Below are 144,179 nucleotides of genomic sequence, written 5' to 3' on the forward strand. Positions count from 1 at the left end.
AGGTAGCTGTGGGAGTTGGTGGGCTTGTAGTATATGTCTGTGTTTAGCCGGTCGCCAGAGATGGAGGTGGAGAGATGCAGGAAGGGGAGGGAGGTGTCTGAGATGGTCCAGGTGAATTTAAGGTTGGGGTGAAAAGTGTTAGTGAAGTTGATGAACTGCTCAACCTCCTCTTGGGAGCACGAGGTGGCGCCGATACAGTCATCAATGTAGCAGAGGAACAGGTGAGGAATGGTGGCAGTGTCGCTGTGGAAGATGGACTGTTCTACCTACCTGACAAAGAGACAGGAACAGCTGGGTCCATGTGGGTGCCCATGGCTACCCTTTGATTTGGAGCAAGTGGGAGGATTGGAAGGAGAAGTTGTTAAAGATGAGGACCAGTTCAGCCTGGTGGATGAGGGTGTCGGTGGCAGGGTGCGGGTTTCTCCTACAACATTTAAAAGGCATCTGGATGGATATATGAATAGGAGGGGTTTAGGAATATGAAGAGATATGGGCTAAGTGCGGGAAAATAGGGCTGCATTAGTTTAGGATATGTGGTTGGCATGGACAAGTTGGACCGAAGGGAGTGTTTCCGTGCTGTACATCTCTATGACTCTACAACAACAAATCTACCAAGGGAAAGCCATGCAGAAGCTGTGGTGATCCCATGCATTTATAGGCCAGGTGACAAAATGTTGGTAATGTCACTGGATAGGAATCCAGAACCCCTGGCTAATGTTCTGAATCCCATTAAAGCAGATGGTGAAATCTGACTTGCTTAAAAAATTTCATTGAAAGGAAAATTAGCCAGACGGTGACAATGAAAATGTTGTCAAAGGGTGCAAAAACCAATCCGGTTCATGAATGTCCTTTTGGAAAGGGAATCTGCCCTCTTTACCTACTCAGGTCCACGTGTGGCTCCAGACCCACAACAATATGGTCGATTCTTCATGCCATCTAGTCAATTAGGAATGAACTGCAGCAAAGATCATGAGGGTGATTTCACCGAAGAAGGACTCTCAGACAGGCTCATCAAATTAACAATCACCTCTGTACCAATAAAACCTTCAGGCTGAAACATAGAAGCAATCAGGAAAGTGTCACAGCAGGATAACGATGACATACTTTTGGTGCAGCCAATACTATTATTATAGTCAGAAAAGTGCACTGAAACAACAAGATCTATAGAATTAGTGATAGACCAGGTGAAGGTGAAAGCAGGCTGGAAATTGAAGCAAAATCAATAAATTGTTCCAATTTCAGTTGAGAGAGGGAAGCAGCACCGATGATGTCATCAATGCACAGGAGAAAAACTTACGAGTGGGGGCCGGAATAGAACTGGAACAAGGAATTTTCCACATATCCCACAAAGAAACAGGCATAACTGGGGTCATGGCCAGCCCTCTGACCTGAAGAAAATGGAAGGAGTCAAAAGAGCAGTTGTTCAAAGTGAGGATGAGCTCAGCCAGATGGATGAGCGTCGTGGCGGATGTGGACAGTTCAGGCATTTTTTCCAGGAAAACATAAAGAGCCCTGAGACCGTCAGGATGGGGGATGGACGTGTAAAGGGATTGCACGTCCATGGTAAAGAGGAGGCAGCTTGGAGCTCACAAATTGGTAATTCTGAAACTGACATGGAGCATTAGAAGAATCGCAGATGTAGATAAGAAAAGGAAAGGACTGAACTGCAGTAGGAAGAGATGAGTTTGGTGGGGCAGGAACATTGGGTCTGCCCAGGCAGCCCTGCTTGTGGATTTTGGAAGGAGGTAAAACACATTGTACAGGGTTGGGAGACTATCAGCTTGGAGGCAATAGGCAGAAGATCACCAGATGAAATGAGGTTAGTGATCATAGTAGACACAACGGCCTGATGTACAATGGTGAGAACATGATTCAGGGGAGATAGAAGGAATGTGAGAGCTGGAACACAGTCTCCGAAATGTCAAACTATCATTTTCAGTTTATTTGATATCTAGTCCGCAGGTCTCAGGTGAACAATTTGACTAAGTGTGTGAAATGAGAAGTGACCGTATCACATCATCATCCTACTATCCTCAATCAACTGGTCACATAGATTGTATGGTACGTGCTATCAGGTGAATAATCAGGTATCGAGCACTGAAACAAGGCTTTGGAATTTCATTGTTGTATTCAGGTGCTATACCAATAGAAAAGTGACTGCCATTGCCAGCAGAAACAATGCTCAGAAGCAACCACATGAAGTTGTCTAGCTATTCCAAGACACAGGACAGTCTTCTTCAAATACAGAGAAGAATTAAAGAGGTAAATGACCAAACAGGTAGAGAACTACCCTAGCTATCACTAAATAGAGAGTACAAGTTAGAAATACAAATATGGATACTTGGATCCCACAATTTTTTGTAAAATATGTAACCAGCCTATGTCATATGAAATCATTCCTGATCATGGTGCATTGTGAAGGGCCAGAAGCCAACTCAGACCAAAATGAATGGAATGTCACTCAGGCATAATGAGAGTGAGAATGAAAAGGCTAACAATGGTGCTGGTATGACAGCAAGCAGCAGCAAGACAACCAAGTTGTCGGCCAAGAGCAACAAAAATAACCTGTACCTCTCCAGATGGGAATATGATTACAAGATCAGGATGAGTTGTCACCCTTTCAGAGCAATACATTGAAGCTTGAATTATCAATCTTGTAAACTCTGGTTTTACTTGTTTGTACATTTATCAAATTGAAAATATGTGTCTATGTACAACTATGTATATCTATTTGAGATCATGTATTTGGAAAGAGGAAGATGATGTGTTCTGTCTCATAGTTAGTCTGGGACACACCATTAATGATATCGACACTGCATTATGACAGGGTGAAATAAAGGTTATAGACATCATCATAATTGATGCTGATAGAAATGTAGCATTATTTGTAACCAAATTGTCTATGGGGAGTTTGCACGTTCACCCAGTGTCTGCATGGCTCTCCATCAGGTGCTCCGGTTTCTTCCTACAGTCCAAAGATGTGCAGGTTAGAAGGATTGGTCATGCAGGGATAGAGAGGATGTGCAGATCTGGGTTGAATGCCCTTCAGAGGGTCAATACAGACTCAATGGGCTGAATGGCCTCTTTCTGCACTGTAGGGATTCTATGAAGAGCTTAATATTAGCACAGACACTGATGTGCCTGTCATATATTCATATATCAGGAACCATATCAAATGGCTGTTGAATCTTTCAGTGCCACATGACCAATGTCTCATTCTTATTACAGAGGCCAAAAAAAACACCCTTCTGGAGGATAAGCTGAAAATGTGTTGCTGGTTAAAGTGCAGCAGGTCAGGCAGCATCCAAGGAACAGGAAATTCGACGTTTCGGACTAAAGCCCTTCATCAGCTTTAGCCCGAAACGTCGAATTTCCTGTTCCTAGGATGCTGCCTGACCTGCTGCACTTTAACCAGCAACACATTTTCAGCTCTGATCTCCAGCATCTGCAGACCTCACTTTTTACTTCTGGAGGATAAGCCCATACAATAGAGGGGACCAATAACAGTTCCCCAGAAAGGAAATTCTCACAACCATTCAAATCATCAAGAGATTAAGAAATGAATTTATTACAATAAAACTAGTGGTAAAGAAGTTGCTGGAAAAACTCAAAGTCCTGGCAGCATCTGTGAAGAGAAGTCAGAGTTAACATTTTGGGTCTGGTGACCCTTCCTCAGAACACTTCTGAGCTTTTCTAGCTACTTCTGAGTTTGTTTCTGATTTACAGTATCTGCAGTTCTTTTGGTTTTTATTTGGTAAAGATTAACATTTGGAGCACTGAGTAACATCATTCTGCATAGAATATACCAGATCTTTGCTGCAAATTTGGAAGAAAATGGTTATCCAAGTTAAAGTTTTCTGGAACCAAACAAATGTCATGCAAACAGCATTTGGGGAAATAAGATTTGACAGCTAGGAAAAAGCCATACCATAAGGAAATGGTATTAACTGTGTGTTCTACAGCACTGAAATAGGTAGGAGAAAGTGAGGACCGCAGATACTGGAGATCAGAGTTGAGAGTGTGGTGCTGCAAAAGCACAGCAGATCAGGCAACATCCAAGAAGTAGGAGAATCGATGTTTCAGATATAAGCACTTCATCAGGAATGAGGCTTGTGGGTCGGGGCTGAGAGATAAATGGGAGGGGGCTGGGACTGTGGGGAAGGTAGCTGAGAAAGCAATGGGTAGGTGAAGTTTGGGGAGAAGATGATAGGTTGGAGAGGAGGGTGGAGCGGATAAATGGGAAAGGTTATGGATAGGTCAAGAGAAAACTGCCGAGTTGGAGGCTTGGAACTGGAATAATGTGGGCAAGGAGAGGGGAAATGAGGAACCTAGTGAAATCCACATAAACCCCGTGTAGTTGCAGGGTCCCAAGGCGGAATATGAAACTTTTTTCCTCCAGGCATCGGGTTGGCGATGGAGGAGGCCCAGGATCTGCATGTACGTGGGGGAGTGGGAGGGACAGTTGAAGTGTTCAGCCACATGGCAGTGGGGTTGACTGCAGGTGTCCCAGAGATGTTCTCTGAAATGATCCGCAAGAAGGCGTCCTGTCTCCCCAATGTAGAGGAGACCACATCAGGAGCAATGGATACAGTAGGTAACATTGGTGGAGGTACAGGTAAATTTCTGTTGGATGTGGAAGACTCCTTTGGGGCCTTGGGTAGAGGTGAGGGGGGAGGTGTGGGCGCAGGTTTTGCACTTCCTGCGATCGCAGGGAACGTGCCGGGAGTGGGGTGTGGGCTGATAGGGGGTGTGGAACTCTTGAGGGAGTCATGAAGAGAGTAGTCTCTCCAGAGCGCATATAGGGGTGGGGATTGAAAATATATCTAGTGGTGGGGTCCATTTGTAGGTGGCAGAAGAGGCAGAGGATGATACAGTGTATCCAGAGGTTGGTGTGGTGGGAAGGTGAGGGCCAAGGGGATTCTTTCCTTGTTGAGTTGGGAGGGATGGGGTTCAAGGGCTGTGATGTGTGAAGTAGAAGAGACACGCTGGAAGGGAAATTGCGATCTTCGTAAAATGAGGCCATCTGGGATTTTCTAAGGAGGAATTGGTCATCCTGGGAACAGATGCAGTGGAGGTTGAGGAATTGTGAATAAAGGATGATGTTTTTACAGGAGGCAGGGTGGAAGGAGGTGTAGTCCAGGTAACAGTGGGAGTCAGTGGGTTTAAAGTAAATGTCCATGGTTAGTCGGTCACCAGAGATGGAGAGATCCAGGAAGGGGAGGGAGGTGTCTGAGATGGTCCAGGTGAATTTAAGATCAGGGTGAAATTTGTTAGTGAAGTTGATGAGCTGTGGGGGAGTACGAAGTGGCACCAATACAGTCATCGATGTAGCGGTGAAACAGGTGAGGGATGCTGGCAGTGTTCCTGTGGAAGATGGACTGTTCCACCTACCCGGCAAAGAGGCAGGCACAGCTGGGTCCATGTGGGTGCCCATGGTTACCCTTTGGTTTGGAGCAAGTGGGAGGATTGGAAGGAGAAGTTGTTCAGGACGAGGACCAGTTTAGCCAGGCGGATGAAGGTGTCAGTGGCAGCGTACGAGTTTCTGATGGTGCTGATCCACTCACCTGTGCTCTCACCGTATCCCTTAGTTCCTTTAATGTTCAAAACAAAATCTACCTTAGTTTTAAAAACGTTTACTGAAGTAGCATCAAGTATTTCATTGGGCAGGGGATTCCGTAGATTTACAACCCTCTGAGTGAACAAGTTCTTCCTCAATTCAGTTCTTCCTCAATACCTGTTCAATGCCTCTGCCATTTCATCATATCCCATAACTAACTGCCCCTTCTCATCCTCTAAAGGACCAGCATTTGCCTTCCACCCTATCAATCTTCGCATCAACCACATCATCCAACAACATTTCCGCCACCTCCAAACGGACCCCACCACCCGGGGATATATTTCCCTCCCCACCCCTTTCCGCCTCCACAAAGACCGTTCCCTCCATGACTACCTGGTCAGATCCACGTGCCCCCCCCCCCAACAGCCCACCTTCCCATCCTGGCACCCTCCCCTGCCACCGCAGGAATTGCAAAACCTGCGCCCACACCTCCTCCCTCACCTCCATCCAAAGCCCGAAAGGAGCCTTCCACATCCATCAAAGTTTCACCTGCACATCCATCAATATCATTTATTGTATCCGTTGCTCCCGATGCGGTCTCCTCTACATTGGGGAGACTGGACACCTCCTAGCAGAGCGCTTTAGGGAATATCTCTGGGACACCCGCACCAATCAACACCACCGCCCTGTGGCCCAACATTTCAACTCCCCCTCCCACTCTGCCGAGGACATGCAGGTCCTGGGCCTCCTCCACTGCCGTTCCCTCACCACCCGATGCCTGGAGGAAGAACACCTCGGAGCACTTCAACCCTCAGGCATCAATGTGGATTTCACCATTTTCCTCATTTCCCCTTCCCCCACCTTACCCCAGTTCCAACCTTCCAGCTCAGCACCATCCCCATGACCTGTCCCACCTGTCTATCTTCCTTTCCACCTATCTGCTCCACCCTCCTCTCTGACCTATCATCTCCATCCCCTCCTCCACTTACCTATCGTACTCTATGCTACTTTCTCCCCAGCCCCACCCTCCTCTCATTTATCTCTCCACTCTGCAGGCACCCTGCATCTATTCCTGATGAAGGGCTTTTGCCCGAAATGTCGATTTTCCTGCTCCTCGGATGCTGCCTAACCTGCTGTGCTTTTCCAACACCACTCTAATCTAGACTCTGGTTTCCAGCATCTGCAGCCCTTGTTTTTACCTAACATTTACCTTAGCCCTCTTCTTCATTTTAAATATTTATAGAAGCTTTTGCTATCTGTCTTTACATTCGTGCTAGTGTTTTCTCACCAATCTTACTTTTCTTTATGGCTCTTTTTGTGGCTTTCTGTTGACCTTTAAAGTTTTCCCAATCTTCTAGTTTCATCCTGTTTTTGGCCACTTTGTATGCCTTCTCTTTCAATTTGATAGCCTCCCTTATTTCTTTAGACACCCAGGGCAGATTATCTCTTTTCCTACAGTCCTTCCTTTTCACTGGAATATATTTCTGCTGAGCACTTTGAAAAATTGCTTTGAACGTCCTCCTCTGCTTGTCAACTTTCCCACCATAAAATCTTTGTTTCCAGTCTACTTTAGCCAAGTCCTCCCTCATTCTATTGTAGTCTCCCTTGTTTCAGTACAGCACACCGATATTGGATTTTATCCTCATATAATCCAGCTGTATTTTAGATTTAACCATACTGTGATCACTCCTTCCAAGAGGATCCCTGACTATGAGGTCATTAATTATTCCTGTCTCATTACACAGGTCCAGATCTAGGATAGCTTGCTCCCTCATCAGTTCTATTACATACTGTTCAAGAAAACTTTCGCAGGTACACTTAACAAACTCCTCAAGGCTACCTTGACTGAGATGGTTCGACCATGCAACATGTATATTAAAAACCACCATGATAATTGCCAATGTGATGTTATAATTTGGTAGCCTATAGAATATGCCTATCAGTGGTGTTTATTTCTTAGAATTTCTTATTTCTATCCAAATGGATTCAACCTTATTCTCCATTGAACCTATATCATCTCTGTGCACCACCCTGATGTTGACTTTGAATATCAAAGCTACACCACCTCACTTACATTCCGGTATGTCCTTTTGAATACTCTGATATCCCTGGATATTTAATTCCCAGTCGTGACCATCCTGTATCCATGTCTCTGTAATGGTTGCTAAACCATATTCATTTGTGATGATTTGTGTTGTTAACTCAACGATCTTGATACGGATGCTACAAGCATTCAGGTAACGTGCCTAGCTTTCTTACCCTCATGATTTCCAACATCTCTAATAAAATCCCCTGATTTATCCTTGCTTCTTACTTCTTTCATAGTCTGCCATGAACATAAACCCTCCTGCACACACGCTACTTGCTGCTTGCCATTTTATTTACCATTATTCGTCCTTTCCCATTTCCCTTCCCCCAACTCACTCGTTTAAAGCCCTAGCGACCACCCATTTATTCTTTTCGCTAGAACATTGGTTCAAGATCGGTTCAGGTGGGGACTGTCCCATTGGTACAGATCCCCCGGTTCCAAAACTGACACCAATGCCCCATGAAATGGAGCCCCTATTTCTCACACCACACCCTTAGCCGTGTGTTTACTTCCCTAATTTTTTTATCCCTAAGCCTATTTGCACGTGACTCTGGCAATAATCCGGAGATTATGACCCTCAAGAACTTGTTCCTTAATTTTGTTCCTAGTGCTTGATAATCCCCAAATAAATCCTCTTTCCTAACCTTCCCAATGTGCACCACAACAACTGGATCCTCTCTCTCCCACTCCAACATCCTTTCAAGCCGGTCAGACCTGTCCAGCACTCTGGCACTGGGCAGGCAACACACCATGTGGGACTCCCAATCCAGCATGCAAAGGATGCTATCTGTCCCCTTAATTATAGAATCCCCTATAGCAACTTCTTGTCTTTTTGCTCCCCCCTCTTGAATGTCCTTCTGCACCATGGTGCTGTGGTCAACTGGTTCATCCTCCCTGCAGCCCTTTTCTTCATCTACACAGGGAGCAAGCACCTCGTACCTGTTGGATAAGGTCAAAAGCTGAGGCTCCTCCACTCCTGAACTCAGGATCCTTCTACCCTCGCTTGCAATCACACCATGTTGTCCCTGATCACTGACTGAATTTGAATGACTTCATCTGCCAGGTGTGACTGCCTCCTGAAACAATGCATCCACGCAATCAACTTTAGTTTTTGTCTGAGAACAGTGCACTTTTTTATTCATTCATGGGATGTGGACATTGATAGCTGGGCCAACATTTATTGCTCATCTCTAATTGCCCTTGAAAAGATGGTAGTGAGCTGCCTTCTTGATCCAATGCAGTCCTTGGGATATGGGTACACCCATACTTTGTTATGAAGGAGACCCAGCAACAATGAAGGAATGATGATACAGTTCTAAGTCAGTGTGCTGTATGACTTGGTGGAGAACCTGCAGGCAGTGTTGTTCAAATGCATCTGCTAGCCTTGTCCTTCAAGGTGGTAGAGGTTGTGCATTTGAAAGGTGTTGTCAAAGGAGCCTTACGGTGAATCTTAGGGATTAAGCTATATTGGTGCATCTCTACTAATAATCATTAGACAGATCAAGCAAAGACAAAAGAGGATTGGTAGCAGAAAACTAACTCGAACAACTCATGTCCAGTCTAATGCACTGAAGTGGGGGCAAATACCACAAGGTACCAGAAAGGGTCATCTGTACATCTCTTGCAATAATGGCCAAAAGTACAATGAGTGTGTGGCTAAGCTTGCTTGATTGCAGATTCTTGTACAATATTTGATTGCTTTATGCTGTGGATTGTGACAGTGAATCAAGGGACGGACTCCTGATGCTCAGTGAGAAAAGCTCTAGAGACAAACTAGGAGTGATAAATATAATATTCTATTAGCTATGCATTTATATTAAAAGTTATTTTAAACTTCTAAGATGATTTGAACTATGTCAATAAACTGTTTGAGCTCAGAACTATCACCGCATTACTCTAAAATCAATAATGCACACAGTAACTAAATCCCAAACATAAGGAGCAGTAAGTGAATGGCTGGAAGTCTTATGATCATAGTATGTGGCTGAGTTTCCCAATTTTAACCAAAGTGTTTCTTTGAGTGAGATCCATGGTACCCTGTAAGGCAACTTTTTCCATGTAACTCTCTATTCTGCACCTCTCGTTAATTATGACACCAACCACTCCAGCTCCCAACTGTGAAAGTGAGGCAAGTCTGGAGTGATGCAAGTATTGCCAAAGCTGAGCCTTTGCAATGTTCATTCCACTGGTGCCATATTTAAACACAAACTCCACATCCTGCAAGACATGAACTGCCCTTCACACCATTCCCAAGGAACTGGCTGAGACAAGCAAGCTAACTCCTTGGTTCATCCACAGGGACTTGGACGTGCTGGCGGACAGGATGTTAGAGAGGGGGACAGTATTGTATCCTGCTGCCAAGCAAAGGAGTTTATGCTACTAGTCCCTGCCAGCCTGGATTGAGTTAGGAACCAAGGTCAGTGCAGGTAAAATGTACTAATGCAGGAGGAGGATTAATGATCTTCTGTGTTCCACCAGGCTAGGTGCCACCATCCCCTCTTACATCCACTCTACCCTACACTTTCTTCAAGGATCATGGATATACTTCTCACTGTTATATGTATAGTTTCCACTGAGTAGCTGTCACCCAGCTCATCCCCTCTAACTACTAACCCTCTCTGTTCTCTGCTCTTCCTCCTCACTCACTGAATAAACCACCCTATGCATGCGCCACTACTATCTGCTCTTACATCCAATTCAGTCCTTCCCTTGAAGGTCTCATTCAAGGAGAATTGGCCCATCTCTCAGACTGTTGTCTCCACAGCATCCTGTAACCCCTGCACTTGACATGTAGGACCATGGTCAACCTCCAGACTAGAATAAGACAAGCCAGGTGGGAAAGCATGACGTGAAGAAAACATAATTCACAGACGGATATAGATCGGTTAAATGAGTGAGCATAAATCTGTCAGATGGTGCAAAATGTGGGAAAATGAGAAGATGTTCATTTTGGTGGGAAGAATAAGAATTCAATTAGTTAAATGGACAAACTACAGATTTCCTAGGTGAAGTAGGATTTCGGTGTTCTGATGCAATAACCACAGAATACAATGCAGTGTGTAATCAGGAATGCAAATGGAATGCTATCCTTTATTACTGGAGGAACTGAACATAAAAGTAAGGATGTTAATCTTTTGAAGTATAGGGTATTAGTGAGATTCAGATACAGTGTGAGATTCGGATAGGGTCTGTAGTTTTTCCCTCCTTCTGTAAGAAAGGAAATGCATTGGAGGTGGTTTAAAAGAGATCTGCTAGATCAATACGTGGAATGAATGTGTTGTTTTACAAGCTCAAAAGGCTAGGCTTATTTCCACTGGAAGTTAGAAGAGTGTGAAGTGACTTGATTGAAGTAAGGTGGTGAATGGTTTTGACAACATGGATATGGACAGGATATGGGTGTGTCCAGAACTTGGAGAGACTGTTTTAAATTTAGGATAAGTTTTTTTCAGGGCAGAGCGGAGATTTGTTTTTTTTCTCTCAGAGGATTATGCATCTTTGGAATTCTGCCTCAGAAATTGGTATCATAGGAAGGTGGAATTTGACACACAAACAAACCAGGCATAATCTTAATGAATGGGGAAAAAGGCACAAGGGGCAAAATGATCTAATTCTGCTCATGTCTTAAATGTTTACATGTTCATAATTAATGTAAAATTTTACTGTAAAGGAAGTATTGAGTTCAATATCAAGTTTTATTTTGAAGGAAGTATTGAGTTCGATAATAGGTGCAAAAGGAAACACAAATTGCAAAGATGAAGCTCTTTAAATGTTGCTTCCTTCCAATATTTGCCATACCTCAATAGACTTGCCTGGATGCCAGTAAAATGCCAGGTCTTGCCGATCTTGAGCAGGGGATCTAAATAATTAAAAGCAAGCTGAGCTGCCTAAATGCTTAAATTGGTTCAATTATTTAGGGATTAGAAACTTATGGCCAGTTTTTTTACTGAACACTTTTGTGGTAACTTAATAAGCTGTGTTCTATCGGAAGTTAACAAAATTATATTTACTAATGTAATATTATAACAACTTAATGGAAATTGCATTGAGCATCACATGATGACATTATTGCTATTTTCTACAGTGTAAATTGAACAGCTAACTTCACTTTCTTTGGCTTCCTTGAATTACTAGGAGATAGTCTTAACTTTCATAAGACACAAGGTTTACAGCAACGGGCATGAATTGTCCACATTTAAAATTAATCCATGTAGTTGATCTTCTACATAGTCATAGATACCCATCCAAATGCCTTTTAAATGTTGCAATTGTACCAGCCTCCACCGCTTCCTCTGGCAGCTCATTCCATACACGTACCACCCTCTGTGAGAAAAAGTTGCCCCATAGGTCTCTTTTATATCTTTCCCCTCTCATGACAAGCTTTCTGAGTTACTTATTCCACAATTCATTTAACAAAATCACTCTGTTCTAAAATAGAGATTATAACACATTGGGATAAATCTTCATGTTTCCTCCCTTATGCATTGTCTCAGTGGAGGTCATAAAGGAACGTCTGCTCGGCGATTGTACATCAGAAAGAGAACTTGCTGGGGTTTTTTTTCAATGTGAAATGAATGGCAGGAAAATTGAAGGAATTTGTAATAAGTGTGGGATCCTTCCTGTCGCATTTTTCCAGTCTATAATATTGCTTAGGCAACGCTTTATCATATAAAATGATTGCTCAGGACTTTATAATGAAACCTATCTGATTTTGTTTAACAGAAGCAATTTATTCTGGCAATGTGAAGGCTCATGAGGTGATTTTAACCTACATAATGCTTGGGAAACCCACAAGATTATGTGTAAAACTAACACAATTTAAATCATCCAGCAAGTTGGTTTAAAATTATACCTTTTGCTAATGAATTGTTCTTTTTGTAAGAAGTCTTGTTTGAGCAATAACATATGAACATTTTCTTTAACTTATTTTATTTACTTCCCTCAACAGTACTTTAAAATATTAGCAAAATTATGTCAAGTTGTAAAAAGCACTGGAACATTTGAGACAGCCACCACTGCTGACCTGGAAGCATTTAAATATCTTGGTAATAATGAAAGTGGCTTGTATTAAATAATTAAACATTGCATTCAGCTAATCATTAGGCTTAAAGCAGAAGTCAATAGAATTAATTGGCTTCATAAAAAACAACAGCTTTCTTCATACAATATGATTAATTATAATTGTGTACACAATTCAAAGTTAGATCTAAAAAGGGCAGAGCATAAAATTACTTTGTGTAAAATTGGCAAACAAATGATTCACACATCATATGCCAGAAGCATTAGTCCATTCAGCAGTGTGGGCATAGATTACAATCTCCATAAAAGTAGTGGCGAGAGAAATTTCTTTCAATACATTTTAGTACTGTTATTATATAAGCAATGCAGTGTAATGTCAAGGCATGAGTTCATACGTCAAAATGAAAATGTTATTGATCCAAGTTGTCCTTTATGCTCTCAAACAATGCATTAGATTCTTCTAACACCAACTGAATATTTATTTTCCTGACTGTAAGGTATACCCAAGTAGAAAGGAGTAAAAAATGAGGTCTGCAGATGCTGGAGATCACAGCTGAAAATGTGTTGCTGGTCAAAGCACAGCAGGCTTGGCAGCATCTCAGGAATAAAGAATTCGACGTTTCGAGCATAAGCCCTTCATCAGGAATGAGAGAGAGTAGCCAAGCAGGCTAAGATAAAAGGTAGGGAGGAGGGACTTGGAGGAGGGGCGATGGAGGTGGTCAAGATGAGGGTGATAGGCCGGAGTGGGGTGGGGGCGGAGAGGTCAGGAAGAAGATTGCAGGTTAGGAGGGCGGTGCTGAGTTGAGGGAACCGACTGAGACAAGGTGGGGGGAGGGGAAATGAGGAAACTGGAGAAATCTGAATTCATACCTTGTGGTTGGAGGGTTCCCAGGCGGAAGATGAGGTGCTCCTCCTCCAGCCGTCGTGTTGTTATGTTCTGCCGGTGGAGGAGTCCAAGGACCTGCATGTCCTCGGTGGAGTGGGAGGGAGAGTTAAAGTGTTGAGCCACGGGGTGGTTGGGTTGGTTGGTCCGGGCATCCCTGAGGTGTTCTCTGAAGCGTTCCGCAAGTAAGCGACCTGTCTCACCAATATAGAGGAGGCCACATCGGGTGCAGCGGATGCAATAGATGATGTGTGTGGAGGTACAGGTGAACTTGTGGCGGATATGGAAGGATCCCTTGGGGCCTTGGAGGGAAGTGAGTGTGGAGGTGTGGGCGCAAGTTTTACATTTCCTGCGGTTGCAGGGGAAGGTGCCGGGGGTGGAGGTTGGGTTGGTGGGGGGTGTGGATCTGACGAGGGAGTCACGAAGGGAGTGGTCCTTGCGGAACGCTGATAGGGGAGGGGAGGGAAATATATCCTTGGTGGTGGGGTCCATTTGGAGGTGGCGGAAATGACGGCGGATGATACGTTGTATACGGAGGTTGGTGGGGTGGTAGGTGAGAACCAGTGGGGTTCTGTCTTGGTGGCGGTTGGAGGAGCGGGGCTCAAGGGCGGAGGAGCGGGAAGTGGAGGAGATGCGGTGGAGGGCATCGTCGGTCACGTCTGGGGGGAATCTGCGGTCCTTGAAGAAGGAGGCCATCTGGGCTGTGCGGTGTTGGAACTGGTCCTCCTGGGAGCAGATGCGGCGGAGACGAAGGAATTGGGAATATGGGATGGCGTTTTTGCAGGGGGGCAGGGTGGGAGGAGGTGTAGTCCAGGTAGCTGTGGGAGTCAGTCGGTTTATAATAGATGTCTGTGTTGAGCCGGTCGCCCGAGATAGAGATGGAAAGGTCTAGGAAGGGGAGGGAGGAGTCTGAGACAGTCCAGGTGAATTTGAGGTCGGGATGGAAGGTGTTAGTAAAGTTGATGAACTGTTCAACCTCCTCGTGGGAGCACGAGGCAGCGCCGATAAAGTCATCGATGTAGCGGAGGAAAAGGTGGGGGGTGGTGCCAGTGTAGTTGCGGAAGATGGACTATTCCACATATCCTACGAAGAGGCAGGCATAGCTGGGGCCCATGCGGGTGCCCATGGCAACTCCTTTAGTTTGGAGGAAGTGGGAGGATTGAAAAGAGAAGTTATTCAGGGTGAGGACCAGTTCAGTCAGTCGAAGGAGGGTGTCAGTGGAAGGGTACTGGTTGGTGCGGCGGGAAAGGAAGAAGCGGAGGGCTTTGAGTCCTTCGTGATGGGGGATGGAGGTGTACAGGGACTGGATGTCCATAGTGAAAATAAGGCGTTGGGGACCGGGGAAGCGAAAATCCTGGAGGAGGTGGAGGGCGTGGGTGGTGTCCCAAACGTAGGTGGGGAGTTCTTGGACTAAAGGGGACAGGACCGTGTCGAGGTATTGGGAGATGAGTTTGGTGGGGCAGGAGCAGGCTGAGACAATGGGTCGGCCGGGGCAGGCAGGTTTGTGGATTTTGGGCAGGAGGTAGAAACGGGCGGTGCGGGGTTGTGGGACTATGAGGTTGGAGGCGGTGGATGGGAGATCCCCTGAGGTGATGAGGTCATGGATGGTCTGGGAGATGATGGTTTGGTGGTGGGAGGTGGGGTCGTGGTCAAGGGGGCGATAAAAGGAGGCGTCCGCGAGCTGGCGTTTGGCTTCAGCCGTATAAAGGTCAGTGCGCCAAACTACTACCACGCCTCCCTTGTCTGCGGGTTTGATGGTGAGGTTTTTTCTGGGAGATGATGGTTTGGTGGTGGGAGGTGGGGTCGTGGTCAAGGGGGCGATAAGAGGAGGCATCCGCGAGCTTTTTCTGGGAGATGATGGTTATATACCGACTGACTCCCACAGCTACCTGGACTACACTTCCTCCCACCCTGCCCCCTGCAAAAACGCCATCCCATATTCCCAATTCCTTCGTCTCCGCCGCATCTGCTCCCAGGAGGACCAGTTCCAACACCGCACAGCCCAGATGGCCTCCTTCTTCAAGGACCGCAGATTCCCCCCAGACGTGACCGACGATGCCCGCAGGAAATGTAAAACTTGCGCCCACACCTCCACACTCACTTCCCTCCAAGGCCCCAAGGGATCCTTCCATATCCGCCACAAGTTCACCTGTACCTCCACACACATCATCTATTGCATCCGCTGCACCCGATGTGGCCTCCTCTATATTGGTGAGACAGGCCGCTTACTTGCGGAACGCTTCAGAGAACACCTCAGGGATGCCCGGACCAACCAACCCAACCACCCCGTGGCTCAACACTTTAACTCTCCCTCCCACTCCACCGAGGACATGCAGGTCCTTGGACTCCTCCACTGGCAGAACATAACAACACGACGGCTGGAGGAGGAGCGCCTCATCTTCCGCCTGGGAACCCTCCAACCACAAGATATGAATTCAGATTTCTCCAGTTTCCTCATTTCCCCTCCCCCCACCTTGTCTCAGTCGGTTCCCTCAACTCAGCACCGCCCTCCTAACCTGCAATCTTCTTCCTGACCTCTCCGCCCCCACCCCACTCCGGCCTATCACCCTCACCTTGACCTCCTTCCACCTATCCCAACTCCATCGCCCCTCCCCCAAGTCCCTCCTCCCTACCTTTTATCTTAGCCTGCTTGGCTACTCTCTCTCATTCCTGATGAAGGGCTTATGCTCGAAACGTCGAATTCTCTATTCCTGAGATGCTGCCTGGCCTGCTGTGCTTTGACCAGCAACACATTTTCAGCCAAGTAGAAAGGAGTTAATATATCTGTCAAATTTAGGTGATGTGTGCAAACCAATACGTGGCTAGGTTTAGATATTTTTTTTAAAAAACTTAAGAGAAGTTAAGCTGTTCTTGTCAGATTGAAAGAATTTCCTTCACAAATTTTCAAAAAGTACAAGTCAACTGAAAGAAATAGAAACTTGTATTTTGCAAACAGTATATTTTTAGCTTATATTTTACTTCATTCTACTTGTCACAGCTAACTGAAATATTTTTACTCACATTTTTGAATTGTGTCATACATTACATGTTATTTATAGTTTCTTTGCTCTATCTGTGTATATACTTCTATAATTCTGCTGGCTTCACTCAATAGAACTTGTGGTCACCAATGGTACCTTTTAACATTTTGTGGAATGAGAAAACAACAGGAGAAGCTGGAGTTGGCCCACTTTATTCTAGGATCACGACAAATTTAATTTCAGGAATGGAACATTCATGTTGCACTTCAGCTAAGCGGAGAATGGCATTTGGGACTTTTAACAACCAACATGTTGGTGCACTAGAAATAAGATCGAGAAGCACACTTTTTATAAGTCCATTTACTGTTGAGCCATGACAAATATTACTCTGGTGTTATTCTCGTTGATGGTATGGGATTCGTCTTGCAGAATGTGCAATGCTGCAATCCATTTTCATTGCAAGAAGTACACTTGAGGGACTTAAAGGAATCGGTGAAGCAGTTTCGAAACACTGACATCTTGCTCCCGTGGCACACTGAGCATGGAACAAATGCAAATCCACCACAGGCAGAACACGCATGTGGGTGTTGGACTTTCTAAAAATGGAAGAGAAAAATACATTATTCAGTATTTCCCTTTCTTTTATAACATTTCTAAGTTTTATAAAAAACAGATATTGCTGAAAATGTGTTGCTGGAAGAGCGCAGCAGGTCAGGCAGCATCCAAGGAGAATCGACGTTTCGGGCATGAGCCCTTTCTTCAGGAATTAAAAAAAGATATTGCTTAATTGTGAAGAAACAAACATCAGTGACAGAACACATATTCAGCTCTATATAATCTCAACATAAGTATTCAAAACTATTTTATAAAGGATTGTTTAAAAGTATGTGGTATGCAAATTTGTCCCCACTCGTATGATGTTCAGTAGCTCTTGCATTAGGAAGGCACAGAAAGGTTGTGTGTTTTGGCTCAGTGCGTATTTTTTTTGGAATTGCATTCACAGCACGGAGATATACTAAAGTAAGGAAAATGTACATATTACACCCTTACACATGTTAATCCAACTTTGTGGTAATTGTATGGTAAATCATACAATACAGTCAGGTTACAGTAGGGATTTTAACTTGCTTAGTTTGAAGGGATTTTTTTGAAATTGAAAGATTGTTGAAAATTGGACTCCAACTTATCAGCATCTAACTTCAAATGTGGTGCCTTCAAATGTGTGCGCGGACCCATTGGTAAAGGCAGGTTATTCATTCCAAATATGTTAGCACTTATTAAGAGATAGTTAAACAAGAGTAAGTGGATAAGTTCCCCAGGGTTTCTGGAATTCATCTCTACAAGCAAGGGAGGAACACATTGGAATTGAAGGGGCTGAAGGAATGACATTCTGAATGAATTAGATTTATTGTCACAGAGACTCAAATGAGTACAGTGAAAAATTTACAATTTGCCACTTATGGCGCCATTTTAGGTACAGATTCTTCAGTACATGTTTTTAGGAAAGAATTAGAAAATAAAGAAACAAAATATCCAGCATGACAGATCGTCAGAATAAATGATAAAATACAGAAATAAAAATAAATTCGAAAATAAAGAACAAAAGTTCTTCCAATCCAGTCCATGATGGCACCAAGCAAACTTGCTAAGAACAGTGCTTCTTCTACAGAGAATCTACTGGGTGAATCCTCTAATCTTTAGGTCAACCCAAGATAAAACAAAGAACAACCGATCCCCATTACCAGTAGAGGTGGCAAATATCACATGGTACTAACAGTGGACATCTAGGCAAATGCTGCATGGCTATGGGTTGCAGATCTGAGCCCCACCATGAAAAGAAATCCAGAAGACCCTCAGACCAGCCACATTGCCTTGCCATGCTGTGCTATGCCTGTTAGCACATTGGTATTTCAGCCAGAGCTAACTACTCCAGTTTTAAGGAGCTACTTACTGCAGATACACAGGCAGGCTGCTTGCTATACATCTCAGCATTGAACTGTCCTTGGAAGGTGGGGTGGGGGAAGGAGGACCACTAGATGTACAGCACACAAAGACACACTCTAGCACAGAGCATGCAATACCAAACTATGCAGCAAACACACTGTGCAAAACAGCCATGTCAGAAGCTGGTGGGCCATGATCTTCAGTGTAGTCAAGATAGGGCCACTGCCAATCAGCAGTTCCAGATGCAATCAGTCAGGGGCACACAGTTCATGGTTCAGTTTGACGTGGTCAGTGATCTGTCCCAGTACAGTCTGTGGGATGTCCGTATAGGATCAGCACAAGCAGTCAGAACAATCATATGTCATTAGTCATGGAGTGGCAAGCACAATGGTCAAGAGCCTGGTCAGTCAGTCTAGGGGCTGATTGTTGAAGTCAATATATGGCAAAAACCATCCTGGGTGTCTATCCGTCAATATTTCTGGACGGTTCAGGGGAGAGGGACTGTCGGGGAAGAAGGGATAGAGGAATCAAGAGTGTGCCTGGTTGAAAGCAGAGGCATTTATAGTGGTGGGAATAAAAATGGTGATGGGTGAAACTCAAGTTGAATGGGGGTAGTTCAGAACTGCATCAAAGGGCTTGGTAGGCCATGGAGGGTATGCTTATTGACTGTGACCTTCCCTGTGACCATTACAAAGGAATAGTAAAGAAGTCGTGTTGGCATTCTCAAAGTATAATGTCAGGGTTCAGGGTTCAGGGTCAGGACATTTGTAGATGAAGCTCAATGTGATGGGGCTCCATAATGGAAAGAGGAGTCAACATGGGCTGTTTAGGAAGGTGAGACAATAGGGCATATGCAGGGGCTAGGGAATAAGTAAGCTGCAATGATCTAGGCAAGGTCTGGTGCTGAAGATGTCCAGTGGAAACCAAATTGTCAGCTATACTTCTCTCAATGTGGAGTGCGAATAGAAAATAGCAGGACCAACACTTAGGGTGAGCATAGATCACGTCAGTTTGAAGGCAAAAATTGTGGCATCCATGTTTGCTGGACATCACAATATTATAGCAATTAAAACATGAAGCCGTCGTTCACAGGAACATTGGACATTGTATCACCCATTTCATATGCATATAGAGTGAAGGCATTAGAGGTCAGATGCTGGTCAAAGCCAATTTGCTACATAGCTTTGGTACCTGCAAATTGAGCTGGGCATCTCAATAATGCTGAAGTTAGCAGCAGTGATGGTGCAAAAGGCCATCTGCTGATGGGCAACCTTTATTCAACCATCATCCAGGAGTTCTGTGTGGCGATACCAGTTTGAGTCTTCATCTATAATGTCAATGGAATGATTGTCTGCACAGAACACAATGTCAAGTTCAGCAACTGAAGTGGGTGCAGGGTTGGGAGGCTGGCATTGTGCTGCAGTCAGTCCCCCTCCACTGGTCATTCAGATGGCGCAATAGTTTCAGCAAGTAACTGCTGAAGAAGAACATGATTGACCAACACAGACATGGCCCCCGTGCTCTGCATCCAGAATATCTCATTGTGTAGTGAAGAGTGAACAAAGAAGAAATGGATTTTAAAAACTTATAAGAAGTGCGTTAGTACAGAACAGCTAGTAATTCAATTTAAAGCTTTACTGAAGAATTCAATCTAGTGTAACAGAAATACAGATTTTAAAAAAGACTGGCAAGTGAGGGAAAAACTGCAACATTGCTGTTGCACAGGGTCTGAAAGCTTCACAGTAATTCAATTTAAAACCACATTGGTGAATACAAATATAGTGATTATAAAGAGGTCAGCCAGATGGACCTCATAGAATATGAGTTTTGTGATTGAGGCTGTTAACTTGATCCAGTCAGGGAGCCCTGGATGACAGATATAAACAGGAGTGTCAAACATTCTGTTCACTCTGAGAGCTGGCTCTGAGAGACCTGGATCAAAGTCAATAACCTTCCACGTGTAAACAAAGGGTGACTTGGTGACAGGATACAAGCCTCTGTGAAGTTACTTCACAAAAGTTTAAGCCGAGAGAACAGAATAATGTTCGACAATATTGAAATGATATAGATTTAATTGCGGTTACAAAAGAGATTGAGAAGAAATTTGAAATGTTATAATTCTTCCCAACAGATTCAGTATCAGAGAAAGACCACACAGTACACAAGGTTGCACTGGGCACCAAAGACTGCAGCAGTTGAAGAAGATAGCTCACTGCCAGCTTCTCCAGGACAATTAGACAGAGCAATAAATGCTGGCCAAACCAGAAACACCCACACCTCATGACTGAAGCTCTTGTGATGCAGCATTGAATAAAGCTGAGCAAGATATTCACTGGGTCTAATTTTGAATGACACAATTAACAGTCAAAATATTCAGGAGAATCTGCAGATAATTTCATCAATGACTTCTGCAGATTAACAAAACTAAAGATCGATTCTGAAGAAGGGTCACTGAACCCAGAAACATTGACGCTACTTTCTCTCCACAAATACTGCCAAACCTGCAGATTTTGTTCTAGCAATTTCTGGGTTGTTTTTAAATAAAACATGGAATGTTTTCAAGATGAAGTTATGTATTATGTTCTTAGGGCTAAAGGGATCAAAGGATATGGGGTCAAAAGAGGAAACTGATCATCTTGAATGGTGAAACAGGCTGAAAGGCCCAACTCGCCTCATCTTCCTGTTATCTTCCTGTCAGGACAAAACTGTGGACATTGAGTTTTTATCTTAGAAGCTGTGAGAAAAAAAAAATTGTTGTTGAAGTCTTCACGAAACCTTGGCATATTTCTTACTGTCTAAATGAGAATTATGTTGGAGAGAGCTTTTCCATTTTGCTAGAAGCAAAAGCCAGGAATACTCAGACAAATTATGAAAGGAGAAGACAAACATTACCTCAAGAGGGCAACATCTTCTCTTAGCTTAACATCATAAGGTATAGACACTCTAAAGAGGTGTAAAACAAACTTTACATAAATCAGGCCAAACATCTTATCCTCAGAATTAATGTCAGTGTTATGGAACATAAGGCCTCAAGGGCACAGAAAATGTATAGCCATCACTAATGAATGTAACATTTGGAAAACTACAGTCCACTTCAAGAAAATGTGCAGAAGTAGGACATAGTTTCATAATAGCAAAAATACATGTGGTCACACATAAAGAGGTCGATATAGTACAACATCCATAAACATTAGAAAAGATATTTTCATATCATGAGATCCTACTACAGGAGAAGACACCTAAGACAGTCCTAAGGGAACTAACTAATCGAAATAATCCAGAAGAGACAGAACTTGTCTACGTAAGTGAAGATTCGCTTGATTTTGTGCTTGATTCAGGAGAAATGTAACTATCCTACCAGAGCAGATTACACAGTAGAAGAACCAGAAGCCACTGCCTACAAAAATAAACGTCCACATAGCAAAGGGGGAATAGCTGTCAGAGGTATAAGAATAGTACAAGTTACACTAGAATGCAGCACATGTAACTGGGTGAAAACCATGTGTGTTGTTCATAATCAACCATCTTCACTTTTGAGTCTACATTTATATCTTGACATTAGGAAGCTGGAAAAGATCAACAATTGCTCTAAAAGCAAAAAGCTATGTGAGGTTTGGACCAGAGCTGAGAGTCACATTATAACAGGGATGAGATAGCACGGGAGAGGGTGAAGGCGAGATTTAACAGGATTTCCCTGGGCTTGAGAATTTCAGATTGAGAGCAGTCAAAATTGAGGTGAATGAAATTTTGACGGACATCAATAGGGTAAACAGGAAGAAACATTTCCCCTTGATGGAGAGATCAATGATCAAGGGGCATAGATTTAAGGTAAAGGACAGAACATGTGAAGAAAAACCTATTCCCCCAGTGAGTTGTAGGAATCTAGAACTCATTGCCTGTAAGGGTGGCAGAGTCACCTCATAACATTTAAGAAGTATTTAGTTATACACTGGCAATACCAAGGCATACAAGGTTATGGGCCAAGTGCTGGAAAATGGGATTTAAAAAGTTAGGTGCTTGTTTTTGACTGGCGCAGATATGATGAGCTGAATGGCCTTTTTCTGTTCTGTTGATCTCTGTGATCCTATGAGATCAGTACCCAACTTCACAGGTGGGGATATCGGGTCCTGTTGGATGGGGTGATGTAGATGAGAAGCTTCTTCCTCCTCAGGAAAAGGTGTTGAGGCCATGACACCAGAATATGGTATCAACCTCGTCCAAGATTGCCGTTCATTTTTACATAAGTCTGAGCCATCCAGAGGAATGACCAACACAGGAAGAAAACGTTCATGACTGTCTTCACTCTTTGACTATGTCGCCATCTTTCAATGATGCCTCACATTCACTTTGTCTGTGCTATGATACCCACATAACACCAAGGCTCATGTTCTTCTACACTGACTACTGTGTGTAAAGTCTTTCCTCGCTCACTGTCTCCCCACCCCCAACTCCTGACACCATTAACCCTGCATGCCCTATCTGCTGTCTATTTACTTTCTTGGAATACCATCTGTACATACACCAAAAGTATCAGCTGTGCCATCCACTTTATGTGAAGGTGTTGATGTTGGACTGGGTTGAACAAGGTCAAAAATTACATAACACTGTGTTATAGTTATAGTTTATTTGAAACACAAACTTTCAGAGCCTCGCTTATTCTTCAGGTGTTAGTGAGAGAGGGGGGTCTTCGGTGCAGAATTTACAAGTAAAACATCCAAGGGTTCTACAACTGATGCAAATTAATTGAACACATCTAAGATAGCTATTAAATCTTTCATCAGTTAGAATCGAGGTGCAAGCTTCAATTCATTAATATGCAAATGCCAGAATTTCTTTCAAGGCACTGCTCCAACATAATGTAAGGTTTTACCAGCATAAAAGGGGTGAATGCTCAGTCAGACAATGTACCTTAGGCATGAGGTTTTGTTTAGAGTCTGTCTGTGTCTTAACCTGGAGTCAGACTGGTTTCTTCCAAAGTCGGAATTTATAAATGTCGCATTGACTGAGTGTCTACAAACTGTATGCTTTTTGAACAGAACAGAATGTATTTGCAAATGCAAATCCACACCATTGACATGTGTGTGTGTGTGTGCGGTGGGGGGAGGGGTGAAGATAGAGAGAGAGGGTGTGTGTGTGTGCATATGTCTGTATGGGGAAGGTAGAGAGAATGTGTGTGTGTTGGGGGGCAGATAGAGAGAGAGAGTATATGTGTCTGTGTGTGTGTGTGGATGAGAGAGGGAGGGAGAGAATGTGTGCGTGAGAGAGAGTATGTGTGGGAAAAAGTGTGTGTGCATGTAAGTGTGTGTGACAGTGTGTTTGTGTGAGATATTAACTGTGTGGGCATGTGTATGTGCTTGAGTGAGTGTGTGCATGTGCGTGTGTGTGTGTACACTTGAAGGAGAATATGTGCAAGTGTGAGGGGGTATGTACATATGACAGTGTGCGTGTACGTGAATGGCTGTGAGTGAAAGAGAGTGTATGTATGAGAGGGTCTATTGAGTGTTTGTGTGTGAGTGTGTGTATATATGAGAGAGGGTCTGTGTGAAAGTGTGAGTGAATTTGTATAACTGTGTATGTGTGTGAGTGTGTATGGGAGAGAGAGAGAGTGTGTGTGTGTGGGGAGGATGCGGGGGAGAGAGAAAATGTGTGTATGTATGGGAGAGAGAGCGTATGTGTGTTGAAGAGAGAGTGGGGTCACCTGCAGTGTGTTCCTCTAATACCTGCTTTACCATTCAGGTGGGCAACATCGTGTTTCTGACTCCTCCAAGTGAATGACCAACTGTGCCCAGGTTCGAGGACTGGTATCAAATGCTATTCTTGACTTACAGTGCTAGAAAACCCTGACCAAAGACTATCCTCCTTTATTTGATTCAGGCCAACTGATAATCATGACAGATGTCCTTCTTTCCTTTGAATCATGGCCCAGTTTCACATGTTTCTATTAGTCTATTAGTCTATAGAGATCTTTAATGAAATTAATTATGGATTATCCTAGAAACTGGACTCTTCTGTGAAATCTTGCTAATCTGAGAACTTCAGTTGCTCTCAGATTAAAGTACTTTGCCAGAAGTTTCTAAAGCAGTGTCAAACATAATACATACCTCATTTGACACATTGGAGATTTCTAATTACATTGGCTTTAAGATCAACTTAGTATGACAAAATTTCTGATGATGGAAATCTACATTTTTAAGGAAGGAGTACGAGAGAAACTCATTGGTCTGGTAGCTCCAGACAGAGAGAAAGGAAGAGAGATTAATGTTCTGAATCCAAAATACTTCTCTTTGAACCCCAAAGCATTAACTTGTTCAGCTTAATTTTAGTATTTAAATTGTCAGCAATTTTGTATTTTAAAAAGTGATCTCTTCAATAGATATCTAATCCTGCACTGAATCTGGCCATTCTCTGACATTCTGTTTATTTTTGGTGTATTATTTCTCCTTTTTTTTCTTAATATGTTTATTTATTCTTATTGCTTTGCAGTTGGTTAAAATCTATCATGTTCCATTGCTGCTCATAATGTGCTGTCTTCAAGCACATGTCCTTGTATTGAATAAATGCTGTTTCATTTCTCTTATTTTAAATTTTCTCCAAATGTTCGAAATCTGTCATAATAATTTTGCAGTATTTTCTTCACAAGTTTCTAAATACTATACTTTGGCAGTATCATATAAAATCCTTTGAATCACATTTTAATTAACTAGCAAAACTGTATTGCATTACTTGTTTCCTACTTTAGGAGGTATTAAATATTAATACTGCACATCATACTGTTTACTGGGCTTTCCCCCCTTCTTTTAGAGCTGAAATGGAGGTTTCCTACCACTTCATGTGCAAAATGAACATTTTCTGCCTTTCACAGCCCAAAAGACAATGCATGTCTCTTTGCACAACTTTTATAAATAAACGTCTGCGGTTGGACCTTAATAAATCTTCTGACTGAAATCATGGTTCAAATTATTCATATTATGATCTTTCAAGAGTCTTACCCAAATGTTCTTCATCTGCTAGACTAGTTCATATCTTTGAAATTTGTCCCCTTAAATAAACTCCTGAAGTTTTCCAACCTGAATATACATTATTTTTCTGGCACTTAGAGTCATAGAGTCACAGAGATGTACAGCATGGAAACAGACCCTTCGGTCCAACACGTCCATACCGACCAGATATCCCAACCCAATCTAGTCCAACCTGCCAGCACCCGGCCCATATCCCTCCAAACCCTTCCTATTCATATACCCATCCAAATGCCTCTTAAATGTTGCAATTGTACCAGCCTCCACCACATCCTCTGGCAGCTTATTCCATACACTTAGCACCCTCTGCTTGAAAAAGTTGCCCCTTAGGTCTCTTTTATATTTTGCCCCTCTCACCCTAAACCTATGCCCTCTAGTTCTGGACTCCCCGACCCCAGGGAAAAGACTTTATCTATTTATCCTATCCATGTCTCTCACAATTTTATAAATCTCTATAAGGTCACCTCTCAGCCTCTGACACTCCAGGGAAAGCAGCCCCAGCCTGTTCAGCCTCTCCCTGTAGCTAAGATCCTCCAACCTTGGCAACATCCTTGTAAATCTTTTCTGAACCCTTTCAAGTTTCACAACACCTTTCCGATAGGTAGGAGACCAGAATTGCACGCAATATTCCAACAGTGGTCTAACCGATGTCCTGTACAGCCACAACATGACATCCCAACTCCTGTACTCAATGCTCTGACCAATAAAGGAAAGCATACCAAACGCCTACTTCACTATCCTATCTCCTGCGACTCCACTTTCAAGGAGCTATGAACCTGCACTTCAAGGTCTCTGTTCAGCAACACTCCCTAGGACCTTACCATTAAGTGTATAAGTCCTGCTAAGATTTGCTTTCCCAAAATGCAGCACCTCGCATTTATCTGAATTAAACTCCATCTGCCACTTCTCAGCCCATTGGCCCATCTGTTCAAGATCCTGTTGTAATCTGAGGTAATCCTTTTCGCTGTCCACTACGCCTCCAATTTTGATGTCATCTGCAAACTTACTAACTGTACCCCTTATACTTGCATCCAAATCATTTATGTAAATGACAAAAAGTAGAGGGCCCAGCACCGATCTTTGTGGCACTCCACTGGTCACAGGCCTCCTGTCTAAAAAGCAACCCTCTACCAGCCCCCCTTTGTCTTCTACCTTTGAGCCAGTTCTGTCTCCAAATGGCTAGTTCTCTCTGTAATCGATGAGATCTAACCTTGCTAATCAGTCTCCCATGGGGAACCTTGTCAAACACCTTACTGAAGTCCATATAAATCACATATACTGCTCTGCCCTCATCAATCTTCTTTGTTACTTCATCAAAGAACTCAATCAAGTTTGTGAGACATGATTTCCCACGCACAAAACCATGTTGACTATCCCAAATCAGTCCTTGCCTTTCCAAATACATGTACATCCTATCCCTCAGGATTCCCTCCAACAACTTGCCCACCACCGACGTCAGGCTCACTGGTCTATAGTTCCCTGGCTTGTCCTTACCACCCTTCTTAAACAGTGGCATCATGTTTGCCAATCTCCAGTCTTCCGGCAACTCACCTGTGACTATCGATGATACAAATATCTCAGCAAGAGGCCTAGCAATCACTTCCCTAGCTTCCCTCAGAGCTCTCGAGTACACCTGATCAGGTCCTGGGGATTTATCCACCTTTGTGCGTTTCAAGACATCCAGCACTTGCTCCTCTGTAATCAGGACAGTTTGCAGGATGTCACCATCTATTTCCCTACAGTCTATATCCTTTTCCACAGTAAATACTGATGCAAAATATTCATTTAGTATCTCCCCCATTATCTGTGGCTCCATACAAAGGCCACCTTGCTGATCTTTGAGGGGCCCTATTCTCTCCCTAGTTACCCTTTTTTCCTTAATATATTTGTAAAAACCCTTTGGATTCTCCTTAATTCTATTTGCCAAAGCTATCTCATGTCCCCATTTTGCCCTCCTGATTTCTCTCTTAAGTATACTCCTACTTTCTTTATACTCTTCTAAGGATTCACTCGATCTATCCTGATGGTACCTGACATATGCTTCTTCTTTTTCTTAATCAAACCCTCAATTTCTTTAAGTAAGGGCTTATGCTCGAAACGTCGAATTCCCTATTCCTGAGATGCTGCCTGGCCTGCTGTGCTTTGACCAGCAACACATTTTCAGCCTCAATTTCTTTAGTCATCCAGCATTCCCTATACCTACCAGTCTTCCCTTTCACCCTGACAGGAATATACTTTCTCTGGATTCTTGTTATCTCATTTCTGAAGGCTTCCCATTTTCCTGCCATCCCTTTACCTGCGAACATCTGCCTCCAATCAGCTTTTGAAAGTTCTTGCCTAATACTGTCAAAATTGGCCTTTCTCCAATTTAGAACTTGTTTTATCTACTAAAGCCATGTCTGGTAAAACTCATTTTCCATGTATGTGATCCTGATATCCCTTTCACTTCTTTTCTTCAAAGCTAAACTTTTCCACCTTTAATGTGAAAATTTTCTGCCTTGTCTTCAGGGTTCCCTAACAGAACTCCACCAGTTCCCAATTTCTCCCACAGGGACTCCTCTCAGGTATCTGTCTGTTCCCAGAACTGTTTTCCTAGCCCATAATGCTCTCTACGTATCTCTTACCACCTCTGAGGTGGAGGTTTTCTTCTGGTGTGCTGCTTTCATCTTGTTGCTGTTCCTAAGATTGCTATTGACTGTTTGTCAATTTATATATTCCATAATGCTGACTGACTGCCTTGTCTTCTTAGAATAGTAATGTTCTTATTAAAGTTGTAAATCCCCTTTCACCAGAACCTTTTTCCCTCATGTCATTTTTTTTCTCTCCATCCATTGTTACCTTTAGGCATTTCAGTAGATCACTGATCACCACATCATGTTTGTCTCTGGTCACCAACCACTCGATGGTTTGTGCTTATGGCAGGTCACTGATGACTCTAATTATAGAGGATAGAGCTAAAAGGATAAACCATTAGAGATTATGTGCAAGAGGCACTTGCTTTCCATAACAAGATGTAGTTGGCCATGAAATCTGGAATTCAGATGTAAAAGCAGTGGCTGGGTTAATAAACCACTAAACACCAGTTACCCTTATTGCCAATTTTTTTGCAAACTCCAGTCTCCAACTCGCCTTGCATCATGAAGTTAAAAATCCTCCCTCCAAGTATCCAACCGAAGATACTTTACATAACAGCATGAGAGAATACAGACAAGAAGGGTATTCACTCCATCAATCCCATTTAGACTCATAGAGTCATAGAGATGTACAGCGTGGAAACAGACCCTTTGGTCCAACTCCTCCATGCCAACCAGATATCCCAACCCATCTAGACCCCTCTGCCAGCACCTGGCCCATATCCCTCTAAACCCTTCCTATTCATATACCCATCCAGATGCCTTTGAAATGTTTCTATTGTACCAGCCTCCACCACTTCCTCTGGCGGCTCATTCCATACTTACCCAACAGTGGTGTTCAATTTTCATTGTTAGCAATTCATCAGCAATAGCTTGCATTTATAGTGAATCTTTATTGTAGTAACCTGTGTAAAGATACTTTACAGGAGCCTAATTTGGCAATTTTAATATGGAGACAACATAAAGACAGAAAGCATGAGAAATGACCCAAAGCTTGGTGAGGTTTAAGGAGCATCATAAAAGAAAGGAGAGACATAAAGAAGCTGAGGGAGAGCCTTCTGGAGATTAAGGCTTAAACAGCTGCTAATGAAAGGGCAAATTTAGTTAAGAATGCACATAAGACTAAGAGTCAAAACGCTCAGAGGTCTCAAAGGATGAGAGGAGTTTATAGATACAGGAAATGTGAGGCTGCCCTTATATCATTTATCAACGGTCTTGGGGAAGAGATTAGAAAGAAAGTCAAAGCTGGAATTGAGTAGTCTTATCCTTTAGATAAAAATGTACAAAATATTGTATCTCATGTACATTACTCAAATCTGATGATCGCTTATATGCGTAACTTCTAATCTGCAAGTAGCACTGAAATCATCAGGTTCTATATGGTCAAGGTATTTCAAATATAATCTGTGACCTTCACGCAGACCTGACAGCACATGTCAGGAATATATGTGTGTGCTCTCCACATTTTTCTGTGTAATAAAACTAAAGGTAGAAAATTGACCAAGAAAATAAAATCAATACATGCTGTTCCTTAGCTTTTAAAGGAAAGAATATTTTATTGAATTGGCTGCTGCTCCAAAATGTATTAAAGGTAAATAGTTGTACAAGTCTGGATATTTCTGAGCCTATAACTGGTCTTTTGACTTATTTCTTGGAACTGTTGGTTAGTAGCTGCCTGGCAACAGGTATTTTGTGCAGAATTTCTTATCTTATCACATTACAGCATTGTGCCTAATGACTTTATAGATGAAGCAATTTATCCAAAATTCACTGTCAGCTTCACTTAAAGTGGTTATTGCAGCATTGTATTGCTCCCACAGGATATCATCAGACTGTTGTGCAGACTACTCTTTCAGACAAACTGGCTTGAATTTTTATAGATTTATAGTTAAGTGTCATTGTGTCCAACTGTTTTTTTTGAAAGTTTTTCATCCTGAGGCCTAGTGAGTTTTCTCACTACATCTTACCAAATGCATCTTATTAATTGCTTAGCCCAACTGTATGGAATCCATCGCACCAATTCTGGCCTCATTTTATTACAAGCTCCATGAATGTTCACTATGTAGACCATGCCATCTAGAAAAGGCAACTGTGCACCCAGACAAGGGCAGTCCAGCATTGGCCTGCACTGACAAAGTAACGGCACTGGCAGCCACAAAGCCATGTTGCTCGTGACGTATAATTAGCATGGCTGACACACCCTCACAGATCCAAACCAACTCTATCTTCCTAGCCGCTGTTTATCTACCAGGCCACACAGTGCACCCATCCTTATCTATATTCTGCTTGAACACACTCTCCTGTCACCACTCCTGTGCCCCCAATACCCTATGTAGACCTGCATCTTCTCATTGTCCAGTCAGGGAATATCACATACAGGGAAGTAATTGGACATTTCTAAATGAGAGTTCTTGCTTACAGTCAGCAAAAGGAAACACAAAGAAAATGTGTTGTGACTATTGTTTCCCCCAACAATTCAAAATATTGCTGGCACTACGACCAATGACTATTTTACAGCCAATGATGGTATGCTGCACCCAGCTTCTATTGACTGAAGCTGGGTCAATCAGGTCTTGGCTGGGTTGTAGCATCGATACAGTGGCACTCAGCCGCACACCAGGAGAGGGTTTCCTTCTCCCCACTGTTCTCTGGGTGATCCTCAAAAGGTTGTTCCTGTCCTTCCTGTCACATAACCTGCTTTTGCAGATTTCATTAAGTTTCTTTATTTTAACTTATTGGCATGCTTTGTTGTTACTCATTGCCAAAAAAGAATTAACAAAGGAAAACAATTTTAATCGAGGAAATCTGTGGAAGCATGTCAATATTTGCAATGGTTCCTGGGAAGTTGGTCAATACTTTCAAAGATCTTTGTGGATACGCAAATGTTTTCCTACAAACAGCTATGATGACTGCTCTTGAGGAAGTCTTCCATTCCTGACTGAATATTGCTGAATCATAACATTAATTGCACAACTAGGAAAGAAAAAGTTGCAATTTTCAAGCTTTTCATGACCACCAGACATCTCAAAACATTTACAGGTAATGAAGTTCTTCTGAAGTGTAATCACTGTTATAATTTAAGAAGTGCAGTAACCAATTCTTCTATAGCAAGCTCCCATAAGCAATAATGTGGTAATGCCCAGCTAATCTACTGTAATTTACATGATCACATTAAACGTGTCTTTGCAATGGTTCATGAACTAACAGATTTGTATCAGCTCATCTTTACCATCTTCTCCCCCACCCCACCCCCACCTTTTAGCTTTGAAATGCTTCTAAATTAAAATTTAACCATAAACAAGTTAAAGAATTAATCTGTTACACAATTATTGTGAAAGGTTATTTAAGCAAAACATGATAAAGTTATTAGCTAAAACGCAGATATAAAGATGAAGATGAAAATGAAATCAGCACCTACTATCATTTCAGAATTAGTTTGCTTGAAAATTCAACCTTGTAAAGTTTGCTCCATGAAATAAATGTTCTTTCTTATATTTGTACATATATCTCCATCTCCCCTTTAATCAATAGGTCTGTAACTAGCTCTATATAAACCTTTAATGATCACTGATATACAACCATCTCTGGTCACATTTTTTTAACTCTATGTGATAGCAATGTTTTCTGACTATCCTATCTTATATTTTACTCAGTCTTACTGACTCCCTCATACCAGTTACGTGTTTCATGTATTCATTCACTCAGCAACTGCCTGGATAAATAAAGAGTCTAGATTACAGTGCAGCTGGAAAAGCAAAGCAGGTCAGGCAGCATCAGAGGAGCAGGAAAATCAATGTTTCGGCAAAAGCCCTTCATCAGGAGTGATGAAGGACTTTTGCCCAAAACGATGATTTTCCTGCTCTGCGGATGCCGCCTAACCTACTGTGCTTTTCCAGTATCACTCTAATCTAAACTCTGATCTCCAGCATCTGCAGTCCTCACATTTGCCTGGATAAATAAAGACCAATGCCAAGGAACTGTTGGTTTACCTAATTTCAGACCTGATTGCACCCCTGCATCCAATTCTACTATGAAGTGTTCAACAAAGTAACAAAAAAATCTAGCTTTATACTTAAGTATACATTTCATGCATAATAAAACTATTTTAGCATAGAAGCTGTATGGCATTTGATCTGTATTTCACAGAATATAAATAGCTTTGCTTATAGATAGTGAGCCACAGATATCAGTTAGGATCTGGTACTTAACATTGTCTCATAGTTTACATTTCTGTTATATGCCTTTATAGTTCAAAGCTATGAGAATAATTCAACAAACTGTTCCTTCCACAACTGCAGTCTGTTTATTACAATCTACAAATACGGATGAATAAGAGGCAAAGAAATAATACTTGGTTAGAAATAAATCAAATGTATGTCATTTGAAAAGAATGTAGTTACCTAATTGTCACTGAAGAATTTGAGCCAGCGATCACATTAATGGAGAAATGACTGTTGTGACCTTATTCTACAGACATTTAATGTGTTCAGATACGAGTGAGTTGGGTCAAGATGTAGTAAGTGTATCACAGTTGGAAGGAAATTGATGGGTTTTTTTTATATTGTGAACTACTTGATAAAGATTGATTGTTATGATTCATTCCCTCAGTACCACTTATCATGTATCATGACTGCCAGGATGGTAGAGGTTAAAATAGGTAATCTTGCTACTTTTCTCTTGAGCAGTTTCTAGGTTTCTACATCACACCACTGATAATCATTTTAAAGGAGAGTTTAATCCATTTATATCAGATGTGTAAAGATCTCAACAAAATCATTTAACTACAGAATATAATGTGAATTATAATACACAATTATTGCAAAACAGTAATATCTGGGCTTTAATATCTTATGAGTTTAAGTGGAAATATACTGAACGACAATGCATCAAAATGGAGGGTATTCTGCAGACCAAAGCAAATGAAACAAAGTTTAATGTTCTCAGCATCCATTGCACAAGTTGGCACTCTTTTTGTAGAGAGTGAATCTTGTGAAAGCTTTCGGCAGTTTCTTGGTGTTTGGTAAAGTTCAAGATTAATGTAATTTATGGGATCTGCATTAACAGCTCACTAAAGCAATTAAAAGAAGCCAACTGCCAAAGGGCGCAAGCAGCAGGGTGGCACAATGATTAGCTGTATTGCTGCACCAGGAACCTAGGTTCGACTCCAGCCTTGAGTAACTGTCTGTGTAGAGTTTGCACATACTCCTTGTGTCTGTGTGGTTTTCTGCTGGATGCTCTGGTTTCCTCCCACAGTCCAAAAATGTGCAGGTTAGGCAGATTGGCTGTGCTAAGTTGCCCCATAGTTTCCAGGGATGTGCAGGCTGGGTGGGTCAGCATGGTAAATGTGGGTATATGGGGATAAGGTAGGTCTAAGTGGGATGCTCTTCAGAGGGTGGATGTAGACTCAAAGGGATGAATGGCCTCCACCTGCACTGTAAGGATCTGTGAGACAGAATATTATAAACTGTCAATTTTCACAGACAGCAGGGGCCTTATTAGATTTAGTCCTTGTGATAATGTAACTGAGTGATCTAAAGGAGCTTGATTCAGGATTTAGCTTTTGAAGGGGTATTGATTCAAATCACGCCACTCGTTTGGAGGTTTGTCCCCAGTGGTAGATTGACACTTTGACATGATGGAGATGAATGTATATTCCTTGAGTTAATGGATAATTACTTCAGCAATCTCCATGCTCCTGCTTGGACCACCTCACAGTGTTCAGACTAAGTGGCCTCTGAAAAGTCCTCAATGGCAACTTAAGCAAAGAAAAACTGTGATTCGTCAGCTGTGAAAGTGGAAGAAAGCTACAGTCTCTGTCATCATTGCTCAACACATCACCAAAATTTGGTCTTTGATTAAACAACTTAATGTTAAGCAAATTCATGAGCAGGTACATTCCAATGTTAATGTGCAGTGTCCTCTGGTAATGGAAGATAGTCAATGGGGGCAGAGCTGTGTAGCTGGTGTCTCTTTTTAAAAGAATTTACACTCAGAAAAAGATACTTGAAGGTTGTTGGACATCTGCATTGGGATAGAACAGTCTTGGATAGTAATGTCAATAATTAAGCAGTTCCCCCTTAGGATTCTGCCTGTGCACTCCAGGTGGGAAAGGGTCTAGAAAATGCCCGTAAAAAATAGGCTGCTCTCTTTCTCCTGTCTGAGGAACCACACCCAATTGGATCATAATCTTTGTGGTCAAAGAAACAACAATTCAACCTTGTAACTTGAAATGTTAGAACATTTATGGATGATCTCAGGACTAATCAGATAAGATGACCCTGCAATCATATAATGTGAGTTATCAACTCTCCAATTAGTATTAATGCCCTCAGTTAGATCCACCCTCCTGCGGAGAAGTGGCTGAAGGAAGAAACATGCAACATACTACCTACTGGAAATGAAAGGCATATTGTGACCGGCTTACCCATGGGGAGTTTTCCATTCAGAGTAGGATCTTGAATGTATTGCCAGAACTCCTCAATTGTACAGTCATTGGGACTAATGCACCAACCATTGATCCAATGAAGATTTCAGGGAAAATTCTATTTGAACTCTCAACGAAGACCCCAATGCCATCCCAAAAAAGAAAAGATCATCCTCTGGGGAATTTCAATGCTTGGGTCAGCCATGATTACACTATTTGGAGAGGAACCATTGGGAAAATTGCATGGAAAATGTCCATGTAAATAGTGCTTTTCTGCTGACAAAGTGTGTTCGCAATGGCCTTATAATAACAAACCCCATACTCCACCAAAAGGACAATTCCAAAACCAAATGAAGGTGTCCTCGATCAAAATGTCCAGTTTACAGAGGAGGAAGTGCTGGATGTCTTGAAACGGTTAAAGGTGGATAAATCCCCAGGACCTGATCAGGTTACCTGAGAACTCTGTGGGAAGCTAGAGAAGTGATTACTGGGCCTCTTACTGAGATATTTGTATCATCGATAGTCACAGGTGAAGTGCCGGAAGACTGGAGGTTGGCAAACATGGTGCCACTGTTTAAGGGCGGTAAGAAAAGCCAGGGAACTATAGACCGGTGAGCCTGACCTCGGTGGTGGGCAAGTTGTTGGAGGGAATCCTGAGGTACAGGACGTACATGTATTTGGAAAGGCAAGGACTGATTCGGGATAGTCAACATGGCTTTGTGCATGGGAAATCAAGTCTCACAAACTTGATTGAGTTTTTTGATGATGTAACAAAGAAGATTGATGAGGGCAGAGCAGTAAATGTGATCTATATGGACTTCAGTAAGGCGTTCAGCAAGCTTCCCCATGGGAGACTGATTAGCAAGGTTAGATCTCGTGGAATACAGGGAGAACTAGCAATTTGGTTACAGAACTGGCTCAAAGGTAGAAGACAGAGGGTGGTGGTGGAGGGTTGTTTTTCAGACAGGAGGCCTGTGACCACAAGGATCGGTGCTGGGCCCTCTACATTTTGTCATTTGCATAAATGATTTAGATGCGAGCATAAGAGGTACAGTTAGTAAGTTTGCAGATGACACCAAAATTGGAGGTGTAGTGGACAGCGAAGAGGGATACCTCAGATTACAACAGGATCTTGACCAGATGGGCCAATGGACTGAGAAGTGGCAGATGGAGTTTAATTCAGATAAATGCGAGGTGCTAGTGAAGAAGTCGTTTTGTATGCTTTCTTTTATTGGTCAGAGTATTGAGTACAGGAGTTGGGACATCATGTTGCGGCTGTACAAGACATTGGTTAGGCCACTGTTGAAATATTGTGTGCAATTCTGGTCTCCTTCCTATCGGAAAGATGTTGTGAAACTTGAAAGGGTTCAGAAAAGATTTGCAAGGATGTTGCCAGGGTTAGAGGATCTGAGCTACAGGAAGAGGCTGAACAGGCTGGGGCTGTTTTCCCTGGAGCGTCGGAGGCTGAGGGGTGACCTTATAGAGGTTTACAAAATTATGAGGAGCATGGATAGGACAAATAGGCAAAGTCTTTTCTCTGGGGTTGGGGAATCCATAACCAGAGGGCATAAGTTTAGGGTGAGAGGAGAAAGATATAAAAGAGAGAGTGGTACGTGCATGGAATGAGCTGCCAGAGAATGTGGTGGAGGCTGGTACAATTGCAACATTTAAGAGGCATTTGGATGGGTATATGAATAGGAAGAGTTTGCAGGGATATGGGCCGGGTGCTGGCAGATGGGACTAGATTGGGTTGGAATATCTGGTCAGCACGGACGGGTTGGACCGAAGGGTCTGTTTCCATGTTGCACATCTCTATGACTCTGTGACTCTAAACAATTGGTACCTCCTGGATTATGTCACTTTTCAAGATGAAGATCTAAGTGATATCCTGCTTGTTAGATCATCAACTGGTTTGATCAGTGATGAACATCCACCTAGCACCAACACAGCCCAAGAATAAAAATTCCCAAGAGGAAGAAAAGTAATGTTTCAAAGCCAAAGCAGTCTAACTAAGGAGGTGAATTTCAACTAAAATCACAACCAATCTGCACACTTTGAACACATTCTCAGAGTAGTGGGATCAAATAGCTCTATAAGATTCCCATTACTAGACCATCAGATTCAAGTATGGACAACACCAGGACCACAGAGCACTAGTGATAGTCCTGGAGAAATTCAGAGAAATGGAGCTGTACTTTTGGGATGGTCTTTGTCTGAATTGTGCTCGGACCAGTGTTCTGATACTTCGTGTAACTTGAGTTAAGGGGAGCTCAAACTAAATAGTGATGGTTGGTGATTGGAGTGAGTGATAAAGTGAGTGACAAATTAAAGGGAGAGGACAGGATACAAAGGAAGGTAACAATCAGGTAAATAGTAATCAATGTATGCCAAGGAAAGGCCAAGAGTACAAAATTGAGAATGAAACAAAGCTAAGCCTAAAGTTTGCAAAAATAGTAAAACAACAGAACTAAATGAATTTATACTTGGATGTCTACAGCATTCATTACAAAACATACAAACAAAAGCACAAAGCACAGAAGCTTCTCAAAATCTCAGAGCTGCATGGAATTTTGAATATAGGTCATGCTTGACGTTATGCAGGCTCCAAAAGTTGCCATAATGACTTCCATAATTCCAGTGTTTATGTTTTCCACAGTAGTCCAGTTTTCAAACGGACTGTTAACATCATTAATGTGCTTTCTTCACAATAAACACATCGGGTGGCAGATGTTTTAAGAAGTGAAAATCAACTGTCCCTGTCAGGGTAACAGCATTTATACTCCAATACTACCAATCAACTAATACTCACCAGAACCTTCTCAAAGGCACCTAGAGATGGGCATTAAACACCGGCCCAACTAGCCACACCTACATTCCCTGAGCGAATGAAGAAAACAGCATGGCAATTCAACAGTGCTGTGAGCATTGTAACTCAGGCTGAGGGAACAAAGTGCAAAGACTCAAGGCTCGGAACTGAAAGAATGTTGTGAGCATCCAGGCAGACTCAAAGTGAATAAGTGATAAAAACGCAAGCAAACAAGTCAGAGGAGTAGCCTGGCCCAGTCCGTGAGCTGGATATATGTCCATAAGCACAAAGTGCCTTTGCAGCAACATTACAATGACAGCGGGCAGTCCAGCCTGAGGTGCAGCATTGAAGTACAGAAGCATAGGGCAGAAGCATCAGAAATGGTCTACACAAGTTCTTTAGAAGCTGGCACATGCCAAATGCCAATGTTCATGAAGTTGGTGTGCATGTGATGCTAACTAGAACATGCACTTAGATGTCAGTGCATGGTGTTCAAAATCAAATTCAAGTTCTTTTAGATCAAGTAGCAAACTGAAGTTGCCAGAGAAGTCTTAACATTTAGCTTATGTGGTGAGATAGGCAGTTAAATGTAATTCAGGTGATTTAATGAAGCATTTAACAAACTATAATCCCCCTTAGTTTTCAACTCGCCATGCCTTGCAAGGTGTTCACCTCTGAAAATGTGTTGCTGGTTAAAGCACAGCAGGTTAGGCAGCATCTCAGGAATAGGGAATACGACGTTTCAAGCATAAGCCCTTCATCAGGAACGTCGAATTCCCTATTCCTGAGATGCTGCCTAACCTGCTGTGCTTTAACCAGCAACACATTTTCAGCTGTGATCTCCAGCATCTGTAGACCTCATTTTTTACTCGAAGGTGTTCACCTCACCATTCAGCAGATGCATTAAAATGGAACGAGTTGTACCTGATATCAAGATAGACTTCACTGGCAATTCTGCGACTGATCCCACCATGGCCCACACCATTCAAGCCCCTACAAGATTCCAACCCCCATTTATTTCAGTCTTAATACGAGGACATCTTCTGCTATCCTGTCAGATCAAATATCATACCTAAAGAGTTGGAGATTACAATCCACACAGACATAATTACATGGCCAAGTGGAACAATCCTAAGATTAAATGTATGTTACAAGCACACAAGGGTTGAAAATGTGTATGTGGCTCACACTCAACATTGCCAAATTTGAGCCTATGCCCATCTTTAAAATTGGCTCAGATAAAAACTGCTGTTGACCAACTGGTCAAAAGGCAGCCAGTATAAGATTTCTTTGGGCTTCCCAGACTCATGGCAGAACCGAAACGGAAGAAAGAGTCTCGTAAGATACATAAACTGATGGGGATTAGAGAACTGTTTCTCACTGTCAACATGGTCAGTTTCTGTCTTCTAAAGCATGAGTTAATGTGTGTGATAAAAATAGTGCTGAATGACCAGCAATCTTCGTAACCCTATTCGTTGCACAAATGCTAATGCATCTGTATTGTCACAGAGTGCTTAAAGTGTAGAGGACTGATCAATTCAACTCATATTTAATAAACTATTCAAAGGGAGCCTAGCTTCCCATTGACCTGCCCTGGAGTTTTCTTGCCTCAGCAATTATCCTCCCTCCAATAACCCCACTACTACCTTCAAACCAATGCAGGATCTCCCAACAAAGTGCAATCTGGCCAGGGAGCCCACTGGAAATGTTCAGATCAGTCTAAATCTGGAAAAGTGGATGGGTTTAAGAGTCAGCAACATTCATTGCGAATGAAGAAAACAGCATGGCAATTCAATAGTGCTGTGAGCATTGTAAATCAGGCTGAGGGAACAAAGTGCAAAGACTCAAGGCTAGGAACTGAAAGAATGCTGTGAGCATCCAGACAGGCTCAAAGTGAATAAGTGATAAAAGCGCAAGCAAACAAGTCAGAGGAGTAGCCTGGCCCAGTCCATGAGCTGGATATATGTCTATAAGCACATAGTGTCTTTGCAGCAACATTACAATGATAGTGGGCAGTCCAACCTGAATTGAGTACAAAATTAAAGTACAGAGAAAGGAGAAGTCAAGATACTACGTACAGCACTAGGTAGGATCGTGGTTATGTAATTAGACTGGCAACACTGAATACTGAAGGCATGAGCTTAAGTTCCATTGGGGGATTTTAAGAGAATTTGAAATTTGCTAATTAAATAATCTGGGAAAAATGTGAATAATAATAATGAGACACTGACAGATTGCTGAAAAACCCATCTAGTTCATCTGGCTCTTTAGGGATGGAAGGCTGGAGTATTTACCCAACACAACAGCAGAGTAACTCCAGATCCACAGCAATGTTCTTTACTCTTAACTGCTCACTGAAAGGGCTGAGAAAGCCATTCAGTAGCTAAGAAGGCCATTCAACATCACTTCTTAAAGGCAATAATGCTAGACTTGCCAGAGATGTCCGCATCCCTTGAATGAATATATAAATGAGTCAATGCACAAATCATGGAGATCCTGATCCCCACCAAGTCTCTTCCTCATTCCCAGCAGGTCTCCCTCCAATTTCCAGCAAGTATCTCCCCAATCTTCAGCAAATCTTTCCCAGATGCCCAGTGAGTGTCTCCCCAATTTCGGGTTCCCCAGCAAATCTCTCCCCAGTCTTTGATACCTGAACGTGGAATCAATGAGGCAACAAAAGCAAGACAGCAAGCACAGCACCAAGTGGACTGGCGATGAGTAATGCAATGAGACAGCCAGTCAACAGGCAGCAATTGGAATATAAGCAGGACTATGAGGCAATGAGGGCATAGGAACTGGGCATCTATTGGGGCAGAGAGTTGAGTGGTAAAATGGCAACTGAGCTGCAATGGAATAGTGAACATTGTGACTTGAAAAGGACAGAACTTCCCTATTGCAAGGTAACACTACAAGAAAAATGCTTAACAGCTCAATGTTCGTTATGATATTAGAAGACCATTTCCTGAATAAACCTGCTCAAACATTATTACATAGCTCTGGAGCAGGTGGGACTTGAACCTAAGCCACTTGGTCCAGGAGTAGGGATATTACCACTGCACCACAAGAGGGCCCTCATGCAGTTAGAATTATGTAAGAAGAAATCAGAGACAGATGAATTTCATTGACTAGCAGTTGTAGCTAATTATACCTCACCTACTGCTCAATGTGCTTTAGTCAAATAGATTGAAAGGTTTTTTTTCTCTGTTGTCTATGTGTTAGACTGTGTTTTCACATTTTCACTTAATGGCACAGTCCTTCAGTGTGAGCACAGCCAAACATACATTGAGCAAATGAAGCAGATAATAGCCCAAAGAAGGTCTTGCAAGAGAGCACTGATACGTCATATGAATTTTAAACACTTGTATCATTTGAATGTCTTTTATTAGCTTTATTTGAATATTTTGATATTTGTTCATCTGCATTTTATACCAGGGATCTTGGGTTGTGAGGCTTTATCTAAAAAGCTCTTCCAAACATAATTTGCAAAGAGATTTCCTGACTCTGATATGATTGTTCAACATGCCTTCAGCTTCTTTGCAAAATCTGAAATTAACTGTGGAGTGTTCAATAACACACTACTTTAATTTCATGTGGAATATGTGGCTTCTTTCCGAATATACTGGCAGCATTAGAGCTGTCACCACAGTTTACAGGCTCCTTAAATCAAGTTGCATCATTAAAAACATTCCATACGCTTGATTAAATATTGATCAGTGCTGGTCAAATGCAGTATCTGTAGTATCTAAATTTCTTCTATGTGAACCAGCTCTCAGCACAATCCTTTTGAGTTTAACATGTTTAAAAATTACATGTTTAACTTCATAGCATGATAGAAGCAGATCAATAATAGATTGCAACAAAATTCTCAATTATCCCTTAATCTGAATACCATCTTTGTAAACAGGACTGGGCTGTTTTGTGAGCAACAAGAAGAACAAAATTCCAGAGATTACCGCAGATCAGCCAAGCATTAGTCTCAGAGGCACACCCAGAACACTCAACGCTGTGATATCCTCCTCAATAATATTAATGGCATTGTGCTCAGATTGAGACAAGCTGTTCTGCAGATTGTCAAACAACAGTCTAATATAGTCATACTCATCGAATTGTATCTTACCATGCGCCAGACTCCTTCATCATTATTCCTGGGTATTTCCTGGCAGCACACATACACAAGAGATGGCAGCTCTGTGATAGACGGTCAGGTGGGCATGCTCCAGCATTCTCAACATCGAATTATGCCTGTGAAGGCTGATGAGATCAGATAGAATCTGGGCAAGAAACCCTTCTGCTGATTATCACCCACAGCACCTCTCCCACCCAACTCGGCTGATGATTCAGCACTGCTCCATGTGATCCTCACCTTGGAGGATGCACTGAAAATGGTAATGAGATGGCTGTTTCCATTATCTTCTTACCAAGAGTTATTCAGTAGCATTCAGAACTGATGGAATTGTCCAAGTCCTAAAGGACATATCTGCCAAACAAGGCATGCAGAAGGCGAAGAGGGAATCAACACAAAGAAATTACATACTTTGGCCTCATCCTAACCCACCTAGTCCTTGCAGGTGAATTTGTCTGTGACAGTAGTGACAGTGACCACCACACTATCTTTGTGGAAATAAAGTTCCTTTTTCATCTTATTACACTAGTAAGGATATCTGTGCAGGGTCGTCTGGGCTGGATCTGCATTTTTTACATCTAAGTCTGATGTTGCATAGTCTACTTCATTTGTTTGTATGATTGCTCGGAGCACATAATGTTCATAATTGATGAGTTTCATTTGATCAAGTAGATGTTTTGGCATTCAGATGGTGTATTTTGTTGCACTCTATTATTTATCATTATTACACACTACTGCTATCATAGTATGGAATTAAAATAATGTACCAACATTCTAAATGAATTCAAAACATGTGACATTGCTCACAACTGGACATCCAGGAGATACTGAGGTGTATGGACAACAGGAGAATATTCTACCAGTCTGTACCCAGCATATCCCTCAGTTTACTGTTACCGTCAAGCCAAAACTGACCCTGGTGCAATGAGAAATATAGGCGAAAAAATGTACATGTATCAAAAAATAAGGTGCCACCCTGATGAAACCACAAAACAAAATGTATGTGCTAAATAATGCGAGGAGTGTTCCATTGTGTTGTGTCTCACTGTAAGGGTGTCAAAAAGTCCTTAAGGCGCATTATCATGACATCATCACTACCTCATTACAATGTGTTGCATCATCGTCAATGTGTCATAATTTCCATTGAGGGTACAAAGGTCTCATACTCATTTAAAATACGACACAAACTTCTCCGTTGTAACATGATAGCTTAATGTAGCTCAGACACTATATGTGTCTCAGCATTGCAATGTTTGAACATAATAGATAGTTTTATGAAACATGTGTGGATTCTTCAATACTACAACATTCATGCCTAGTTTCTTCAGTTACATGAAATAACAGAAGCAATACCATATCAGATAAAACTACCTGTTGGAGGCAAACTCACATCATGGTAACAATGGTGATCTCCAAAAGACTCCAATATCTTGGCGGTAGACATTTGGAACGCTAATTGATGATCCTCCAGAACAACAGAGACTTTGGACAAAAGAAGAGCTTCCCTTAAACAGTATCAGTTACTATGAGTACAGAACTGTTGACAGAGCATTGACGACCAAGAAAACAAAGTTAGTTTATTATTGGGGTGATAACATAATCATTGCCGCATCAGGTAAATACTCCGTCCGGAGGCAAGTTCACACTAAGTTATTCCATTGATTAGACAAAACAACCCTACAATAAAACATGAAGCCAAAGCTTTCATGGCCGAAAATTAAACAACTACTGCAATTGGAAGAGGACACTTCATGAACACCCAGATCAATAATGGTGGATCCCAGCATATTGATTGTGATTGTAAATGAAACGTGTGAAGTTTTTACTACCATCTTGAACCAGAGGTGACAATTTATTAATCCATCTCAGCCTGCTCCTGAGATATCCCACAAGCAAAGAAGCAAGAAGAATGGCAGCAATGCCAGATAGACTCTGAAAAACGTCCTGGCTATAAGTCCAAAGATTGGTGTTTCAGAACCATCCACTCTTCCAGCAAAGCTCTACCATTACAGCCACAACACTGGCAACCATTTATCATTGGACAAAATTGTCCATCACAAGGTAAAAATAAAGTTGCCAAAGTCTCAAAGCTTCTTCTTCAATGACCATCACCCTACCATCATAAAGTCAGAAGTGAAGAAGTTCACTAATGTTAACAAAATGCTTCGATCCAGTTGAAGCTGCTCAAGTACTGAGGCAGTCGATGTATGCATGCTGCAGTTTGTGGCAATATTTGGAAAGTGGAACCATAACGTTAACATAACACAAAGTAACTGTCCAACAATGACAAACAACAGATAATGTATCCACTCCTCCACAGCTTTATTGGGATTCTTCTTTCTTGAATTCCCCAACATCTTGAAAATTAATTAGACAAATCTTGTAAATATTATGGCTACAGATCAGAGACTGAGAATACTGCAGTGAGTGACCCACCTCCTGGTTCCCAAAGACCTTCCCACCATCAACAATGCATGACTTAGGAGTACCTTCAAATACCATACCATAGAATATCATAGAATCCATACAGTGTGGAAACAGGCCAATTGGCTCAAAAGGACCACACTGACCTTCCGAAGACTATCCCACTCAGGCCCATTCTCCTACCCTATCCCTGTAACCCTCCATTTCCCATGGCTAATGTACCTAACCTCCATATTCCTAAACACTATGGGTAATTTAACATGGCCAATTTACATAACTTGCACATCTTTGGACTGTGGGAGGAAACCGGAGCACCCAGCAGAAACCCACACAAACACAGGGAGAATGTGCAAACTCCACACAGACAGTCACCCATGGCTGGAACCAAACCCAGGTCCCTAGTACAGCGAGGCAGCAGTACTAATCACTGAGTCAATGTGCTCATTCAAGTTACCTGATTGGCTATGGTTCCACATCACTCGAGATGCTTGAAACCATCAGGACAAAGTCCACCTCTTTGATATCCCTCCCACCATCAGTTCTTCTGCTACTGGTGGACAGTGACATTGGTGTGTCCAGCTGCAAGATGCATTGAAGCAACTTGTCAACATCTCCAACACAACCATCTAAACCTCTTGTAATCTCTGCCACCTAAAAGAACCAGCAATGTGGACACAGGGAACTCCTGAACGTTCACCTTTAAGCTGTGCATGATCCTGAATTGGAATTTAATCTTTGTTAATTCACTATTCCTAACCTTCCAGGACACTGACAGGGCCATCAACACATTGACTGCATTGGTTCAACAAAGTAGCTCACATCTACATTGTCAAACAGGGATTGGTAATAAATGCTGATCTTTGTAAGGAATTTTTATATTTTTATATTCTTTGCATCTTTCTAGTGTATACTATGAATTTTGTTTTCGACGCATTGTGTAATCTGTACAAGGGCCTGGCAGCAGAAGGGTTAATTTTAGGTGCATGAAAGAAATATTGCCTGTATAGCTTGCTTTAAATCAGAATTACATTGTAAATGGGATTGATAGTATGAGCTAATAGGCAAAGGGAAGTAAAGGGCAGATGTCCAAATTGTGCTATCAGTTGTGATCAAATGATGTGCCTTGAAATATAAAAAAATCAATGGACTTTGGGGCCATAATTAAATGGAATAAGGGTCATCCATCTGGAAAATATTCCAACATGAAAATATTAATGATGGACTGTTTCTGTGTTAAGGACATCCTGTTCTGGTTGTGACCATGGGACATTATGATGATTGATAAAGTAATGCAGGTATTGGCAAATGAAATAAAAAGATCAAAGCACAGGACAACAGAGGATATGGTCCTGGCTATAGAACATAAAACAGTGAACTGGGAGAGGTTGGTGTTTCAGCTATTTCAAAAAGAACTAGGGAAAATAAAGAAGTCATAAGCCATCCACAGCTTTTGGAGTGGGTGAAAAGAACAAATTGTTTGAAATAGATTTTGACATCCTTCTTTTTTTTTAGTAACTTGTGTTGCTTAATAAATTTTCTGGATACCACTGCATCAAGTGTCATTTTGTCCAAAGCCCATCTGTTCTCTGAATCCCTTATACCTTCAAACTTTGGGAGAAGATTTGTAGCTCGGGTGCTCGTTATTGTGGTTCTGTTCGCAGAACTGGGAATATGTGTTGCAGACGTTTTGTCCACTGTCTAGGTGACATCCTCAGTGCTTGGGGGCCTCCTGTTAAGCGCTTCTGTGATGTTTCCTCCAGCATTTATAGCGATTTGTCTCTGCCGCATCCGGTTGTCAGTTCCAGCTGTCCGTTGCAGTGGTCAGTATATTGGGTCCAGGTCGATGTGCTTATTGATTGAATCTGTGGATGAGTGCCATGCCTCTAGGAATTCCCAGGCTGTTCTCTGTTTGGCTTGTCCTATAATAGTGGTGTTGTCCCAGTCAAATTCTTGTTGCTTGTCATCTGCGTGTGTGACTGCTAAGGATAGCTAGTCATGTCATTTCGTGGCTAGTTGGTGTTCATGGATACGGATAATTAGCTGTCTTCCTGTTTGTCCTATGTAGTGTTTTGTACAGTCCTCGCATTGGATTTTGTACACTACATTGGTTTTGCTTATGCTGGGTATCAGGTCCTTCATTCTTGTGAGTTGTCTGAGAGTGGCTGTTGGTTTGTGTGCTGTTATGAGTCCTAGTGGTCGCAGTAGTCTGGCTGTCAGTTCGGAAATGTTCTTGATGTATGGTAGTGTAGCTAGTCCTTTGGGTTGTGGCATGTCCTCATGCCGTTGTCTTTCCCTTAGGCATCTGTTGATGAAATTGCGGGGGTATCCGTATTTGGCGAATACATTGTAGAGGTGTTCTTCTTCCACGTTTTGCAGTTCTGGTGTGCTGCAGTGTGTTGTGACCCTTTTGAATAGTGTCTTGATGCAACTTCTTTTGTGTGTGTTGGGGTGGTTGCTTTCGTAGTTCAGGACTTGGTCTGTGTGTGTGGCTTTCCTGTATAACTTTGTGGTGAATTCTCCGTTAGGTGTTCTTTGTACCATCACGTCTAGGAATGGGAGTTGGTTGTCCTTTTCTTCCTCTCTCGTGAATTGGATTCCTGTGAGTGTGGCGTTGATGATCCGGTGTGTGTTCTCTACTTCTGTGTTTTTAATGATTACAAAGGTGTCATCCACATACCTGACCCAAAGTTTGGGTTGAATTTGCGGTAAGACTGTTTGTTCTAATCTTTGCATTCCTGCTTCTGCTATGAGTCCAGCGATGGGTGAGCCCATGGGTATACCATTGATGTGTTCATATATATGGTTGTTGAATGTGAAGTGTGTTGTGAGGCACAGATCCAGTAGTTTGAGTATGCCGTCTTTGTTAATAGGTTCAATGTCCTGTTATCTGTTCTGTATGTCCAGCAGGTTGGCTATTGTTTCTCTGGCTAGGGTTTTGTCGATAGAGGTGAACAGTGCCGTTACATCGAATGAGACCATAGTTTCTTCCTTGTCTATGTGTATATTTCTGATGATGTCCAAGAATTCCTGTGTTGATTGTATAGAGTGTCTGGATCCGCTGATCAGGTGTTTCAGTTTCTGCTGTAGTTCTTTAGCCAGTTTGTGTGATGGTGTCCCTGGTAGTGATACTATGGGTCTGAGTGGGATGTCTGGTTTGTGCACTTTAGGTAATCCATAGAATCTGGGGGTGTTGTTGCTTTCAGGTTTCATTCTCTGTAGGTCAACCTGGTTATCTGTCCGTTTTTTAGTAGATTCCTCAGTGCGTTGTTTATCCTATTGGTGAGCTCTGGGGTGGATAAAACTCCCTCTTTTGGTAGGTGTTGGTATCTGCAAGTAGTTGTTGCGCGTTTTGGATGTAGTCTGCTTTGTCCAGGATGACCGTCATTCTGCCTTTATCTGCTGGTAGTATGATTATGTTCTTATTGTTTCTTAGTGATTTTGGTGCTTCCCTCTCCTTGGTGTTGAGGTTGTGTGTTTGTCTTTTCCTTGTCTTTCCCTTATACCTTGTTAGTGATGCCCACATCCTATAAGTCAACAAAAAAAATGTAGTTTAGATCAGAGTGGTGCTGGAAAAGCACAGCAGGTCAAGCAACATCTAAGGAGCAGGAAGATCGATGTTTCGGGCAAAAGCCCTTCATCAGGAATACAGGCGGGAAGCCTCCAAGGTAGAGAGATTATCTCTCCACCCTGGTGGCTTCCTGCCTCTATTCCTGATTAAAGGTTTTGCCCGAAACATCAATTTTCCTGCTCCTCGGATGTTGCCTGACCTGCTGTGCTTTTCCAGCACCACTCTGATCTAAACTCTGGTTTCCAGTATCTGCAGTCCTCACCTTTGCCTAAAAAAAAATTGTAGTCAGTGAGCATCATCAAACTATTCAACTGCTTGGTCATCACAACTAATCTCCCAAAGATTGACACAAGCACATCGTCCAATGGATCTAATTGAACAGTGATCAAATATAGGAAAAATGGGCCAGACTTTTCAATGATTGCACATCCTTTTTTTTTAATGAAAGTAGGGGGCTCTGCATTTGTGAAAGGAGATTCCACTCAGGGCTTTCCCAGGAATGAGGAGCCTCACTTTCACTGTGACAGCTCTTTGGGTAGTACAGAACTATCAGAGAACGGAAAGTCATGCTCTTTCCAGAGTGAACATTCGGGTATTCTGAAATGTAACGGCCCCGACCATCATTTTGACAACTGCTGTTAAAGTGTGAGTCCTTGAGGTAAGTGTGATATTAGTATTCTGGGAGGGTTGACTGTCATGAGGGGGTTGGGTGTCAGGATTAGGATCTGAAAATGTGTTGCTGGAAAAGTGCAGCAGGTCAGGCAGCATTCAAGGAGCAGGAGAATTGACGTTTCGGGCATGACCCCTTCTTCAGGAAACTTCTTCAACAAATAACCATTCCTGAAGAAGGGCTCATGCCTGAAACGTCAATTTTCCTGCTCCTTTGATGCTCCCTGACCTGCTGCGCTTTTCCAGCAACACATTTTCAGCTCTGATCTCCAGATCTGCAATCCTCATTTTCTCCTGCCAGGAGTAGAATGCCAAGCAAGTAGGCTGCCAGAGTGCTCTGTGAGCAGAGGAGTTAGGGTGTCAGGTAGCCTTGGTGTCAGCTGGGAAGAAATGGAATGAAAGATGGCTCCCAGGCGTTTGTCGCCTCTTGGAGTAGATATCCTGAGAGGGGTTCTCTGGTCCCTGAAGAGTATAGGGTCCGGGTGTGTGGTTAGCCGAGTTTAAGAGGGAGAGGGGAAGAGGAGTCATGGTCCTAAGTAACAGAGGATTGGGTGTCAGAGTAGTGGGTGTCAGATCCTGAGGGCAATTATTGAGTCCCAGAGCGTGGGTTGTCAGGGTTTGAATCCATCAACATGGATTTGAGGTTAAACAAATTTGTTTTGGATTATTTTCCATCTGCAAAACATGACGCATTGTGCTTTTGTCAACAAATAATCACATTTCTTTAACAAGGTGTGGTTAGAGAGCGGCTTTCTGACAACACTTTGTTTTCCTCTTCCATTGTAAATATCATCCCATAACCTGCGGGTTTGAAGAAGAATTCATTAATTTGAATATCACTGGAGTGACAATGTTTATGGGGATTTCTGATTGTACTCTCTCCCTCTCTCTCTCTCTCTCTGTCTGAAACATATCCCACAATTATCCAGATTGTGATCACACAGTAGAGTCTCTCTGTGCTCTGTTATGCATTATTATCTCCTTTCATTTGGAAAATAATTCATTGCTTTTCAGTGTTAACTAATTGAAAATGGTTAGACAAATGTGTTTCCTTTCCAAAATAATTCTGACATTAGGATATCGCAAGGTTTGTTATGATATGTTATGATATTAGAATATGTTATATGATTTGCTGTGCACTAGTGAAAGGATTAACTTTGCTAATTTTTGTAATTTGGAGATGCTGGTGTTGGACTGGGGTGTACAAAGTTAAAAATCACACAACACCAGGTTATAGTCCAACAGGTTTAATTGGAAGCACACTTGCTTTCGGAGCGACACTCCTTCATCAGGTGATAGTGGAGGGCTCAATCGTAACACAGAATTTATAGCAAAAATTTACAGTGTGATGTAACTGAAATTATACATTGAAAAATTGATTGACTGTTAAGACTTTCATCTGTTAGAATACAGTGATAGTTTCACTTCTTTCACGTGTAAACCACAAAACTTTTTTTAAAGTTGCATTCTCAGGTTAGCTGTTAACAATGGTCATGATTTGGTCATGTGTTGGACTGGGGTGTACAAAGTTAAATATCAGACAACACCAGGTTATAGTCCAATAGGTTTAATTGGAAGCACACTAGCTTTCGGAGCGACGCTTCCAATTAAACTTTTGGACTATAACCTGGTGTTGTGTAATTTTTAACTCTGTTAACAGTGGTGATAGCTAGACAATATCTAGAAGGTGTTGGCCCCCTGTGTCCTCTGTCTATGCCATGATGTTTAGATTGATTCTATTCTAAAAAGTGAGATAACAGAGGTTTACATAAATTCATGCAGTTTTTGAGCAAAATACAATGTAACTCTCCAAGTACAAATTCACCCCACAAAATATATGTATGCATGTGGGTCTTTGTCTGTGTGTCTGTCTGTCTGGGGTGGGGGTTGTGAGTGTGAGAATGTGTGTGTGTGTGTGTGTGTGTGTGTAGTGAATGCAGAGTTTCTTAAGCCTATGAGGGGGTGCATGTGTGAGTGTGGGAGTATGTGTGTCTATAAGGGTGTGTGTGGGTGTCTGTGTGCGCATCTGTGTGTACCTGTGTCCGTGTGTATGTGGGAGTGTATATGTGTAGGAATATCTATGTGTGTGTGTAGTGCAATGGTGATCACCTGTAATGTGACATGAACCCAAGGTCCCGGTTGAGGCCCTCCCTTTAGGTACGGAACTTAGCTATCAGCCTCTGCTCGGCCACTTTTCTCTGCTGCCTGTCCTGAAGTCCACCTTGGAGGATGGTCACCCGAAGGTCCAAGGCTGAATGCCCTGGACCACTGAAGTGTTCCTCAACTGGGAGGGAACACTCCTGTCTGTTGATTGTTGTGCGGTGTCCATTCATCCATTGTCGTAGCCTTTCCTCGGTTTCCCCAATGTACCATGCCTCCGGGCATCCTTGCCTGCAACGTATAAGATAGACAACGTTGGCTGAGTCACATGAGTACCTGCCATGTACAAGGTGGGAGGTGTTCCCACGCGTAATAGTGGTATCTATATCCACAATCTGACACGTCTTGCAGCGTCCACTGTGACAGGGTTGTATGGCGTTGTCCTGAGAGCCGGGCAGTTTGCTACAAACAATGATCTGTTTGAGGTTTTGTGGTTGTTTAAAGGCGAGCAGTGGAGGTGTGGGGAAGGTCTTGGTGAGGTGCTCATCCTCATTGATAATGTGTTGCAGGTCACAAAGAACATGGCATAATTTTTCAGCTCCTGGGAAGTACTGACAACAAAGGGTACCCTGTCAGTTGCAGCACGTGTCTGTCTCCTGAGGAGGTCATTACGGTTCCTTGCTGTGGCACGTCGGAACTGGCGGTCGATGAGTTGAGCATCGTACCCCGTTCTTGTGAGGGCATCCCTTAGTACTTCCAGGTGTCCGTCACGTTCCTCCTCATCTGAGCAGATCCGGTGTATGCATAGGGCTTGTCCATAGGGAATGACTGTTTTAATATGTTTTATGTGGAAGCTGGAGAAGTGTAGCATTGTGAGGTTGTCTGTGGGTTTGCGGTAGAGTGAGGTGCTGAGGTGTCCAGCCTTGATGGAGACGCATGTGTCCAAGAATGAGACAGATAGTCGAGAGTATTCCATAATGAGTTTGATGGTGGGATGAAACTTGTTGATGTCACTGTGTAGTTTTATCAGTGACTCCTCGCCATGCGTCTCGAGGAAGAAAATGTGGTCAATATGTGTACAATGTTGGTTGGAGATCCTAATTGAGAAGAAGTCTTGTTCGAACCTGTGTATAAAAATGTTGGCATATTGGGGTGCAAATTTAGTCCCCATGGCTGTTCTGTGTGTCTGGATGAAGAACTGGTTGTCAAAGGTGAAGACATTGTGATCAAGGATAAAGAGGATGAGTTGTAGGATGGTGTTTGGAGACAGGCAGTTGTTGGTGTTGAGTACTGAGGCTGTTGCCGCGATGTCATCATTGTGGGGGATGCTGGTGTGGAGTGCGGAAACGTCCATTGTGACGAGGAATGTTCCCGGTTCGACTAGTCTGTGGGTGCTGAGTTTCTGTAAGAAATCCGTAATGTCGCGACAGAAGCTGGAGATCCCCTGTATATACAGGTTTCAAGATGCCTTCCACATAGCCGGAGAGATTCTCATATAGGGTCCCATTGCCCGAAACGATGAGACGTCCCGGTGTGTTGGCTTTGTGTACCTTTGGAAGGCAGTAGAAGTCGCCTCCACGAGAAGTACGTGGGATGAGGGCACATAGGGAACTCTGAAGGACCAGATCCAAAGTTCTGATCAGTGTGTTTAATTCTCGGGTGTGTTCTTTGGTCGGATCAGCTGGTAGTTGCCTGTAGTGTTCCTGGTTGTTCAGTTGTCGGTACGCTTCCTTGCAGTAATCTGTTCTATTCTGAATGCAATGGCTCCTCCTTTACCTGCTGGTTTGATGACAATGTTGTGATTGGTTTTGAGAGCCTGGATGGCATTGCATTGTGAATGGGTGATGTTTTGCTCTACCTCGTGGGTACGGCTGATGAATCTGGCATTTATATATTTCCTGACAGTTTGAGCATACATGTCAAACCCAGGGCAGCGGCCCTCCGGTGGGGTCCATGTTGACACCTTCTTTGGTCGCTCCTCTACAGATCCCTGTGATGACTGTTCCAGTTCATCAATGGGATCACTGCCGGCACCTTGAAAGAATTCCCGGAGTCTCATTCATCTGATGAACTCCTCTGCGTCTGCTGCCAGAACCAACGGGTCCATTTTGGTAAACATTTTTTGTAAACATTCTTAATGAAACTTTCATAGAAATACCACATAAAGAGTTGTCTGACAGTAACTACTGCACCCACCCCCTGCCAACAGCAGGTTGGAGAATATTAAGGGACAGATCAGAATAAAAGCAAAATGGGTAACACATCCCTAACTCATTTCACAGCAGTGGACCATGTTTTATACTGGTATGAAGGAGCAGGACAATTCATTTGCAAGTTTATATCAAGATCCCACAATATAATTAAACAATTATTATAAAGGTTTTCCAGGGGTGTTTCACCCTGCTCTTCAAAGAACCTTGACATTCCTTCTGTCAATCACAGAAAACATCACTCTGATGCCAAATGGTGGATAACCTACCTCTTATACCAACCCCAGTGTTCTCCATCATCCCATCAGCAAAACCTGCTCCCAAATTCTCCAAACCTCTAATGATGTAACCTTAGCGCTCTCCAGTTCTGATTTTCTCCTACACTCAACAGAACGCTAGCTTATTCATTAAAGTTCCTGAAGGATGGTGCCCCCTCTATGTTCACCTTGTGGTCGAGGTCGCATAACTATGGAAGACCAAGTTAATCATTTGTACATGATTGCATTTCAAAACAAGCAAAATATAAAAATTAAAATTTGCGTATATCCTAGTATACAATTTGAGCTATCCAAGTAACCCAAAATGCACACGATTGTTCTTTTACATTGACATTCTATGAACTGTGTTTGGGCTCTTCCTCACCATGGGCCCTAATATTGAATTCATTCCATTCAGAAATATGTTCACTCATGGTATACGGCATAGCTTCGAGGCTTCTGAATTTTCTACAGGTTTTTTCTGTCCTTCAAAGAGGCGTATGATGGAACACACTTTGAAACAACCTCTTCACAACACTTTGAAGAGCATGACTATATTTAACTGATCTGATTTTTAAACAGATCTGTTACAGTTTCATGATTTTGCCATGGCATATGGAAAAGCTTCTAATTCAGCTGCTTATCAGCTTCCACTTCATCACTAGCTGGAAAGGAAAAGTTCTAAGCATTATATCTAACACAATGGTTCAGTTTGCATCCTTGGACCTTTTCAGTTTCGTTCAGGGCTTGTAGCAACTTTCACCGCACTGAACAATCTCTCTAGCCATAACTGTAAGTTTTTACAGTTTCACCTCTCACACCAATGTCTATATTCACAGGACACCTGTCTGATCTCCAATGTGTCTTTACTGAAATACCTGTCTCCAGTGTGTGTGTACCTCACAGTACAGTTCACATGATTACAGTGGTCCAGGAAGGTCATTTGTACCTAATTGCAATCTAAACAGATATACAGTTTGCTTCTTCATGAGCTTGTTCTTTCAACCATCCATTGCTCTGATCTAAAGTCTTTTCTCTTTCATGCAATGAAGCTCTGAGGTCCAAACTTCTGTCATTAAATACTTCTCTCTCCCACCCTGCAGGTCAAACTACCTGAATGATAGGTTCATCCTAAAGAATCCCCAGCTGTAATGTGCTCTAACCAGCATCATCACATTCTCTGGCCGCTTGCATCCTTCACTGTGGTTCCCTACTTCCCTGTATATATATCGATGCTTTTGATTGCTACAATCGATGACTATTTCTACACAAGTGTAACAACACATAAATTAAACACTCAAATTTTAGTATAGCTTGCAACACATTTAAAATTATGTTATAGCTAATTAGGAGATTAGCTATACTGACTTGTTGTAAAGTGTTTATGATTAAAGCTCAAGAAATGTATAATAAAAATAATAAGCTCTTAATTATGAATGGGTTAAATAATGATGTGCATATTGTATCACAAATACAACCAAAAAAAAATCTGGTAAAATGACACGAGAATAAAATCAGAAACAAATCAATTCGTGCAAACAACTCACAATAGCTGTTACTTAGGGAAATAACATGCTAAAATAAATAAAGCTGAACTTTCTCTACATCTAAGGCATGCTACTTTTGTTTTAAATGTATATTTACCTCAATCTTTGTTAAGAGATCTTGTAGCTCCCCTGATTCATTCATTGACAATATTTTCTCTGCACCCTGTTAGCAAATAAATGCATAATAGCACTAAGAGAAGCTTCACATCAAATCCCCAAGTGAAGGAACATTATAGTTAAACTACATGTTGCATACATTTTCCCCCAAATTCTTCCCTCTCCTGAAGGCAATGATGTTTGATGATATAGTCCTGGTGTACTTTACCCCACTTGATCAGTGCCATTGGGGAATGTGTAAGCATGTTGTTTGACTGTGGGAGTAGTCAAGGGTGATGCTGTTTTCACTTGGTGATTTATAGCAGCAGTCAGTGGAACGCAAATCAATATTTTGTATCTTTTTGATACCTGGATCATGGGGCCACTTGTCATATTCCAACTGCTGTTTTGCATCCACTGAACTGGAACAACAAGGGTCAGGATCAAAACAAAGAGTATAATGTCCAGATTTTCTACTTTGCATTTGTTCAGATGTATTGCCAGGAATAATGGGGTTTCTTCAATTTACTTGTTTTGTTAGCTATCTTCTTTATGCTGCTGACAGTTACTTTGCAGGACAACAGTACAGGCATTATACACATTTGACACATCCAATATCATTGTGTGTTAAATAGTAAAATCTCAAATGGAGTATAATATCAACATAACTGTTTACTTACAATCAAATTCAAATATACTGGATGCAAATTCTGTTGTGCTGAACCATCTAATTATATTGTACAGTTAAGCCTTATTGGAAATCTCTGCCTCAGAAGGTGGTGGAGACAGGAACCGTTAAACATTTTAAAGGCAGAGATAAATAGATAAACAAATATTAGCCACTAATAGTTATTCATTCTCCTGTTATTCATTAACTGTTAACTACTCCTTTGTCTGGGGAGAAAGTGAGGTCTGCAGATGCTGGAGATCAGAGCTGAAAATGTGTTGCTGGAAAAGCGCAGCAGGTCAGGCAGCATCCAAGGAACAGGAAATTCGACGTTTCGGGCATAAGCCCATACTCCTTTGTCTGTCCAACTGTTCTTCTCTCTCTTTGCACGCTATCTCCACTTATTGTTTACTCTTTACCCCCTCCCTATCTTCTGCATGAAAGCCAACTATTTCCTAGCTACCATCAGTTCTGAAAAAGGGTTATTGGACCTGAAATGATACCTCTGCTTTCATTCCATAGATACTGTCAGATCTGCTGAGATTTTCTGTTTTTGTTGTAAATTGATTCTTGTTAGGTAAGAAACTAAAAGGTTAACATGTTTGGATTAATATGAATATGAAATTGAAACAGACCAACTATGATTGTATTGAATGTTAGAACAGGCTTAAGAGGTCAAATTGTCTACCTCAGCTCCAATTTTATGTATTTGCTTTTACCAATGTTGCAATCAGTGCTGGACTGAGTCACTTTCTTTATCTGAGAATCTAGAATTGGTTAATTATTTTACATGCAATTGGTGAAGGCATTTTAAAAACAAATGAAATCACAAAATTGTATCCCAATATATGTACCAAGCCCTCTAGCTATATCACCTTCACCAGAAGTCTACTTGATCAGTATTCTAGTTTGTTACTTCCTGCTGACTTGTTTCATTATAGCTGGCTGCTAACTGTTCTTTATACAGCTTTTACAATTTAGTGCCAGTGGACATAATTATTTTGCCTTTACAAGATGACAGTGTGTAGCTGCTGCTCAACAGCTGCTCACAGAGCTCAATGTAGGATGTACAATATCCAGATAAAATGGGGTGATCTGAAACTACTCTATAGCACACTCTGCTGTACATGTTTCTGAAAGGGTCAATACTTATTTTAACTTCAGCAGAGTAAAGTGGGAACTAATAGGGGACAGATCCAAGGCTTCTATGCACTTAACAGACTCTGTAGTAATATCAGTATATTTATACAATCTCTAATTAGTCACAGCAATGCATTCAATTTCTTATTGCTCACTTAACAAGACTCTGACTGTTAAACCAGAAATGTGGCTGTCACATCCATGCTGTATCATTTGGGCCTGAAGAAATCTGTAAAATCTATTGAATGTCTAATTTGCATATTTTTATCTAGATTAGATTCCCTACAGTGTGGAAATAGATCCTTCAGCCCAACAAGTCCACACCGACCCTCCAAAGAGTAACCTACTCAGTCCCATTTTCCTCTGACTAGTGCACCTAATACTATGGGCAATTTAACATGGCCAATTCACCCGACCTGCACATCTTTGGACTGTGGGAGGAAACCTGAGCACCCGGAGGAAACCCAGGCAGATACGGGGAAAATGTGCAAACTCCACACAGACAGTCGCCCAAGGCTGGAATCGAACCCGGGACCCTGGTGCTGTGAGGCATCAGTGCTAACCACTGAGCCACCGTGCCACCCAATTAATTAATAATTGCATCAGTTTTTAAATGGCCTTTATTAACAGTGACTGAACTGTTTTTCTAATATTTTTAAAAAAGCTTTTCTTGACATCCCTAACAAATATCTTTTCAAAATCATCTCCCTCAAATACTGCAATATAATCAGAGAAATGGTATTAAAATTGCCTCAAGTTTCTTTCAGGTCAATGTAAAAATAGTCAGGTAAAATTCCTCCTAATGTTATTTTAACTAAATTATTTATGGATTTTGACAAGATTAATTTTAATGGGATGTGGACAGCAACCTAGTCTCGACCATAATTGTGTAAAATTGAAGATGAACAATGGGCAGTGATCAAAATAGAGTCTAGATTAGAGTGGTGCTGGAAAAGCACAGCAGGTCAGGCAGAATCTGAGGAGCAGGAAAATCGACGTTTCGGGTGATCAAAATAGAGTCTGGCTTTATGCAGGACCAAGGTAAACTCCTAATGGGGAAGAGTTCAGTTCATGAAATAAAACAATCACGCTCAACAAAAGAAGCGAGAAAGAACACATAACAAAAGGAAGGAACACAGAAATGAAAACAATAGTGTAAATCCAGGATGCTATGATCAAAATAAAATATAGCTGAAGAAGACAGGAAGATATACAGAGAAAAGAATATGTGAAAAAAAATCTGAGTGGCATCAAGATTAACACAAAAATGTTATCACAATTACCTCAAAGCAAAAGGTCTATCAAAGTTAATGTTTCGGTAATATTGCAAATGAAAATAAGGAAATTTGAAACTTATTGAGTCATTTTACAAAACATTGTAGTTGCTTAGCTGCTCACATGGCATCAGTGGAGAGACAAATAAAGTTGACATTTCAAGCCTATAACTTTTCACCTTCCTGAATTGGTGAAAATGAGTGATGGAACAGATGTTAAGCAAATCTAAGGACAGAGAGTCAATTTTCAGCCATTTCCATTCACTGCATAAAATATCAAGAAACAGCTAAAGATATGGGAAACTGGAAAGGCTGTGGGTCTAACAACGACACATCAGCAGTACTGAGAACCAATGTTGCAGAACAAACTGTACCTCTGGCAAGTCATTTCAATATGACTACAATCATGTATCTTTAAGATAAGGTAACTTGAAGGGTACCATGTTGCTTATCTGGTGGCAGACTCTTGAGCAGCATATAAAGACATATCTTCATAGACATATGAACAGTAGGTAAACAGAGGGATAGAAACCACATATGGGCAAGAAGTAAGGGGTCTAATCCTTGCAATGCAGGCTCAGTGGGCTGAAGGGCCTGTTCCAGTGGTGTATTATACTGTATTTACTGTGTGACAGTAAGCCGGGTGTTCTGATTGTTAGCGACGAAAGAATATTCATATTGTTTTGCTTGAAGATGTTTACTTTTGGAGACAATGGCAACAGTCTGTGTTCTGAAGATAAACTGAGCTTTCAGAGCTCAAAATGTTGAGAATATCAAATTCTAAACTGTAATGTTTTAAACTATCTATTTATTTCTAAGATAAAAGAGAGCTGGGTCACACAACTAGCTAATTAGCATCTCTACAGGAATTGGTCTTGGCCTATGCGAATTTATGTTGCCTTGATAATTAGCTTCAAGATGGGTAGGTTACAGAGGGAGAAATACAAAATGACAGTGGGTTATAGATTTTCTTGAAATGTCAATGAATGTGACAGACATGTTAGTCTCTCAGGCAATGTTCCCTTTAATTTTTTTTCTGCAAGGCAGACCCTTGAGATCTGTGCAAGGCAGCAGCTTCTGAAAGTGGAAACCAATGTGCCAACATACCAACTGGTGTGCACAGGACCATCAAGTGGCTGCATGGCTGAAAGATAACATTGCACTGTGGATTTAGGAGAGAGAGAGATAGAGAGAAGCTAGACTGTGCACATCCCAAAAGGCTTGCGTAGATTGAAAGGACCAAATTCATAGGGAGTTAGAATGTGGATGGAAGATTTATATTGAGGGTGACGTGCCCAAGAAAACTCGTCACATGACTTACGTTCGCAACAAAGTGCAACTTTGAGTTTCACTGATATTTTGTATTTTTTTGTGTTTTGAAGAAGGAGATCTGATTTTAGTTTAATCTTTAGGGTTGATCTTGTGTATTTGGTGCTGAGGTGTCTGAAGACCTGTTTGTATAAAGGCATTACTTGTGAAAGAACAGACGTATCTGGAATACTTTGGAATAGTTAATAAAGGTTAATTTCAAAGAGGTATAGAGAAATTCTTGTTGAAAATAGGCACAAAGAAGGCAGACTAATAGATAAACTAAGGAGCAAGGCTTCAAAAAAAACACTGATCAAAGGGACTCCCTATTCTTATGCATGAAACACAAATGATAGCACGCAGGTGCAGCAAATAGTTAAGAAAACAAATAGAATTCTGAGCTTTAATGCTTCGGTGTTGGAGCTTAAAACTGACCAAATATTGTTAGAGTGTATAGGTAGTTGGTGGCTAAACCTGGAGCACTATGTACAATCTTTGTACTCATATTTTTAAAGGATATGCTGGCAATAGAGGCTGTTCAAATGAGATTCATGAGGCTGATACCTGGGATGACTCAGTTGTCTTATGAAAAATAGCTAAAAAAGGCTAACCCTCTACTGATCAGAGTTGAGAAAATGGGTATTATCCTATTGAAACAAACTAGATTGTGAGGGGGTTTGAGATGTTTCCACTGCTGGGGACATCTTGAACCATGAATCTGGGATGTTCTCTTAAAACTGAGATCTGAAGGAATTTCTTCTCCCAGTCAATGGCGATTGTCTAAAATTTGCTAAGGCAGGCAGTTGCGGAGGCTGGATTACTGAAAGTATTTAAAGAGTAAGTAGATAGATTTTTGAATTATCAGAGAGTTGATAGCAGTGCTGAACTGGTACAAAAGAGAAGTTGAGGCCTAGGGCAGGGCAGGCTTGCGGGACTAAATGGCCTACTCCGGCTCCAATTGCTTATGTTGTTGTATTCTAATGTCACAAACCTGGCAGGGTAACTCTGGGAACTACTAGTGCCTGGCAAGATGTATAACAAGTTTTAAGTATGGGCTCAGCACCAGGGATCCCAGGATATCTTAACCATGGCGGGTACTCCAGTTATGGTGAGTCGGAGAATTGGGCTAACAATGGATTACAGGAACACCGTAGGAGTATTCATCTAGTTAATGAGGCACATTTGAACCAATAACAGAAGAAAACGCACTAGCTCTTGCAGAGAGAAACCCTCCATGAAACTCACTGAAAATAACACACTGCCAGACTAATGTAAGTTTCAGCCCATTTTTTCACTGTTTGATTGGTGTACTACACTTGTTCATATTATGATTGGTTTCACTGTATGATTGCACTCACTCAGCACTAGTATTCATGTCCTCTTTTATCAGTTTGTTCACCATAATGTTCTGCCATCTGACCAACTTCAGGGAAGGACTCCTGACTGAGCTCAAGTGGGCTGTGGTTCACATTCTTTTTTTTAGATTAGATTACTTACTGTGTGGAAACAGGCCCATTCCCCTACATTTACCCCTTCATCTAACACTATGGGCAATTTAGCATGGCCAATTCACCTGACATGCACATTTTTGGACTGTGGAGGAAACCAGAGCACCCGGAGGAAACCCACGCAGACACGGGTAGAATGTGCAAACTCCACAAAGACAGGTGCCTGAGGTGGGAATTGAATCCAGGTTTCTGGTGTTGTGAGGCAGCAGTGCTAACCACTGTGCCACCATGCAGCCCAGTTTTCAGTCTTTGAATCTTCCCACAAAAATTCTGAGTTTAATATTCTGGCCAGACATCAGTGATGGCAGAAATGTTTCCTAGATCTGGCAATCCTATAAAATCACAAATTTCACACTTGCCTGTAAAATCTTCAATTGCTTTGAAGATCTCTGGCCACTGTCTGAATCCTGATTGTACCTGCCTCTGGCGTATCTTTTCCAATACATCTTTGTGAAGGAAAGCTGAATTAAATAATATTCCATCCTACATGAACAGGTCATCTATGATGGTGCAACGCTTTTCACGTTGAAAGTATGTGTTCTTGACCAACTTGCTGAACTTTTGATCTAGCCTTCATTCAACATTGTAGTGAACAGTAGCGCATTCTCCATCATTTATTTTTATTGTCAAGTTCGGCTGAGCCTCCCTTGGCTTGCTGACCACTTGTTCTTCTCGGCAACTTGAGGCATTTCACAGAATCGCAGAATTGTAACTGCACAGAAGGAAGAGGCCATTTGGCCGTTGTGCCTTCACCAGTTCTGTTTCCAAATGATAATCTCCTGCCTTTTCCCTATGTCCCTGAACATCATTTCTATCCAAATAACCATCCAACATCCTCTTGAATATCTCTATTGAACCTGCCTCCACCACATTTCCAAGCAGTGTAGCCCATTTATTTTGTGTCATCGTAAGTAATTTCAATTGTTCTTATTCAGCTTTTTGGATTCAGCCTGGAAAGTCCAATGAAATGTTTGCCTGATGGATGTTTGACCAATTCGTCAACAACGGTTTTCTTAAAACCCCTTTTTCCCAGTGTTGGTGGGGGATGCATCTGTCACCATCTAACAAGCTCACCACAGTCCTTCTAACAAGGAAATGGAAAAATTTGTGCTCTGCCTATTTTAAGTGTGGCTGGCTTTTCTCTCTTTCTCGAGTTCATATTCCTTTGCTTGCACTTCTTATTGGCTTCTTAATGAAGGCTTGTCTTTTCAATGCTGCACTTGTCCTGAGGCTGCTTCCACAGCTACTGCAGTCTTTCTTAGTAGGTAATCCTATTTTAGCTGAGCTGAAGAAGGGCTCATGCCCGAAACATCGATTCTCCTGCTCCACGGATGCTGCCTGGCCTGCTGTGTTCATCCAGTATCATATTTTTCAACTATTTTAGCTGCTGTCTGACTGTCTGGGCCTTCTCAAAGTAGTAACACACTTCAAGTGTAAATTCATTTTTCTTCGAAACAATACCTTTCTTCCTATTCTTCTGAAATTTTCTCCATGTGGTGGTGCCTCTGCCTGGACTTTGACTCCACAATGCTGCTGCCATGTTATTTACCCTGATGGCTACTGCTGGCACTTCCTGGTATAGAACATAGAACATAGAACATAGAAGGATACAGCGCAGTACAGGCCCTTCGGCCCTCGATGTTGCGCCGACCGAGTCCTACCTAACCTATACTAGCCCAATAACTTCCAAATACCTATCCAATGCCCGCTTAAATGAACATAAAGAAGGAGAGTTCACCACTGATACGGGCAGGGCATTCCATGAACTCACAACCCGCTGTGTGAAGAATCTACCCCTAACATCTGTCCTATACCTACCACCCCTTAATTTAAAGCTATGTCCCCTAGTAACACCTGACTCCATTAGCGGTAAAAGGTTCTTAGTATCTACCCTATCTAAACCCCTAATCATCTTATACACTTCTATCAGATCTCCCCTAAACCTTCTCTTCTCCAATGAGAACAGCCCCAAGTGCCTCAGCCTTTCCTCATACGATCTTCCTACCATTCCAGGCAACATCCTGGTAAACCTCCTCTGCACTCGTTCTAAAGCTTCCACATCCTTCCTATAGTATGGCGACCAAAACTGCACACAATACTCCAGATGAGGCCTCACCAGAGTCTTATACAACTGCAACATGACCTCAGGACTCCGGAACTCAATTCCTCTGCCAATAAAGCCCAGTACACCATATGCCTTCCTCACAGCACTATTTACCTGGGTGGCAACTTTCAGAGATCTGTGTACATAGACACCAAGATCCCTCTGCTCATCCACACTACCAAGTAGCCTACCATTAGCCCAGTAATCCATCATCTTGTTATTCCTACCAAAGTGAACGACTTCGCACTTAGCTACATTGAATTCCATTTGCCACATTTCCGCCCAGCTCTGCAACTTATCTATATCCCGCTGTAACCTACCACTTCCTTCCTCACTATCCACAACTCCACCGACTTTCGTGTCATCCGCAAACTTGCTTACCCAGCTTTCAAGTCCTTCCTCTAGATCATTTATAAAGATAACAAAAAGCAATGGTCCCAAAACAGATCCTTGTGGTACACCGCTAGTAACTGCGCTCCAAGATGAACATAATCCATCAACTACTACCCTCTGTCTCCTTCCAGCCAGCCAACTCTGCCAGGATGTGGCTTGAGTAAAGGTATTTTTGAAGTAATTCACTGGCCCCACATTCTTGTGTCTGTACTGTTGACTGTCACATGCCCTCCAGGCAATTAGGGATTGGTAATAAATGCTGGCCAAGCCAGTGCTGCCCTCATCCAATGAATGAAAGGAAGAGCCAAATGGCTTAGTTATCAAGATGATTTGTTGCATGATAGCAAAAAGTAGAGTTTACATTACTAATCAGACATAGTTAATAAAGATTCCAAAGAGCTATATGGAATGCATGTGCTCTTGTGTCTACACAAAGACACCAAATTGGCTGGAACAGTGTAACTTCAACATCTTTCCACCACTGAAGACCTTCTGTAGTGTCTGTCAGCTGTGTACAGCTACTGTGTGTCTCCTATTTCAAAACTATTACCTTAACAATAAGCCAGTTTCTCTGAATGAGGGTACACTGTAGCTGTACACAGCTGACAGACACTATGGAAGGGCATCAGTGGTGGAAAGACAGAGGATCACATAAGGAATCAAAATGAAACAGGCAAAAATCTACAGTGCTCAAAAATTTACTTTTGAAACGCGGTCACGATTGTGCTGACATCATGAAGTAGCTTTAGGATTGTGATGAAGATCATTGATTATCCAAATCTTTGAAGCACTGTCTACAAAACATTATGAGTTGCGATGTGAAATGTTTTGCTCAGATCGATGAATGATTATCATGACCTCCTGAGTAGATTACTCGAATGAAAATTCAGCTACCACAATCCTCTGAATTAAGGAAGACCCAGGTACAGAAATACAAGGTAAAAACAAGGACTGCAGATGCTGGAAACCAGAGTCTAGGTGCACGTCAGGCAGCATCCGAGGAGCAGGAAAATCGATGTTTCGGCAAAAACCCTTCATCAGGAATAGAGAGATAAATGAGAGGGGGGGGGCGTAGAAAGTAGCATAGAATACAATAGGTGAATGGCGATGGGGATGGAGGTGATAGGCCAGAGAGGAAAGTGAGGGAAGGTAGCAAAGAGTACAATGGAAGAATGGGATTGGGGATGAAGGTGATAGGTCAGAGGAGATAGGTGAGAGGAGGGTGGAGTAGTTAGGTGGAAAGGAAGATAGACAGGTAGGACAAGTCATGGGGACAGTGCTGAGCTGGAAGGCTGGAACTGGAGTGAGGTGGGGGACGGGGAAATGAGGAAACTGGTGAAATCCACATTGATGCCATGGGGTTGAAGTGTTCCGAGGCAGAAGATGAGGCGTTCTTCCTCCAGGCGTCGGGTGGTGAGGGAGCGGCGGTGGAGGAGGCCCAGGACCTGCATGTCCTCGTTAGAGTGGGAGGGGGAGTTGAAATGTTGGGCTACAGAGCGATGGGGTGGATTAGTGCAGGTGTCCTGGAGATGTTCCCTAAAGCGCTCTGCTAGGAGGCATCCAGTCTCCCCAATGTAGAGGAAACCGCATCGGGAGCAATGGATGCAATAAATGATATTGGTGGATATGCAGTTGAAACTTTGATGGATGTGGAAGGCTCCTTTGGGGCCTTGGATGGATGTGAGGGAGGAGGTGTGGGCACAGGTTTTGCAATTTCTGCGGTGGTAGGGGAAGGTGCCAGGAAGGGAGGGTGGGTTGTTGGAGGGCGTGGACCTGACTAGGTAGTCACGGAGGGAACGGTCTTTGCGGAAAGCGGAAATGGGTGGGGAGGGAAATATATCCCTGGTGGTGGGGTCCATTTGGAGGTGGTGGAAATGTCATCGGATGATGTGGTTTATGTGAAGGTGGTAAGGTGGAAGATGAGCACCAGGAGGGTTCTATCCTTGTTACAGTTGGAGGGGTGGGGTATTCTGTTCTAACAGGAAGTGTGATCATTAAACGATCATTATGGGTTCCTACATTGACTACACCAGTGGTTCCCAACCTGTTCAACATCAAGGCATGTACGCTACCTGACTGTGTGGATTTCCCATTTCCTGTGCACACAAATGTCAGCAGATTCTGCCTCCATAATTGATATGAAGGTTCCAGAGGAGATCAGAAGCCTGGATGCAAAAATTTCAGAGCACACTTCACACTATGTCACTGTACACTGGTTGAAAAACCACTAGATTAGTCAAATGAAAATGTAGCTACCATAATTCTCCAAATAAAAATAATTTTCTTTGTGTCAGGTTCTTAGCACTGCATTAGCTATTACTGCTCTCCTTGGAACAGTGTTAAGTGCAGAAGTGTTCGAGGAGAGTAAAACAAAAATCAAACAATTTTGAAATTATTGAACTCCAGAAAGTTAGAAAAGGGGTGCATCATTTGTTTCTCCGAGTTGAGAGCTGTAGTTAATCAACATTTGAAGAAAGTAGAGTGTATTGAAGTCTACTTCCAGATGGTCATGGAGAAAGATTAAGGTGAAGGAATATTTGTGACCACAACCTGAGACTGAAGAGCATTACTGCTGCTGCTGCAACAACAAGATCGTCCTGTTACAGCTGTGGACCACGTGTCATTTGCTTAACTGGTCTGTCCTTCACTGTGGCTACCGTCACAGAATATTGATTCTAGTAAATGAAGATCCCATCAAGAAATCACTGACAAGCTCTCATTCAATGTAAAAATCAACATCATAAGTTCGGTCAAATGGACCAATAGGCCATCTAGTGAACCCAAAGATCTGTGGGTCAATTTCAGCTTGTTCTGCCAAGCAAAAACCCGTGGCAAAACATCCAAATGCTGACTAGATATCATCCACCTGTGAATGTCATGCTGTATGAAGAGATACAGAGGTGTAAGGAGCAGAAACTCTACCAGACAACTGAGAAGGAAATTTCAGCAAAATGGGCAAGTGAGACATACTGGTCCAACTTGTGCATTTCAGAATGGAGGTCCAATATATCAAGTAAGTTCATTTCCAATTCTTACTGTTTGTCTTCAACCTTTCAAACCTCTAGGGACATCTTTGCTGCTTATGGGAAGAGATTTTAAGAAAATAATATCTGAAGTTTGAGCACAAAATGTTAACTACAATCACAACCTTATTAAGATTAAAGTCCTACCTCTAATCTTAATTACTCTTTAGTCACAGGTCCAGCCTCATTATATCCAGTCAGACAAAACTTAGCATTTAGTACACATGTCTAGGAGATTGTGGGTTCAGGTCACAGTCCAGGGGTTTGAGCAAGGCTGACACTGCAAGGCAGTATGGAGGAAATACCACACGGCCAGAGGGGCTGCTTTTCAGATGAGATATTAAACTGAAACCCATCTCTCAGGTGGACACAGTCTACCATCATGACTACATTTCAGAAGTTGTTTTTCATTGGATGTAAAGTAATTTGGAGCATCCTGTGGTTCGTGAAAGGTATAATGCAATTTTTTTGTGTTTTATTCTCACCGGCTTCCCTCCTACAATCATTGCTCCATTCACACATCATTCCTGTTTCTTCCCAGGCCCTTCAGTATCACGTTAACACTTCTTGCAGAACATACATACAAATTACAAATTTAATTCTGGGAGATTTCATTTACTTGTATTTGTCACATTACAAGCTTTGGTTTCTGGATTCTGCAAGAATTCATTTGCACTGAAGAGCTGTGAGACAGAGGTAAACAGAGTGGTGGCAGAATTTTAGTGAGTGAAAATTAAGTGTCGAAGGGGTAAAGCAAAGTTAAGTAATTGAAATTAAGAGCCCTGAAGTGACAGGGATGCTTGTTTTCATTAGCCACGGGGTAGAATATAGGAAGCTGCAACTATTGTTCCAATTTTATACATCATTGATTCGGTCACAGCTGGAATATTGTGGTTGTTCTGGCTGCCACACTGAGGAGGTTAAAATGTCACAGAGGGGTCAGTTCCAACCCAGTTAACTGCCTCCCTCTCACATTGCCTTATATCCCCTCCGTATTAGCATAGGTATGTGAATCCCCCATTTACCTCTCCTCCACATTAGCATAGGTATGTGAGTTCCCTATTTGTAGCAGGTAAAACCTTTCTGCCTTAATTTCTTTCCATTAACACATAATCATGAAAAATATGATAATCAGTTTCTCTAGTCCATTCACAAATTGTTACAGGACATCGACATTCATCCAGTTTTGTAAATTCATAATTACCTATTTTAAATTATGTGATGACAATCATCCATGTGACTGATAACGCTTTGTTTAATTTCTATAAAATATACTGTCTCTGGGTGTAAGGCAGAGATTCATGAGTCTGGATTTTCCTGCTCCTTGGATGCTGCCTGACCTGCTATGCTTTTCCAGCACCACTCTAATCCAGACTCGGGTTTCCAGCATCTGCAGTCCTTGTTTTTACCCAGAGATTCGTGAGGAAGAGTCACTACAAGTAGGCACTCAGCTACTTTAGAGACGCTTTGAATCTCTTTCCGGCTGTCGGATAATAAAGTTACTGCTGTTGTACAGAAAACTTGTGTTGTCTGGATTTGTGGAACAAAGCAGACATCAACAACACCACTGGAATGACGTGATTGCACTGGAGAGGGTGCAGAGGAGGTTCACCAGGATGTTGCCTGGGATGAAGAATCTCAGTTAGGATGACAGACTGGATAGGCTGGGTTTGTTTTCCCTGGCACAGAGGAGGCAGGGAAGGTGGGGGAGGAGGGGGGGGGGGTGTAGTCAGGGGAGAAAATCTGATAAAGTATTCAAAATTATGAGAGCATTAACAGGGTAAATTGTGAGAATTTTTAGATTACATTCCCTACAGGTGGAAACAGGCCCTTCGGCCCAACCAATCCATACCGACCCTCTGAAGAGTAACCCACCCAAACCCATTTCCCTCTGACTAACGCACCTAACACTATAGGCAATTTAGCATGGCCAAATCAACTATGCTGAATGTAGTTTTAGATTGTGAAAATGTTTTCTCCATGCCAGGCATGTAAGACTGGAGGACACAAGTTTAATATGAGGAGTAAGTGGTTTAGAGAAGATCTTAGAAAGAATTCTTTCACCCATACAGTGGTAGAAATATGGAATGTGCTGCTTGACAGGATGGGGAATGCAGATAGTCTCACAGCATTTAAAACTATCTAGGTGAGCACTTAAAATAGCAAGGCATAGTAGACTATGGACCAAATGTAGGTAATTGGGATTAGTGTAGCTTGGTGTTTGTTGTAACATAGTGTGTCGAAGGGCCTGTTTGTATGCTTAATGACTATGACTCTATGATCACTTGGGGTTGCCTCCAGAGGTGGAATGAATTGTATCGTATTAAGCCAGGACCCTGTTAGGTTGGGCAACCCCTGACCAATGGTATCAATTTGTCAATAGCTTCCTTTCTCCTGGGCAACGAATGGATAGAAAGTAAATATCAAACAAACAAAAAGGATAAGTGTTTCAGCTTGGAAGCTGAAATTTCGTTTTACTGAATATTTCATTCAAAACTACCAATCATACACCGACGACTGGTATTAAAACCTTGGGTTATTTTCATTGCAAGTTCCTAATTTTATACAGTACATACATTACAGCAGAGCTCAATATATCTTCCTCAAGAATTAATACAATTCTTAACTATTGTGTGATATGCTGCAAGACAACATTTCTCCAGCGATGATGCACACTCATTATTTCACAATTCATTCATTCCATTAAGACAATATCACAATGTGCCCTTGAAGGATCAATGACATACTCTGTACAGCAAGCTCAATGTTATAACCTGATAAGGTGTAGTGATAGGCTCCTCTTTCTAGCCCTCACTCAACTGGTTGCAACAAGTACTTTTATTTATTTTTATAGTATGTGTCTATCACAGTCAATTAAAATATAAATAATTCATCAAAATTATTGTGCCAAAGATTTCTTTCAGTTAAAGAAAGAGACACTTTATTTCAAGGAAAATATTCAAAACATGACATCCAATGTACACAAACTCAGCAGATAAATTTAAAAAGAAGTGGGGGCACAAGAAGGTTCAGACAGTTGCAAGTTGAAGATTTTAGAGAACTTGAGTTGTGAGAAATGACCTAAGTCCTAAATTTCCTTGTTTCTTCATTAATGGTAAAATTTGTAAATTTTGAGCTCTCAGTAATAGTTGCTCCTCCGAGTTACTTTTTCATGAGACCCCATTTTTTCAGGATGAGAGAGACAGACAGACAGACAGACAGAGATAGTGTTTTCCAGTTGTTGCTTACAAGTGAATAGTGTCTCTATACTACTGCTTGGTAGCATCGATAAAGATTTGTTTGTTATGCCCTAAGTCTGCTCATTATTTGTTCAAGATGGAAACTCTGCAGCCTTCCATCTCAATGTGTAATTTCCAGAAAAGTGTGCATCAACCAGGAGGTATAAGTCAATACCTTTTTGTATTGTTATTAATTTTCCCTCTGACTGATTCATGTTTATGAATGTATTTCATGAACTTGACTCAATTCAGTCAGGAGATCACAGCAGCAAATCTAGGTCAGTATCTTTCCATTTTCGAAACAGCTTTAGTACATGATTAGTAGCAGATAATGAAAGTTGAGTAATGGTAGTTGTTTTTTACTATGATGATAATAGTATGCAAGATAGTATTGATTGAAGATGAGCTCTGTACGCTTGATGTCAGGAATGCTTCTTGGTGGAGGCTGTATGCTTGAGGCTACCTACAAATTCTACTATAATAAAACAAAGAACTACAGATACTGAGGATCTGCAACAACAGAAATTGCTGAAGAAGGGTCACTGAACTCAAAACATTAACTCTGTTTCTCTCTCCACAGAAGATGTCAGACTTGCTGAGTTTCTTCAACATTTTCAGGTTCTATTTTTGAACAAGTTCTACTGGCATGGCAGGTGTATAAAAGAGTATGTGGACATGTTGTATACTTTGGATTCAGCAATGCATTGATGTAATCAATTTAGCTACCAACAACAACTGCTCTTCCCTTTGCCTTATCAGCTGTTAAAGGACTTGTCAACATCTTTACCTGACTTGCACTCATGCAGCAATCTTAAATGCCATAATTACAGACAAGGGTCAATTTTATGGGCAAAGTCTTCCTAGGCCCTGAACAATATAGGCAAAAAAATTAGGGAAATTGGGTGAGATGTTGAGCAAGGACCTTCACAAGTCGATTTTCAAACCAAGTCCTGGAAATCAAGAAGAGATTCTTTGAACTGAAAGATTAGAGACCTATTAATGGAGATAGTCGCTCATTATCACTTTCATTACACCCCATTAACATGGATGATCCCATTTCCCCCACCCAAGCATAGAACTCCAAGAGTTCACAGCACAAAGTCAGAATGCTTGCTGCTTTCTCCAAACCTCAAACATGAATGCCTCAACAACATTCACATATAAAGGTATGCTTTGTCTGGTTAGCACACAAAAAATCCACTTTTCATTGTATCTCAGTACATCTGACAATAATAAGCCAAAACAATTTAAACATCTCAGGTCATGCTTCAAGGGCAGCAGTTGCTAATGTTGGCATTGCCTTATCATCATGACATATCCCTGACCTACTTACTGTACACTTCTGCATTTTGATGCTGCATCAGCATCTTCCATTGCAATAAAATAAAACAAATAACTGAGCATGCTGGAGATCTGAAACAAAGACCGAAATTACTGAAGAGGCTCAGCAGGTCAGCAGCATCTATGGAGAGAAAGCAGAGTCAATGTTTCGAACCCAGTGATTCCTCATCAACATCTTTCTTTGTAACTGTTACTGTAAGGACACTTTGCATGCATGGACAGGCGTCATGGAGCTCATGGACTGGGCCAATGAGAATCTCGGGGCTGCTCATTTGTTCATGTCATGTCCATTCACTTTGCACCTAACTGGATTCTCACAGCATTCCTACCTTCCTTTGTCTTTTTAAGCGTTTCCCTCTCAGCCAGAGCTTAAACGTTTCTGTGAAATGCAGACAAAAAGCCCTGTCTGCAAAATGTAGTGCCAATTCTCCCGATATGCCAACTCCAGGTCTTTCTGTCATTGAAGCAAAAAGCAAAGACTTTCTGATTCACAGGATAGACCCAATAGCCAAGATGTTCTAAGGTCTGAAAGTTGCCAGCAAAGTTGTGGAGAGGACAGGGGCAGGCACAGAGTAGATATGCACTGAACTAGTACTTTTCATATTGAAAACCACTTGATGGAAGTACTGAGGGACAAGGGCACAGAAATGTACTCTGGATAAGTGACATCAATGTTGTACCATTACTGACCAAGCTGGTTGAATCCTACAGAACATTGCTACTAGACTCTGTCTGCAGCATATAGTGAGGCAACCAACAAGAAGGAGATACATACTTTACTTTGTTCTCACCAAATATCGACTACAAATCTATTTTCGTTTGCAATAATTCATGGAACGTGGGCATCACTGGGTGGGCCAGTATTTATTGCTGTAGTGGCACGATTGCTCAGTGGTTAGCATTCCTGCCTGACAGCACCAGGGTCCTGGGTTTGATTCCAGCCTCGGGTGACTATCTGCGTGGAGTTTGCACATTCTCCCCATGTCTGTGTGGGATTCCTCTGGGTGCTCCGGTTTCCTCCCACAGTTCAAACATGTGCAGATTAGGTGAATTGGCTATGCTAAATTGCTTATAGTGTCCAGGGATGCGTAGGCTACGTGCAATAGTCAACAAAAATGGAGAGTAATAAGGGCAAGGGAATGGGTCTGGGTGGGATACTCTTTGGAGGGTCAGTGTTGACTTGTTGGGCCAAATAGCTTGTTTCCACACTGTAGGGATTCTATGATTCTAGGTGGCGATGAACTGCTGCAGTCCACTCACCGTAGTGCACAGTCTACAATGCATTTAGGGAGGGAATTTGAGGACTTTGACACAGCAACACTGAAGGAGTAGTGATATATTTCAAGTCAGGATGGTGAGTGGCTTGGAGCAGAACATATAGGTTGTGGAGTTCCTATTTATCTGCTGCCCTACTCCAGCTAGACAGCAGTGGTTGTGGGTTAGAAGTTGCTGTCTAAGGGGTCTGGTGAACTTCTGCTATCTCCTAGATGGCACACATTGCTTTTATAGAGCGTCAGTGATGGAGGGAGTGGATGCTTGTTGATGTGGTGACAATCAAATAGGTTGCTTTAGCGTGGATGATGTCAAGCTCCTTACTTTTGTTGGAACTACAAGCAGGAAGTATTTCATCACAATCTTAACTTGCACCTTGTAGATAGTGGACAGGCTTTAGGAGTCAGGGGATGAGCTACTCGCTGCAATATTCCTAGCCTCTGACCGCCTCTTGTAGCCACTATATTTATATGGATAATCCAGTTCAATTTCTGGTTAATGGTAGACCCGCTCGATGTTATTAGTGGATGATTCAGTAACAGCGATGTCTTTGAACATCAAGGAGTGATAGCCAGATTCTTTTATTATTGGACATGATCACTCTCTTTCATTTGCGTGGCACAAATGTTACTTACTACTTGTCAGCCCAATTCAGGATCTTTTCCAGGTTTTGTTACATTTGAACATAGACTGCTTCAATATCTGAGGAGTTTCCAGTGGTACTGAGCATTGTGCAATCATTGTTAGACATCTCCACTTCAACCATATGATAGAGAGAAGATCATTGATGAAGCAGTTGAGGATGGTTGGGCCTTGGACACTACCTACTATCAACATCCTGGAACCCAACTGACCAGAAACTGAGCTGGACCAGCCATTTGAATACTTTAGTCACAAAAGCATCTCAAGGGCTGTGACTTCTGCAGCATCCCCTGACTCACAAAGCCTATTCATCATTTAGAAAGTACAAATGACAAATGTAATGCAATACTTTCTGCTTGTCTGAATGGGTGTAGCTCTACCAACACTCACAAAACTTGACAACATCTAAACAAAGCAGGCCATTTGATTGGCACCCCATCCAATCTTTCAACATTCACTTCCTCCGCCACTAAAACACAATGGCAGCAGTAGGTAATCTCTACAAGATGTACTACAGTAATACATCCAGCTCCATTGATGGTATCTTTCAAGTACACACACAATCTCTCCCATCTAGAAGGACAAGGGCAACAAATGCGTGGGAATACCACCACTTGCAAATTCCCCTCCAAGGCACATCACCATCCTGAGTTGCATCTATATCACCATTCCTTAATTGTTGCTTGAGCTAGAACCCTTCCTAATAGCACTGTTGATGGCCCTACATCACAAGGACTGCAGAAATTCAGGAAGGGAGATTACCTCTACTTTCTCAAGTAGAGAACAGCAATAAATTCTAACATACTTAGCGATGCGTATATTTTGTAGATGAATTTTTAAAAATCCAAACTGCCTCTGACAATGGTAATCTATGTGTTATGTATGATTGGATCAAGAGGCCACATGCTCCTTTGGTGATCAAAGCTGCCCATGTGAAATTAGCACATGGTAAAATTCTCATCAAAGAGTTGAACACTACTATGAGCTGTACTCTGATGAGACAGACAACTTGGTGCTCCTTCCCAGATTCTTGTAATTGTTGAAAAAGTATTTATTTTCTTTAAAGGAGAATTGATTCCTTAGCAAACAGAAAAGCGAGTAAGAATTGAATTCCAACTGAAATATTGAAAGGCTTATGTCTTATCTATCACAGTTTCATGACCCCACCTTTCTCTTTTGGAGGGCAGGATCCAATCCACAAATCATGTATGACACAAACACTATCATGTTATACAAAAATAAAGGTAACTGAAGCTGCATCTACACAGGTAGCTAATCCTCAGTGTCAGGTCTTTGGTCGGGTCATGCTGAAAAAAATTGTTACAGCACACATGCAGGCTATTTGTGTCTGCTCTGCTTCTCTGAGCAACAAGTTATCTAGTGCCATTTCCCCACCTTCTCCCAACAACTCTGCACAGTGTTCATATTCAGATAACAATCCAATTCTCTCTGGAACGCCTCAGTTGAAACCACCTCCACTACAACTCTCAGTGTCAGCAGGCTTCAGCATAGGGTCACATGTCCTGCTTTCTTTATATTTAAAGTTACAATCTCTAAACACTATCATCTTATAAATATCTTCACTGTAACATGAGAGCCTGTGTGACAGTGTAGGATTCGGTCCCATTTAGTTCAGGCACAGCCCGTAAAATACAACCTTCTATTGTATTGACTGATTGTCTTGAAGCCAATTGAATTGATCATTTTGAAAGCTGGGCAGGTTTCCACTCACCTTCTATATGAGACCAGTCAGGCACCAATCTGACATCATGGCACACTATACCACAGCAGCATCAGAGGACCAGCTGTCTGATGTGTTACCATAAAATCAACTCTGTTTTTTAATTGTTTAGTTGACATTCTAGGGAGCCATGTAGGCCAAAATGGATGGCCTCATTCTTCCCTTATTTAACTTAATCTACAATCTTTTTGTTCCCATACACTTTGATTTCTCTCATAATGTCCCGTGAAGAACCTTATCAATTGCCTTTTGAAAGTCTGTATAGACAACATCAAAAGTCAGTTCAATTTGTTCATGATCACCTCAGATAATTTAGTCAAATGAGTTAGACTTGATCTATCTTTTACAAATCTACACTTGCATTGTGCAGTAAAAGTTCAAGAGATCATTTGTTCTGTCCCTGTTGGTTTCCAGTAATTGTCCAACAACTGCACGTTTGTAGCTCTTGCCCTTACTGTTTTTCTTAAATGGCAAGAGTGAGTGTTACAATTGTTCAGGAAGCTATACATAATTTTTTTAAAAAACAGCACAATTTCAGAAGATAGAATGTATTACAAAAGGTGTATGAAAATAAAATCTCCAGTGATGAATTTGCAGCAGCACTATTGTGAAGTTGATGGCTAAGCATATTTGCATTCAGACGGCAAATAGATTTTACGAAACAATTCTCCCAGCATGTATTTCACAAAATAGCAATATCTACTGGAAATCTAATGGTGGATATAAACACAACCTCGCTGAATTGTTTTCTACTTTTTTACTGGTTTGAGGTCATAGAGTCATAAAATCATCAATGTTTATATAATTTGGCTCATTCTTTCTGCATCAACTGTCCTTAACAGGAACTAATTCTACATCCTTCCCCAATTCCCAGAAAATCTCTCTCCATTTTTTTTCCCTAATTCCCTTTTACATCCATAATAAGTATGGAAATACAATCATGTGAGATGAATATGGACAGGTTAAGTGAGTGAACACACATTTGACAGCTAGTACCTAAAAAGGTTAGATCGCATCAATAGATAAACCCCACCAATCAGATTGTAAAAAAATGATCTTAGCAGAAGCCAATGAGGTCTAAAAAAAGTGTTGCAGCACCAGTTATTCTGATGTTAAGCCGCTTTGGCTTATGGTAATATACACACTCTTCAGGTGAATCTGATGTCTCACAAATTATACATTACTGATGTAATGAAGTTTACTATTCTTTAATTTGTAATGAACCTATACTGTTTTGAAGATTGAGCCTATCTTTTGCTCAATACATTGCCTGGACATCTTTCCCCACTTGGCTTTAGTAACTAAGAACAATGAGGAGGATTGGTGACAGTCAATATCTCCCCACCCCCAGCCAAGATATGTCAGATGGTCCAGGAAAGCATTAGCATTTCTTCTATTCTAGCACTATACCAGTGTGGGGCACCTGTTGTCATTTACAGCTCTGCAGATTTTGAACAGATCGTGGTAGCCTGAAGAAATATTCAGTTCTACAAAAGCCACAGCCAACTGAAAGAAGAGAGAATTCCAGTCAGAAAACAGTGAGAATATCTTTAAATATTCAGTAGCTCAAAAGTACACACAGCCAGTCAGCTTCTCTGAGTGGAGCAAGCCAGGCAGCGTCAGGAGGTGGAGAAGTCGTTTCATACCCAAAACATTGACTTCTCTACCTCCTGATGCTACCTGGTTTGCTGTGTTCTTCCAGCCTCCTGTTTGTTTGCTTTGGGTTCCAGCTCTGCAGTTGTTTTGTCTCTCTGAATACAGCAGCCAGCAATTTTAAAAAAAAACTGGAGTAGCACTAAGTCTGTCTAAAGAAACATAAAAACAGACAGAAATAATGAAATAATTGAGAAGACCTCTAAAGACCATACAGCTATCAAAGCTACAAAATAAAAATCCAAATTGTAAACCTGGGATACAATGGTTAATATCAGGCATCCTAAGTAAGTTAGGTCCCTGGCAACATGTGTTTAAGTTCTTACATTTGAAGAAGAATTCCAGACTGTGAAGTTAACTGTATATTGTTACGTTTAGTAACCAGCTATTTATAAAATTGTTGAAAATCATTGGACAATTCGGTGAAAACAGTTTGATAAAAGGTCACTCTTTCAGGAAATGGTTAAAATGGCTGCATATTCAACTAATTAGAGTCAAAAATTAAAAGGCAAATGAGGAGTTCATTGAAAAGAATCAGTAGTTTGAAGGGAAAAAAACATTTTATTATACAACCGAAACTTTTCTGAAGGATGCGATATCAGGAATACTGTGCTTTTTTCAGTTTAAAATAATGACATGAATATAAAGGAGAATAAGTAGAAACAGTGTGACTTCACCATATTGATAAAAAAGGTGTGAAAACAATTAAGAAGAAGTAATATAAATGTAAAAGTAAGAGTGCATTTCTTCATTTTAAAGCATTTCGACAATTTTTTAAATGAGCAATATTTTTGCATAAGTAGGAGGATAATTATAAACCATTTAGATGATTTTCAACTTTACGTGTCAGAAATGAAAGAAAGTTTCTGAAAAAGAAAATAAGATAGAAGTTAGAAATCTAATAAAACAACAAAGCTTCTCAATGAAAGAGTCTTATTAACAATTAATCTTCATTGTCTAGTGGCTCAAGCAAATGGCTCAGTGGTTAGCATTGCTACCTCCCCAGTACTAGAGTCTTGGGTTCAATTCCTGCCTTGGGCAACTGGTTGAGAAGAGTTTGTGCATTCTCCCTGTGTCTTTGAGGGTTTCATCTGGTTTCCTTGTGCTGGCCAGGAGAATTGCCCATAGTGTTAGGTGCATTTGTCAGAGGGGGGAAGGTTGGGTTGAAGGGCCTGTTTCCATACTGTAGGGAATCTAATCTAAATGATTTTGTTCAAACTTGCTGATGAGAACAATGTTTAAAACAATTGAAGTGATTGTACAATTTAAACACTGAACAGCAATTATATATGCAAAGCAAAATTAAAATTCTCTTTTGGCTTTCAAATATGTAATTTAAATCAGTGAAGGAAAAATAATTAATATAATGATAATGGAGAAGGATATTACACATCCATGCAGACTTAAAATCACAAATCCTCCATTATAGAATTAAACTGGCTGATCGGGAAGATACAATTCATGCAGTTCAGGTTTGCTTCAGGATTACAGAAGAAGCTAAGAACCAGAGAACACATTGATTTACTCTGGAGCAGATTGTTTTGATTGCGAAGAGGAAAAAATGAGGTGGGATAGGGCTATCACTTTGCTAGGGCTGTACTATAAACATCCAAATAATCAGGAAAAGAAGAAAGGCAAATATGTAGGCATCTCAGAGAAGCGTAAACATAATAGCGTAAATATAGCAGGGTAGCTCAACTTCCCCAGTATTAACTGGAATAAGTGAAAAACTTAGAGGAGGCTGAATTCTTAGATTGTATCCAAAAGAGCTTTTTAAGCCAGCAAGTAGAAAGTCCTACAAAAGAGGTGCACCTAATGTTGAGCAACAAAGATGAGCAAGTAAGTCAGTGTGTCAGTGAGGAAGCAGTTCAGAGAGAGTGAACAAAATTCAGTAAGATTCAAGGTAATTATGGATAAGGACAAAAGTAGATTGGAAGTAAAAGTTCTGATCTGGGTGAAGGTCAATTTTAATAAGAAAATACAGGATCTGTCCATAGTGAACTGTGGGCAGGTACTTGCAGGAAAATCCACGTCAGAGCCATGGGAGACATCCAAATGGTTAGTAATGAATGTGCAGGGCCAACGGGTTCCTATAAAGGGACAGGGTGAGACCAACAAGTTCAGAAAACCCTGGATGTCAAAGGATATTCAGAATTGGACAATAAATAAAAGGAGCCTATGGTAGATGTCAAATGTTCCAGATAGCAGATACCCTTGAGGCATATAGAAAGTGTAAGAAGTTATTTTAAAAAGATATTAGGAGAGCAAAGAGGAACATGAAAAAACACCAGCTGGTAACATTATGTAAAATCATAGGCATTTTATAATGATATTAGAGGCAAGAGAATGACCCAGGAAAGAGTGGGGCCCATTAGGGTCCAAAAAGGCAATCTCTTTGCAGAACCAGAATACATGTTTGGAGTTTCAAATGAGTACTTTGCAATGAAGGACAACTTCGGTATAGAAATCAAGAGGGGGACTGTGATATACTTGAACAAATTAACATTGAGTGGGAAGAGGTATTCACACTTCTAGTAGACTTGGAAGTGGATAAAAGCCTGGAACCAGATGAAATGTAGCCACACTAATGTGGGAGTCAAGGAGGGAGACTAGCAGCATTCTTTTCAAAATCACTTTTTCTCTCTGGAAGTCTTGGGTCTTGATGAAAATTGAATATTGATAATCCATTTTAACTACAATCATAACAAGAATGTTGATGAGACCACATTAGGTGAGCTCCAGTTTTAAGAAAGAAAATAAATGCGGTGGTAGTATCCCTAAATTTGGGCCAGGAGGCCCAGCTTCAAGTCCCACCTGTACCAGAGGTGTGTAATAACATCTCTGAACAATTTGATTAGAAAATAGTTATAAATACAATAAAAGCAGTTCAGAGAAGGTTCAGATGACTGATTCCAGGAGAGGATGTAAAATATACTGACTAGACTCTACGTTCAACCACTGAAGACTAATATTTTCTGGGGCTTGATTTCCAAGTGGTGGACTGTTCTGGTTTTAGCTGACAGTATGCATTTTGTTTTTAATAGGTTCCCCACCCAGATGCCAAGCTTTATTCTTTGTTTGCCAGAGAATGCTCTAGAAGAGGCTGCAGCTCTAGGACAGGTAAGTATCCTGCACCTCTGGGTATAGGTAATAGGGTGGGATGAGGTGAGAGAAGAGGTAACATGATTTGGAGTGTAATCTCAAGAGAGTGGAGAGACAAGACACAGAGGTAGGGGTTGGTATGTGTTGCACACCAGGCAAGGTTTGGTCATCTGAGAAGTGGGTAGTCACAAATCAGTGATCGTGATGGAGAGTGTGGGGTTTAGTTAATGGGGCGGAATTGGAGAGTGGAGTGTAACAATCCATTTACAACCATTTGGTCCATCAAATGTGCTAGCTCATAGCTTGAGAAATACAACACAGATAGCACCTTTTTCTCCCTGAAATATTTCTTCACTATTTTGTTTAAAAGATTCAATACATTTTGCTTAAATAACTTATTCCTGTAGCAAAGTATTCAAAAAAAATGTTATGTGAATAAATTCCTCCGAACCTCCTGCCTGGTGCTAAGTTTATATTGGCACAACAGACACATGGGCAAGAAGCTGTTGTGGTGCAAGGGTGCAATCCCTACCTTTGGGCCAGAAGGCCTGGACTCAAGTATAGCCTGCCCCAGAGGTGTGTCATAAGATGTCAAAACAGATTGATTAATATTTCCTACACAATACAGTGTGGATTTGCATGGCACAGGGGGAACCAGAAAGCCTGAGTTTAAGTCCCACCTGACCAGAGGTTTGTAATAACATCTTTGAACAGGTTAATGAATGACTCATAAAAAAACTATATCATGTAATATTTTAAAAATGAGACTAGCATTGATTACAAGGTATGAGAGTTCCTTTCTTGCCCAATTGAACCTAATATGTTGACCAGTTCTTGCCCAATAACCAACTTTCTGTCTATGCTGTGCCATTCCTTTAATACTACTCACTTGAACAGTTTTATCAAACTTCTGTAAAAACCCATTCTCCTAAACTTTCATGGCACTACAACTGCGGAAGTAATACTGTGTAGGTTTAGATGTGGGGAGAAATTCAGGCTTGTGCTGAATCTCGATCTGAAAGGCACTCATACTCAGGATCGAAAATCAAAATACAACTTTAAAAAAAGTCAATCCTTTTTTTATGAATGACCACCACCAAAGCTAAATTTCACATGTATTTGACCGCTCACTGATCTCTCATCACTCAAGGTTTACTACGTGACTTAATCTTGGTAATTTGAATAGGTAAATGTACACATTAAGGACTAAATGTGAAATAGGATTCATTAGAATAGTGGAGAATGTATTGTTCTTTTTCCTGTTGCCCAAAAATCAGGTGAAATGAAATAATAAACACATTTTGGCAATTGGCCAGAACTTCTCGACTTACCCCAAGATAATGACCATCGATGAACACCACAGGTAAGGAAGGTGATTCATTAGCTCTCTTGCAACGCTCTTCTAGCTCCTTTCCATAATCACTGTTCAAAGCAATATTTTTCTCTTCCAATTTTACTCTGTGATTTTGGAAAATTTTCCTCACTATCTCACAGCGATCAAATGTTGTCCTCACAACACGAAGGCTAGTTGTGTAGATTACTATTCTTCCAAATTCTAGTGTAAGTGGTGGCTGCAACAAATAAAGAGAGGTCTCAAACACAGTCTTATCCTTTCCTTATTATGTTACTAACTGCACCCATATCCAGTTTAGGAGGCAGTTCTGATAGTTGCAGTGTTAAAGGATCTGTCTGTGCCACTTTTTACAACTGGATTTCTACTTTTAACTCATGGATGTTACGTCTTGCAGGGCTCGGGGAATCTAATGGTTAAAAACCAAAAACAAATGCCAGATTCAGGAGGTAAATGTCTCAGCAGCTTTGCTTATGGATCAGGAGGAGCAGGAGGGTTTCCTCTAATCCCAACAAGCAAACTCAGCCTCATTCACCTCACATTATCCAGCCTGCATCACCCAATCGTTCAAATCCACCACTCGATCTCTGACTGACCCAAGGATGGCCCTCCACCCCGTGCCTTAACCCTACCTTCCCCACCTGTATTCCCATCCTAAATATTGTCTATTAGCCTGACTTCGAGCCAAAAATACTTCAGTTTTCTTTCAGCAGGACATTTGGGAAATAATAACTTTCAAGATTCCCAACCAGAATTCCTACTTCCCCGTGTGGATTTTCTTTACTGACATGAAGTAAAAATGAAAGCCCACATGTGATATGCCAATGCCTCAGAGACATTTCTGTTTGCTTTCAATCAAGTGACCTTTCCCACAATGTTAAAGGTTTATGGATCAATCTGTCGGGAGAGTAATTCTTCCCAAGTTGCCTGTCAACACAGATATGCCTTTAATTATCTCCTTCGCTTCAGTTTGAATTGAAATGGAAGATCAGTAAATTTAAGTGGGCAGAAAATTAAGTCTGAATGTTGTCTGCCTCCTTTCTACTTGTAACACAGGACGTGCTTCAGGATACTTTTTGATATCTTTACTTTAAAAGTGGTACATTCTGGTAACATTTTGATTTTGTTTTTGTTTCATAAAGGAAAAGTCAAACAAAAGAAACAAGAAAAAGCTTCCTTTTTAAAGCATTTTTCAGATCACCAGACGTCTCTTACAGCCAATGAAGTACTTTAAAGTGGAGTCACTGTTTTAAGAAATAAAATAGTCAACAGCTGAACAAACTCCTGTAATTATCACTGTGATAATTGCCATTTAATCTGGGCTGAATCTTACCAGGAATTGGGTACATGTCACTTCCTGAAGAAGGGCTTATGCCCGATACGTCGATTCTCCGGCTCCATGGATGCTGCCTGACCTGCTGTGCTTTTCCAGCAACACATTTTTCAGCTTTGATCTCCAGCATCTGCAGTCCTCACTTTCTCCTACATGTCACTTACCTCTGCTTTCAAGGAGGGTTTCTCTCTACAAGACCCCAGCAGATTTCCTCACACTAACATTCAAAACTCACCTCATTAGCTGGGAAGCACAAGCCTATCATACTGCTCTCATCGTATTCTGCTCCTTACAATGGGCAGAGATTCTCACCACTGCTGGGACATCCCAGGATCCCTGGCACCGATGCTATGCTTGAAGACCAATGTGTACTTTGCCAAGTATTGTCAATCTTGGGTTGGCCTTCACTGGGAGAGCAGCCACAAGCCAGTGCTATCCAGGCTACATAAATTGGATATACAAGTACACCGTCTCATGTCAATCACTGCTTAGGAAGCAAGCCACACAGCTCACCTGCCCATGGACTCATCACATTCTACATCTTATAGGAACTCATCGCATTATCTTATAGAAACGTATCAGCCATGATTGAATAGTGGAGCAGACTTGATGGACCAAATGACCTAATTTCTGCTCCTATGTCTTATGGTCTTAACCCTGTTTAAGCTCAGTGCTTCCTCCATGTTTAACACAGCTGAGGGAGGATGGCACGTGGGAATCAGCAGGAGGTTTCCTTGCCCATATTTGACCTGATGATATGAGACTTCATTGTGTCCAGATTAAATGTTGAGGATTCCTCGGGTATCCACTTCCTGACAGTATTCCGCTGTGCCCACTGCTGGGTCTATCCTGCTGGTGGGTCAGGGCACATTCAGGGATGTTAGTAATGGTGTCTGGGACATTGTCTGTACGGAATGGTTCCGTGAATATAACAATGCCAGACTGTTGCTTGATTAGTCTGTGAGACACACTCCCAACTTTAGCATGAGCCCTCAGATATTAGTAAGGAGGACTTTGCAGCATTGACAATATTGTTTCTGCTGTTCTCATTTCTAGTGCCTAGACTAATATTAGGCAGTCCATCCTGTTTTATTCCTATTTTGAGTTTTATAAAGAAGTTTTTTGCCACTGAATAGCTTACTAGGCCATTTGTGAGGGTAGTTAAAAGTCAACCACATTGCTGTGGGAATGGAATCACATGTAGACCAGACCAGATAAGGAAAGCATGATGTACCATAGATCACAGATAATTATACATTGATGGATTGCAAGACCCAGCTGTGCCATAACATAGCTCTCTCAACACAATGTGTGCACAGTCTATCATCTCCTGTATTTGGGCAAAGCTGGCTCCATTGCCAAAATGTACTGCCTGGGCTGCTATACTGATCTTATCATGAGGAGAAAAGGTGAATCAGTGTGATCTGGTATCAAATGCAATGAGTAATAGCCTTGAAAAAACATGTGGGTGGATGATTGAAAGATCCCTGAGGCTCCTTGGAAGGAGCTAGCAACATAAAAGCTTCGTACAGCTGTCACCTTGGTGACGGTTGGGATAGGATGGCTAACCACACCTTTGTGTTCCAGATTCCATTCCAACATTTGGGACATTCTGGGACAGTGTCCTAGGATATCCTTCACCTTCAGTAACACTGCACCTTGTCATCTGGAGGAAACGATATCGAGAATAATAGGCTCTGTACCTCCTCTGAGGTAACTGACCTTCAGCTGTGAACTCTTCATGTGGATGCTGTTCAGCATTCACTGGAGATTGCACTGGCACTGGGCATGTGTTATCCCTCCATCTCTCCTGCACCATCATTGCCCAGCACTGCAATCTTTGCTGTGGCTGGATCCACCAGACATGCTTCCAAAGAACCTGCACTGGGGACATAAGACATGTAACAAATCCTTAGTAATGTGGGCAGTCAGCATCCACATCACTGAGAAGTGACAGTTTAGCACACTCCACTGTACAGGGACACAAAGCACTCCTCCTTAACAAGGAACTTTGACAAAGGACTTTAATCCGATGAATGCAGCACTAGTCATGCCACAAAGAGAAAGCAGGAGACTGTAGGTATTACATGAATCCTGAGACTTTGTTTTCCCAGTCCCACATCACCCAAGAAAAGCATCATCGCATAGAAGAGCATGTTGACAAATACTTAGACTTCAAAGTGAGAGGGAATCAGTTCTGTATTCCTAAGTTGCCTTTGAGATCTTGCTTTAGCTTTGTGATTTTGTTGGTTTTAAAGTTGCTTATGATTATTATTTCCAATTCACAGAGATGAATATCTTCAATCTGAAATGACAGTTGACACTGTCAAGATTGCTGATGATCAGGATTTGTATTCTCCCACATTAGACATGCACGATGATATGTTTGCAGATGTATCAGCCCCTGATATGAAAGGTTTTGATTAATTTGAAGAGCCCTCCCATTGTTCCTGAGTGAAGCCCATGTCCTGGCACTGAAAGAAAACACTGACTCTGCCCATTCCAGGCACAGTAAGAGCCATTTTCTATTTGCAGTTTCCATTTTGAATTGACAGAATGCGCAGGTCGTTTGTGTCACATTGAGTCTAGATAATCAAGAACTACCCCAAAACCTTCATGTTCCTTTCCTTCTGGGATTCTCTGTCTAGCCCGTTAGTACCGAGTGTCCACACATTTCCACACACCTCTGCATTATAACTTCATCTCCTAAAATTACCTACTGAGCCTTAAAGTTTAGTCTTTCCTCATCATTGTGCTGCACATTCCAACCATCTAGGCACAGTGGTGATACCAGTTATTGAATTCCCTCAAACCACATTATCTCCTGTCTTCCCATACACTATCATCTCCCACCTTATGTGTCAATTTCCCCCTTCATTATTCATGTCCCCTCAGCCTCTCAGGCTGCTGCCTCCAATCCTGAGCATTGATTGTCCCAGTGTCTTTAACCCCTTATCCCCTGAGATCATCCCGCTGGCTTCCATTCAGATGACCCACAGGACGCACTATTGCCTATAGATTTAGATGTGCAGCCCTGACTGTGAAGTGGCCAGACCCCTGACTGATCTGTGTGCAGCTCCTGGCTGACGTATCACAAATCCACTCATTGTTTGCATTGAAGAGACAGAATCATACTCCACTCCATGGCCTACGGTGATAAAGTAAAACAGTCCACCGACTGTTCCCAAACCCCTGAACTGAGATCAGTATGCTAATCAGTATACTGAGGAATCACATTTACAGTGCATTGTGCCTTGGAGTAACATTCCTCCACCCTGTTAATTGATCATGGATGACAACTGTGATAAGCTAACTAAAAACCAGATGCTGTGAATCAGAAGCCAAAACAGAAGTTGATGGAAAAGTTCAACAGTTCTGGCAGCATCTGTGAAGAGAAATCAAAGTTAACGTTTTGAGTTCTGAGGAAGGGTCACCAGACCTGAAACATTAACCATGATAAGCTGCCTGGTCTCCTGTTTGCACTAATTAGACAGGCAACATTGTGAGCTTTCAAGTTCTGGCTAAGGGATCAAAGTGCCAAACGGCCAGCTAAGGTAAGGTAAGGCAGGTGTGCTGTGAGCATTAAAGTATGCACAAAGTGTATGAGTGTTAAGAGAGCGAGCGAAGAGTCCTGAGATGCAGCCTGGTCCAACCCATGAACTGGGAAGTCCTAGCTCTGTGCGCACAGTATCCTTGTAGCAATATTGTGATGAAATATGCCAGAGCACTCTGAAATGTAGCACTGAAGAACAGAGCCATACTGCGCTTTGATGATATGATGAGGCTGGTACGTGCTGAATGCCAAGGCCTGTGGATGGACTGCGTTTGCAGTTACTGCCCATGGAGCATGTGTTGAGACATTAGAGCCTAATATCCAAAACGGAGATTCAGAATTGCATTTGGCAAGCTGGAGTTGCCAGGTAACTGCTCTGACTTTCATGTTGGGAATTGATGGTGCCTAGTTGGTGTGTTTTTTTCCCCATTGCCCAGAGCTTTGTACATCGAGGCTATTCGGACCCTGACCATCTTTGATCTCCATACAAAATGGAAGATGGCCCGGGTGACTGCGACGGCACAGGTTCTGGGAATAGACCAGATCTGTGCCACGTATAACAGCAATGACAGTGCCTCACGCCTGATGACCAGGTTTTTACTCACGATGGCGAGCGACCATAGCTTCCATCTGCCCAGTTTCTGCCTCACTTTGTTGATATGCTCCCCCCAAGATTTGGTGCATGTCCCAGCCTCTCTGTACCAAATACCTAGCACCTTCAGGTGGTCAGTCCTGACGGTGAAGGGGATGAAGGATTGGTCGGCCCAGTTTCCAAAGAGCATGGCCTCGCTCTTGCCTCGGTTGACCTTGGCTCCCGACACCCGTTTGAACTGGTCACTTATGCACAAGAGTCTGTGCACGGACAGCGGATCCGAGCCAAAAACAGCGACATCATCCAAGTACAGGCCTTAACCTGCAGGCCCCCGCTGCCAGGAATAGTCACCCCTCTCAGGCTCGCATCCTTCCTGATGGACTCGGCAAATGGCTCTATGCAGCACACAAACAAGGCAGGAGAGAGAGGGCAGCCTTGTCTGACTCCAGGTCTGACTGGGAAGCTATCTGATTCCCACCCATTGATTGAGACTGCACTGACAATGTTGGTGTAGAGCAGTCTGATCCAATTACCGATTCCCTCCCCAAAACCCATTTTGGACAGAACATCTGTCATATATGTATGCGATATCCTGTCAAAGGCTTTCTCCTGGTCCAAGCCGTTGAGGCAGGTGTTCACCCCTCTGTCCTGCACATAGGCAATCATATCCCTGAGGAGTGCGAGACTCTCAGCGATCTTCCTGCCCGGTACAGCACGGGTTTGGTCAGGGTGGATCACCAATACCAGAGCAGACCTGACCCGGTTGGCGATGACCTTTGCCAAGATTTTGTAATCTGCATTCAAATACTGAGATTGGTCTCTAATTTCTGATTTCCTCCCTCTCCCCCTTCCGCTTGTAGATGAGGGTGATGATGCCTTTCCTCACGGATTCACTCATGGTACCTGCCAGTAGCATACTGACATACACCTCCAGCAGGTCCTGGCCAATCAAGTCCCACAGAGCAGAATAGAGCTCGACCAGTAAGCCATCACTTCCGGGAGTTTTATTCTTTTCGAAGGACTCGAGGGCCTTGGTCAGCTTGTCCAGAAATAGCGGCCTGGTCCAGCCTCTCCCGTGTTCTGTCATCTAAGACCTCCATGATAGAGGACAGGAACGACTGGGAGGCCACTCTGTCGGTTGGCTTCGCGTCATACAGACTGGCATAGAAGGATTTGCTAATCCTCATGATGTCAGCCTGAGATGACGTTATCGAGCCATCTTCTTCCTTCAAGGTGCTGAGCACGGAGCTCTCTTTGTACACCTTCTGGAAGAAGAAATGTGAGCACGTCTCGTCCTGCTCCATGGAGCGGACTCTGGACTGGAAGATTATCTTGGAGGTCTCCAAGGCAAAGAGCGAGGCTTGCTGGCCTTTCACCTCCTGGAGGTCCTCCGTGACATCAACCCCCATCGTCTGCAGCAGGAGCAGGTTCTGCATACTTTTCTCGAGCTGGAACAGTTTTCCCCGCCTCTCTCTCACCTCCTGAACAACTTTGAGGATGAAGAACCTCTTGATGTTCCCTTTTACTGTTTCCCATCAGTCCGCTGGAGATTCAAACAGGGGCTTCACAGTACTCCAACCCGTGTAATCCCTCTTGAGCTCCTTAATGTTTGCCGGGGTCAAAAGCTTGGTGTTCTGCTTCCACATTCCCTTACCAGCCCGCCGCTCGTCCCGTAGATGACAGTCGGCCAGCAGGAGGCAATGGTGAGAAAAGAACACCGGCTTGACGTTGGTGGATCTGACCGAGAGCGTTCGGGACACAAACAGGTGAGCGTATAGACCCGTCTACCCGAGACCAGGTGTATCTACGCTGCGCTCCATCTGCAGGGGTGTTGAAGACGTCGTGCAGCTTAGCATCTTTGACCGTTTCCATCAGGACTCTGGACGTGCCGGATTGTCCATCTGCATCAATGATACAGTTGAAGCCTCTGGCCAGAATGACCAGTTTGGACATAGCCCGTAACAGTGGAAGCTGCTGCAGGACGGCCAACCGTTCACTCTTACCCACTGGGGCGTACACATTAATCAGTCTCAGGGGAGCGTTTCAATACATGACATCAGTGATGAGGAGGTGCTCGTCCACCACCTCCTTAACTTCGGAGATGGTGAAGTTGCCTCTTCGCAACAGGATACCCAGGCCGGAGGCGCAGCTATTGTTACCCCCCGACCAAACTGACGGTCCATGGGCCCACGAGCCCGACCATTTCCTGTAACTGCTGAGGTGCGGTATCCCACACTCCTGCAGAAACAGGACATCAGCTTTAATGTTGGCCAGCAAGGCCAACGTAGAGACACATCGCGTAGCAGATTTAATGCTATGCACATGAATACTGGCAAATTTTAATCCCCATTTCAACAGTTTATGAGGTTAAAAGGGTCCATTTGCTGTTGGTTCTGCCTCTCTGGGGTAGCTATGTGCATTCCTGTGGTGAACGCGAACTGCTGGACCCTCGCAGGGCTGAGGTAGCTGTCCGGCTCCAAGCTGCCGACATTTCCCTGCTCTGGTGTCTTCAGGTCGGGACCAGGGTTCGCACAGTCCAGTTCTCTGTCTGACAGGGGGGCTGTCAGAGGATCGCTGCTCCCAGTTACCTGGAGCTGTGGGGCAGTGGGTACCTCCAGGTTCTCACTGGGTGGGGGGGGGGCTTTACCAGCCCCCTCAAAGGGTTCATCATCTCCTGTTTGGGGGGTGCTGCCCTCCTTTCTCCCTGCAGCACTCTGTCTCTTCCTCTGGTGTCGACCCTCCTTACGCCCGTCTCACCATCCGAAGAGCTGGTTGTATCCTCCTTGTGTAGGTGTTGTTTCCCTCTTTGCTGGGGGGCTTTGGGTGCCTGGCCAGGTTTCCTCTTCCTGTTTATTACAGGAATCCAGTCCTCTGCCTCCTTGGTTTGCTCCTCCTCCATTTCCTCTGTCTGTCCTGTGGGAGCTTGGATTGACTGCTGCACCTCCCCGCTGGCTGCCGCCTGCTCTGCTCCATCCTTGTGGGTGCCCCCAGACACCGTTCCCCTGCTGGTTAGTGGTACCTTGCTGGCCTTTTGCAGTCTATGGCACACATTGCCACCTCCGGCCATCTGTGCGTAGGTGGTGGCCCTTGTCTTGGGCAGGCCCTGTACACGTGGCCCGCCTCTTCATACAGATTGCAGTTCTTGGCCTCTTTGCACTCCTTGGTTGGGTGACCCTCCTGCTTGCAGTTCCGACAAATGGTGACCTTACAGTCCACTGCCATGTGGCCTGACCTCCCACAGGTTCGGCACACTCTCAGCTGCCCTGCATACGTCAGGTACCCTCTGCTCCCTCCAATTGCAAAGCTGGAGGGTGGGTGGAGGATGTTCCCACTGGCATCAACCCTCAGGGTTACCCTGACCTGCTGTTTGCTGATCCAGATTCCGAAAGGGTCAACCACATCGGTGCTTTCTCCCTCAACCTGGACGTACCTTCTCAGGAAGGTCAGGACTTCAGCTGCTGAGACAGGGGGATTGTACATATGAATCATAACCACCCAACTCCGCTGTGCAGAAAGCACACACAATGGACCGCCGACAAGATGGGGAACCAAGGCTCCCCTTCCTTCTCCTTGAAGACCTTCAGGAGCTGCTAGTGCTGCTTCACACTCCTGAAGGTCACATCGAAATAGCCTACCCCAGAGAAATCCTTGCAGGCAGTATACATCTACTGCATCAATCCCACAGCACTCTAGCAGAACCTTCTCGATGAACACCGTCCGATCGACAGGTGTACAATCCTCCACTTTCTTCACAGTCACTCGGACTGTGTTGCGAATGCCCTGGCCTGGGCTGCGAGCTGTTGCTGAGGCCATAGCTCTGAGGTTGGCTGGTCCCTGAATTGGCATTAGGCTGAAGCCAGCACGAAGATCCACCAAGAGCAGGTCAGCACAACCAAACGATTCTCCAACGTCCAATCACAATCCAGTGATGATCTCCATGAACTCTGATGACTCGAAGCCCCACACTTGATCCTGGTATCTCCCCTGCCAGGTATTGAATTAGAAGATCAGCCACAATCTAGCTGATTGACGGAGTAGGCTCACAGGCTGAATAGCATACTGCTGTTTGATTTCCTACCTTCCCCTGAACCACCTCATGGTTCACTTTATTGAATATCATTTACAACGTTTTGCCCCAATTTGCAAGTCTTTTTACATCTTCCAGTATTCTGGTGCAAGATTTCACTTTAATTATGATTATTGTATCCAATTTAATATTACTGGTAAATGTTGACACCATGGGTTAACAATTCATTTGGTTAGACCTGTTTCTTCTCCAGGGGCAGACTATGCTGCTGGCCATTACCTGTGCACCTCACATGGGATCCTTCAATGATATAAATGAGGAAGCACATGTAAGTGACATTGTCTGCTCTGGAAAAATTGATATGCTTTGCACAACACCATATTGAAATGGCACTTAGTAATTTATATAAATATAAAAATGGCACTAACCTGGATCACTGGAAGCACCACTTCCACTTTCTGTCAGTCTGACAAGTTTCATATTTTCAGTTTACTCTTTTGTAGCTATCTTATCGATGATACTGTTACCTGGTCCCTAAGTCCTCCCTTTGTTATAAAAGTTATTTATATTGCACTTCTTCAAAAATAGCTTCAGAATTCACATTTTTGAAATCCACAAATTTGCTATTGTGTACTTTCAGATGTTTTCAAAGGATTCAGAAGCTTGATTGACGTACGTAATTTGTAGATCTAGTTAAAGCTTTTAACTGTTTGAATTGACCTGATCATTGGCTCGTGTCCTTCAGACTGGATGTCAGACCAACTTTGTCAAAGTCCTGCACCTACTTTCATGATGGCATGGTTGGACATATCTGTGCCTACTGTGAGATGGCCAATACCTTTGTAGAATAAGGTTAAAATGCATAATGAATCTGAAACTACTCAATTTACTATTTGCTGCAATACATTAAGGCAGCCATCGACTTACCTGCCGACATCAACACTGAAATCTGTTTAGCGAAGATCTTCTCATTCCTCAGACTGCATGCTTCCATCAATCTGACAGAGGTAGTCTTCAGAAAGTTTCCATATGTTGAGAACATAGCTGCCACAACCAGGAAGACATCTAGACTACAGCAAACAAAATCCTATGTACCACCAATAAATTCGATCTCCAAGTCAGTATCTCCAAGGCCAAGATTGTGCTTCAGCCGGCACTCAACATCCTGTGAAGCGAGATGCCATGGATGGCAACCATCTCCAAGTTGTAGAAAATTTCTCATATTTTGGTAATATGTTCCTTAAAAGCCATCAGTGTTCAGAAAGCACATTCTACCTTTGGCTGACATTAAGATTGCGCCTGGGAACAGATTAGCATTAAGCTGATGACTAAAATCAAACTCTATGAGGCCATTGAGCTTATGTTGTATGGAGTAGAGGGCCTACTACTGGTACTAAAACCAAGCTCCAGAGTGCTTCTACCAAAAACACCAAAGGTCCATTATGAGAATTCAATGGCAAGGTGCAATAGGAGAAGTCAATGTATTCCACGAGTAATCTAACCAATTCATTTTTAGCAATTTTTGTCAATGGAAATCCTATCATTTTTAAGTTAGATACTGGATCAACTGTTACTATACCAAAACATATACTGGGAGAATAAACAGAAGTTATAGCCTACAACAGTGTAATGACATTGTCCAGAAGGTATTGGTCTCAAGTGACATTCTTGTCCACTGCTCCATTGTTCCTAACCATCTTAGATCTCCATATAACACCTTCCCATGTAATCACAGAAGGTGTAACACCGGTCACCTATCCGGTCACCTCCTCTCCCCTCCCTTTCCAAGGTCCCAAACTTAACTTCCAGGTGAAGCAGTATACTTTTCACAATACTTGGTGCATGTACAAATCAAATTAAATTAAGTGAAATGTTAGTTTTCCTTGCAGTCTGCAGTATTTGCTGCTCACAGTGTGTTCTCTGATTTGTGAGACCAAATGCTGAATTGGTAATAACTTAGCAGAGCACCTCCACTCTCTCCCTAAAAATGATCCTGACTTTCCATTTGTCTTCCATTTCAATAAACCCCCTCACCCCCATGCTAATATATCAGTCCAGGTGTTTTAGCAAAGCTCAGCACAAGCTGGCGAAACAATGTATCATTTTCCCCTAAGCCAGTGTGCAGCCTCTGGGACCCAACAGTTAATTCAATAACTTCCAAACATGACCTCTGACCTTCCTTTTCACTACCCTCCCAGCTGTGACCTTTCTTTTGTGTCTGGCTTTGCTCTTATTGTCCTTTTCACATCAATCATTTAGACCTATTTTACACTTCATCATCCTACGGCGCCATGAGCACTCTCTCTGTCTTTTGCTCTGGACAACCACACCAACTTTTTCATTCACTCCTCCTACCCTCCTGTCAAGGATAGAAAAAAACATCAGCTTTGGACATATTGGACTCCGAACATTAACTCTGTTTCTCTCTCCACAGATACTGTCAGACCTATTGTTTTTCTCCAGGACTAACTGTGTTATTTCAGATTTCCAGCATCAGCAGTGTTTTGCTTTTATTTTATGTTCATATGTTAGCAATGGTTGGCATTGCGTGCTCATACAACTCACCACCTCCTTAAACACGCTATCCATTGCTCAGCACCATATGAGTCATTCCTCAAAACACACAGGCTACTTCCATACACATCTCTCTGCTTACCTGGTAGCATGTTTATATTTACACAACACCATGTTATAGTTCAATAGCTTTATTGGGAAGTACAAGCTTTCGAAGCACTGCTCCTTCATCAGGTCGCTAATGCGACAGGATCATAAGACACAGAATTTATAGTTAAAGATCATAGTATCATGCTACTGGTACAATATATTGAACAAATCTAGATTGCTGTTAAGTCATTCATCCCTTAGAAAGGGGTTACAGGTTTCGATTCATTACTATGCAAATCCCAGAATTTCTTTCAAGTCGCATTCCCGAGATAACTTAAGGTTTTATAAAAAAAAGGTGCTATCTCAGCTCAGACAATGCATTAAAGGTGTGAGGTTAGAGTCTGTCTGTTTTCTAAGTCAGACTGAGTCAGACTGATTCTACTTCCAAAATAGGAATTTGTAAAATGTCACATGGATTGACTGCCTGCAGATTGTGTACTTTTTGAGCAAAACAGAATGTATCTGCAAATACAATTCTGCAAATGCAAATTCACTCCAAAGACTTATTGGTGTGTGTGTGCGCATGCACGTAAAAGAGAGAGAGAGAGAGAGAGAGGAGGAGGAGGAGAGAGGAAAAGGGACAGGGAGAGGGACAGAGAGAGAGAGTGAGAAATTGTTTGTGTGTGTATGTGTGTGTGTGTTTGGGGTGGGGAATGTGTATTGGGTATGTGCGTGCGTACTTGGTATAGTGTGTGCTTGAACATGATGGTGTATTAGCCTGTAACAGTGTGTGCACGTGGGTGTGAGTTTGGGGGTTATATGTGGGTGTATCTGAGAGAGCATGTGTGTATGAGAAAGGGTCTGCATGAGTATGTAAAGGTATGTGTGTGTGAGAGAGTGTATAGTGTAGTGGGGTCAACTGTCATGTAACATGAACCCCAGTTCCTGGTTGTGGCCATCCTCATGGGTATTGAACTTGGCTATCAACCTGTGCTCAGCCTCTCTGCATTATTGTGTATCCAAAAATCCACCTTGGAGGGCTGTTATCCAAAGGCCGAAGGCCAAATGTCCCTGACCACTAAAGTGCTCCCAGATTGGACCTCTGTCTGGTGATTGTTGTGCAGTATCTGTTCATCCATTGTCATAACATCTGCTTAGTCTCGCCAATGTATTATACCTCAGGACATTATTGCCTGCAGCGTATGAGATAGATAACATTAGCTGAGTCACATGAGTATCTACTGCACACATGGTGGGTGGTGTCCCCATGTGTAATGGTTGTGTCTGTGTCGACACTCCAACACGTCTTGCAGTTGTTGCCATGGCCGGGTTTTATGGTGTTATGGTTGATGTTGTCCTGAAAGATGAAAGTCTTGACAGCAATCTAGGTTTGTTCAATATATCATATCAGTTGCATGACATAATGACCTTATGTTATAAATTCTGTGTTTTATGATCCTGCCCCACTAGCTACCTGATGAAGGAGCAGCACTCAGAAAGCTAGTACTTCCAAACAAACCTGATGGACTATAACCTGGTGTGTGATCTTTAACTTTGTCCACCCCAGTCCAACACCTGCACCTCCTCATCATGGCTACCTGGTACTCAACTCAGAAGCAGTGCAAACAATCTTCTGTACATTTCTTTCACCCTGCATAATGCTTACACTTTTACCAAACAATGTCTCCTTCTTGTACACACTTGCTTCTTCTGCTCAGTATACACAGAATGCAGGGTACTAATCTGCCTAAAATCCCACCATAACTACTTTAAAGGCACACACGAACCTCAGTTTTCTGACAGGGCAAGCTTGTATACAACTGAAGGGAGTGTGGAATAATCAAGGTGCTGCAACCTTAAGAGGCGACACTGAACCGTGAACACCCTACCTGGAGCAGAACATTTCCTTAGACATTAATCCTGATTTTACATGTTCACATTAGGACAATGACCTTTGACATCTTTTTCTTTCTTTCTGGCGTCCTTGTAACAGCCATTCCTTATGCACCCAAATATTGTTGCTGCTTCCCCTCCACCAGAATGGATCATTCATTTTCAGAAAAAGAATACTGCCATCTGCTATTAAACTTCCTGAACATAAGAACATAAGAAATAGGAGAAGGAGTAGGCCATCTGGCCCTTTGAGATTCCTCCACAATTCAATAAGATCATGATTGATCTATTTGTGGATTCCAATTACCTGCCCACTCACCATAACTCTTCGTTCCTTTACTGATCAAAAATTTATCTTTGCCTTAATAACATGCAACGAGAGAGCTTCAAGTGCTTCACTGGGCAGGGAACTGCACAGATTCACAGGTCTTTGGGAGAAGAAGTTCCTCCTCAACTCAGTCCCAAATCTGCTCTCCTTTATTTTGAGTCTATGCCTCTCCAGTTCTAGTTCCACTTGTCAGTGCAAACAATATCCCTGCTTCTATCCTATCTACTCCCTTCATAATTTTATATTTTGATAAGATCCCCCCTCATTCTTCTCAATTCCAATCAGTATAATCCCAGTCTATTCAGTGTCTCCTCATAAGTCAACTCTCTCAGCTCCAGAATCAACCTGGTGAACCTCCTCTGCACCCCCTCCAGTACCAGTACATCCTTTCTCAAGTAAGCAGACCAAAACTGTACATAGTACTGTAGGTATGGCCTCAGCAGCTGCAGCATAACCTCCCTATTTTAACTCCATTTCTCTAGCAACAAAGGACAATATTTCATTTGCCTTCTTAATTATGTGCTGCACCTGAAAACCAACCTTGTGTGATTTACGAACAAGGACAGGTCCTTCAGCATAGCAGCATGCTGCAATTTTTCACCATTTAATAATCATCCATTTTACTATTATTCCTACCAAAATTGATGACCTCACATTTAGTAACATTGTACTCCATCTGCCTGACCCTTGCCCACTCACTTAGCGTATCTATATCCCTCTGCAGACTTTGTGACCCCTGCACACTTTGCTCTATCATTCATCTTCGTGTCTGCTGTGAATTTTGACACTCTGCACGTGCTTCTGAGATTGACTAGATGTTACAAACAAGAAAATCTGTGATCTGGATACAAAGTTAAGACATACAACTGTCAACTATTCAGAACAGTTGAAATTGTAACTAACAAATATCTATTTAAATATTACTAGAATTGTAATTTCTCACGATGAGACAGAAAAAATCAAAACCACAACACCAATTTGGACCCTCTCCCTTGAAGAGACATAGTTGCAGTAAATGATTAGATTATTCCACTATCTCACATTGTGTCCTACAAGCAACTGGTGAAAGGACGGGTGAAACAAAACCACCATGGGACTCACCATCTGTTCCTTCGATATTTAGCCAGACAGCTAACATAAACTATATAAATAACTCATTTTATAGCATGTCACCAAGTGAGTAATTAAATCCACAAATTGAGGGAGTAAATATTTCAGACTAACCATTGGTGAAAGTGAAATATTTATGATTTCCTCTAGACTGTGAGGAAATTCGTATGCAAAGTTTTCCCATTGTGTTATCAAAGGTTTATCACCATGGTATCTTTCAAAGATGGAGGTGTTAAATGGAGTGCTCCAGAGCTGCTTGCTGGACCCAACATGTAAAATTGACAGGATATCTTAACAAGAAGCAGGTTCAGTGTGGACATCAAATAAGAGTGAATACTGAACTCAAACAAAAACAGTCAAGATCTTACAGAAAGATCTCAGCAGGATATGCAATTCAATTTATCAGTGGCAAAGAATGTTTTAATTGAACAAAGATGAGTTACTTTGTATTAGAAATAAAGTAGGTGAAATTTTATTTGGCTAATAAGAGGGCCAGAGTGTTAGCTGACTTTGTCATTCATCAGGCTTGACAATGAGACAATAAACTAAGAAAATAGAATGTTGCAGGAAAATGCCAAATCAACTGAATTCAAGCTGCAGTGATCATGTTAAAGATGCATAGTCTATTAACCAGCCCACACATAGCACAGAATTCTATCACCTTCATTTTTATAATGCCAGCCAAAAAGATTTCCAGGTGCTGATGTTCAAGGTCCATCCACTCACCCAACATTCTCAGTGATTGTCTTTAGGTGCCCAACCCAGTTAGGAACTGTAGATGAACTCCACAAATGGGAAAACCATTGAGAGCACCCAAGTCTGTGGGTGGTGGCAGATCCCATTGAGAAAGATAGGTGCTGGAGCTGTAGCTGGGGAAACATGAGGCCATTCCAATATGGAGATGCCCAGCAAAGTATTTTGAATATGTAAAAGTAAAACTGTGGCACAGCTCCAAGGTCTTCATTGTTATGGGGAGTCGGGGGCTCTCAATGTGCCTCAGGAATGCCACATTCAGCACACATCAGGTTTTGACCTAATTCAGACACCAGATCAAAATTGGACTTCTATGTCAGAGCATTAAATAATAAAGAATGATTTTGTTTGTTCAGGGTCTCATTATAAAGAGATAGTTCTGCAATATTTAGTAAAGCAATGAAAACAAACCCAAAATACTCACACCGACTACATCATGGCAATACAACAAAAGTTTAGGGTCGTGAAAGGAAAGTTAAAAAGATAGGAAACACTTATAACATCTGCAGGACATCTTAATGGGTTAAAAAATCAGTTTGCAGATTAGTTTTATCAAATGTTTCAATAACTTAAGATTGAGATTGCGTAGATATTTATAGGCTTCGTATCTGTCCAAATACATGTGAGAGTATAAAATAAAGTTTAGATTGCTTTGGAGAGTGATAAATAATGTAAGGTGGATGAATGCAGCAGCCAAACTGTGCACTAAATTCCACCCACAACAATAAGATAAAAGCCCAGGCAACCAGTTCCAGTAACATTGGTTGATTGGCCAGGATACCATCAGCACTTCTTGGGCTAAGCTTCAAATACTGTCATGGGATCTGAGAAATCACTTCAATGTTCATCCAACAGATCCAACCTTCAGTTATGTATTAACCTCACAATACTGTGTTGTATTAGTTTAATTATGTCTGGATTTTCTGCAATGTGTTGTGCAGTCTATAAAGCTTCACTTACCCAAAATCACCAAAACCAACATAGTATTCCTGAATTTTAAGCAGATGATATATCAAGCACAAACGTATTTCTGTGATTTTTTTTCCCGATATTTTGAACCTATCTCTCTAGAAACTAGCCAATACAACTATGCAAATTTCTGCTAATTGCATTCATTTGTAGGTCTTTAAAAATAAACTATATTTTCTGGTTTAGACACTTATATACAAGCTTTGAAATACAATTTTGTTTTAATTTACTGAGGAAATGGCTGCGGAACATCAACTAACCAACAAATAAGAAATTAGCTTCTGAACATTAAACTAACTAGTATATGGTTCAGCAAGCTATTTTTGAAAGAAATTTACAATCAGATTTTTATTTATTCATGGAATGTCATCATCACTGACTAGGCCAATATTTATTGACCACCACTAATTGGCCTTCAGAAGACAGAGGTGAGCTGTCTTCTTAAACATGTTGTATTCCTTCAGATGTTGAAGCACACGCAGTGCTGTTAGCAAGGGTGTGCCAGGATCTTGACCCAGCAACATTGAAAGAAAGGCATTGTAATTTCAAGTCAGAATAGTGTGACGTGGGGCGTAACTCGCAATTGATGGTGTTCCTAAATATCTATTGCCCTATTCCTTTTAAATGGAAGATAACATGTGCTTGGAAGATGCATTTGGAGAGGTTGGGTGAGTTACTTCAATGCAACTTATGGTAGCATTTATAGCTGCCCTGTGCACCTGCGGTGAAGGGAAGGAGTGTTGACGGTAGGTGTTTGGGTTCTAATCAAGTGGACTGCCTTTTCCTCAAATGATGTTGACTTTCTTGAGTGTTGTTGGAGCTGCACTTATCCAGGCAAGTAGAAACTATTCCATTACATTGTGCCTTATAAGAGCATACAAACAAAATGCAGGAGTCAGACCTTCAGCCTGTTGAGTCTGCTCCATCATTCATAAAAATTCATGACTGATCTAATCACAATCAAAGCTCCACAGTCCCATCTATCTTCAGTAAGCTTTCACCACCTTGCATATCAATAACCTGCTCCCACTGCCTTTTCAGGAAGTTAATTCCAAAAACTCACCTTTATTGATTTTTTTTGGCTTATCTCTGTTTTAAATGGATGATTTCTTACCTTTAAACAGTGATCCCTAGTTCTGAAAATGAAGAAGAAACATTCTTTCCATATCTATCCTGTCATGATTCCTCAAGATCTTATATGTTTCAGTTAAGTCACCTTTCATTTTCTAAACTCCAGCAGATTCATATCTAACCTTAACAATTTTTTCTTTTAAGAAAACTCTCCCATTCCAAGCATTAGTCTGGGAAACCTTCTGTAAGCCTCTTCCAACCCATCACTTCCTTTCAGGAATAGGAGTGGGCTCGATAATGCTTCAGATGTTTTCTCACTGCTATAACTGAGTCATAACCTCTACATTTTATATTCAATCCCCCTCATCACAAAAGTAAATGGTGGACAAGATTTAGAATAACAGAAGGTGAGATACTTGCCACAAAATACCCAGCATCTGAACTGCTCTTGCAACCATTGCATATATATGGCTGGTTCATTTCAGTTTCAGGTCAATGGTAACTCCCAGTATGTTGGTATTGGCAGATATAATAAGGTGATACTGCTGAATATAAAATCATGATGTTGAAATTCTCTCTTGTTGGAGATGGTCATTTCCTGGAAGTTAATAGGTACTAATGTTACTTACAGAATTAAAGATTGATGAAATTCCATATTTACTGTTATAGATGTATTTGTGGCTTTACTTGATAGGAAAAAGTCATCAATTCAGAGGTGCTGGTGTATGCTAATTCCATCAGCATACACTGATTGCAGCACTAATGATATCTACACTGGCTCAACTGCAGTCATCAGTTGGATAATTGTCACGTACCCAAAGACCTTCCTATTCAGTTAACTAATCAATAGGTCACAATCTCCTGAATGTCCATTCCTCTGTTATCAGGAAACCAGCAAGTAGATACGATCATGATGGATGTTCCTACTAAAACTGGGAGCTAATTGATAACAGCCATGAGCTCTGGAGACTGAGTGCCTGGTGGGACATTGGAAGAAGTGAGAGAAATGAAAAGCTCATCTGGCTTATGGAAAACTGAAATCAGAGAATCAAGGAGCTTCTCAGTCCACTGTCCTCCTCTACTGCAGACACATAGATGATCATGGCAGAATAGTACTCATGAGCTACATCAGGTAATGTTTAGCCATTACTATGACCTCCACCGCATAACCATCATATTATAAGATTAAAGCTTGCCACTGCTACTCCTGGACAAGTAGATTTATTTAAGAATTAATTAGCTTTTTTAACAGATGACATAATATTAATACTCTGCAAAGATGAACTAAAATTGTCTCTCTCACCGTCGCATTTCTAAACAAATGCTTTTGAATGCAAGTGTTATGTCAATTAAGCATCAATAAAATATTCTTTTTTATGTCTAAATCAAGGTTAACTTTTTTTTATTCTTTCATGGCACATTTCATTGCTGGCTAGCCCAGCATTTATCGCCCATCTCAACTGAGTGGTGATGTGTAGTTTTGAACTATTTCAGTCCATGTGGTGTAGGTAGACCAACAGTGCAGTTTGAGGAGTAGTCCAATTTCAGGAAATACCTGAATGCTTTCTGGCTTTGAAAATCTGGTCCCATAAAAATTACCATCGGTGTAAACCAGAAGAGTCGAAACCTTGGCGGGGATCTGGAGAGAGGCGTTTGCAATTCACGTCTCAAGAGATAAATCCTCCAGCTGCCTTTCACAAAAAGGTTGCTTTTCTGGGGAACCAGAATTCCATCCAATGCAGGATTGCACAATGCAGTCCTGAAAATGGAACTCCTTGTATGCATTTTGCAGCTTCCTGAGTGTGACAGGTATGCTTGGTGCACTTCAGTTCAGCAGACAGTGACTGTGCAAAGCAAGGACTAACCCAATCCCCACAAGTTTGGTGGAATTAGCAGGAAGCCACAGACATTTGGACCCCTGGAACTTATACCAACCTCCTTACACCAGTGGGTTTCAGAGTTTCTGTAGACCTGTCTACAAAGTCACCTTCAAGCTATTCAAGATTGCATGCTCAGCATTTTGGACATCCTATTACAGAGCACTTGCATTAGAAATTTGGTAAACGGCATCTCAAGGGCCATATTTTTAGTCTAATCAGACATTTTGACATCTTAAAACAGGATGTGTAGATATTTTTAGTTGTCTGGCTTTTTAATAACCTAAGTGCATAATATGAATGTACAAGAATATGAATTAATATCATGGTTCCGGCACATTGCTTTACCATTAACCTGCCTTCATAAAGCAATCTCTGCTTGAGCTCTTTTCTATCTGCCACATTTGTAGTGCCTTTTACTTTCCAGAGTCAGTAAGTTAAAAGTTTAGGCTGATGCTGCTGAAATTATGACACCATATTTTATTTTTAAAGAATGACATAAGACTATTCTCAAGACTAAGTGGGTGAGGAAATTAATCATCTTCAACAGCAGGTAATGATCTGTGCAAATGATACGTCGCTGTGAAAATTAAATAACTGTGTGTTTCCTACGTCAATGGTGCAATCTAGAAAAAAGATGCATGAATGAGATGTGGTTCATCCAGTGTCACTTGTGCCTATGCCAGGAGAGGATTCCAACATATGTAGACGTATTTATCCAGTTAGGTTATCACTTACATGACATTTTCACATGACACATGGAAGCTCAGGAGGTACAAATATTAAAAATGTGTGCATCAAACGAACAGTTTCTATATAAATATGACATGAGAAATAAAAATTCACTTTGAATCATTACTAACAAGTTAAGTTCAGGCCACTTTCTGGTGAGGTTCTTGCAATGTTATATCAATGATCTTCTCTCACATACACAGTCTTCAAACTTGACAGCCAACCCACCTGATTAAAATTTAAACAAAGTCTGACTGTTAACCAAAGCCTATCTACAAGGCACAAGTCAGGAGTGTGATGGAATACTCCTCACTTTCCTGGATGAGTGCAACTCCAGCAACACAGCAGCAGTGTATACATGTACAAGATGCACTGCAGAAATTTACCAAAGATGCTCAGGCAGCACCTTCTAAACCCACAACCACTTCAATCTGGAAGAGCAGAAGATGATGGGAGAACCATCACCTGCAACTATCCATCCAAGCCATTCACCATCCTGACTTAGAAATATATCACTATTCCTTCACTGTTGCTGAGTCAAAATCCTTGAATTCCCTCCCTAAGGTCTTTATGGGTCACCTACAGAACATGGACTGCAGCAGTTCAAGAAGGCAGCTCACTATCATCTTCTCAAGGGCAATGAGGGATGGGCAATAAATGCTGGCCAGACAGTGACTCTCACATTCCAGAAATTACTTTTTTAAAACTCTGCACCAGCTACTGTAAAAGCTGCTATGATCAGTATTTCTTAAATATTATGAAGTTTTCAGCCTTTAGCATCCTTACAGGCAGTGTGTTCAGACTTCCACTACCCTCTGACTGACAAATTCTTCCTCATGTCACTCTAAACCTTCTGCCCCTTACCTTACATCCATGCCCCTGGTGATTTGTCCCACCACCAAGGGGAAAGGTTCCTCCATGTCTACCCTATTTATGCCCCTCATAATTTTGTACATCTCAATCATGTCACCTCTCTGCTCCAAGGAAAACAATCCCAGTCCATCCAATCTCTTTTCATAACTAAAATCCTCTAGGCCAGGCAACATCCTGATAAATCTTCTTGGCATCACCTCCATTACAGTCACATCCATCTGATAATGTGAATTCCACAACTACACACAAATCTCTAGCTATGCGTCATACAGTTTTGTACAGTTCCAGCTACACATTCTTGCTCTCAAACTCTATACCTCAGCTAAAAAAGGCACGCAAAATTATCATAGATTAGGAGTGACTTGCGTGCTTGATAACGCTCACAATCAAACCAGCTATTATTCCCTTAACATCATTCTTCACACACTCCCTTTTTTTCCCCTAATTCTCCATGTCCTGCTCTTCACAGAATGCTGACCTTGACCCACCAATATAAGGCAGAGTGCAGGGGCGCTTGGGCTGTTGCTTGGCATGCCTTTGCCAACATCCCATCTTTAGGACGGTAGCATGAACACATTCATAGGTGAGGAAAATTATTGTGAAGATTATTGATATTCAAATAACACCATATAGATTAACTTTTAAAAACATGACCTATAATCATGATATATACTGGTTAAAAAAAATTCTGGCCTGTTTCCACAACAACAAAGTCCTGTTTTCTCTCATGGCTTTTGTGTGCCTGCCCCTTTAATGGTGCTGCTACCTTTAAGGACCAAATTATTCATTTCTGCCCATTGAAACACTACCAACAGTGCCTGATGTGTCGCAGTGCATTAATGAGTCAGCAGGATACCCTAGCACCAGCTTATAACACAGGGGCGAGGTTATGGAGAGTGCACTGTGGTCACCTTGCTCCCACTCAGTTTATAAAGGAACATTATGCTGAAAGAAACCTACTCTAGGTGTTTCCTGTCTGTGAGTAAGCCATTTTGTTAATACCATCATGAATTAGTGACTGACTTTTGTGAAACTCCAGACTCTCTCAATTGTTTTCTGGAAAAAGCAAGAGAAGTTTCAGCTCTTCAACTGTTAAAGGATCACATGCTCCAACCTTTCAGCCTCTGTCAATGCTGATTGCAAGCTGCACATTCAAAAGCACATATTGTTGAATGCAGTGAGCTAAATGTATGCAGACACAGACCACGTTTTTGATCCTGAGAGCGTCAAGTAAAATCCCTAACAAATTTCCTAAAACAAATATTTTACTGATACTATACTTTGGACATGCTTTCCACTAACAGATTAAAAGTGTTCATTAACAAACAACATGGTGGAATGTCTATTTGCCAATTTTCCATAATCAAATGTCAAGATATTTACATTTCTCATCATATATATTTACAAGTTTAGGTAGGCTTTTCCAATAAAGCATTGTCACATGGATGTTTACAATTCCAAACTCTGACATTAACTCTCTTTACAGGAAGTTATGTTTTTGCACATGAAATTAATGCTATGCCTGAGATATTTTAATTTGATGATGTAATTAATCTAGTGAGTGATGAAAACTAATAAACCACCATGCCAGGTGAGAGAGTTCATAAAGTAAGTGACCTGCCCCAGCTTCCAGACCACTTCAAGCTGTCTCCCGTATTAAGTTAAATCAAATAAATCATCTGAAAGCCATCCCAACCATAAGCCTTTAACTGCACAAATAATAGCCACTTAAAGTTTTCATTCTCTCTGCAATACAATTTTCCATCTGAAAGGGAAAGCAGTGGCAATTTGGGAAACACCCATTTCACTGGGCAGGAAAATCAGTTAACCCTTTAGAAATCTGCTGCGCCCATCGAAGCTACACATAGGGCAGAAAGCATTGAACAATACAGAACACAAATAGGCCCTTCAGCCCATCATGCTTGTGCTAACCATGGTGCTATACTAATCCCATCTGCCTACACATGGTCCATATCTGTCTATTCCCTGCCTGTCTGTCTGTCTAAAAGCTTCTGCAACATTGCTAATACATCTACTTCTACCACTTCCCTAACAGCTCATTTCGGGCACTACTACCTTCTGTGTAAGAAACTATCCCTGCATATCTCCTTTAAACTTTCCTCCTCTCACCTTAAACCAATGCCTCCTGGTATTTTACATTTCTATCCTGAGAGAAAGACTCCAACTATTGACCCTATCTATGCCTCTCATTAATTTATATACTCACATCCTCAAAGAACTCGATAAGGTTTGTGAGGCATGACCCCCTCACAAAGCCGTGTTGGCTGCATTTAATCAAGCCATGCTCTTCCAGATGGTTATAAATCCTATACCTCAGTATCCTTTCTAACACCTTGCAGACAACAGATGTGAGACTTGCTGGTCTGTAATTGCTGGGGATTTCCCTATTTCCTTTCTTGAAGAGACAAATTACATTTGCCTCTCTCCAGTCCTCAGGTATGACTCCAGTGGAGAGCGAGGATGCAAAGATCTTCACAAGTGGCGAAGCAATTGCATTTCTCGTTTCCCAAAGCAGCCGAGGACAAATCTGATCCGGGCCTGAGGACTTGTCAATCTTAATGTTTGACAAAGTTTTCAGCACATCAGCTTCCTCTATCTCTATCCATTCCAGCATGCACACCTGCTCTTCAAAGGTTTCATTCACGACAAAGTTCGTTTCTTTCATAAAGACAGAAGCAAAAAACTCATTTAGGGCTTCCCCTACCTCCTCTGACTCCACACACAAGTTCCCTATGCTATCCCTGATCAGCCCTACTCTTTCTTTGACCATTCTCATATTCCTCACATAAGTGTAAAATGCCTTTGTGTTCTCCCTAATCTGTTCTGCCAAGCCTTTCTCGTGCCCCCTCCTGGCACTCCTCAGACCAGTTTTGAGCTCCTTCCTTGCCTGCCTGTAATCCTGTAGAGCTGAGCTTGACCCTAGCTTCTTTATGTAAGCTACCTTCTTCCTTTTGACGAGAAGCTCCACCACTCTCGTCATCTAAGGTTCCTTTATCTTACCCCTTCTTGCCTGTCTCAGAGGGACATATTTATTCATCACTTGCAACAACTGTTCCTTAAACAGTCTCCACATGTCTATAGTGCCTTTACCATGGAACAATTGCTCCCAGTCCATGCTTCCTAACTCATGTCTAATCGCATCATAGTTTCCTCTTCCCCAATTAAATATCCTCCCATTTTGCCTAATCCTCTCCTTCTCCACAGCAAGGCATTTGATAAGGTTCTAGGAGAAAGCGAGGACTGCAGATGCTGGAGATCAGAGCTGAAAATGTGTTGCTGGAAAAGTGCAGCAGGTCAGACAGCATCCAAGGAGCAGGAGAATCGACGTTTCGGGCATGAGCCTTTCTTCAGGAAATGATTTGATAAGGTTCCCCATGGTAGTCTCATTCAGAAGGTCAGGAGGAATGGGATACAGGGGAACTTAGCTGTCTGGATACAGAATTGGCTGGCCAACAGAAGACAGCGAGTGTTAGTAGAAGGAAAATATTCTGCCTGGAAATCAGTGGTGAGTGGTGTTCCACAGGGCTCTGTCCTTGGGCCTCTACTCTTTGTAATTTTTATTAATGACTTGGATGAGGGGATTGAAGGATGGGTCAGCAAGTTTGCAGATGACACAAAGGTTGGAGGTGTCGTTGACAGTATAGGCGGCTGTTATAGGCTGCAGCGGGACATTGACAAGATGCAGAGATGGGCTGAGAGGTGGCAGATGGAGTTCAACCTGGATAAATGTGAGGTGGTACATTTTGGGAGGTCAAATTTGAAAGCTGAGTACAGAATTAAGGATTCTTGGCAGTGTGGAGGAACAGCGGGATCTTAGTGTGTGTGCAGGTACATAGATCCCTTAAAATTGCCACCCAAGTGGACAGGGTTGTTAAGAAAGCATATGGTGTTTTGGCTTTCATTAACAGGGGGATTGAGTTTAAGAGCTGTGAGATCTTGTTGCAGCTCTAGGTTAGACTGCACTTGGAATACTGTGTCCAGTTCTGGTCGCCCTATTAGAGGAAAGATGTGGATGCTTTGGAGAGGGTTCAGAGGAGGTTTATCAGGATGCTGCCTGGACTGGAGGGCTTATCTTATAAAGAGAGGTTGACTGAGTTTGGACATTTTTCATTGGAGAAAAGGAGGAGGAGAGGGGTCCTAATTGAGGTATACAAGATAATGAGAGGCATAGATAGAGTTGATAGCCAGAGACTATTTCCCAAGGCAGAAATGGTTAACACGAGGGGTCATGGTTGTAAGCTGGTTTGAGGAAAGTATAGAGGGGATGTCAGAGGCGGGTTCTTTATACAGAGAGTTGTGAGAGCATGGAATGCGTTGCCAGCAGCAGTTGTGAAAGCAAGGTCATTGGGGACATTTAAGAGATTACTGGACATGCATATGGTCACAGGAATTTGAGGGTGCATACATGAGGATCAGTGGTCGGCACAACATCGTAGGCTGAAGGGCCTGTTCTGTGCTGTACTGTTCTATGTTCTATATCCTATCAGGTCATCCCTCAGCCTCCAATACTCTAGTGAAAACAAGCCAAGTTTGCCCAAACTCTACTTATAGCTAATACACTGCAAACCAGGCGGCACGGTGGCACAGCGGCACAGTGGTTAGCACTGCTGCCTCACAGCGCCTGAGACCCGGGTTCAATTCCCGACTCAGGCGACTGACTGTGTGGAGTTTGCACATTCTCCCCGTGTCTGCGTAGGTTTCCTCCGGGTGCTCCGGTTTCCTCCCACAGTCCAAAGATGTGCAGGTCAGGTGAATTGGCCATGCTAAATTGCCCGTAGTGTTAGGTAAGGGGTAAATGTAGGGAATGGGTGGGTTGCGCTTCGGCGGGTCGGTGTGGACTTGTTGGGCCGAAGAGCCTGTTTCCACACTGTAAGTAATCTAATCTAATCTAATCCTCGTACACTTCTTCTGCACCAATTCCAAAGCCTATGCATCCTTCCTATAGTGTGATGACCAGAATTGCACACAGTATTCTGAATGTGGCAGTTTGACACAGTTGCAACATGACTTGCCAACTTTCATACTCAATGCCCCAGCTGATGAAGACAAGCATGCTGTATCCCTTCTTTACCATCTTATCCACTTATATTGCCACTTTCTGGGAGCTTTTGGGTTTGCACTCCAAGATCCCTTTGTATATCAGTGTTGTTAAGAATCCAGCCATTTACAGTATACTTTCCTCTTGCATTTGGCCTCCTAAAATGCATCAACTCACACTTACCCAGTTTAAAGTCCATCTTCCATTTCTCTGCCCAACTTTCCAGCTAATATATTTCCTGCTGCATCCTTTGATATCCTTCCACATTATTCACAATACCAATTTTCATGTCATCAGCAAACTTGCTAATCAGATCTCTGACACTTCTATCCAAATCATTTATGTATACTACAGAGATCCCTGCACTGGTCTTTGCAGAATGTTACTAGTCACAGACTTCCAGATAGAAAAACACCTCTTCACAACTATTCTCTTTCTTCTATGGCCAAGCCAATTTTATATCCAATCTGCCACTCATCATGGATTCCATGTGATTTGATCTACTGGACTAGCCTACCATGGGGGACTTTGCTAAATGCTTTAGTGAAGTCAATGTAGACAACATCTACTGCCCTACCCTCATCAATCATCTTCATTACTTTCTCAAAAATCTTAATCAAATTTTTGACACAAGTCTTTCCCTGCATAAAATCAAATTGACTATCCCTAAATATCTCTAATAATCCCTGCTTCTCCAAATGCAAGTAAATCCTTTGCCTAAGAATTTTCTCCAGTAATTTCTCTACCACTAACAGAAGGCTCACTTTCCTATAATTTCCTGGATAATTACTGTTACCCAACTTTATTATAGGAACAACATTCGTTATTCTCCAGTCTTTTGGGACCTCACCTATATCTAAAGAGGATAAAAAGATTTCTATCAAGGCTCCAGTAATCTCCTCCCTTGCCTCCTTCAGTTTCCTGGGATAGATCCAATAAAGCCCTGGAGACTTGTCTACCTTAATGTATTTCAAGACACCCAAAACCTGCCCTTCCTTAATATCGAAATGCCTTAGAGTATCAAAACAACCCCTCTCTAGACTAATCATCATCCAGGTCCTTCTTCCTGGTGAATACCAATGGGACGTACTCATTATAGACCTCACCCACTTCCTCTGGCTCCACTCAAAACTTGCCTCCTTTGAAATGAGGATGACCTTTTCTCTAGTTACCCTCTTGCTCCTAATGTCCATTTAAAATGCTTAGGGATTCTCCTTAATCTCAAATGGCAATGACATTTCATAGCTCCTTCTAGACCTCGTAATTTCTTGTTTAAATTCTTTTCTGCTTCCTTTATACACCTCAAGGGCTTTGTTTGATATCTGGGCTTTGTTTGATATCTATTTGGTAAATCGTACAAATCTTCCTTTTTCTTTTTGACTGGAAATTCGATATCTGTTGTCATCCAAGGTTCCTGAATCTTGTCATCCTTATCCTTCATCCTCACAAGAACATGCTGGTCCTGAACTCTGATCAATTGGCCCACACGTCAGATGTTGATTTATCTTTGAACAGCTGCCCCCAGTCCAATTTCATTTCCAGCTCTGACAGTCCTCAGTCCCACTCCAACTGACCTCACTCCTCAGTATTTATCTGGTAGTTCATGTTGCTGTTTACCCCTGGATCACTGTGCTCTGTTGCCTCAACCCTCACCACTCACACCTTACTTTCTTCATGCACTGCAGTCTGTCAAACGGGCTCAAGCAAAATCCCTGAAATTGGAGATCCAGAGCTATCTTCTGCTTCATGGATTGCTGGTCATCCTCGCTGTGGTCACTACTCAATTCTGGCCCTGCTGTGACTGAACTAATCAGTTAGCAGCTCTCTATTGCCTCGGATCTCCTTCCTGACATGGGCAGAATGCCCGCAATGTACTACTACAGGTCAGTGCAGTGCTGACAGACTTTTCAGTCTGGGATGGTAATCCATAACTCTATGAAGTGCATCCTGTGATTTGATAATCTGGTATGTTCTTCATCACCAGAGAGTACACTGAATGTTCCTATTCTTCAGTTGACTGTTTAGAAAGTCATTCATGAGATGGTACATTTTTGGGTCAAATTGGATAACTGACTAAAAAATACATAGCAACAGATAGTGACTAACAATAGTATTCCAATAAACATAAATGGCAAATGACCATTGTTGATCACATTACTTTCAAATAATCTTCAAGAGGAGCATTTATACAACAGAATATACAATTTTATAGCCAAAAGCAGAAAGTACCCAGAAAATACATATATTCAAACACATCTCTGAAGTGTTTGCCAGTGGGCAGATATATTGCAAATAAAATTCAACTCTAGGACATGTAACGTAATGCAATTGGTATTAAGGAAATAAAGATATTAACAAATTAAGTCTACATTGTTAAACAAGAGGATAAACATGAAAATATCCAAGAGTCATTCTTGAGCAAAAAATAGTAGCAATTACAAACAAAGTGTTAAAAGGGTCTATAGAATTTAAGTCAAAGAAATTGTTCATCTCAGATTTAAAGTCATCTGCTGATGCTTTTGTTGCAGTGATGGTAAGACTGGCAGCTTTATGATCACCATTCATGAATTGCTATCTGGAAGCAATATTATACTTAAGGACTGAGTTTAATTGTGTTTGTAGGAGGAAGAAGGAGGCACCTTGAAAAGTAAGAGTGCAAAGGAATCTTGTGACACTGTAACACAAATAATTTAAAGTAGCAAATCTAGTTAATGAAACCATGAAAAGTGCAGACTTAGGGTTACTTTTCGTGGAAGGGAATTAAAACAAATAATGGTGAGCACATGGAATTCCCCACCATAGTTGAGGTGAATAACATAAAAGTATAATGCATGTGAAGAGAAACCAAATAAATAGGTAAGGGTGAAAAGAATAAAAAGATATGCTAATAGGATGAGATGAAGGCAGATATTATGAGGGTCATGTCCAACATAAACACATGCATTGACAAGATGTAGTACACTGTTAAACCTACGTAATTCAATGTAATGTTTTACACTGCCCAGTGTACCTATGTCATACTCACAAGTTATAAGGCTGGACATTATTCAGGAATTCAGCTTAAACCTTTCATATAGTATCCCTGGTCTGTACATCTAACAAAATGCCCAAATGAAACAGAAGGAATGTGCTACACTTATGTAATGAGGCTATAAATGATGGAAAGTATTTAGTAAGGGATAACATATTTCAGATGTTTGCATTTTGACAGAGGAGCTATGATGCAAAGCAAACTGGGAAATAATTACAAGGCACATTTACAAAGTGGGTTCATACAAATTTGAAATTAGAGAATCAAAGGTCATGTTTATGAAATAAAGAAGCCTTTAATTAAATTTAACTTCGGAAAGTGAATTTCATCCTAGGCCAGCCTGACTTATATTAATCCTACAGCTCACAAAGGCCTATCCAGATGAATAAAATATTAAAGATGTGATCAGATGTGGTCAGACAATTTAGTATAATGAGTACTTTCAGACCATAAGAAACTAAGTTATTGCAATTGAAAATGTACAGTCTACTTACAAAGGAAAGGATATGAATGTCAACCTTTACATAATTCATTAAGTGGAAATTCACAAGTGCGTCAGTTGCCAACATTAATTTCCTTAATACCTGTATGGTCAAGGCTATGGACTGGCAACAGAGGACCTTTGACAATGTTGCATCATTGTTTGCTGCAACAAGAAAGAAACAAGATCATCCAAACTGTGGTGAGAGTCATCTATCTATGCACTTCATTGTGAATAAAATTAGATTCCTACAAACACAAGCATTCTAAGGAGAACTAAATTGCAAACAAAAATCCAATGTACTTAATTATAATAGGGCCACCGGATAACTGCAATTCAAATTTAATTTAAAATTTAAATAAAATGTGAACATCACCTCAATTTTCATATTGATTTTCAGACTTCTGAAACACTATTGCATGACAGCAGATATTTTGATACAGCAAATATGAACAAAAATCAGAAGCTCGCAGTGTTAATTACCATTACAAGAAATGGAACGCCTATTGGGAAAATCTTTATATTTTTGACATACCTGAACAGCACCATTTGATAAATTACCGAAAAGTGCTTGCCCAGCACTGACTTTATGTTTGACCCCTCTCACTGTACCATTTTTACTTAAGATATTAATTCTCTTTCTAAAGATTCCTCTGTCTTTGGTGGTACTTGCTAACAGAAGCAAGTCATCACATTCACTTTCACTGCCATCAGTTTCCAAAGCAAAATGCTGCCCATTATATCCATTCACTTCGCTGTGGCTACTGCATTGCTCTGTCTCAGAATTGCTGGCACATTCTGACACTTGGGAGTTCACCAGGTTTCCATCGGTATACACTTCTTTCAGCACTCGTCCACTGTTTGCAGAAGATACTCGAAACCTGACTTTTTTCTGTTGTCGCTCCCCGTCTGTCTTCACTAAGCCGGTGAGTCTAGTTTTCTCCATTGGAGAGTGAATTTCACATTGTCTTTTCACAAAAATCCTCCTGCAGCCTGTTCAAATTGAATATAAAACCTTCCTACTTATGTACGTAGATATTTCATATATTGCAGTACCATCAAAATTTAAGAGTGTGAAGGGCAACAAGTCAGCACTAATCCTCATAGAGTCTTACTTTAATAATGCATAACATTACATCATAGCTGCCTTTATATTAGCAATAGGTAAAGTGATACAAATGATTAAATATTTTATCACCATTGTGCATTCTCTGTGCACCATCCAAATGAGGGAAGGTAGTAACATTAGTTCATTCTAACAGAACATGCTCTATTCATTTTAAACCTCTCTCGTCTCATAATTAGGACCAATGAAGTGTTTTTAACAACTGGTGTTAAACCTTACCTGAACAGAGAGCAAAAAGGAACAGCAGCCAAAGACAAATGTGCAGTCCTTGCAGAACATGACAGAAGTTAATTTTATTGGAATAAATGATGGTGGAAATTCCCTTAGCTTTTATAAGAAAATTAGATACATTTTCTTTTGAAACAAGAGAATGGCAACGTGCTAGTACAAACTAGATATATTACATAAGTGAGCATTCATGGCAAGCCATTTGGCCCATTTAGTCCATGTGTGTGATTAAATTCCACTAGCATCTTCCCTGTAGTTTTCGCTCATGTAAATGTATCTTCATAAACTATTCCCTTCTCCCTCATTTGCTTGTATAGTTACCACTTAAAATATATCTATGCTATTCACTTCAACTACTCAATGGCTAAAGATGTTTCTTCTGAATTCTCTCAATGTCACTAGCAAGTGTTGGCATTTGTTGGCCATCCCTAGTTGCCCCTCTCTAAGTCATCTCAGAGGGCAGCTAAAGGTCAACCACATTGTTGTTGGTTTGCAGTTACAAATAGGACATTTGCATACCAGATGGATTTTTATGACAATCAATGATGGCAATATCATCATTTGTAACTCCAGGTTCTATTCAGGAGCAGCACCAAGCATACTTAAAATTGAAGTATGAATCTGGTAAAGCTACCATGACTGCTTGCATGCCAAACAGTACTGGCAGCAAGTGATAGACAGAGCTAAGTGATCCCACAACCAATGGATCAGACTTAATCTCCGCAGACCTCCCACATCCAGTTATAAATAGCGGTGCACATTTAAAGAACTCATCTGAAGAGGAGACTCCACAAATGTTCCAAACTTCACTGATGGAAGAGCCCAACACATTAATGCAAATGGTTGAAGCATTCGCAGCAATCTTCAGCAAGAAGTGCCAAGTATATGATCCTTCTCTGCTTCCTCCAGCAGTCCTCAGAATTACAGATACCAGTCATCCGTCAATTCAATTCAGTTCATGTAATATCAAGAAACAGTTGGAGACACTGGATACTGCAAAGACTATTGGCCCTGACAACATTTCAGCAATAGTATTGAAGACTTGTGTTCTAGAACTTGCTGGTCCATTAGCCAAACTCCTCCAGTACAGTTACGACACTAGTACCCATGGACAGTGGACAATATGGAAAATTGCCCTGGTATGTCCTTTACACAAAAAGCAAGTCAAATCCAACCTAGACAACTATTGCCCCATCAGTCTACTCTTGATCATCAGTAAAGTGATGGAAGGTATCACCAACAGTGCTATCAAGCAGCATCTGCCCAGCAATAACCTGCTCAGTGACGTGCAGTTTGGGTTCTGCCAGGGCCACTCAGCTCTTGACCTCATTACAGCTTTGGTTCAAACATGGACGAAAGAGAGACAGTCCTTGACATCAAGGCTGCACTCAACTGAGTGTGCCATCAAGGATCCCTGGCAAAACTGGAATCAATGGGTGTCAGGGGAAAATTTTCACTGGTTAGACTCATACCTGAAACATAGGAAAATAGCTTTGGTAGTTGGAGGTCAACCATCTCAGCTCCAGAATATCTCTACAGGAGTTCTTTCAGCTGTTTCAATGACCTTCCCTCAATCATAAGGTGGGGATGTTCACTAATGATTGTATAATGTTCAGCACCATTCAGATACTGAAGTAGACCATGTTCAAATGCAACAAGATCTGGAAAATATCCCACCTTGTGCTGACAAGTAACATTCGTGCCACACAAGCACCAGATAATGACTATTTTCAGTAAGAGACAATCTAACCACCATCCCTTAACATTCAATGGTGTTACCATCGCTGAATCCCTGACTACCAATGTTCTGGAAACACAGCTGGACTCACCATATAAACACAAAGCTACAAGGCAACGACAGAGGCTAGGAATACTGCAGCAAGTAGTGCATCTTTTGAGTCCCCAGAACCTGTCCACTATAAGTCAGGAGTTAGTGAAATACTCCCCACTTGCTTGATGATACAGCTACAACAACACTCAAGAAGTTTGGCATCATCCAGGACAAAGCAGCCCATTTAATTGGTATCACAATCCATAAGCATCCATTACTTCCATCACCTAAACTTGGTATCAGCAATATATACTATCTGCAAAATGCATTGCAAAAATTCACCAAAGGTCCTTAGACAGTGTGTTTGACACCGAAGGACAAGGGTAACAGATGCATGAGAATACCACCACCTTCAAATTGCCCTCCAAGCCGCTCACCATCCTGATTTGGAAATGTCACTGGGTCAAACTCCCAGAATTCCATACATCATAACATTCCGGGTCTGCCTACAGCAAATGGACTGTGGCTGTTCAGTAAAGCAGGTCATCACCACATTTTAAGGGTGACTAGGGGTTGACAATAAATGCTGGCTAAGTTAGCAATGCCCACATCCCATAAGAGAATAAAATAAAAAATGAAATTGAGAATATCATGGCATAGTGATTCAATACCTTTAGTACAGATATTTTCTAATGAGCTTGATCAGAAATGTTGCTGCACACTTCTGAACCAGCTGTAACTTGATCCCAACCTCCTGTACCTAACAGCCCTTATAATTACTGGACTATAAAAGACATGGTATCAATGAGAAATGAAAGTATGCAATTTGATGCAAGTTAATAAATGTGGATTGGAATCATCAGCAAAAGTGGGATGAGAGAAGGAGGTTGTTGATGTTTACAAAGAGCATAGTGGGAATTCTCTAGAATCTCCTCAATTATTGTAAAACAATGTACAAATCAAACAGCTTAGTTGAGCAGTTGTGATTCAGTTGCATGCATCAGATGGGTAGCTGATGTATTGGTATCATAAAAACATTTTAAATCTCTATTTTAAAACAGCTCTGCAAGTCAATTTTAGTCAACAATCATTTCTTAACATCAAAAATAAAGAGAAAATATATTTGATTAACCAAACCGTTTATGAATATAATGAAACTTTTTTTTAAAAAGACTTGCTTTTATGTAGCATTTCTCATGACTGCTAGATACCTCGAAGAGATTTGCTGTCAATCAAGTACTTGTAAAGTTTAATTATTGCTCAAGGTTTGTGCGAAGATTTGTAGCTCGGGTGCTCGTTGTTGTGGTTCTGTTCGCCGAGCTGGAAGTTTTTGTTGCAAACGTTTCGTCTCCTGGCTAGGCGACATCATCAGTGCTCTGGAGCCTCCTGCGAAGCGCTTCTTTGATGTTTCTTCCGGTATTTATAGTGGTCTATCCTTGCCGCTTCCGGGTGTCAGTTTCAGCTGTCCGCTGTAGTGGTTGGTATATTGGGTCCAGGTCGATGTGTTTGTTGATGGCGTTTGTGGATGAATGCCACGCCTCTAGGAATTCCCTGGCTGTTCTCTGTCTGGCTTGCCCTATGATAGTAGTGTTTACCCAGTCGAATTCATGTTGCTTGTTGTCTGCGTGTGTGGCTACTAGGGATAGCTGGTCGTGTCGTTTCGTGGCTAGTTGATGTTCATGTATGCGGATTGTTAGCTGTCTTCCTGTTTGTCCTATATAGTGTTTTGTGCAGTCCTTGCATGGTATTTTGTAAACTACATTAGGTTTGCTCATGTTGGGTATCGGGTCCTTTGTTCTAGTGAGTTGTTGTCTGAGCGTGGCTGTTGGTTTGTGTGCCGTTATGAGTCCTAAGGGTCGCAGTAGTCTGGCTGTCAGTTCTGAAATGCTCCTGATGTATGGTAGTGTGGCTAGTCCTTTTGGTTGTGGCATGTCCTCGTTCCGTGGTCTGTCTCTTAGGCATCTGTTGATAAAGTTGCGCGGGTATCCGTTTTTGGCGAATACCTTGTATAGGTGTTCCTCTTCCTCTTTTTGCAGTTCTGGTGTGCTGCAGTGTGTTGTGGTTCTTTTGAATAGTGTCCTGATGCAGCTTCGTTTGTGTGTGTTGGGGTGGTTACTTTCATAGTTTAGGATTTGGTCTGTGTGTGTTGTTTTCCTGTGTACCCTTGTGGTGAATTCTCCGTTCGGTGTTCTCTGTACTCTCTAGGAATGGGAGTTGGCTATCCTTTTCTTCTTCTCTCGTGAATTGGATTCCTGTGAGTGTGGCGTTGATGATCCGGTGTGTTTTTTCTATTTCCGTGTTTTTGATGATTACGAACGTGTCATCGACATATCTGATCCAGAGTTTGGGTTGAATTTGTGGTAGGGCTGTTTGTTCTAACCTTTGCATAACTGCCTCTGCTATGAGTCCCGAGATTGGTGATCCCATGGGTGTTCCGTTGGTTTGTTCGTATATCTGATTGTTGAATGTAAAGTGTGTAGTGAGGCACAAGTCCAGTAGTTTAAGTATGCCGTCTTTGTTTATAGGTTCCGCCTCCTGTTTTCTGTTCTGTATGTCCAGTAGGTTGGCTATTGTTTCTCTGGCTAGGGTTTTGTCAATCGAAGTGAACAGTGCCGTCACGTCGAATGAGATCATGGTTTCTTCTTTGTCTACGTGTGTATTCCTGATGACGTCCAAGAATTCCTGTGTTGATTGTATGGAGTGTTTGGATCTGCTGACCAGGTGTGTCAGTTTCTGTTGTAGTTCTTTGGCCAGTTTGTATGCTGGTGTCCCTGGTAGTGCTACTATGGGTCTGAGTGGGATGTCTGGTTTGTGTACTTTGGGTAGTCCATAGAATCTGGGGGTGTTGTTGCTTTCCGGTTTCATTCTTTGTAGGTCCGCTTTGGTTATCTGCCCGTTTTTTTGTAGATTCCTTAGTGTGTTATTTATTCTATTGGTGAGTTGTGGTGTGGGGTCAGAATCCTTCATTTGGTAGGTGTTGGTATCTGCGAGTAGTTGTTGTGCTTTTTTGATATAATCTGATTTATTTAGGATGACCGTCATTCTGCCTTTATCTGCTGGTAGTATGATTATGTTCTTATCGTTTCTTAGTGCTTTCAGTGCTTCCCTCTCCTTGGTGTTGAGGTTATGTGTTTGTCTTTTTCTTATCATCATAGGTACGACCGTTTGTCTCACTGTTTGTTGTGTCTCTTCTGTCAGTCCATTGTTCCTGAGTGTGCATTCTAGTGCTGCTAGGAAGTCTGCTGTCTTGGCGTCCCTGTGGTTGTAGTTGAGTCCCTTGGTCAGTATAGTTCTTTCCATGGCTGTGAGCTTTCTGTGGGAGAGGTTTTTAACCCAGGTGTGTGTTGTAGTGTCCTCTTTTTTGTGTGTTAGTTTGGCCATTTTTTCTTTTAGTGCCGTTTTTTTTGCGGTGTGTTGTCCTGTTCTGTCCTATAGTGACAGCCTGTTCTATGGTCCGGGTCCATTCATGATTAGTGGTTTTTGAAATTAACGACTTTTGGCGCGCAATTTCTTGTTTGTATTTGTGCAGTCGGTTGTGAGCGTCTGTGATCATTACCTGGATCATCCTGAATCCGTTCTGCTTGGCTGTTTCCCTGGCTTGTGGATTATTGACTGGTGGTCTGTACCTGACACATTGTAATTATTGCTATCATTGTTCTGATCCCAACTGATTTTATTACTGGGCTAGTCAGATAGCAGATAAACATCTGGCTTGATGGATCATACTTTGTTTTTGTTTGATTGTGACAAGGTGGTCTCTTACTAAAACATAAACATCCAATTTTAAGATTTAAGTTTAACAATAAAACAGGAGTTTATTTTGCACAAAATGAAGTTGAAACAGAATAAACTAATCTATTCATTTATTAAACAAATTTAAAGATATTGCAACACATTAAAAATGTAATCTCAGTAGTCCCAAAAACACACCTATACAGATCCTAAAGCACACTTTTATAACACTCACACCAAAGAGAATCTCCTTCTCTACTGGTTTAATTTAAATGAATTCAAAGCCCAGTCCAGAGAATCTAATAGAATCTTCACTTCTGGTCTGGAACTATTACTCAACACCTTACTCCGCAGTAATGTATTTTTTCACAAATTCCCTTTCTCAGGAGGAACTGCTTTATGCATCCATCTTTAACCAAGAATCCTGCAAAACTGCCCCAAACTGACACTTAAACTGAACGTTACGTTATGTGTTTTTTCCCCCAACTCTTAAAAGAAAGTCCAGAACTTTCCATCGGTTGTAATGTACCATGATTTGTCATTTATTTGCTTAAACTCTGCCAATATAAACAAAAAGTTCTGATGAAGGATCGTTGGACTTGAAACATTAACTCTACTTTTCTCACTGCAGATGTTGTCAGATTTACTGAGGTTTTTGAGTATTTGCTTTTTTAATTTCTGATCTTGTGCAATCTTAGGTCTTTGCTATGTAAACAAAATGTTATTTCTTGGAGGCTTTATTCCTCTCAAACTATTTGAAAAGATTATCTTTAAGAGGCATTTTCATTACTTGTGAAAAATTATATTCAAGAGACTTCCATATCACATTAACTGTGATAACATGTTGACGTTAAACATACAGCGAGTTACACAGCAACCATATTTTACATAAAATAATGGTTAAAACAGTGCTCAATAACCTCCAATCATGCTCTCAACAAAATGCCTGGTGTAACACTTTATTTTCCAGCCACATGTAGAGTTTTCAAATTATATTGTTGGAGAATTAAAACCCAGAAAGCAATTATAAGTTTCTATCCTGAAATGTTTCTACAAAAATCAAAGTATAATGATCCTGAGAAATAATAGTTTTTTTCAATGTTGTTGGTGATGTAAATCCAAAAATAATATACAGCTATCACAAGACTCAAAAGTTTCAATTTCTACTGTAGAATATCATTGCTGGCATTTGGTGAGTTTCTTTGAAAAATAACTGACCAGCTGTTCAATCTCCATCTTGCAGAAAAGCCCCCACATTGATGTCACTGGCATCTACACCCAGTTTGAATGGCTTTGCATAGTTGAGCATGGCTGAAACCAGTTCAATTGCTCACACAGCTTTCACATTTTCAAAGGCACTTTGACACTCTTGCATGCACATTTTATGCCTTTTTTCAACAAGTTTGATGAAGGTGTGACAATAATGCCAAAGTTCAGAACAAACTTGTAATAAAATTTTCTCATGCCAACATATTGCAAAATTTCACATTTTATCCTCGGCATGAATGAATGACAAATACCTCTACTCTCATCTCTCTGGATGTTATTTGGCCTTGTCCCACAGTGTAGCCAAAAACAGTGTCCTTTGCTTTGGCAACTTCCATTTTAGTCAGATTTATAACTGAATTAGCTTTCTGTACCAATCAAATGGTTGTCAAAAAGTTATTCCCAGTTTTGGCTAAAAATAATCAAATCAGTGACGTAAGCAACACAATCTTAGTGTTTCAATGGTTTTACAGCTTAGTTGTTAGAACATTGCTGGTGTATTTTTCATTCCAAATGTGTGATTTTGCAGTGATAAAGTCCATCCAATGTTACAAAAGTCCAATACTTTAGCTTTAATATTACTTTAACATTGCAATATCCTCTTAACAAATTGATCTTTGTAACAAATTATGCATTTGCAATTCTTTCAATATAATTCCCCAGTCTAGGAATAGAAATTGAGTCTTTTTGTTAGCATGTTGTTTAATATATGGAATCATTATGATTCCAGATGAGCTCTAGCTACCATAATTTAAATTAATAATGTTAATGTTCATCATGAAATTAACTTTACTTGAACAAATCTTGCTGGATTGAGTCTATAAGGGTGCTGTTTATAGGTAATGCTTCCACATTTGCATTATGAACAGCCAAAACCATTTTCCCTAAATTATTCCGACAAATTGGTTTATAATACATTAATAGACATTGTAAGAGACTTGTATGGTTTTCTGGAAGATAAAACATGACGCTATCTAATCTTTTAAGCGCCTGAGTATCTTGCAATCTGACTGTTGGAAGGAGGGATTGCCTTTGAATTTTCAGATTCATTCTCCAGCTATCCTGGTGTTTCTGTTTCACTTCCTACTTCTTTCATGACCATAATGGTGGCTTTTTTCCTGATTCTCATCTCTGTCATAATCTCATTTTTACATGTTAACATGACACACTTATTGATTGCTTCTCCAATAAGAGTCTTGACTATTCACAATATTGAGGTTTTTTTTGATTTAATAAGGACCATTAAACCTAATTTTTAACAGTTCTCCAGAGACAGGTACTAACAACACAAAATTCTTTGCTGCATCCATTATGCTAACTTTTGCCATTTTATTACGTCCAATTTCATTGTTTGATGAGCAACCTTCAAATATTTTTAACCATATCATAGGCACAGTTTCCCTTTAAAACTTAAAACATAGTTTGGAAGCATAGACTCTGAGCTTTTGTTAATTTCTTTTTAATTAATTTAAGAGGTCTTCTCGCCTAATGTTGGTACATTGTTCGCAAAGATTAAATTCTGCTCACTCATTTGGAACTACACTGATGGCAAAAAGTAACAAAATAATTTTCTTATTTCAATCATTAGGATAGTCTCAACAATACGCCTCAATCAAGGTCTTCAGTTTGATGGCAGCTTTCCAAAACACCTTAAAATTGTAGGTTGTGACCAGAAGATGGAAATTGGTTTACTACCAAGGTCGTCATAATTTTTTTTGAATATTTGTGACATAAATTTTGAGAGTTGATTGTATTTCTTTGGATAATCCATACTCATAAAAAGCATTGAACTAACTTTTCCACTATCACTTTTGGAAAAATTAGTCCTAAAGATGCTGATTCAGGAAATCTTGTGGAAATATCCAGGATACTGATTGTCCTTTCTGGTTTTAGGTAGGTGCCCTTCACAATCTATTAAGGCCCTGCTAAGTACTTCTTCAAAAGCTGGTATTGGAATTAAAGGGACCGATTTAATTGAGGGTTGGCGTTTGCTCTTCCCTTAGTATCTGAGCCGCCAAGGGAAATCAAACTGTGGCGATCTCAGCAAAAGAGATATCCAGCCATGGGATGCATGCATATTTTAAAAGCCATTAGTAGAGAGCTCAACAATCACCTGGTATACATTGAAAGTAATTAATTAATGTCACCCAAATTGTAGTGAGGGCCTGAACATCATGGCCTGAATGGATGATAGAGACAGGCTCCTTCTCTACTTTTAAACTGTGCTTCAAAGCTGGAAGGTGAGATTAGGCTCCAGTTTTTCTTTCCCTACTTATTTTCAGCTGGTACAGACACAATGGGCTAAATAACTTCTTCTGTCCTGTAATCTGGAAACAGAATTTGACAGACCCCAGCTACTGGATTTGCAGAAGGTGAGAATACATAAAGGTCTGTGAGTGGTCTTCCCACCACCCCCCGACAAGCACCCTGTCTACAATTTTAGGATGGCCTATCTACCTGCCTTCACCTCAACTGAGCCAATCACTAGCTGCTCCAACTAATGTTTCTGTGGGTCTTATTTTGCCTGGTCTATATGACCCAGGTCCAGGACATCGTTGGGTACACAACATCACACAACAAATGTGTGGTGTGATCGAGCTTCTTTACTGAGTAATCACAAGACGTGAGTTTTCATTATGCAAGAGCTAGTGCAATGCACTAATGCATTGGGGCCTTTTCCCAATTCCAGTGGTTGACCTGATAACTCCTCCTTAACCATTGCACTGATGTTGTATTGTGCAATATGCCATTCATACTGATATTCATATCCTCTTCAGTTGGTCAGACAGTGATAGCCCACAAAAAAAAATTGAAAAAGTTTATTGCACTTAAGTACAGAAAATCAATTCTCTCCCTTTCAGATTCTAATTTACATCCATCTTCCATATCTTCTTTTCTCTTCCTCCAACACTCCTTTTTCCTTTTGTATTGGGCCTCTGCCTCTGTCAAAAGTATTAAAAAACTTTCCAACACCTTTCAGTGTCATCTTGGACTCTGTTAACTCCGTTTCTCTTCCCACAGATGCTGCAAGACCTCCTGAGTTTCTGCAGCAGTCTGTGTTTGTTTCAGATTGCCATCAAGCACAGCAGAACATAGAACATTACTGCAGAGTATAGGCCCTTCAGCCCTCAATGTTGCGCCGACCTGTGAAACCAGTCTGAAGCCCATCTAACCTACACTACTTCATTCTTGTCCATATGCCTATCCAATGACCATTTAAATGCCCTTAAAGTTGGCAAATCTACTACTGTTACAAGCAGGGCATTCCATGCCCCTACTACTCTCTGAGTAAAGAAACTATCTCTGACAGCTGTCCTATATCTATCACCCCTCAATTTAAAGCTATGTCCATGCTAGCCATCGCCATCTGAGGAAAAAGGCTCTCACTATCCAACCTACCTAACCCTCTAATTACTTTATATGTCTCAATCTTTCAACCTTCTTTCGAAGAAAAACAGCCTCAAGTCCCTCAGCCTTTCCTCGTAGAACTTCTCTCCATACCAGGCAACATCCTAGTAAATCTCCTCTGAACCATTTCCAAAGCTTCCACATCCATCCTATAATGCAGTGACCAGAATTGTCCACAATACTTCAAATTTAGCCGCACCAGAGTTTTGTACAGCTTCAGTATGACCTCATGGTTCCGAAACTCAATCACTCTACCAATAAAAGTTAACACACTATATGCTTTCTTAACAACCCTGTCAACTTGGTGGCAACTTTCAAGGCTCTATGTACATGGGTGCCAAGATCTCTCTGCTCAACTACACTACCAAGAATCTTACCATTAGTACAGTACTCTGCATACCTGTTACTTTGCCTTTATTTTGCCTTTATTATATACCTATCCATTTTCTTCTCATCTGGAGCTCTTGCAAGACCATTCCATTTGTCTTCGCCTTTTCTCCATCTTGTGGCTTTTCGCACCTTAAGCCAATTTTTACAAAGTTCATAAAAAAGAAATGATCAATGGAAAGAAACAATTAAATAGTTTATTATCTAAAACCTTCTTAAAGGTAAATAGTCCCAGTTCATGTCTTGCTAGGCCCATAAAAAGTTCTTGCAAGTGTTTGAAGCAGAAAGAAATACATCTCTCTAGCCTTGATCTAGCTTAGTAGCAAGCACAAGATTGCCCACTGTATGTTAAATATTTTTGCCATCATTGAGCTGATCTAAAGACTTACACCACGCTGTGTCTGCCTGGAGAACCTTGTAGTCCACAATAGACAGAGAATCTCTCTCTCTCTCTCTCTCCTCCTGTCCACCATCCACACTAAGGCTTCCAGAACTGTGTTAGAGAACATTAGAGTCTGGATTAGTGGTGCTGGAAGAGCACAGCAGTTCAGGCAGCATCCAAGGAGGAGCGAAATCAACGTTTCGGGCAAAAGCCCTTTATCGTTTGCCCGAAACGTCGATTTCACTGCTCCCTGGATGCTGCCTGAACTGCAGTGCTCTTCCAGCACCACTAATCTAGAATCTGGTTTCTAGCATCTGCAGTCATTGTTTTTACTCCTTAGAGAACATTAGAGCCTAATCTCGGTCAGGTTGGGGCAGACACTTCTGTGTCTCTCCCAGGTTGGCATTTTCCTCAACAACCTACTCAAAGATGTAATGAGGCATCTCTGGAACAGGTGGGAATTGAATGTAGGTCTTCTGGTGCAAAGGTAGGGACACTACCAGTGCACCACAACAGCCCTTCTCTCCCAGGGCAGGCACCATTCCAGAATGACTTCAGCTGCTTCAGTCATTTCTGTTTTGTTTGATTAAGGCCATTTAAGTTACACTGTCACAATATTGAACTGCTGCTCTGTTGTGATGGTGCAGCATGCTTAATGATGACTGCATGTTGCAATCACGTAAATAGAAAACACAAACAGTGTGTGCTGTCTGCTTTGGACAGCTATCTAGCACTGCTATCAGACCTGTTAATTTTCTCCAGCATTTTCTGCTTTTATTTCCAGCGCGAACAGTTTTATTTACATTTGTACCTTCTTGTATGATATATTTATTCCCTATTAATTATTGTTAGATCTAGCTGGATTTTAAAATTTATCAGTTTTTGGTAGGATCACAATAAACCTAACTCAGATTAAGCACATTTTAAAAAGACAATCAGAATACAATTGTCATTACTTGTTTCCATTCATTTGCGTTTGAAGCTAAATACATTTGAGTAAATATAAAACAGAAATTGCTGGAAAATGTCAGCAGATCTGGCAGCATCTGTGGACAGAAAACAGAGTTAATGTTTCAAATTCAGTGACTCTACTTCTGGATAGTTATTGCTGCAGATTGGAACACTCGTGAATGACCACAAAGTGCATCCAAATGTATTAAATACAATTTATCGATTAATTCCCACATTGAATAAAACAGATACTTTTAAACACTGTAGATTTAAGGTTATTTATTGTACATTTATTCAAGGTTTAGCTACTGAGCACATACAAAAGAAGCAATGTCAGCCTGTTGCAGACAGGAATAAAAATGGTGGAATAAATGAATCCGTTTCGGAGTGGCAGGCCGTGATTCGTGGGGCACTGCAGGGATCAGCACTAGAATCCCAGGTATTCAAAATATCGGATTTAGATAAGGAAACTAAATGTAACATTTCCAAACATGTAGATGACACAAAGTTGGGTGGGAGGATGAGCTGTGAGGAGGATGCAGAGATGTTGCAGCGTGCTTTGGTTAAGCTGAATGAGTCGGTAATTGCATGGCAGTCACAGTATAAATATATCTAGCGAGGGCGAGTTCACGCCTGCGCGGAGGAGATTGAGCCCAGTGGAGAAGGAGTCTAGCATGGGGGAGAGTGGGCTGAGAGCAGGGGGAGAACGAGCCCAGCACAGGGGGAGTGCGAGCCCAGAGTGGAGGAGAGTATGCCCAGTGCAGAGGGAGAGTGAGCCCAGTGCAGGGGAGAGAATGAGCCCAGACCAGGGGGTGAGGGAACCCGGAGCAGGGGTAGAGTGGGCCAGTGCAGGGGGGAGAGCAAGCGCAGAGCAGGGGGAGAGGGAGCCCAGCCCATGGGGAGAGCGAGCGCAGAGCAGGGGGAGAGCTGGTCCAGCACAAGGGGAGAGCAAGCGCAGAGCAGGGGGAGAGCTAGTCTAGCACAGGGGGAGAGCAAGCCCAGTGTGGATACAGCCCTGCTTGGAACAAGAAGAACCACTGGTATTGGACTCAATTCAGGCCCATGGCTTAGCAGTTAAGACAGACAGTAATTTTGAACTTGCAACTTTTATTTCTATACTTCTCTTGTGTAGCCTGGTGGCTCAGTGGTTATCACTGCTGCCTCACAGCGCCAGGGACCTGGATTTGATTCCAGCCTTGGGTGACTGTCTGTGTGGAGGCTGCACATTCTCCCTGTGTCTGCGTGGCTTTCCTCCAGCTGCTCTGGTTTCTTCCCACAATCCAAAGTTGTGTAGGTTAAGCTAGTTGGCCATGCTAAATTGTCCATAGTGTTCAGGGATGTGTAGGCTAAGTGCATTAGGCAGGGGTGAATATAGAGTAATAGGGTAGGAGAATGGGTCTGGGTGAGTTACTCTTTGGAGGGTCAGTGTGGGCCAAATGGCCTCTTCCCACTGTAGGGATTCTGCAATACCTTAGAATTTATACCTAGACACCTTTGTACCTGGAATGGCCACCAGGCATGGTGCTTTGTACACTTCTGACTGCATTCCTGTAGCCCCGTACTTGAGCATGTGTGACGAGAAAGCCTAATTCTAATATCCATTTTGAGAGCAAAAATAGGAAGGTAGATTATTATCTGAATGACTATCAATTGAGGGAGTGGAATGTGCAATTAGACCTGGGTGTCCTCATGCACCAGTCACTGACAGTGACCACACAGGGTAGCAGGTGGTCAAGAAGCCAAACGGTATGTTAGCTTTCATAGTGAGAGGATTCAAGTACAGCAACAGGAATCTCTGGCTGCAGTTATGCAGGACACACTTAGAAGATTGTGTGCAGTTTTGTTCTTATCTGAGGAAGGATGTTCTTGTTTTAGTGGGACTGTAGTGAAGTTTATGAGACTGATTCTTGGGATGGCAGGATTGATATCAGGAGAGATTGAATCAATTAGGATTGTATTCACTGGAGTTCAGAGGAAAGAGGCAAGAATATCATGGAAACCTATTAAACTCCAACACGGCTAGATAGGATAAATGAGGAAGAATGTTCCTGGTTATTGGGTAGTCCAGAGCCAGTAATCACAGAGATGATTGAGGTGACGAGAAATTTCCTTATACAGAGAATGGTGAGCATTTGGAGTCTTTGAGCCACAACATTCTATAATTTCAAGAAAGAGTTCACTGTAGCACTTGGGCTAAAAAGATCAGAGGATATTGGGGAAAAGAGGGAGCAAACTATTGATTGGCCATGGCAATAATGAATGATGAAGAGCCGAATGGCCAACTCTTGCTCCTATTTGCGATGCTTCTGTCTTTCTGTAGTGGTATCAGATTACATGGAGACTGGAACCGAGATCTGTAGTACTCCAAGTAAGAAGTCTTCTCTTACCTAGGCATGTGTGCAGTTATGTTTAATAAAGCCTGGTAATGTTCAATTAGATGAGTATGAACCTCACCTTCCTACACACACCAGCTACAAAGCACGAATCATAATGCCTCTCCCACAGAGAAAACATAGCTTTGTATTTGCATAACACACAAAACATGAACAAATCTTTTAATCTGCCCACAGAGGATTTTAGTTATGAGAAATACATATATGCAAATTTTTAAGAGAGTGGGTTTCTATTTTATCTCTTTTCGTAGGATTTTGGATTATCATCAGAATAAATGTAACAGAATCAGCAAGCTCTCATTTTGTTTTCTAGATGTATAATTTAGAAATGTTCCTATTACTCCCAGCAATATTTTTTGTTTTCTCAAGAAATTTTAGTGTTTCAGAAACTAGCTTATTTAAATTTTATGCAGTTGGTGAATGATGTGTCTGCGTTTCCATCACGTTATTAGCAATGTGTTGCAGAAAATTGCTTTTGCTACCATTTGTGAATTTGAAAACAGGTGGAAATGAACAGTCTACATAACTTGTGGCCTAACATAATGTGCCATAAGTTAAAAGCAGCAGGATAAGTAAATAAAAGCCTATCACCCATTGCTCACTCATCGAACCTCCTGGGAATTTGGCGAAGAGGGTAGCCAAAGGTAACAGTAAGATAATCCTTTTCTGAAGTGAAGTGATGTTATGAAATCTCATATCACAGAATAATTTACATTTTCTTTATTCACTCATGAAACATGGGCATTGCTGGCTGGCCAGCATATATTGCCCCTCCCTAGCTACTCTTGAGAAGATGGTGATCAGTTGCCTCCTTCAACTGTTTGCAGTCCACATGTTGCAGGAACACCATGATGGAATTAAGGAGAATAATTCCAGGACCTTGACCAAGCAACACTAAAAGAACAGTGATATATTTCCAAGTGCATAACAACCCTTATCAATTTTTAATCACCAGATCTCTACAACATGGAAGCAGGCCATTTGGCCCATTGAGTCCACATCAACCCTCTGAAGAGCATCCCATCCTGACCCACCCCATCCCTGTCACCCCACATTTACCATGGCTAATCCACCTAGCCCACATATCTCAGGACTATGGGAGAAAACAGGAGGAAACCCACAGACTCAGGGGGAATGTGCAAACTCCACACAGACAGTAGCCCAAGGCGAGAATCTAACCCGGGTCCCTGGCACTACGAGGCAGCAGTGCTGACCACTAAGCCACTGTGCTGCCAATATAGATGCACCATAGAAAGCCTCCTATCCGGATTCATCGCAGAGTGGTGTGACAACTGCTCTTCCCAAGACCACAAAAAAAACAACAGAGAAATTAATGCAGCCGAGTCCATTACTCAAACTAGCCTTTCATCCATTGACTGCATCTATACTTCCCTCTGCCTTGCCTCAATGTCCCCATGTTTCTGCTGTCCTTTTTTTTCTAGGTGGAAGTGGCCTTGGGTTTGGAAGATGCTGTCTAAGTACCTTTGGCAAATTTCTGCAGTGAATCTAGCAGGTAGTACACACTGATGTGACTGAGCGTTGGTGCTGATGGTAGTGGATGTTTGTGAATGTGGTGTCAATCAAGCGTGCAGCTTTGTCCTGGTCTGAAGCTTCTTGAGTGTTATTCGAGCTGCACTTGTGAAGCTAATGGGCAGTATTTCAGAGTCAAAGCATGTGATGCTGGAAAAGCACAGCCAGTCAAGCAGCACCCGAGGGGCAGGAGAGTCAACATTTCAAGCATAAGCTCTTCGTTAATTCCTAATGAAGAGCTTTTGCTCAAAACTGGATCCTCAGTTTCCAAATCAATAGGCCACAATCAGTGAAGATTGGGGACAATACTTCATCCTCACTAACACTGGAGCCCCCCACCCCCCCACCCACCAGGGGTGAGTACTCAGCCCCTGCTATACTCACTGTATACCCATGACTGCATCACCAAATACCAGACTAATGCCATTTACAAGTTCACTGATGACACCACCATAGTCAGTCGAATCTCAAATGGCAATGAAACAGACCACAGGTGGGAAGTGGTAGCCCTGGAAAAATGGTGCACTGGGAATAACCTAGCTCTCAATGCCCGCAAAACTATGGAACTCATTATTGACTTTCAGCCGGATATTACTCATGCCCCCTATACATTAACAGCACAAAAGTGGAATGAGTGGAGAGTGTCAAGCTCCTGGAAGTGGTCATCCACAACAAGGACTCTTTATGTGGACACACTGATTACAAAGGCCCAACAATGTCTCTTCTTCCTCAGGCAGCTGAGGAAATTTGGCATGATGGCAAATACGCTTGTCAACTTTTAAAGGTGGGCCATCGAGAGAATTTTGTCTGGACATATCACTACCTGGCATGGCAACTGTACCATTCAAGATCGGAGACAGTTACAGTCAGTGGTGAACTCGGCCCGGACAACCACAAAGGCCAACCTCCCATCTCTAGAAACCATTTACCAGGCCCGTTGACAAGGAAAGGTCGCCAGTATTCTCAAAGATCTATCCCACCCTGGCAATTTTTCTACAACCTCTACCATCGGGAAGAAGGTACAGAAGCCCGAACACATGCGCCAGCCAGTGTCGAAACAGTTTCTATCCTAATTTTGTTAGAATACTGAATGGACTCACAAACTCATAGCATTTGCTTGTAACTGTGTTTTTATTTTGTTTTGCCACTGTATACTTATTATCTGCTTATCTTTGCTGTTTAACTCTGTGATCTGCTTGTATTGCTTGCAAGACAAAGCTTTTCACTGTGCCTCGGTACACGTGACAATAAATTCAATCCAATTTAATTCTTCTGCTCCTTGGATGCTGCCTGACCAGTTGTGCTTTTCCAGCACCACACTCTTCACATTTTCATTATATCTCAGTATGTGTGACAACAATGAATCAAACTCAGACTCAGAAACTCAAGTTAGGATGGTGAGTAGCTTGGAGGGGAAGTTGGTGATGATGATGTTCCCATGTTTCTGCTGCCCTTGTTTTTCTAGGTGGAAGTGGCTTTGGGTTTGGAAGATGCTGTCTAAGGACCTTTGGCAAATTTCTGCTGTGTATCTAGCAGGTAGTACACACTGCTGCGACTGAACGTTGATGCTGATGGTCGTGGATGTTTGTGAATGTGGTGCCAATCAAGCGGGCTGCTTTGTCCTGGTCTGAAGCTTCTTGAGTGTTATTAGAGCTGCACTCATCAAACTAGTGGGCAGTATTTCACCACACTCCTGAGTTGTGGTGAATAGGTGTTGTGGATTCAGGAGGTCAGTTGCTTGCTGCAGTATTCCTAGTCTCTGACCAGCTTTTGTAGCCACAGTATTTCATCAGTTCAGTTAAGTTACTGGTCAATGGTAGTCTCCTGAGAATTGGTAGTAGGGGATTCGGTGATCGTAATGCCATTGAATGTTAAAGTGTGACTATCCACCCTATCCATGCCTCTCATAATTTTATATACTTCTATACTGACACTCTAATTCCAAGTTTGGAGAGCTATGGACTTGGATCCCAAGATCCCTCTGTATCTCATAGTGCCCACCATTTACTGTATACTTTTGTTTTGCATTGGACCACCCCCCCTCAAAATGCATCACCTCACATCTGTCTTGAATAAACACCATCTGCCACTTCTCTGCCCAAATTTCCAACTGATCTATATAGTGCTGTGTCATCCTTACTATCCACAACTCCACCAATATTCATGTTGTCTACAAACCTTCAAATCAGACCACCTATATTTTCATTCAAATCATTCATATATATTACAAACAACAGAGGTCCTAGTACAGACCCTTGCAGAACACTGCTGGTCACAGACAACCAGTCAGAAAAACGCCCCTTCACAATAATTCTCTTCTATGGTCTTCTATGACCAAGACAATTTCATATCCAACTTACCAACTCACCATGGATCCCACATGAACAACCTGGCATCTACTCAGGCAGGGGAAAAGAGAAAGGTAGATCCTGTAATGTTCTCCTTACTAAAATCTGGGGTCTCACATCTAACTTGGGAGACCTGTCCTTCAGACTAGTCCAGCAATAGGCTGACAATGAAATACTCATTAAATCATATATTATAGGCAATGTCCCAGACACCACCATCGCCATCCCTGTCCCACCAGCAGGACAGACCCAGCAGAAGTGGTGGCATTCCGGTATGGTTTGGGAGTGCCCTGTGAATTCCCAACATTATTCTGGACCCCATGGCTTTTGATTAAACATGAGTAAGGAAACCACCTGTTAATTACCATATACCAACCTCCGTCGGCTGAAGAATCAGTACTCCTCCATGTTAATCAACACTTGGATGAAGCACTGAGGGAGAGTGGAGCACAAAATGTACTCTGGATGGGGGGTTTCAGTGTCCACCATCAAGAATAGTTTAGCAGCACTACTGGTCAAGCTGGTCAGGTCGTAAAGGTCTTAGCTGCTAGACTGGGTCTATGGCAGGAGGTGAGGGAATCAACATGAGGGAAAAACATATTTGACCTCATCCTCACCAATCTGCCAGTTGCAGATGCATCTGTCCATGACAATATTGGTAAGAGTAACCATTATACCATACTTGTTCCTCCTCCATATTGAGATTTTCATTGTGTCGTGTGGCATTATCACTTGCTAAATGGGACAGATTTTGAACAGATCGAGCAATTCAAGACTGTGCATCCATGAGGCACTGTTGGCCATCAACAGCAGTAGAACTGTACTCCAGCACAATCTACAACCTCATGGCCCGGCATATCCCCACTCAACCATTACCATCAAGCCAGGAGATCAACCCTTGTTCAATGAAGAGTGCAGGAGGGCATGCCAGGAGCAGCACCAGGTATAGTTGAAAATGAGGTTTCAACATGGTGAAGCTCCCAAACAACATAAGTAGCATGTGATAGACAGAGTTAAACGATCCCACAACCAATGGATGAGATCAAAGTTTTGCAGTCCTGCAACATCCAATCATGAATGGTGGTGGACAATGGTCACTGGAGGAGGTGGCTCCACAAATATTCCCATCCTTAATGGTGGAAGACTCCAGCACATCAGTGCAAAATATAAGGTTGAAACTTTTGCAACAATCTTCAGACAGGAGTGCCGAGCGGATGATCTATCTCAGCTTCCTCCAGTGGACCCCAGCATCACAGATACCAGTCTTCAGCCAAAACTATTTACTTCATGTGATAACAAGGAACAGTTAGAGACACTGGATATTGCAAAGCCTATGGGCCCTGACGACATTCAGGCAATAGTACTGAAGGATTGTGCCCCAGAACCTGACTCTTGCCTCACCAAAATATTTTAGTACAGTTGCAACACTGGCATCTACCTGACAATGTGGAACATTGCCAGCATGTCCTGTAAAAGCAAGACAAATCCAATCCAGCCAATCATCACCCCATCATTCTACTCTCCATCATTAATAGAATGATGGAAGGTGTCACCAACAGTGCTATTAAGCAACACCTGCTCAGCAATAACCCACTCAGTGACACCCAGCTTGCATTCTGCCAGGCAACTCATTACCTGACCTCATTACAGCCTTGATTCAAAAATGGACAAAACAGCTGCATTCCAGAGGAAAGGTGGGAGTGACAGCCTTTGACATCAAGGCTGCATTTAACTGAGTGTTGCATCAAGGAGCCCTTGGAAAACTTGAAAAAATGGGTATTCAGGGGCATGTTCGCTTCTGGTTGGAGTCATACCTGGCACATAGGAAGATAATTGTGGTTGTTGGAGGTCAGTCATCTCAACTCCAGGACATCACCACAGAAGTTCCTCAGGGTATTGTCCCGTGTCCAATCATCTTCAGTTGCTTCATCAATGACCTTCCTCCCAATAACCATCTCCAATAATAAGTCCATAATAATAATAATCCCATCATACCTTGACATTCAATGGCATTACCTTCACTGATATCAACATCCTTACTGTTAACTAACCAGAAATTCAGCTGGACTCATCACATAAACACAAGTGGCTGCAACAGCAGCTCAGAGGCTAGAAGTACTGTGGTGACTAACTCATTTCCTGACTCCCCAAAGCCAGCCCACCATCTACAAGGCAGAAGTAATGATTTTGATGGAATATTCCCACATGCCTGGATGGATACAGCTCCAACAACATGGAAGAAGCTTGGCACAGTCCAGACTAGAGCAGCACAATTAATTGGCACTGCATCCACATGCATTCACTCCCTCTCAAATCAATGCTCCATAGCAGTACAGTGCTTCATGTCCAAAATGCATCACAGAAATTCACCAAATGTCCTTAGATAGCACCTTCCAAACCCACTTCCATCTAGAAGGACAAGAGTAGCAGATACATGGGAACACCACTACCTGCAAATTCCCCTTCAAGCACTAACCATTTCAACCTGGAAATATATCACCATTCCTTCACTGTTGCTGGATTAAAATACTGGAATTTCCTCCCTAAGGGCATTATGGATCAACACACAGCAGATGGATTGCAGCAGTTCAAGAACAAAACTCACTGTAATCTTCTCAAGGGCACCTAGTGATGGGCAATAAATGCTGGTCAGCTAGAGACGCCTATGGTCTAAAAGTGCATTTTAAAAAATCATTTAGTCTTTTGGACCAGCCGACCATGAGTGAACTTGTGAAGTGCTTTAGTAATATCGATGCAGACAACATCCACTGTTCTACTATTATCTACATCACAGGATGAATGTAGATTTCTCCAGCTTCCTCATTTCCCCTCCCCCCCCCACCCCCTTATCTCAGTCCCAACCCCCGGATTCAGCACCGCCCTCTTGACCTGCAATCTTCTTCCCGACCTCTCCGCCCCCACCCCCTCTCCGGCCTATCACCCTCACCCTCACCTCTTTCCACCTATCGTATTCCCAGTGCCCCTCCTCCAAATCCCCTCCCCCCTACCTTTTATCTCAGCCCACCTGGCACACCAGCCTCATTCCTGAAGAAGGGCTTATGCCCGAAACATCGATTCTTCTGCTCCTCGGATGCTGCCTGGCCTGCTGTGTTTTTCCAGCATCACATTTTTCAACTCTGGTCTCCAGCATCTGCAGTCCCCACTTTCTCCCACTATCATCAATTATCTTCCTCAAAAACCTCCATCAAATTTGCGAGACAAGACCTCTTCTTCACAAAGCCATGATGACTATTCCTCATAAGTTAACACTTTTCCAAACGTAAGTAAATCCTGTCATTAAGAACCTTCTCCAATAATTTCCCTACCAGTGAGGTAAGGTTCACCAGCCTATAGTGTCCTGGATTATTCCTGTTGGCCCTCTTGACCAAAGGAACAACATGGCTCTTCTCCAGTCTCGCCTGTGGCTCAAGAGGACACAAAGACCTTTGGCAAGGCCCCAACAATCTTCTCTTTTGCCTTCATCACTATCCTGGATAGATCCAGTCAGGCACTGGGGACCTAGCTGTGTTCATGTTTTCTAAAACACCCAACAACTCTTCCACCTTAATATCGACATATCCAGGAAAGTCAACACACTCTTCCCTTAGCTTACTGTCATCCACGTCCTTCTCCTTGGTAAACACCAATGCAATGTATTTATTAAGGAACTTATCTACTTTATCTGGCTCTATGGATAAATTCTTAAGTGTGTTGCTGGGAAAGCACAGCTGGTCAGGCAGCATCCGAGGAGCAGGAGAATCTCCTCAAGCAAACTTTTCACCAAACTCAAGGAGCATTCTGGCAGACACCCTTACAGTTTTCAGGGAGCATTGCTTCAGTTGCTTACCATTTGAGATCTCCTCTGCTTCAGGGATTTTCCAAAGGGCAATATTTGAAATCCTTAATGCAAAGCAGATAATCGGTTACCATATGGATGATCTCCTACTGCATATTAAAATGAAGAAGGAATGTGATGAGAGAGACAGGAGCATATTTAAGATATAGCAGAATGCAGGTCTTACTTTAAATGTAAATATCAATTCTCCAGAACAAATCTAACATTCCTAGGACAGGTTGTATAAGAACATAGCATAATGATATATCTAAGGAAGACAAGAGCCACCAGTGAATTTTTAGCATCGAAGAACATAAATAATGTAGAGCGATTTTTGGACGTGGTGAATCAAGTGGGAGGTTTATCCTTATTTAACCAATCTTAGTGAATTGATAAAAAAAACTTTGAAAAAAGCTCAAACAGGCATCTGAGTAAAGAAGAGACTTTGAAAGGATGAAAGAGAAGGAACTTTCTACTGAGGTTTTAGCACATTACAACTCAGTCTTATTCATTACAGTAGCCATCATCCAGACAACCAAAAGCAATTTATATTCAAGTACAAACTGATAGAACATGAAAACCAGTCTATTTTACAATGATTGCTTTGGCAAAGAACATAGACTGTTACAGAGAAAGAAGAAGAAATATTACAGACTGAAATTTTAGGTTGAAGTGAACAACAAGACTTAGGTAACATTTAGGAGTTAAAGAAATCTCAAAAATTGCCTCTGTGCATACAAAGATTCAGGCTTTTGCTGGTTAGATATGATAGCTGAATAGTTTACTTTCCAGACAAGACATTCATTCTCAGGAACAGCAAGGGCTCAAAAAGGGGAAAAACATTATTGTTAAAAAAAAGGGACTTATTTTCCAGCAGGAATTAACACTTCTGACAACTGAGGAAAAGGAAGACAAATTTGTTCAGAATTGTTCAATTTCAAAAGAAAGACGAATTTAGTCCATGCTGACTATTATTCATTATAGATTGAAGTTACAGGTCATATAACTCCATGAAGGTCAGTATTCTGTCCCCAAATCACCCCTTATTTACATGTGCATGGGAGAATACACTGACCCAGCTAGCTCAGTGCCAGCTCCTAGAGTGAGCAGAACCCCTGACACTCCTGTTTACTTTATTTTTCAGAACGTTTGACCATCCTGTTTATTATTTTTTACACACAAAGAGTTTTGACACTGATCCAGCTCCCACAGAACCAACTCTCAGAGTGAACAGAACCTCTCACACTTTTTTTTCTTTACCCCCATACTACTGCCTAACTGTGGTAGTGCTTATTTATCTCCAATACCCATGTTGTGTGTGTGCAGGTGTGAGACAGTGGAAGATACAAGGTGTACAAATCTTTATTCAATTTCCACCACCAGGAAGAAAAGAAACACCCAAGTGGCCAGTGACAAGCAGAACCCTTCACATCAAAGGGGAGTGCAGGGAATAAAATCAAAGACTTCTGTTTATATCTGTCAGCTAGGGCTCCCTGATTGGACCAGGTTACAGCCCCAGTTAGGGAACTCATATTCTATGATGTCCAACTGGCTGACTTCGTTACAATCACTACAGCAGGAGTTCACTCAACCACAGCAAACTCAATGATCACTGCACTGAAAAGAGACTTTGCAAGACATGGTTTCTTGGAAGAATTAATATCAGACAACAGATCTCATTTCATGAACAAAGATTGCAGGAAGGTTGTTCTGGAGGCAGGGCAACACCTAAGTGACACATTCTCCATTCCATCCTCAGCCAAATGGAAAGGCAGAAAGAGCAGTCAAGCCTGTGAAGACACTGATGCATAAGAACCCAGACTGAGAATTTGCTCTGTTCAGTTAGACAGCAATTCCATTGATTAAAAGGTAATCAACAGCAGAGTTTTCAATGGCAATGAATTAGATGTATCAGTTTTAGAATAGAACTGTCAAGTCAAACATAATCACTCAAGACCACGGGAAGGGAAATCACAGAGAAAAACGCCAAGCCAGAAACCAACCAAAGTGATACAACTGCGAAAACAGGGTGAAAGCCCTATCAACCTTCAATCCAAAGCTGAAAGCCCGTACCCTAAATCTGAGGGAAATTGAGAAACAAACTTGAAAGGAGATCTCAGCTATCTGTAGGAATAATAGGGTAGTTATGGTAGGGATTTTAACTTTCCACGCATCGACTGGGACTGCCATAGTGTTAAAGGTTTAGATGGAGAGGAATTTCTTAAGTGCGTACAAGAAAATTTTCTGATTCAGTATATGGATGGACCTACTAGAGAAGGTGCAAAACTTGACGTACTCTTGGGAAATAAGGCAGGCCAGGTGACTGAGGTGTCAGTGGGGGCCAGTGACCATAATTCTATTCATTTTAAAATAGTGATGGAAAAGGATAGACCAGATCTAAAAGTTGGAGAAAGGCCAATTTTGATGGTATTAGGCAAGAACTTTTTAAAGCTGATTGGAGGCAGATGTTCGCAGGTAAAGGGACAGCTGGAAAATGGGAAGACTTCAGAAATGAGATAACAAGAATCCAGAGAAAGTATATTCCTGTCAGGGTGAAAGGGAAGGCTGGTAAGTATAGGGAATGCTGGATGACGAAAAAAATTGAGGGTTTGGTTAAGAAAAAGAAGGAAGCATATGTCAGGTATAGCCAAGTTAGATCGAGTGAATCCTTAGAAGAGTATAAAGGAAGTAGGAGTATACTTAAAAAGAAAATCAGGAGGGCAAAAAGGGGACATGAGATAGCTTTGGCAAATAGAATTAAGGAGAATCCAAAGGGTTTTTACAAATATATTAAGGACAAAAGGGTAACTAGGGACAGAATAGGGACCCTCAATGATCAGCAAGGCAGCCCCTTGTGTGGAGCTGCAGGAGATTGGGGAGATACTAAATGAGTATTTTGCATCAGTATTTACTGTGGAAAAAGATATAGAACATAGGGAAACAGATGGTGACATCGATCAAAATGTCTGGATTACAGATGAGGAAGTGCTGGATGTCTTGAAACGGTTAAAGGGGGATAAATCTCCAGGACCTGATCAGGTGTACCTGAGAACTCTGTGGGAAGCTAGAGAAGTGATTGCTGGACCTCTTGCTGAGATATTTGTATCATCGATAGTCACAAGTGAGGTGCTAGAAGACTGGAGGTTGGCAAATACGGTGCACTGTTTAAGACATGCGGTAAAGACAAGCCAGGGAATTATAGACCGGTGAGCCTGACCTTGGTGGTGGGCAAGTTGTTGGAGGGAATCCTGAGGGACAAGATGTACATGTATTTGGAAAGGCAAGGACTGATTAGGGATAGTCAACATGGCTTTGTGCGTGGGATATCATGTCTCACAAACTTGATTGAGTTTTTTGAAGAAATAACAAAGAAGATTGATTGATTAGATTAGATTACTTACAGTGAGGAAACAGGCCCTTCGGCTCAACAAGTCCACTGACCCGCCGAAGCACAACCCACCCATACCCATACATTTACCCCTTACCTAACACTACGGGCAATTTAGCATGGCCAATTCACCTGACCCGCACATCTTTGGACTGTGGGAGGAAACCGGAGCACCCGGAGGAAACCCACGCAGACACGGGGAGAACGTGCAAACTCCACACAGTCAGTCGCCTGAGTCGGGAATTGAACCCGGGTCTCAGGTGCTGTGAGACAGCAGTGCTAACCACTGTGCCACCGTGCCGTCCACAAAGGCGGCAGATGAGGGCAGAGCAGTAGATGTGATCAATATGGACTGCAATAAGGTGTTCGACAAGGTTCCCCATGGGAGATTGATTAGCAAGGTTAGATCTCATGGAATACAGGGAGAACTAGCCATTTGGATACAGAACTGGCTCAAAGGTAGAAGACAGAGGGTGGTGGTAGAGGGTTGTTTTTCAGACTGGAGGCCTGTGACCAGTGGAGTGCCACAAGGATTGGTGCTGGGTCCTCTACGTTTTGTCATTTACATAAATGATTTGGATGTGAGCATAAGAGGTACAGTTAGTAAGTTTGCAGATGACACCAAAATTGGAGGTGTAGTGGACAGCGAAGAGGGTTACTTCAGATTACAACAGGATCTTGATCAGATGGACCAATGGGCTGAGAAGTGGCAGATGGAGTTTAATTCAGATAAATACGAGGTGCTGCATTTTGGGAAAGCAAATCTTAACAGGACTTATACACTTAATGGTAAGGTCCTAGGGAGTGTTGCTGAACAAAGAGACCTTGGAGTGCAGGTTCATAGCTCCTTGAAAGTGGAGTCGCAGAGAGATAGGATAGTGAAGAAGGTGTTTGATATGCTTTCCTTTATTGGTCAGAGTATTGAGTACAGGAGTTGGGAAGTCATGTTGGGGCTGTACAGAACATTGGTTAGGCCACTGTTGGAATATTGCATGCATTTCTGGTCTTCTTCCTATCGGAAAGATGTTGTGAAACATGAACATGTTCAGAAAACATTTACAAGGATGTTGCCAAGGTTGGAGGATTTGAGCTATAGGGAGGGCTGTTTTCCCTGGAGCATCAGAGGCTGAGGGGTGATCTTATAGAGGTTTACAAAATTATGAAGGGCATGGATAGGATAACTAGACAAAGTCTTTTCCCTGGGGTTAGGGAGTCCAGAACTAGAGGGCATAGGTTTAGGGTGAGAGGAGAAAGATATAAAAGAGACCTAAGGGGCAACTTTTTCACGCAGAGGGTGGTACGTGTATGGAATGAGCTGCCAGAGGAAGTGGTGGAGGCTGGTACAATTGCAACATTTAAGAGGCATTTGGATGAGTATATGAATAGGAAGGGTTTGGAGGGATATGGGCCGGGTACTGGCAGGTGGGACTAGATTGGGTTGGGATATCTGGTCAGCCTGGACACGTTGGACTGAAGGGTCTGTTTCCATGCTGTACATCTCTATGACTCTATGATACAAGGCACAAAGTCTTGTCTCGGAACAGGAAGTCAAAAGTTTCAGTAAGCAGAGAAACTGATTAATGGAATGTTTATATTATAAGAGTGCCTAAAGGGGCAATCAGGAGAAAGAAGAAGTCTTTCACCATTCTCGAATCAAGAGGCAAGACCAAGTATAATCAAATGTGTAACAGCCATACTCACACTACATCCAATAGTGTACAGGGTACTACAACTATTCCAGATATACCACGACACTTAGTATTGAACACAACCAGATGAGGACTTCCTGTCAGTGCTCCAGATTATAGCAACTTTCTAGATTCAGATTTTGTAGCAGGGCAGGGTGGGTGGATGGAGATAATGGTGATAACAGTGATAATGATAAAAGTTATGTTAATAATGACATTGCATATTACAAAGACAAAATAAGTAAAACAACTGTTGGAATGATATAGATCAAGTAGACTGAAACTTGAGATGAGGAGATACAGCAATGCGATTCATGCAAATCATGATGATGTAACCAATCATATGGTTCTGATATCAGCAAGTGAAAATGCTCCAGTCTGAACGAGTGTGTAAAGAGGCTCTACACTAGTGAGCTGTATTGGATTATCTACTAAGTGTAGATGTAAATAACAGAGCATTACAGTACACAAAGAGTTGAAAAGCCTTACTTAGAGAAGGGAGCAAGCAGCCTCAGTGACTGTCACAGCCTGACATTCTCCAGACCAATATCTCAGTTGCGGGTAACAGCATTAGCTTAAAACACAAGGTAAAGCAGAACAATTTCAATCTTTCCAGTCTATCAATGTAATTGAACTCCTTCATCACCAGAGACACTCTCAGAAATCTTGTCTGTGCCCTTTCTAAAGAGTGTAGCTCCTTCCTTGGAGCGTTGAGCCAAGAATTGGACTAATTGAAACCAAACTAGTGATTCAGAAAGGTTTATCGTAGTGTCCTGATTTATTTTATTCAATGGCTGTATTTAAAGGCCAGAATCTCACATACCTTTGGAACCTAATATTCAACCTGCCTGCCACTTACAACAACTTGCATGTGCAAATACCTCAGAGCCTCTCTGTTTCTGCAATAACTTCAGATTTGTATTCTTTGGTTTATATTGACTTAGATCCTCTGATAAGAAGATACTAATTTCAACAACTGAAACAGGAGTCACTCAAAGCAATTGAAGATGGTCTGCACCATCCAGGACAATGCAGCCGGATTGATTGGCACCTTACCTCACATTCACTCCCTCCACCACTCATGCTCAGTGACAGCAGTAGGTACCAACTATAAGATGCCGTTTAGTTCACCACTGCCTTCTCAAGGGCAATCACAGTTGAGTAATAAATGCTGAGTGAATCAACACTGCCCACATCCCATGAATGAATTTTAAAAATCTGTACATTAGAACCGTGTGGAAGTCCCAACACAGCTGACTTCATGGGAATTACCCAGAAAGTTGAAACTTCTGATGTGCAATCACCAGGCATCTGACAGTGTCCAACAAAGTACCTACCTGTGAGTTAGATGCTTTTGGCTTGTTAATCTTAATCATTTCCTCATGAAAGTATGGGGAATTGAAACCTGTTGGAACACATCGTTAAGATGCCCGTGCAAACATACCCAGATCTCTTGGTATCACAGCATTCTGAACTCTGTCTTTCCGTTTAAATTATATTATATTTTTCTATTGTGCCAATCAAAGTGGAGAACTTTACATTTTACCACAGTATACTCCAACTGCCAAATGTTCTCTGCTCACTTAACCTATTTCCTTTGCTGACTCATTGTTTCCTCCGCAAAACTTGCTTCCCTATTATTATAATGACAGTAAATTTAGTTACAATACACTCGGTCCTTTCATGCCCCACACTGATCTCTGTAATACTTGTTAGTTACTGTTCACAAACCTGAAAATTAATCATTTAACCCCACTCTCAGGACCCACTCTCTGTGTCCTGATAGTTAGCTAATCCTCTGTTCCACACTAATTTATTACCTAAATGTTGTGAGTTCCCTTCTTCTGGGTAATCTTTTATGTGACACTTAATTAAATGTCTTTTGGAAATCTAAATACACTATATAAACCTTTATCGAACCTGCTTGTCACATCCTTCAGGAACTGTAATCAAATTGTCAAACACAATTTCCCTTTAACAAAACCAGGTTGACTTTAGCTTTTTATAATTTCATGGGATGTGAGCTTAGCTGACTGGGTCAGCATTTATTGCTGTTCCTTCATTGCCCTTGAGCCAGTGATGGTGAGCTGCCTTCTTGAACCACTAAAGTCCAGCTGCTGCAGGTAGATCCAGACGCTGTTCAGAAGGGAATTCCAGAGTTTATGATATCATTGAACGAATGGTGATATATTTCCGAGTCAGGATAGACAGCAGCTTGGAGAGGAACTTGCAGATGGTGGTGTTCCTATGTATCTACTGGAAATGGTCATGGGTTTGGAAGATACAGGCTAAGGATCTTTAATGAACTTCTGAACTGCATCTTGTAGATAGTACACACTTGCCACTGAGCATCTGTGGTGGAAGATGCTTGTGGATGTGGTGCTAATCAAACAGATTGCTCTGTCCTGGATGATACCAAGCTTCTTCAATATTGTTGGAGCTGCACTCATCAAGGCAAGTGGGGAGTAATCCATCACACTCCTGACTTGTGCCTTGTAGATGATGGACAGGTTTTGAAAGTTAGGAGGTGAGTTACTCACTGCAATATTCTGAGCTTCTAGCCTGTTCTTGCAGCCACTGTATTTATACGCCAAGTCCAGTTGAGGTTTTAAGTCCATACTAACTCCCAGAATGTTGATAGTGGGGGATTCAGTGATGGCAACTCCATCACATGTCAAAAGAAGATGGTAAAATTCTATTAGTGATGGGTATTGTTTGGCTTTTGTGTAGAGTGAATGTTACTTGCTCCTTGTCAACCAAGCCTGCATTGTGTCAGGATCTTGTTACATTTGAACATAATATAATTTCCTAAATACCTGGCTGCTACTTATTATGGACATCAGCATTTTTCGGATATCAGTTATTTGGCTAACTGCCCTATCATATCCCATGTTTTGACTCCTTCCTTTCTTGAATAAGTGCTTTACATTTGTGCCTTTCCTATCATCTGGAAACATTTTCAGAATCTAAAAAGTTTTAGAATATTACCAATGCTATGTTGCTTTATTTCTAAATTATCTTTCCGAGAGGGTCATTTTCCATTATTCACTCCATCAAGATATTCCAATTATTTGAGATTATTTGTGCTCACACAAGAAACATGTAAAAACTGCATTAATCAAGGAAGATTTTTTTTAAAATGAATTTTGGGGCAATTACATTCCACTACCTTTTTATAAGATTTTTTTTTGTTTGATTGCTACAATAAACAATTTTCTGCTGAATGATGGATTTATTTAGGCATAGTCATGTCCAACAGGTGCAAATGCTACAGAATATTAGAGTCAGAAAGGAAGTACTTGCATTGCTATGCCTGGTGGAAGGGCATGAGAAACAGCACTTGAAAAGGAATGTCAGAGTGTTCCTTACCCGTAAAACAGAAGCTAGCAGTTTAATGAAAATTATTCACTTGCATTGTGGGTAGAATACTGTCAGTGTTGAATTATGCATTGGTATCCATCTATTCCAAACAGAATAATCACAGTCTTTACTTGTACTCATTGATTTTCTCATTAAAAACACATTCAGTTCCCTCTTAGAGTTATTGACGTCATCATTTGATTGCTTCCTTGAGTATTCCATTCCAAATGTGCGCCACACTTTGTGTGAACTAATTTTATTAGACCTGTCCTATAGACCTGTCCATTCACCTTTCCTCTTCTGAGCTTTTTGCTATGCCTTCTCATTGTTATTCTTGGGGCTATGGTAGGCTGGTGACTTGTTGTTACCTGAGCTGTATCAATTAATAACTAATTGACTAATTAAATAAATACGGTGAGTTAGACAGGGCAAGGATAGCGGTGTGCCACAAATGCAATACATGGGTATCTGTGCAATGCACTAGCATTCCAGACAGGCACATCAATAGTGAGTGTCTGCAACTTGAGTAACTTCAACTTAGAGTTCCTGAAACTGGAGCTTGAGCTACATATCTTGTGGGATATCAGAGAGAGAAGAGGAACTTGACACTTGTTCCAAAACAATGCAGTCCCTACATTAGTGAAAACTCAAGCTGATCAATAGTCAGGGACAGAAGGTTGATGAGCACCAATCTCGAGATGCTGCAGGTAATGATGGAGGAGCCTCAATCCAGATCTTGACCAATGGGTATAAGGTGTTTACTGAGTGGATCAAGACAAGGACTAAAGGATGGATGAGCAACCCACCTGTGACACCATAGTATAGTTTGATATTCAAATGGGTTGAGCAAGAAAGAATATGGTATGTTAGGAGACAATATAGTCCAGTGTGTGTGTGTGTGTGTGTGTGTGTGTATAAATATATATATATATATATATATAAGTCACCAATGGGAATTGTGTTGCCTGTCTGTTGCCAGAATTAAGAATACCACATTGCGACTAGAGATGAACTTGAAGTGACAGAGAACTAAGAATGATGTTCTGCTTAAGAAGTTAGGGTCCAAATTTAAACGCAAAACACCAAAATAAATAACCTCTGAATTGTTATCTGAGCTAAATGACAATTAGCTTAGGGTCAAGCAGATTAGGGACATAAATGTGCGGCTTAAAGTAAAATGTGGAATAAAGGGGTTCTGATTTATGGAAGCACTCATACCAATGTAGATTAGATTCCCGACAGCATGAAATAGGTCCTTTGGCTGAACAAGTCTACACCAACCTGCTGAAGAGTAACCCACCTTGACTAATACACCTAACCTACACATCATTATTTCAGCAAGGCGATCGATAAGGTTCCCCACAGTAGGCTATTATACAAAATACGGAGGAACGGGATTGTGGGAGACATAGCAGTTTGGATCAGTAATTGGCTTGCTGAAAGAAAACAGAGGGTTGTAGTTGATGGAACATGTTCATCTTGGTGTCCAGTTACTAGCGGCGTACTGCAAGGGTTGGTGTTGGGTCCACTGCTGTTCGTCATTTTTATAAACAACCTGGATGAGGGCTTAGAAGGGTGGGTTAGTAAATTTGTGGATGACACTAAGGTCGGTGGAGTTGTGGATAGTGACAACGGATGTAGTAGATTGCAGAGAGACATGGACAGGATGCAGAGCTGGGCTGAGGGGTGGCAAATGGAGTTTAATGTGGACAAGTGTGAGGTGATTCACTTTGGCTGGAGTAATTGGAATGTAAAGTACTGGGCTAATGGTAAGATTCTTGGGAGTGCAGATGAGCAGAGAGATCTCCGTGTCCATGTACACAGATCCCTGAAAGTTGCCACCTAGATTGATAGGGTTGTTAAGAAGGCATACAGTGTTATGGCCTTTATTAATAGAGAGATTGAGTTCCGGAACCAGGAGGTTATGCTGCAGCTGTAAAAAACTCTGGTGCGGCTGCACTTGGAGTATTGTGTACAGTTCTGGTCCCCGCATTATAAA

At 41.8% G+C, this 144,179-nt stretch overlaps 1 protein-coding gene across 1 annotated transcript; it reads right to left on the reverse strand.

The window, feature by feature from the left end:
• Nucleotides 1-16,909: 16,909 nt before the first annotated feature.
• On the reverse strand, nucleotides 16,910-111,333 carry grxcr1a (glutaredoxin and cysteine rich domain containing 1 a). The gene is made up of 4 exons (XM_060825071.1): nucleotides 110,923-111,333; nucleotides 80,082-80,321; nucleotides 54,345-54,410; nucleotides 16,910-17,122 (listed from the first exon to the last, which is right to left on the reverse strand). The coding sequence occupies exons 1-4, from the start codon at nucleotides 111,331-111,333 to the stop codon at nucleotides 16,910-16,912; spliced, it is 930 nt and encodes a 309-aa protein (XP_060681054.1).
• Between the last annotated feature and the right edge of the window lie 32,846 nt (nucleotides 111,334-144,179).

Source organism: Hemiscyllium ocellatum, chromosome 1, assembly GCF_020745735.1.
Source record: "Hemiscyllium ocellatum isolate sHemOce1 chromosome 1, sHemOce1.pat.X.cur, whole genome shotgun sequence".
NCBI lineage: Eukaryota > Metazoa > Chordata > Chondrichthyes > Orectolobiformes > Hemiscylliidae > Hemiscyllium > Hemiscyllium ocellatum.

Bases quoted from the DNA above. Each gene is read 5' to 3' on its own strand.
- grxcr1a (XM_060825071.1), bottom strand. From the start codon at position 111,333: ATGGAGAAAACTAGACTCACCGGCTTAGTGAAGACAGACGGGGAGCGA. The intron at 80,322-110,922 runs GTATGTCAAAAA...TATTTGTTGCAG, and splicing joins TATCAAATGGTGCTGTTCAG to CCACCACTTACACTAGAATT. The intron at 17,123-54,344 runs GTAAATATACAT...TTCCATTTTTAG, and splicing joins ATCTCTTAACAAAGATTGAG to AAAGTCCAACACCCACATGC.